General features: G+C 45.5%; 2 protein-coding genes across 2 annotated transcripts in view; both read right to left on the bottom strand.

Annotated features, from left to right (window-relative positions):
* Positions 1-13,903: 13,903 nt before the first annotated feature.
* On the bottom strand, positions 13,904-62,204 carry ADD2 (adducin 2). Its single transcript, XM_008699970.2, has 16 exons — positions 62,145-62,204; positions 57,772-57,889; positions 52,082-52,298; positions 50,185-50,323; positions 42,809-42,960; positions 42,308-42,388; positions 39,300-39,449; positions 37,761-37,904; positions 35,648-35,746; positions 30,913-31,089; positions 26,477-26,734; positions 25,227-25,346; positions 24,251-24,340; positions 22,177-22,324; positions 20,739-20,864; positions 13,904-15,513 (listed from the first exon to the last, which is right to left on the bottom strand). Exons 3-16 carry the CDS (start codon positions 52,262-52,264, stop codon positions 15,206-15,208), a joined length of 2,175 nt encoding a protein of 724 aa, XP_008698192.1. The 5' UTR covers positions 52,265-52,298; positions 57,772-57,889; positions 62,145-62,204; the 3' UTR covers positions 13,904-15,205.
* A 53,086-nt stretch (positions 62,205-115,290) lies between these two features.
* Positions 115,291-125,353, bottom strand: part of FIGLA (folliculogenesis specific bHLH transcription factor) — a 23,853-nt gene continuing 13,790 nt past the window's right edge. Inside the window, exon 4 of the mRNA XM_040623706.1 lies at positions 115,291-115,612. Within this exon, the coding sequence (XP_040479640.1) occupies positions 115,291-115,612 (322 nt within the window). The remainder of the gene's footprint in view (positions 115,613-125,353) is intronic.

Genomic DNA, 125,353 nt, shown 5'->3' with positions numbered 1-125,353 from the left:
CGGGGGCGGCGGGGGCGGCGGGGGCGAGGCGGGGAGACTGCCTCCCCAACCCCCGGGGGGACAGACCACAACCAACTCACTGGCGACAAGGGCCGTGTGTTCGTGTGTTCTTTTGAACCTTTGTCCAACTTTCTGCCCAAGAAACTGCTGCGTATTGAATCACGCGTGTAGTTAGTGAGAATTTAAGGCACGAAGCAAGATTTCCTCAAAAGCCGTTCATGACTGCTGTAAGGGTCCCGGCACAAACTTGACTAGATGAAATCAAACATTTATCAAGGCATTGTTCAATCCTTTTAAAAAAAATACCATTGCTGCAGCCGTCCTTCACTTAGGGGTTCACTTGGTGACAGTCATGACAGCAGCGAACACTCAGAGAACATGTGCTCCACGTCCTGCTGTGCTCTGGGGGCTTCCAACAGGTCAGCGTGCTCGTGTTGGTGGGGACCCAGTATCTCCAGCTCACTGGTGAGGACGCTCAGCTAGTAGGTGGCCAAGCTGGGACCTGAACCGCAGCAGCCCGGCTCTGGAGCCCTGCCTCGGCCACTGACCCGTCATCTCATCACCGACATGCCCAACCAGACCAGCGTTTAGTGGCACTGCCCACGGAGCTGCAGGGGCTCCTTCAGCTGCGAGGTACATGCAAGGTTTTGTGTTTAGGCGTATTTTTCTGGAGACAGGGTCTTTGCTTTTGGCACTTCCTTGGTCTCCATCACTGAGCAGCAGTGTGGCTTTGGGCAAGCTGCGTCACCTCTAGGCTTCCGTTCCCGCATCTGTAGAACGATGAGCCGGCAGTAAACCCCGTGACCTCCATGACTTCCTGCAGCTCGGCTATGTGCTGCTCTGAGTCAGTCTGAGAACCAGCAGAGCCCCTACCATGCACGGTCCGGCTGCTGTGCTGGGCCCTGGGCTCCAGGGAAAAATAAGACCAGCCTGGGCCTCCAAGAAGCTTGTGCTCCCCAAGTGGGCCAAGAGCCATGAGGTCCAGTCTCCCTCGCTGACAGCTGGGGGCTGGGAGAGGAAAGTCTGAGGGGATAGCACCCTGATCGAACATAAAGGCAGAGCCCAAGCTGGAGCACTGGTGGCCATGGAGCCCGAGAGTGCTGGAAACATCTGCCCCCGGCTGCTGTGAGAGCAGTCTTGCGTGTGAGGCCAGCGGGCCCCCGACGAAGCCCTCAGGACAAAGCTCCTGCGGCCCTGCATGGCTCCCAGGGGTGATCTGCCACCGAGCACTGCCTCCCTTCCTCCGGGTGGCTCCCTTCCTCCGGGCGGCTTTTCAGTCTTGGTTCTTTCTCCAACACCCAGTGTTATCATTTTAGGATCTTCTCGTCCATCGGCCTGAGCCACCCGCCCCTCAGCGTCACACCCGGGCTCGTCAGGACCCCAGGTCCAGACTCTGCCCTTTGGTGCTCAGCCGTCAGCCTCCACCCGCCCTTCCTCACAATCGCAGAGGCCATCAGCCAGAAGGCCCTCCGCGTCCCTCCCTGTCCCGTCCCTCTGCCCTTCCCCTCCCAGTGTTCTCTTGACAACAAACGAGATGCCTGTGACCCCCTGGTCGGTTTAGTTCCCTGCCGGCCGACCGCCCCAGCAGCTCCCCTGACAGTGTGGGTCCCAGCAGCTGCGAGCCAGCAGCAAGGGTCCCGCCCAGGACGGCTCTGCAGGGCGGTCACTCGATGCCCACCAGCTGCCTGCCGGGCAGGGCGAGGGGTTTGCCTAGGGAGCACGCTCCCCCACTGCCCCCTCAATGGTCTCTGCTCTCCGCACACCGCTAGCCTCGCCTCCCGCTCCCCCCTGACTCCCAGCAGATCCCCTTGCCTCCTGCTTCAGAGGGAACGGGTAACAGGTGCCACCGAAGAAACTCGCTCACCCACGCTCACCTCACCCTGTCTGTGTCCCTCCTCGGCAGGGGCTCCTGTGGTGGCTTTCCTTAACTTCATCTGTTTAGTTTACGTATCTATAACTTCATTAAAAAGATGGCATGCTGGAGGTGTACTTTTTCCGTTTAATATGCATTGCTAACACTCATCCGTGCGCTGCACGTACCTGCCCTTCGGCTGCTGTAACCACAAACGAATGACAAAACGGGATCCGGGATGGTGGTTACTTTCAGTGGGGCGAGGCCAAGGGCAGCATCGCGAAGGAATACATTGTAAATTATTGTCAATAGGCTTGTTCTTACTTTGCGTGATAGTTTCACAACTGTTTCTTATAATATTAATTTAAATAAATAAGTATCTCCCATATATATGTACCTAAGATGAGAATTGCTATGAGCTGAGACATATAATTAATAATATTACATTATTACTGTGACATAATCTTTTATAAGTATATTAACCATAATCCTTACATATACTATGATGTGTATGTACATATACACAATATGTAATATATAATACATAACATGTATTATATGCTATATACTCATAAATAAAATATGTTCTATATACCATTGTTATGTATTATACAATAAATAACATACTGTATTATTTTATATGATGTTTAATCCTTAGTAACATAAAAATTATATTATCATATATAATGAGAATAAATTAAAACACCCCCCGCCCCCGTCATGTCGCCTAGCTGTCACTGTTTTTCCTTCCCTTTTCAGAATCAAAGCGTGGCCATCCTCCCTATCTGCATTTCCCTATCTTGAATCTTCCTCCTCATTCCATCCCATTCTGCCTTCTGACCTATCATCCCTCTGAAGCCGGTCTTGCCAAGGTTACCAATGGCCTCCACGTCACTGAATTCGATGGCACTTTCAGGCCTGCCTGTCACCAGCTTCTGCCACTGCTGACGACTCCCACTTCCTCGGCACGTTCTTCCCCTGGACCCCACGGGCCGCACTCTTCTGCTTCCCTCCTACTATGTCAGCTGCTCCTTCTCAGCCTCCTTTACCAGTCACCCTTCTCCGCCGTGGCTTGGGGGGTCTCCTCAAAACCTCATCTAATGCTCTTTTCTTACTCTCTCCCTTCATCCATTTCCTTGTCCTCGTCTGTCCCACAAGCTGGGTCATTGATCATTGGCAACATCTCCAGCCAGACGCCTCCTTTGAGCTCTAGATTCAAACATCTGGCTACTCCACTTGGATATCTTGGCCCTCTGCAGCGTAGCATGCCAACACAGAGCTCATGCCCTCCTCCAGCCCAGTCCTTCTCCAGTGCTCCCTGTCTCAGCATGGGCAAATGGCCCAGCTGGGCCAGGGATGGCCACCCCTATCTCTAGAAAGTGGCCCTGGAGTGGGCAGGGGCCCTCAGCCAGGCCGATCAGAGCCCTTCCCCAGGAATTTTCTGTGCATCTCAAGGAGCATACTCCCTTGCCTCTTGCATTATGAAACTGATGGGATATGAGATGGAGGGTCCTGGAGAAAACCTGTCTGCAGCAGAGATAATTATGAGTCCAGGCAACGTTGAGTCCCAGGGCTTTAAGGGCTGGTTCCAGTCCCCAAGGCTCCTGCCCCCATTCCTGCACTACTTCTTCAGGTTGTTGGGCACTTCGATATCCACCCAGTAAACCAAACTTTTTGTTTATGTTAGTTTCTGTTAAGACCCAGGGGCACTTACAGAGTGAAGAGGCCAAGACCTTATAAATTCTCCTTGTGTCTCGATCATTGGGGTAGGCTCACCCGGGTAACCTAGGTCTGTTGGCTGGCAAGAATGAGCAGGCTTCTAAGTAGTGTGGCTGGTGCCTGAGCCAAGCAAAGTCCTAGGAGCTGGCGGGGGGGTGGGGGTGGGGTACTGAGGCCTGACGCTCCAGTGGACCCAGATCCCCCAGCCTCTGGTCCCTTTGGGGAACATGGTGGCTGCCTCAAGGCTTGATCTCTGTGGGGACTGGGCCAGTGTTGGAGAACCACTCAGCTGTAGACAAGCATCCCCCAGACCATGTGGGATCCATTTCCACAGCCGTGCAAGCCTCAGTGACAGTCACAATGGCAGAACTGGGTTCATGTTACTCTCTGGTTATCTTCCTAGTATTTGAATGCCACGCTTCAGACCCAGTCCCCCCAGCCTGGGTGTTAGAACACTTCTAGAGAAGCTGGCCTTTCTGCCAAAATGGTCCCATGTAGACTGAACAATGAATGGGAAGAAATTAGGAGGCGTGATGACATCCGTGCCCGAGGCTGAGCTGTGGGTCACGGGTGATATTTATAGACAATACAGGGCGGCTGCCGGCGCAAGCTGGCGGCCACGTCAGCAGATGCCACTGCGAGTGGTGGCACTAATGAGCGTGGAGATGTAGAGGCTGGGATTGGAAGCCTGCAGTGTTCTCCCAGAAGGAGGCTGTGTTTGGGAGATGCCTGAAGGATAAGATGAAGGTGCCTCCCTACATGTCACCAGGAAGTAATCACCTGAAAATGCGATCTGGGGAGAATAAGCTGTAATCCCCAACAGGCTCAGCCCTGGGGGATCTGATAAAGTCAGTTTTCTGGCCCTACAAAGAGGAGAGGCAGATGGGTAGTGGACTAACCAACAATCCAGCGCTGTTTGCTGTCTGTGTTCGCCACGTTTCAGCAGCCAGGAGCGGGAGGGAGAGAACGGGAATGGTTCCGTGAGAGGGTTCCTTGTCTCGCATCAAAGGAAGCAGCTCATGCAGTTTAGATCCAGTGAAGGCACAAAAGACAGCTTGGTTTCTTCCAGCCCTCATAACCTGCTAAATCAAGCGGCCATCTTAGACCGGATCTTGTCAAGTCTTTGTCTTCCCTCGTTCAAACAAAACACTTCTCACCCAAGCCCGTGGTGAGTATTCGGTTTACGGTTAATGGGAATACAGATATTGTACTGCCTTCCTGGCCCCTCCCTAGGACTTTGGGCAGCCCTACTGCCCTTAGATCTGAACAAGAGGGGCCCCTGCCCTGAGTCCTGCACTACTGAGGGTCCTGCCCTGACACTTTGTCTAGCCACACCCTCTGTGGGGGTGGAGCCAGCAGGGCCAAGGGGACGAGCCCACCGAGCGCTTCCCCATGCTCTGGCTATCCAGGACCCCAGAATGCCTGCCCTAGTGTCTGTACAGGTTTTGTACAGAGTTCATATCCCCGAGGACTCACAGTGTAGCCAGAGGGCAGCGATTTGCATGGGGGTTATGGACAGAGTCTGGACACGAGGTCCAGGTGTCCACAGGTATGCCCGCAAGGCCACTTGGGGCAAGGGATGGAGCCAGCGTTTGGAAGAGAAGGGTAACAGGCCAGAGGCTAATAGTTAGAAACTGGGGAGTAGCTCTTGCCACGCTACTGTTTTCCTCTGCAGAATTCCAACTCTGAGACTTTTAAATTTGAACCTGGCCTTCGACCTCATTATGAATGTGTATTTGTGAAGGTAGGAGGATAGAACATATTTAATTTAAAATGTTTAGCTTGATTTAAAACTTTTCGATGTTTATAGTATGAGAGCCTCCAAGTGTACTCTGGGCCTGCACTTCCCAAGGTCCAGAGTGGGTATGTTGGTCAGGGGTGACCTTTGTTACCTGCTGAGACAGTAGAGGCAAAGACCCACCTCAAGAGAGGAGGGACTCCTGCTGCTTTCTAAGTCAGGATCTTTTGAGCAGATAAAACAACGGAAGCTGAGATAATCAATTTTAAATTCATTTAGAATGAATTCAAGGGTAAATGAGAGAGAGAGGGAGGGAGAGAGTCTGTGCATGTGTTTGTGTATATGTGCATGTATTAGTTTTAAGAATAGTGGAAGCTGACCTTTAGAAGCCTGAAGGAGTGAAATTTTTATGGTGTCTTTCAGTGTACAATTGAAAATTAAAATAATCTTAAATCACCAAAAATTAGTCCCCCAAATTCTGATTTTCTGTACTGATTATTTCCTCATTTTGCAGATGAGGGAAGAGTAGCTTGGAGATGTTAAGTGACTTATCCAAGGGCACAGGATCAGGATTCAGCCCAAGCAGTGTGGCTCAGAGCTCTGGAGCCCTGTTCACTATCTTGCATGGCCTCTTAGCCAGGAGAACAGAGCTCAGTGAGCTGGGGCCAGTGGTCAGGCTCCTCAAAAGATGGGCACTCTGGGAACCAGGCAGAGGATATTAGGTCCGTGTTAAGGGCTGCTCAGAAATCAGGTTCTTAGGTCTTAGTAAGTAAGGAGGCTCACTGCTCATCCTTGATCCCTTTGCTGGTGACAAAGGGGCTGAGTTTTATGACAACTGCTAGGGTCTATCTGCCAGAAAATGGGAGTATGGCTTGGGAGGTTTCTGCAAAGTGGAAGCAGGGAAGGGAAATGTCGCCTCCTGGTGGTCATCTTTAGTAGTGGCAATAGGAGGTGTAGCAGTCTTCGCTTTGGGGTGGGTGATAAGACCTGGAGGCTTTCTTGCGTCCTCCCGAATGATCATTTTCCGGTGTCTTAAACATCATTCTTTCATGTATCTTATCCATTTGGGGGGTTATTTTAGGCAGTATGGGAAATATAGTGTCTGTTACTCCATCTTAGCTGGGTTCCTATTGATTTTTTATTGTTTTTTTTGTTAAGTGATTTGGAAGCTATAATGTCTTTTAATGAAAATTATCTTTACATTTTTATAAGTCATCTCTATGTTCACAACTTTATATGTAAGTGAACCGTTATTCCTATAGTAACAATTTACAAAATGAACTGATCTATTATATTCCTCTCTTCAGTAACGATAAATGTAGCGTCGTCTACCTTTCTGCTGACCCAAATGTGTGTGTATGCCAGTAACTACTTCTTAGACAATTGCCTTAGGTTGTTAAATTAATAATAAAAAACTAGACCCAGCTGTAAATTTATGTGCTTTAATTGCTCACTACCACTTTTTAGTTCCATGTTTTCTCCATTCTTGAACTATGTACTTATATCGATTTCCCAATCAACCCACGACATGATTGGCTATTTTTTTTTCAAGTGGTGGGCTTGGGATCCTTACATGTCTAAACGCCTCTTTATGTTCTCCCCATTCATCAACAATACGGAACCTGCCATTGACTGTCTATGCCTCATTTTAAAATATGGGATTGTTTTTCATCACTAAAAAACGTTTTCTTGATTTAAAATACTCCCTTTTCATGACTGGCTGGTGTTTTCTGATAAGTGGATATTAACAGAGATTTTCTTAACCTTCCTCCTGCTTCTCGCAGTCACTCTGCTCCACTGGGGAGCAGGTCTTCCAATCTGTCAGACTGGTCTCCTGCTTTTGAGCTGTTAAATCTTTATCACATTATTTCTCTCCATGCTTATTCTTGACAGAGTGAGATCTCTGTCAGATTGAATGTGGTTCCTGTCTGAGATGTGTGGATCCAGGTCCAAAGGCCCAAAGGAAGAGAAAAGGAAAGATTTCTATTACTGGTGGTTACGTTTTGATAGATCAGAGAATAGTTGTGTGGTAGCAGTGGCCTCCACAATAACCTGGCTGAAAGTTTGCTTTTGCATATTTATTAGGGTAGCCAGGGTTAGCTGGGGTCCCGGCACCCTTCTCTGATGCTTGTCAGGATTCTGGCGCTGAAGCATCCCCCTCCCCGCCTCCTCACTTTGACCTCGCAAGCAGGGGTCCACAGTGTGAACCCCGGCAACCTGCGGCCGCTCTCGAAGGCAGCCCTGGAGCCCACCGCATTCCTCTGGTGTCCAGGTCCCCCTCACTGCTGTCGGCCAGCTCCCGGTTGAAGCTGGCTCCCCCTGCCTGGGCCTTCCCTCTTCCTGTCCAGGCGGTGCTCCTTCCACGTGCAGGGGATGCGGGTGGCTGGGCCCTAGGCCTTCTGTCCCGCGAGGCATGCTCTGAAGAAAGCCCTCCGCGTTTCTGGAAAGTAGAGGGCGTTCTGTGGCCGTGTCTGTATTTGGGAGGTGTGGAGGAAGAGCCCCCCCCTGAGGGCTTGCAGCAGCACCTTCAACAGTAGCAAATGCTTGAAAGTGCTGTCAGCACCCTGCCTGAGCTCCTTGGGCAGAGCCGAGCTCACAGCTGTGAGATTACAGAGCTGTCGTGTTGCCGCGGGTGGGGGGGATCACCCTGCAGTGACCTCAGGAGAAGAGACACTGATGGCCTTGGGGCAGGGCTGAACTAGGTCCGCAGGAGCCCGTGGGAGCTTCCGAGGACCTGGGTGTAGAGGCAGCGCTGGGGACACAGGCCCACCAGGAAGCAGGGGCCTAGAAGTGATTATGGAGACTGTTTTGGGGGGATTTGCTCAGGCCACTTGGTTAGTGGGGAAGTCGCGAGAAGAGCTAAGGCTTGCTTCCCTAGAAGACCTTAGTTCGAATTTGGGCTTCACCACATACTTACCCGTGGCCCACGAAAACCTCATTTCAGAGCCGGTTTCCTCATCTGTAAAGTGGGTAATAATAGGACCTCCCTTTGGGTTTTATGGGGTTCAAATGAGGTGCTATGTGTGGGCTCCTTACTTGAGTGAAGAGGAGCAGGGATCCGCTGGAATGGGCTCTTTCCTTTTCCTCCTCTTCCCTACTACCTCCGTTTCCCTTTTACCTTTGGGGGGACTTCTTTTCCATTCCAGCCCGTGAAGCTGCTTCCCCATGGGGACCATCATTTGTTTTTGCAACCCCCTCCCCTACTCCAACCCATCTAAACTGATCTTCCTCCGTGAGCTGTTTGCAAATCCACATGGCTTTTCCCTTCTCAGAGGTCTACAGCATTTTGTCACCTCCCTCCCCATCAGAACTCAATTAGTCGTATGTTCAGCTTTCCATGTGTGAGGAATGGTTTCAAAGATGAGTTTCCTGTGTGGCTGGAGGTTTCCATACAAGGACCCCCCCTCTCTGGCTTCTGCTCCCCTGGGAGCAGGGAGAACTGGGTGGCCGACAGAGATGGGTCACACACCAGGAAGCCAAGCACGGTAGATTTACTAGGATAATATCCGCAGGTGAGATAACAGCACATACATACAGAAACCCATGGGCAGAGAGATACCACCCGGCACCGCAAACACCAAAGCAGCAGGGGAGTGGGGGGCCTCAGGAAGTGGCTTTGGAAAGTTCTCTTGAAAATCCAAGGGCAGCTTTGGTGCTCAGAGATTCAAACAGAAAACTATACAAAACCAACCCATAAATATATATATATATATTATATATGTGTGTATATATATATATAAAATTGCAAAATAAAAGCCCAAGAAACTAATCCTCAATCTGCACAACAGTGGCTCAAGAAGTGTTAGCATAGAGAAAGGCAAAACCGTTTGTGGGGATGATGCATGATCCAGGGGGCTGGCATTTCCGTAGCAGAAAGAGTATTTACATGGAACCCCTATTTGAGACTTCACAATACTAGGAAAAGCTATACACAGACAATGCATGTACAAGGGAAGACGATTGTCAGACACAGACATTTCACTGAAACCATCCACGGCTTTAGAGAACACGGCACTCTCTACCTAGACCCCCGCATGCCCAGCCAGGAGAGCCCAGGCCTTGGACCTCTCCCCACGAGAGTCTTCCCCGGAGAGGGGGGAACACAGCGCCGGACTCGGCGGCTGTAGCAGAGATGGCAGGAATTTAAAGGTGGACTAGACCACGGAGATCAAGCCATCACCCACAAGGCAGGCCCAGTAGGCATGGGGTGGGGTTGAAATGTGAGGGCGAGGATCCCCAAAATATAGTCCCATTTTATAAGAGCTTTGATGTATTAAAATTGGCCCCTCTGTCCTTGGTCCAACTGTCGTCCTCCTTCTGATTCATTTTTAAAAAGGGAAGATCTAAAGGTTACGAGATGATCTGCTGAAGGGGAAAAGAGTTTGGGGGTTTTCTACAGTTCTCCTCCCCCCCACCCCAAACCCTCCCATCTTCTCTAAGCTGCTTAGAGGTCGGGGACTTGCTACATCACAGACGGCCTCATCCTGCTCCTTGGGAACCAGTGGGTGAGATGAGAGCTAAGGAGCCACCACACCGGGAAGGCTACTGAGGACTGGCTTCCAACCACACCTGCGTCCCTGCGTCAGTGACTGTGACCATTTCTCCTCCATCTTCAGGTCCAATTTCTCGTAGCAGTGACCCAACTTTTGGGGACATCTTGAAGGCAAATGGCACCAAACATCGATTTGGCAAAACTCGAGTACGAACCAATACAAACCATCACTTCTGTATTTTTAAGAAAACCCTCAACTGGAGATGCTAATTGTTCCTAAAAAGAGAAGCCTATCTACATAAAATGATGAGAGAAGGTTTCTCCACTGAGGACACCCCACCTGAAGTGCCCACGCTGATTCCTGGGTGAGGGTGGCTTTTCATGGCGAGAGGCTCAAGAGGGCTGGACGTGCCCTGGTGACGGGGCTCCACGTGTGCTTTTATTTCTGGCAAAAATCACGCCACATCCCAGTGGGTAGGTTGGCTAGACAGGGCATTGGGAGGTCACCACGCTACTGTGTCTGCATTTTCATCCTGTGACAGAACTGAAACTGCAACAGATAAAGAACCAAGCACCGTATTTCTTCAGAGTCCGTTCCGGCCTGTGCTGTTCATATTCAAGTGTCCCTTTTGGAACAGATGGGGAACAACTGTGGGAACGGAGAGCATGGGTTTACTTCCTCCCTAGTTTCTTCTCAGACTCTCTCAATGTTATTGTCTTTGAGAGTTTGCTTAGACTCAAGTGGTAAGAGAAAATACAAGGCCTGTTCCCTCTATGCTCCGAGAGTCAACAGCAGCTCCACCAACCAATTTGAGGGCTTCTGCTGACCTGCGTGAGGGAAAGGAGTAAGGACTGGATGTTTTCTCAGTCAAAAACCGACTACTCTTGGCCTGGACCTGGAACATACAATAAGCACTTGTGCCGAATATGGCCTCCACAGGCCCATGTAGGCCGTCTATCTACCCCAGTGCATACCTCCATCAAAAATCCACGCTTCTTTTTGATCTTCTCGGCTTTCTGAAGCTAATCATGGGGGAGTGTTGGGGGAGTGGTTCTTTCAAACCCATCGCCACTAGAGAAGTGGCCTCTAAGGACAGCAGTAGCCCTGTTATGACGGTGCTGAATGACATCGGAATCACTGTCTTGCCACAGTCAGTGCCTTAGACACTGGGAGAGGATTCAAGGCTCAGTATACATAAAACCACAGTATGAGAGCAATGCTTTCCAGTGGGGTTCTTACTATACCAGGGTCCTCATCCAAATCCCTGCAAGTCCCTTAAAAAGAACTTCTCTGTCTGCAGAGGAAGAGCCCCATTTTCATTACAGGACTATTGAGGGAGGCTATTTTTTTTTTAAAGATTTGAGAGAGAGAGAGAGAGCATAAGTGGGAGGGGCAGACGGAGAGGGAGAGAGAATCTCAAGCAGACTCCATACTGACTGTGGAACCCAACGCAGGGCTTGATCCCAAGACCCTGAGATCATGACCTGAGCCAAAAGCAAGAGCCAGATGCTTAACCAACTGTGCCGCCCAGGCGCCCCTTGGGGAGGTTATTTTTATCTGTGTGTAACCTGGCTGAAGTTGGACAGTTACTTGGGTCACTACAGGCCAGGAAGTTCTAATGGAGCACAGATCTGTGTTAGAGGCTTGCCGCTTGGCAAAGCTTTTTGCAAAATTTGAGAAAGTTGGTGTGGATGGTTCTCCCACATCTCTTCTGGGTGCCAGCCACCAGCACACGGAGAGGCACTGGAGCCACGTTGTCTTCTCTGTAACCATCTCTCCTTCTGCCTCCCCCCGCACCCCTGCCTGACTTTCCATGGAAACAGCCTCAAAACCTCCCCACTGCTCAGCTCAGCCATCTATAATGCTGCAGACTGGCTCACATGCTCTCATCCCTTTCTGCAGCATATCCAAGCACAGTGGCTTCACTCCTGCCTACCCACTCTGAGCTCTCCATAGATAAGTTTTCTCCAGACAGACACTGGTCAAAGTTTTTGGCCAATGTTTACCCAAATCCAAAGAAAATGCCCCATCCTCTCCCTAAAGCCTGTGCTTTTCTCTGGACTTCACGTCTCCTGCAACAGCATGCAGTGCACCACCTTGGGCCTGGAGCTAAGCGTGCCACTGCTGACGCGTACAAGACAGCAAGAAATCAGCAGAGGGCCGCAGCTGCTCCCGTGGCAGTTCTGCAGTGAGACGAAACAGACCTGGAAACGGCACCAAGCATTAGCTCTTTGAATGTTTCCCTCTCCTTGTTGAAAATCTTCCCTAAGATGCCTTATCCAAAGACCTTTAGGGAAGTAAAATTCTGTGCCGGAAGCACACTGTTTGCTATAAAGGAAAACGTAGTGTAAGGCAGGCCACCTAGCATGTTTCAGTGCTGATGTTTCGGAAGGGCCTCATTAGGAGATCTCCTGGGCCTTCACTGCACTCCTCTCCAGGCCATTCTCCACCCAGCCACCAAACGGATTTTTGTACAATTCAAGCTTGATCATGACACCCTGATGCAAGCCATGAGCGGCTCCAAACCCCCTTCAGGATAAACTCTAGTTGCACACTTCTATAGGTTTCTCTCTGAGCCAGCGCTGCCCACCTCTGAAACGAAGCCCCCGCGGCCCTTACACTTCATGCTCTGGCATTACTGCATGACTCAGTTGGCCTGTTGTGGAGTTTTGTGCTTTGTGCCTTTGCACACGCCCTTCCCTCAGCACAAATATCCCACCAACCCTTTTGTCTTCTTGGAGAATTCCTCTTTGTCTGAAAACCTAACTCAATCATCACATCTTTCAGGAAAGTTTCTCTGGTCCAAAGACAATAAATCATTCCGTCCTTACGTCACCTCTGTCCCCATGCCCTTTTCGTAACTTGTCTACAAGCCTCCTCTACTTAAAAACTTCCGTGGGCAGGGACCGTGTTCTGCCTTCAGACCTGACCCATGACCCAAGCTCATGGGGTGTTCTGTTGTTGGCTGTTTTGTTCGAATGCATGAGGACGAACAAATGGGTAAGTATGAGGTGGGCGCATGGCGTAAGTTCCAAGGACGACGCTCCAGCAAGACTCTGGTGTTTTCACCTGAAAATGTCGTTGTAAAGGGAATAAAGAGAATTTGTTGAACCCGAAGAGTCAATCAACATCATCTCTGAGCTACAACCACTCAAACACAAAAAGCTCTGTCAATGGTAATCCTCTCCACTCTTCTCTTAACATTGTTTGCTGCTGCTGATTCTAGCCACAATGAGTGGTTTCTTTTAATGACGGCATAATGCCTGTGCTTCGTGGGTGCTTAACAAATACTGTGAGGGATGAAGGAATGAACGTGAAATCTATTTTTTCGAAGAAGGCATCAAAGGATTGGCTTTTAAAGGCATTTCCCACATCACGGACTTTTTCTGAGGCATTGGATGCCCCTGACCATTGGGTTGCCCATCACAAGGCCCATCAGAAAGTAGAGCAGAGTGGGGGTTGGGGTAGCAGTTAGGAACCTGCACTCGAGAGATGCAGTATTGCGTTCTCCTTAGTCATGTGTCAGCTTCCTTTCTTCTCAAGAAATAGCCCTCCTGTTCTCTGGCCCAACCAGAAGGCTCCTGCCTCTCCTTTGTCAGAGGTCCACACTGGCCTCGCCACAATCCACATTTATCAGGAGCTTAACGTGCACTGATGAGGGAGAACATAGGTAGTTTCCTGCCTTCATTTCACGTGCTGACATTACACAGTGGAGACCAGTCACAGAAACGGGTCCTGGACTAAATTAACCCCCCTTGGGGATTTCAAGTTTTCTAATCATCGTAACTGTTAAGAACAAAGGCTCTGGACTCAGACTGACCCAGGGGTCAAATCCAGGCTCTGGATCTTTCTAGCCAAGTCACCTGGAGCAAGTCGATTGTCCACTGGGGGCTCAGTTTTCTTACTGGTAATGGGAATATCTTACCCACATCACAGGATTATCGTGACAGTCAAAGGGTATAACGTATGAAAAACCTGCACAGCGTCTATATATAGAAAGTAAGTGCTCGAAAGTGAAAAACTATGATGAAGAACTTTCAAAAGTACTTTCACAATAATCAGGACAAAAAAGGAAAAATACTCTTTGAAGACACTGTGCTATAAAGAGAATGGATTGTCTATTTTTTAGGAGCCAACAATGCTCATTCATCAGTGTCCCGTGGAAGAACATGAAAAGATAGTGCTGGCATTAACAGCAACAGCCGCGGCTCTTACTAGGCCCCAGGACGGACAGGTAGTGACAGGGCAAGGACACTCAAGCTGGTTTTTCTGACAGCTGATCCAAGAGAATTAATCCTCAAGGGCTCATCTCACTCTCCTCTGCCGGACCCAGGGTGACTGAGTCGGAACCCAAAGGAGCCCAGGTCAAGGTGCCAAGGGTAAGAGGCCAGTTCCAGTCTGTGAGCCAGTGCTTCCAGGTTGGAAGGAAGGTCAGGGGACATCTGACTGCCGGACAGGAGTGAAACAGGTACAGCCACATTGCTCCATGTATCATGCAAAGCTAGAAAGGCATAGCATTTCCTGTGTTGTTTTGATCCTCCTTGTACAACCCGAAGCCAAGAGAGGATCTAAATTCCCCCCAAATTTCTGCCCTGAGCATGAGACAACTGTTCTCTAAGCTAAATTTGGTTTTAGTTTTGAAGCGCCTGAGATGCACAATTCAAATGGGCCAAGTTCCTGGCTTCTTATATTCATTCAACGGTCCCCAGTCCTGTGGCCGACTTGGCTCGCCCTTATGTCTGCCCGCTCTTACAATTCTTCATCCTTCCATCATTCAGGAGGTTCCACGAAGAAAGCTCAGGGTTAGTTAGTGGTTGGGGAAGCACAAGCTAAGCCATCAGCCCTTGGGAACAAAGATTAACTTCTGGTGGAGGGGACGGGTCAATTTGTCTGGTTACTGAGAGCAGCAGGGCAGGGACCCTATGGAAAAGAGAGATTTCTAAACTGTGACAGCTCCATTAGCAGGAGACTGGATTCGCGCAAGGAAAAGGACCTTGCTCAGGGGAAATCTCGACCTGTCTGATTTGGTCTGAGACTGTGAGGGCTTGCAGCCCACTCTGGCCTTCTGCCCTGGGCTCAGATTGGTGGACAGCATCCTCACGAAGGTGGCCCACAACTAGGCAGTGTTGTGTAGTGGAAAGAGCACTGGACTGGGGGCCAGGAGACCCCAATTCTAGTGCAGGCTCTGCCACTAACTAGCTGTGTGACCTTGGGAAAGTCACCTGATTTCTCTGGGGCAATTGTAAAATGAGGGGTTGGTTGGGTAATCTCTAAGTTCCCCTTCAGAGTGTGATCCAGGGTCCTATTCTATCCCTCCTTGGCCCTGTGCTTCCAGGGACAGAGATGGGAGAAGGGAAGGGGTGGAGGGAGAGGGTGCAGATAGGAGCCCAAGGGTGCTACCAATCAGGACTCCACTTTCTCCTTCTTTTTGCTCTTCTTCAGGAAGGATGGGGTTCGGAATTTCTTCTTCTTTTTGGAGGGAGACTTGGAAGGTGAGCCCTCTGGGGACATGGGGCCGCTGGTGACCGACTCGGTTTTGTCCTTAGTGGTATCAACATCCGTGTCGGCATTGGTGGTCATCTGGCTCAAGCCTTTGCTGAGAATTTCCTCTGCGGTCTGCTCATCCTCCCTCCCGTTGACCACCACTCCTTCTGGCTGTGTTGTTTCAGGCTCTGTGGTGGCTTTGCTTGTTTCTGTCTTCTTAGCACCTTCTAGAAAAAGATCAAAAGATACGACCCATAAGATTTTGATCAGGTGAGAGTTTCCATGTGGGGTCAACAGAACCATTTCTAGGCAATTCTATAAAATAAGTCTAGGGCAACAGGAGGGACAGGCTGACATTGTAGGGGGAAAGGGTTAGGCAGGGTTCTCACCCAAACCCTGTACCCCCTTCCATACAGTCTGCCCTGGGAACAGGCCCTTGGCAGGTCTGTTATTCTGGGCTCTTGTCTACAGATGTAAACAGGTAATGATGTCCAAAGATGGCAGGGGGCCCAGCTAGGGCCTAGTTGAGAGCTTTTTAAGGCACGAAATGAGGGGACAGATCCAGGTGAGGAGAGAGGCTGTAGGAAGGGGGAGAGCGGGAACACACACGACTCAGTGGAAGAATCTAAGAATTGTTGTAACCGGTTCAGTTTCACCAGTAAAAACATGGAAATTACATATTATAAAGCTTTTATATAAATTCCAGTTGGTTAACATGGAAATTATATGCTTTTATACCCATTTAATTTCCTATATCAGAAAGGAACTTTTGGAAAAACAGAGAGTATCTTCCCAGTAGGCACAGAGGGGAAGGCAGAGGGAGAACAGAATTCCCTGAGTGACATGGACCCCATGTTTCCAAGATAAAAGGATTAATCAAAGGAGAAGATGCCTGGTTGACCCATTCTAGTGGCCACCTGGAGGGAACCTGTTTGGATTTTGGCCACGTTCAAAGCCAGAGCTGCTCAGACCCCAGAAACTAAGCCCCCCTATTGCCCTTTCTCCCCCTTCCGACACTTCCCCTACCCTGTTTCCACTCAAGCTTTGAAATGCCTGGATGGGGAGGGAGGAGGGGAGATTAGAAAACCACAGACTCTGAAAAGTAGAAAGGTATTTGAAGATCATCTAGGTCAGCTCCTCCCCATTTTACAGAAATGAAAACTGAGTAAAGTAGTAACAGTGGCAGACCTCAATCTCCTGACACCCAGTTTTGTGTTCTTTTCACTATGTGAAACTGAAAGGAGTGTGTGAGTGTATGAGAATGTGTGTGTGCATGTGTTTGTGAGTGTGTGAGAATGTGTGTGCTTGGTGAATTTGTAAGTGTGAATTTGGGGTGAGCTGTGTGAATAAGTATGGGAGTGTGAGTGCGTGGGTGAGTGTGTGAGTTATGTTGAGTTTGTGTGTGTGCATGTGAGTTTGTGATTGAGTGTGTGGGTGTCATGTGTGAGTGTTGGTGTGTGTGAGTGAGTTGTGTGTGAAGGCACTGGGTATGCTCCACTCTATACGAATGTGAGTAATGGATGAGGTATGACTGGTATGACTTACAGAAGGCATAGGTGAGGAAAGAAGTTTTAGGAAAAACTAGGGTTCTTGACAGGGGTAAAGACTGGAGAAATGTGTGGTTACATGGAACATGGGACAGAGAGGTATAAATTTGGGGACATTGAGAATGGGCTAGTTTGACTATGGGCAAACTCTTATAATAAGTTCTTTCCTAACTTCTGAAATTCTCTGGGCAAGTCAATGTCCTCTTCCAGATGACTCTTGAGGACTGTCTGTCTCTTAGTACCCAACACCTTGGCCCCGGCTCCCATCCTTCTGTCCAGCCCATGTCCTGTCATCATCCAGCTACTAAGTTCTCTAATGCCCTTTACTCCAAAGGCTCACACTCGCCCCCCACCATGTGTCCCCATGGTCATCACCTGGCAATAATCTTGAAATCAATACACTCATCTAAACACAACTTTCTTTCTGTCCATTCTCCTCTCTTCACGTCACCAGCTAGTTGGCCTCAGCGACACTCTGGTCTGGCTCAAGCCTCCTCTGACATCTGACAATGATCTTGCCCTTCTCTAAATCTACTGCCAATATATCCATTTTACACTTCCATGTGTCATTTACCTTTTTTTTTTTTTAAGAGGACACAGTTGGGTGTGGTCCCCTCCCACAACCAATCTGGGCTGGCCCTGTGGTTCACAGTCACCAACAGAATGATGAGAAAGTGCCACTGAGCCAGTCTCAGGCTGAAGACTTAAGAAGGCCTAGAAGTTCCTGCTTTGAGAGTTTGGGGAGCGCTGAACCACTACATAATGAGGTCTGACTACCTTGATGGAAACACACATGGAGAGGCTACACCACATGGGGGGAGAGAGAGAGAGAGAGAGAGAGACAGAAGAGAAAGAAAGACCCAGCCATCCCAGTGTCCCAGCTGAGCCCAGGCTTCCAGCTCTGGCTGGAAGGCATCTGACATGAGTGCACCATCTTGGAAATTGCAGTTCAGTCAAGCTCCCAGATTACTGCAGCCGCAGCTGACATGAATGGAGCAGAACCATCCAACTGAGCCTAGTCAACCCAAGAAAAACTAATTTCTATAAAACCAGCTCTTATTATGCACCATGATTTAATAATTATCTATTGCTGCATAACAACGTCTACCCCCAAGTTTAGTGGCTTAAAACAGCAAGCCTATATTCTATCTTACAATCCCAGGAACATAGTACAGAACGGGAACTAATTGATGGAAGCACATTACAAGGCCCTTTTGTATTCATTTGCTCATTTTATCCCAATAACAATGCTATGAGTTAGGATAGGGCAAGGATTCGTGTTAGGCAGCGCCCCATTCTGCAAGGTTTTTAAGTAACTTATTTGAGATGGCGAAATCAGTAAGTGACAGAGCTGATCTTCTGATGCGGAATGCAGGGCTATTTCTTGGCAGGCACAGCCGGTGCTCCTGAGAGGTTACCTGGGGATGAAGTCAGCCGGGGCAGGGATCAGGCACCAGTCAAAGAGAAGGAGATGACAGAGATGACCAGATATGGAGGAAGAGGTTTGAAAGACTCTCCTTTAGGGAGGCTGATGGGGTAGGAGACAGATGAGGAGGGACACGGGGGTGACTCCGCACCAGAGCATTTGAGAACAGTGACTCACAGTGAAAAGCCAGCCCTGATCCAACGGGTGAGCTAAATGTGAAAGTGCACACTTTGATGGGAGTGTCAGCCCTGTCTGCCCTGAGGATCTGGGCAAGCCATTGGGCAGCATGGCCATGGCCACCCTGCCCTGCTCCACACTGGTCACCCAAGGCAGCTACAACTCTGGCCTTATCATGCGGGCTCAGCTCTGTCTGTACTTTCAGGGAAGATCTTGATTTTTCTAACAACCCAACTGCCCCTCCATGAGGGCACCGATTGGGACCAGATTGGACAAGAACTGTGCTACCAGTGGGAAGGATGTCAGAGGTGGGTAAGCAGTTATCCTACCTGTCATACGCCCCTCCATCCACTCTCTGTCCCTCTGAACAGCAGAGGTTGCTCCAAGGGGCTTCTAGGAGCTGAAATGTAATTACTACCCCCTGTCCCACTGCTGTCATAAGCCACCTCTCCAGCTTGGATTTCCCACCTGCAGTTGGTGTGCACCCCTGAGGGATGCTGATGACATGGTTAGGCCTGGTGCTCCAAGCATCTCTATATGGCAGTAGGTCCTAAGGCCATTCAGGCTCTGGGCCATAGCCCTAGAAGAGGTCATGGGCTCCTTGGAGGGGCCATTAGGAACAGGGATGCAGATGTGCTAATGAGGGCCATAAGCACTCCCCTACAGGGAGTGCCCAGGAGCTGGCCCCACCGCCCTTTCACTGTGCACGCTTGCTGCTTCTGGGTGCTATGCCCCATGTGAGGATGAGTGTGTGTGTGTGTGTGTGTGTGTGTGTGTGTGTATGAGTCCATCCTATGTGTGTATATCTTAGAGGGAAGCCTAGCCCATGCATAGCACATGTGGAGTTGGTCATGAATTTTATAGCCAGGAAACCTCCCGAAGGCAGGGTTGCCAAAGAAAAAGCTGGGGAAAAACACATTTCTTTTGAAAAAGTCCTCCCTCCCCCATTGCAAGTGTTGGAGTGAGTTAGTAAACAGCCTCTCTATACTTACTACAGAGACAAGTATTCAGAATCGGAGGAAACTCCTTTGATGAAGGCACAAATGGGAAGAGAAAGGAAGACATTGTGGAGACAGGTTGATAACACCACGATGAGACACATGAACAAAACAGTTAGGGATCATCCACTTGGAGCTCTGGCCACAAGCAGATGGGTTTCCTCTGGCAACACTGGAACTGCGCTCAAGGCGGCAATTTGCCTATGGAGGGAGCTCAGAGGTTGGGGGATTCTAGCAGCATCCACATGTGTGGTCATTCTATCCAGAACAGGAAAAATCTCAGGGGACCCAGGGAGGAATGTTCATGCCCTAGAGTGATTCCAGGAGTTCAATAAAGACACTTTTATGATCTAGGTGTTATCCACCATATGTATATTATTAATCATAATCATATTTAGATCTTACATTTAAATGTTTTTATTCTTTTATTTCTTTTATATTTTTTATTTTGCTCTTTATGTTCTCGTCTACAGCTTCCCTTATATGTATAAGAACCTTAAAAAGGGAAAATATCGGTAGTCCCATTTGACAGACAAGGAAATGAGGCACAAAGATTATCTGATTTTCTAAAATTAGCAGTTGAGTTACTATTACTTAGCAGTTGAATTGGGCCAAAACCTTAGTTCTCTAAACTAGTATCTAACAAAGTGGTTCTCAGCCTGGGCTACATACTAGATTTACCTGGAGAGATCTTAAAACTCCAGGGTACTCTTCTCTACCCCATCCCCAGACCATTTAACTGAGAACCACTGGGGGTGCTGTGGTGGGACCCAGGCCAGTGTCAGGATTTTTAAAGCTCCCCAGGTAGTTCCAATGTGTTGAGATTCCAAAGGTTGAGAATGACCTCATCAGCCTTACCTGGGAGCTTGTTGGAAATACACAGTCTCAGGTCCCACCCCAGACCTACTGCCTCAGAATCTTCATTTTCACAAGATCCTGGAAATCCCTACACACATCAAAGTCTGAGCACTAGGTTGGTGCATCTAGAAAGACCCATCAGCCAACCTAGTCTGAGTGAGAGGTGAGAAGGCTGTGTATTGATCATTAACTTACTCATTATTGCTTAGACAGGGACTTAAACGGTAAGGTGTGTTGTCACAGCTTGTGAATGAAACAAGCTTAAATTTGGAAACTCCTATTTCAGATTCCCTAGAAATGGCAGAACAGAAAGCTTTTTGGGTAGCAGGCAAGACCTGTGGAAAGGCAGGGTCCCTGGAAGGTGCCCACCTGCCCTGCCTTCCATGCAGACCCCTTTCTGAGCTGTGGAGGTGCCTCCTCCCTTCCAGCTGCTCAGCTCCACTCACCGTCTAAAGACTTGGAGGGAGAGATCACAGGGCTCTTCGTCTCCGACTTCACTGGACTCTGTGCTGGAGAAGCTGGTGCAGACTTTACAGGTGAGCCAGGCTCCTCTGCAGGGGTTTCTTTCTCTCCTGAAAATACAGAAAACCACCTCAGGATAGGGGTCAAACAGAGCAAAGGTGGGCAGAGAGAGAACATGAAAAAAAAAATGCTTTCTTCCAGCTGGTCCCCATTTCTCCTAGCTGAAGTGAGCTGCTTCCCCCAAACTTTTTAAAATTTCTGCTACATCTGGAGGGGGGGAGAGGGAAATGGGAGGAGTCAGAATCCTATTCTGTTTCCTCTACCCAAGCACATCTGCCAGTGGAACGTTAGCCCTGATGAGGACTGCAGGCTTCCCATCCATGATTTGTTTGCATGTACCTTATTTATTATTTATCTGTTTTTCATGTTCAACCCAAATAATCCCTAGGGATATAAAGCACCACATTTTCTATCTATTTTTTCAACTGTCCCATTAGAACTCCAAGCAGCTAACAAGGGTTTTTCTAGGGCCTGCTTGTGCCCAGGAACATGGCTGACTCTGGGTGGGATGGGGGGTCGTGGACGATGACGATGGGAATGAAAGCCTAGCCTGGTGGACAAAACCAGGAGCTGAATTTGTCTGTGTCTCAGACCCCAAGTGCTCTTGAAACAAAGAAGGGACAGCTCAAAGCGAGGGGTGTGTGTGTGGAGAGGGACAGAGAGGGCTTTTAGCTGGAAGAAGGGCTTGAGATGGAAGTTCTCAGGCCATGCTAGCCAACAAGGGAAACCGTGCCAGGAAGGACAAAGAAATGAATGAGAGCATACGAGGTATCATGAATATGCATATTTGGGACTCAACACGGAGAGATGGGCTTGACTGAAGATTCTGAAATAAAGAAGGAGTAAGGAAAAGAGCAGAGGTAGCTGATGGGAGTTTTCATTGCCAGGCTAAAATGTTTATACTGGACCTGACAGATTAATAATAATTATCACTATTATAATTATCTTATCATAGCTAATGTTTATCTGACTTAAGCCACCCTTACAGGCCCTGTTCTAAGCACTGTACAAGGATTAACTCCTTTCAGCCCAGGGGAGAGGCTCAGACAAGGTCATGGCAGCACGGCAGCACTGTTAGGCACCGAGCCATGAGGACCATTACGTAAGTAATAACATTACGTTGGTAAGAATATGACTTGGTTGATGGGGCAGGAAGGGCAACCTGAGAATATGATAGAGGAGAGAGAGAAGTGAAGGCTGAATGTGAAGGCCAGGCAAGGCTAGACAGAGCTCCAAGGGCCCTGCCAGGCAGGAGGTGTGGGTCCCCGGGCCACTGGTGGGAGTGAGCCTTGCTGGTTGCTCCGCTGCCCCTCTGGGTGCTCCCAGCTCTCCCTCTACCCTGGGCGACCCGGGATTATTTACCATCAAGTTCTAGTTTCTTCCTCTCCACCTCCTTCTTGTATTCCTCCAGCTCCTGGTCAGTGAGTTGGCTGAAGGGGTTGGGCATGGTCTCCTCTGAGTCGTCTTTGGTATCTGCATCGCCCTTGGACATCAGCTGGCTCTCTGTAGACTGAAAGTTAACCACAGAGTGTGTGTTGCTCTCTGAATGCCGCAGTTGGGGCCCAGGCCCGAGCTTCCTTTCAGACTCATGTGGCTGCCAGTGGTCTTGCTAGGGGCAGCGAGGCATGCAGCTCCTTGGATACAGCTCAGGGCCTCGGGGTAGGGGTTGTTCATTCCTTCCCATGGCTACCTCACCCCCAGACCTCGGTTCTTTGCAACTGCCTGGATGAATGCAGGGAGTCCACCCTCTGCCCCGGAAATAAAATCGAAGGATGCTCCCAAGCAGAAGGAAGACACACGTTTATTGCAATCCCTCCTGTGGATGCTTGCAAGCCATCACTACGCAAATACAGTCGACAGCCCAAAGTCAGTTAGTCAAAGCCAGAAAGCGAAGCGTTGGCTCAAGCCCGCTTTATGCCAGCCATTCCCCACCATGCCCTCCTCCCACCCCCCAACAGCAGCACAAGCCACAGCACACAGCAGGAAGTCAAATGCAAAACACACAATGGCTTCAGTGTTCTCTGTCCAAACTGTTAGTCCTGTTTTGCACACAGTCATAAATTTCAAGGGGCCAAGGTCCTGAATCTCGGATCTTCAACCTTCCCGTACCGCAGGTCCCTGGGGACATTGGCAAAAATCCCCGGGGGACTCCCTGGCTCCAGGGAGCTCACCAGCTGGACCTTGTGTGAGCTTCAGGAATCCTCGAACCCCCCTAGCCCATGACGAGGTCTAAAATTCAGACCCCACAGCCCTTTCTCTTAATTTGGCATCCTCATCTTGGCCTTTGAGAATGTATTGCTCCGAAGCTGAGGAGGAGTCAAAGAGCATGAAACTCAGGGGAGGTGAGCCCAGAGCAGCTGGCCCACACCACGCACTCTAGGCTGCCTTCCCTGGCCTACCAGGGTCCTCTGATGATGGGCCCATGGCCATCTTCCGAAAGAGAAGCAACATTGGTCTATCTTAAGGAATCACAGAGTTCAAAAGAGAATCCAAGACCAGGATCCCAAGAAGAGGGACTCCAAGGAGAACACTTGGTATAAATGGCAGAGTTTTAAACAGTTTTGCTCACTGTACTGAACTCTCGCCACCCCCACCCCAGTATCATGGGGTATTTCTATCTGCGGCTCCATGGCACTTTTGGCGTTCTTCATCCCGGCTAGTGGTGGTGGGTGACAGTGGTGGTTAACCTTCCCACTTCCCTGCCTGGGCACCCACCTTGAGGGCTGCAGCCTGATCTAAACCATCTCCGTTTACTCTGCGGAGAGGAACAGTTACTGTATCTCGCCCCTTCTAATGGCTAAGGAATATGCTATGCCCATTGCTATCTTGCAAAGAGTAGCAACGATTTTCCACACAAGCCAGAATTCTGATCTTCACCCCTTTTGCTAAGCACTAGACAAACACTGTCCTATCTCAGGCATGGAAACAACTTTATACTTCCTAACTCTATGTGGGTTTGTGTGGGCAACTAACTGCCCCGAATGGAGCACCAGTCCTTATATACATGCCTCCCCTCTGCAAGCCCATGAGCATCTTCCCAGAGCTATGGCCTGATGATGCCATATCCACACACACCCAGGCCAGAAACGCTCAGGGCAGGCAGGCCTGGAGCAGTTGGGAGCTGCCAGCCACACTCCTGTGACGCCCACTTTGCAGGATACCCGCAGAGGGCAGAGTGGATTTCCATGGGTGCATGGAAGTCAGTATCACTCCTGGGGCAGGCTGGGCTGCCGCTCCCCTGCCCAGTACCCACAGGGGGCAATTACACACTGTCCCTGGTCCTCACAGCATCCGTCCTGCAGCAAGAGCACCAGCGCCCAAGATCACAGGGGAGGGTGGGCACGAGGACTCAGGGGTCCTGCTGCCCAGCCCCAGGTACTGAAGACCCAGAAGGCAAACATGTTTCCCCTCCAGACAGGGGCAGCTTCTGCTGTACCGGGCTTCGACTCTTCTCAGCGATGACACTCGCCAGGAGCTGGGACTGAGGCCCCGCCGACTTCACGTCTTGTCGGTTTTGTTCTCGAATCTGTGTGGTAAGGGAAGGGGGGGAGTGAGTGAGCTGTGGAGCGTCAGGGTGTGGAGTTTGGGACGGGGCATTCGGAGGGCATCCTGGTGTCTGGTGTGCCCTGTGACTAGGGTCTACAAAGGTCCTCCAGTGGGGTGGGGGCCTGTCTCTCCTATTTCTAACACAGTGTGTCCTCTAAGAGACCGTCGCCATGTCTGTTTCAGAGTCAATGGCTGGTTTATGCAGAATACTGGCTTCTCATGAACTCTGAGGAGGTGACTGTGAGAGGTGAAGAGAGTGAAACGAGGCACAGTGGATCCTTGACGGAGGGTCTCACATTTTACTGAAGCCCCCGAGAAATTTCTTGACTATAACAGATTCCTGGGGGGCACCCCACAACTATTGAATCAGAGTCTCTCCTTGGGGAGGGACAAGGGGACTGACCTGGGCATCTGTATTTTAAACCAGCACCGCAGAGTGTCCTCGAACCATACACTAAGTCCCAGGTTTGTGAGTCTACCTGGCCTTTTGGAGGTGGTCTACCACAGCTTAAGGCTTTAACGTAACATGAGAAATGTGAGTGAATGAATTGTAAAGCAAAGGTTGAGAAAGAAATACAAAGGATTTTGAAATTTTGAAAATGAGCCGAAAGGGAAATAGCATAAAATTCATAAAAACTCAATTTGTGGGCAGGTTTCTTAGACATATCTAATGTCTCAGCAAGCACCCCTTTATGTATGAGGGTTATTTAAGACCACGTAGGTATAGAGTTAACACAGTGCTTGAGTATGGCCCATAAATGGTAGTTTCTTTCCCATAAGACAGGTACATCCTGGGACCTCAGCTCATATTTGTGGGACCTGAGACAGCTCCCCACTTGAGGGTGAAGAAACAGCTCCCACCTTACCTTGTTCCGCATGTCCATCACTTCTTGGGGGTTGGTATAGAGAGGCACAAATTGGTTTGGGTTTTCGATCCGTATTGGCATGCCACTGCTGGATTTCTCCACCTCATCAGCCTTCATCCACTGAACACACACAAGGCCAGGTGGGTAAGGCAAAGGAATAATGTCACCATGTCCTTCCCTATGGCCCACCCCTGAGATCTAGGCCAACCAGCCGACATGCAAAGTCAGCAAGCCCATACAAAGCTGTTCTCTCTTCTTGGGCCTCCTTGAGATCCGTCTCCCAGAGCAGAGATGGGGAACAAATGATCTGGATGCTAAAGAAGGCCCCCAGGTCAATAGTCAGCCATAAAGAGTGCTGGAGAGGAGGGCTCAGAACCTTGACAACCAATTTGACAAACAGGTAGCCACTTGACCTTTAGTATCAGATGACTTATTGATTTTCTATTTTATTTATTTATTTAGAGGGAGAGAGAGAGAGAGAGAGAGAGAAGGAGTGAGCATGTGAACTGGGGGAGAGAGAGAGGCAGAGAGAGAATATCTGACGGACTCCCCACTGAGCATGCAGAGCCCAATGCAGGGCTCCATCTCATGACTCTGAGATCATGACCTGAGCCGAAATCAAGAGTCCAGTGCTTCACCGACGGAGCCACCCAGGCGCCCTGACTTATTAATTTTAATTTGCAGAGCTTCATTTTTTTTTATGAAGAGCTATTCTACTTGGCTTCCAGCTACTTTAATGTTAATGAAAAATCAAATTAAGAGTTGATGTGTGTGTATGTGTACTGGGGTGTGTGTGTGAGAGAGAGAGAGAGAAGGAGAGAGAGACAGGGAAGAGTTGTAAGGAGGGAGAAGACAACTTAATAGAAATTAATATTCCACCCACCTCCTGGGTTTGCATCAGAGGTATCATCCAAATGTTGGGTGCCCATGAACTTCCCAGAAGCCCCCTGTATATGGGGGAGCAAGAAGCAAAAGCCAATTGCTCCTGGGTTTTGTGCTGTTGGGAGTGAGGTCCAGCCACCCCCTGGAGAAATCTGCTCCTTGGGTCCCAAAACTCAGTGCAGAGGTGCAAGAAACAGGTGATCAGAGGTTCTGTGGGCACGAGCAGCTGCTCCTAGATGCCCAATAGGAAGCCCTAAAGGGAAACTGTAATAACCAGCCCGAGGGATATTTGTTCTGTTCCCCTATTAAAGCTACTTAACCCACAGATGTAGCCAGGCACCCTCCCTCCACCCTGATCTCCTCCTTACTGTGGTCTTGGGCCGGGGGCTGCCCAGGCTCCTCTGGACCTCATCAGCCACATTGACCCGCAGGTAGGTGTTGGGCGTGTTGAGCCAACGGGTCTTCTCCTTCTGCTGCTTCTGGGCATGCTGCCGCAGGGCAGGCACCGGGGCGCCGTCCTCCTCAAACACGAAGGCTGTGACGGTGGCTGGGATCTCCACCTCACTTTTGTGTTTGGTTTTCTCTTGAACAATGGGGTAGCGGTACGTGTAGCCTGTTCTGTAACCCTAAAAAGGACAGAAGCAGTACCACTTAGTGTGGGGAACATGGCCTCCACACACATATCCCACACATTCTTTGCCCCCTTCTTTTTGAAGGACTCAGTTTAACCCCAAATCTCCATAACACAACGTAGGCCTTACTTCTCCTTTAATGTGTTTCATTTCATCCGCCTGGTCTCCCTACCTCTTCCTTCCTTCACCCCAACAAGCCCTCTGATCGGAGCTGAGAAATCCCTAGAACCTTGTGGACCAGACAGATAGGGCCCTTTACCCTAACAGTGTTCCAATTTTCCATCTACTCCAGGGGTTCTCAGCCCTGGCTGCACGCTGGGATCCCTCAGAGGCTTTAAAAATGCTGGTGGCTGCGCCCACCTCAGAGCTGCTGATTTCAACGGACAGTGGTGCGGTCTGGGCTGCAGGATTTTTAAAGCTTTCCAGCTGATTCTAACAGTCAACCCTTATTTTCTTGACTCCAAGGCTTCTAAACCATTTCCTTCTTGGAACACTGAAACCTGACTCAAAACATCCCTGTCTCCTAAGCAAGATCATGTCCTACAGAGGTAGAAATGATTCCCGCTTGTGAGGACATTCAGTCATCTGGACAGCTCCTCATGTGATTCTGTCTTGGCTTTGCCTATATTCTTCCTATTTTTTTAAACTAAAGAGGGATTAAAATATTTTTCCGATTATAAAGAAAATACAGACCTTTCTATAAAAATCAGGCAATATGGAAAAACATAAGAAAAAAGTGGGTTTTATACAAAAATCTCATCCCCAGAGATAACCACTAAAAATCTTTCTGGTCGTCTCTGAAATCATATATTTATATATATATATATATACACACACACACACATATATATTTGTATTTATATATATATTTATATATCTGCATGTATGTAAGTATATACATAACTATAGAACATATTAATTATATATAATAGATGTATTCTATAATTATATATATGTAACAGTATGGGACCATACTGCATGAGCAACTTTACAAGCTGCTCTTCTAGTTTATTGATGTGATTTGAAGATTTTTTTCTACATTATTGAATCTATAAACACACAGAAACCTATATTTTTTTTATGATTTAGTAAAAAGTAATTGATAGCACTTTGTCATTTTCAAAATATTATAAACAACCATGAAATAAGTATCTTTACACATTTTTCTTTAGGCAATTAAATGATTCTCTCCTTGAATTCCTAGAATAAAAATTCCGGGTCAAGGGGTATATATGAAAAGTTTTCATGTATTTACCATCTCCCCAAAATGTTGAGTCAATTTACACTTCTACGGATTGTGCTGGAGTTCCCAGTTCTCATCTCCCTCCCATCTGCTGAATATTGCTGAGGTTTAAAGAAAAAATCTTTGGCAATCAGAAGGGTTAAAAGTACAATCCTCTAATTTTTAAAATTATTTTTTTGATTACTAGTAAAACAAAATATTTTTAATGGCCACTTGAAACTCTACCTTTGTAAATTATTTGTGTTCTTCGTTCGTTTTTCTATTGAGATGTTTACTGTCTTCACATTGATTCATAATACCTTTTTCTACACTAAGAATATTAATATTTTATTGTCACACATGTTGCAATATTTTCTCCATAGTTTGTCTTTTAGCTTTGTCTATGATAGGAGGGACAGTTTATAAAAATATACATTTTCAATTTTAATATAATCATATCTGTCAATATTTGTCATCATGATTTCAGACTTTCCCCACCATACTTGACAAGTTCTTTTCCAACACAAGAGCATCAAAAATATAAATCTGTTTTTTAATATCTATATGAATTTACTTTTTATGTTCAAATTTTTGATAAATCAGAAATTCATCTTGTTGAAAGGAATGATCCGCTTTATTTATTTCCCAAAGGTCTAGCAGTCAACCTTTCTCCTGCTGCTTTAAGGGATGCCTACTTGCCCTGTGTTAGATTCTCATACATTTAGGATCTATTTCTGGATTTTCTAAGCTGTCCCACTGATTGACCTGTTCATTCTACACTGGTGCTCCTCTGCTCTTCTGTTTATTTGCTGAAGGTTTTTCATGCTTTACCATGTGATGGGACACGTACCCCTAATTACTCTTCTTTTTATAGGATTTTCCTAGCCATTCTGAATTTCACTTGGAAAAACATTTTTGCCAAGTCCTTCTGCATGCCGCTATAATTGAAGGAATTACATCGAGTTTATTAATTTGGAAAAGCAACCTCTTAACCCTGTGGAATTTTCTAACCAAGAGGAAATTGTGGTTCTTTATTAAGTTTAGGTTTTCTCTGACGTCTATTGGTAAAGAATTATGGTTTTCTTTAAATCAGTTCTGCTTAATGATTTATGTTCTTTCTGCATTTGCAAAGGGGCTATTTTCTCCCATTACTATGTTTTCAAATATATTATTATATGTTAAGATGCAAAAAAAAGCTACTAATTTTTAAATACATTTTTCATAACTGACTACTTTAAGATGGACTCATTATTTCTAATATTTTTTCTCAGTTGACTCTTTGGGACTTTATAGGCATATAACCATACTATCTACACAGAATAGCAAGGTTGTTTCCTTTTCAGTGTTTATTTTGTTTATGTGCCTCACCCTTTAGATTGAGTTCCAATATTATTCCAAAACAATATTAAAAGGGCTGACAGCAAGAATCATTGTTTTGTTTTAAAATTTAATGGAAATACTTCCAGTGTTGTACCATGATATTGGCTCTTGTTTTGAGAAAAAAAATTATTTTAATCATGTTAAATAAGGGTCCCCCATCTTAACAGCTATTATTTTTATAAATTGATACCACATTTTTATCAAATAACTTGATATTGATTAAAATGACCAAAGGATTTTTATCCTTTGACTAATATCATGAAATATATTTAAAAGATTTATAATATTAAACCATCCTTGAATACTAGGAATGAGCCTTTGCTTGGTTATTATGCAGCATTATTCTAATGTTATGCTGGATACTACCTGCTAGTTTTCATGCAGCATTTTTCTTTCTTTTTTTTTTTTTTAAAGATTTTATTTATTTATTTGACAGAGAGAGAGAGAGACGCAACGAGAGAGGGAACACAAGCAGGGGAGTGGGAGAGGGAGAAGCAGGCTCCCAGCGGAAGAGCCTGATGGGGGGCTTGATCCCAGAATGCCGGGATCATGCCCTGAGCCGAAGGCAGATGCTTAACGACTGAGCCACCCAGGCACCCCACATGCAGCATTTTTCATCAACTCGAAGCAAAATTGGTCTGAATGTGTTATAATTGTTATGAGTTCATGTCGCAGTTTCACTCTCTGAAACAGTTTAAATGGCATAAGAATTGTGTGTTTCTTAAAGATTTGAAAAATTCCTGTATGAAACTGTCTGGCTCTGGAGCTTTATTTAGGCCTGGATTACTTGGCACACGAATGTTAACGGGAACTGTATTTTCATTTTTCATCATTATAAAGTGACCCTCACAGTCAGCCTGGTAATAAGGTAGGGATGGTATGGAGGGACTGGAGGCAAGGAGAAAAAGGTTAATTATTGCAATGACCTGGGCACAATAAAGAGGGTCCGAGGTAGTAGCAGTGAGGAGGGGAACATGAATCAGATACAGAAACGGTCCAAGGACAGGTTTCATCCTTCACTTCTCCGAGCAATCGAAGAAGTTATGGTTTCTTCCTGCAACTAGCTCCACATCGTGCATGCTTCCCTCTTGTTCTCCAACTGTCTCCTGTTTATATGTCCTATCATCAGCTAGATTGTTTGACTTTTGTATCCTTTAAAGCCCACCCCCTAGACACATACCAGTTAACTCCTTACATGACTGATTCAATCATCACGACAAGTTATTGTTAGAATGCTGCTCACCAGAATAAAGAAATTAGAGTATTACGTGGTTTCTACACTGAAGTCACGAGATAACAAAGGCAGAACTAACTATAAAAGAGTGAACTGAGCCACAATATAAGACGGCATTGACAGCCTTTAGAACTGGGGTGGTAAAGGCCATCGTTTAAGAAAACTCAACTACTATTAGAATGACCACAGATTCTGAGTCAGTTGCCAATCAATGAGGCTTTAACATTTAACCCTGATGTTGCAGTTCTCACGCCCACCTACTGCGTCCCCCCTGACTGGTTACAGGGGGCTGAGTCTCAACGGACTGGCTGGGAAGGGCAATGGCAGGAGACTCACCAGGTTGTCCAGCATCCTCATGAGGGCCTCGAACTCGTGCTCCCCCAGCCGGCTCTTCTGCATGGGCCCGAAGGTGCTCCCTGCCCACTGCACGGAGCCCACTTCATGGGGTCGGTGCTTCTCCTGCTCCAGGAGGATGAGGTTCTCCACTCCCCCAGCGCCGGACAGGGCGGATACCTGCAGCAAAGAGCAGAAAGACCTCAGTGTGCACGCGCGTGTGTGTACACGTGTCTAGAAATGTGAGCTGTATTTGGCTTTTTCCCTCCCAGAGGAAAAGCCACTCCGAAGTTAATGGGCATGTACCCATTTCCAGAGAAAGAGGTATTAGCAGTTTCTTTCTTAATGTTAGTTCGTAGAGACTACAGAAGAGGAGGAAGCAGCAAGTGCTAAACCTTAAGAATAATGCAATACAGAGCGCTGAAAAGTTACCTGGATACAGACCAACCTCAATTTGTGATTATTTCTGGGGAAGGTGGGGGGATAAGATCAGAAAGGGCTCCAAAGGGGACTTCAATTCTTGTCTGTAATATTTTATTTCTTCAAGAGGAAAAGATCTGAAATAAAAAGGCTTTTACTTTTTAGAGCTGAGTGGTGGTTAGTGGGTGTATATTATCCTTCTGCATCTTTCTGTGTGTTTGAAATATCTTCCCCTGCCTTTTTTTTTTTTTAAAGAAAAAAGTCACTTGAAAGAAATAGGCTGGCTTCTCAGCCAATAAAACAGGAGAGTAGACTGATGGCCTGAATGAACAGGTGCAAAGGAAGAGCTCATCTTCCGCTGTGGGATTAGTCAGTCGAGGAAACCCAGAAAAAGGAGACACCTAAAGTGCTAGTAATACACAGCCAGGCCCCGTGGAGGGGTCAGGCAGCGTCACCAACGCACTTGGAGCGTTCGCCCCACTGTCCAGGCTCCATGGCAAGGGGAGAGAACAAGTGGCTGCAGGCAATGGACTTTGAGTATTAGGGCAAAAGGTGTGTGTATACAGCAGGCGATTTTAGAATGACCCTAGAAAACATTTATTAATCTAACTAATCTCCTTATTTTCTAATTCCATGTCCATCTAATGGCACATTCTATTTACTCCCTGAATCCAGTGCTCAGATATAATTGGTTATGATTTGGCTTCCAGGGTGAGACCAGCAACAGGGAGAGATGGTGGTTTCCGAGATTTCTCGGTAGGGAGCCAGGTGTTCTGTGCTGCAATCTGATTAATATTTGATACCTCCTGTAAGCCTACTTATTACAGGAGAATGATCTGATTATATAAACTTCCAGTGCTCCAGTTTTTGCTGAAAATGAAAGGATGCAATTTAGCTGGCCGGCCAACATAAGTCTATGAACCCGTGAGGATCTGGCACACATCCTGGAGTGTCTTAGATTCACCAATGTAACACATGGCTCCCGTGAGACTTCCTAGAGGTCGGCCAGGCCACTTTGCGAGGTGACCCCTGTCCCCTGTGAAGAGGAGGAAGCAAGAACACTCATTTTCTGTACACTCTTCATCCAAGCCCCGCATCCAGTTGAAGGCTCCATTTTTATCTGGTAAAGATGGAAACTTTAATAGTCATTTATTCCATCCTTCCACCAAAGCTAAGGGTCCTTGTCCAACATCCCTGGAAGATAGTCAGCTCCATGCTTAGTGAGGCAGCCTACTATACCGTTGTCCAAATGTTCGAAGGGCTACAGTGAGGTGATACGGATTACACAGAGTGCAAATCCACCTTTTTGTTATGTTCATTCACTAGTTCTGGTTCTGGCCTCTGTTGCCATATTTTCTTTTCTTTCTTTTAAAGATTTTATTTATTTGACAGAGAGAGAGCCAGCGAGAGAGGGAACATAAACGGGGGAGTGGAAGAGGAAGAAGCAGGCTCCCAGCAGAGCAGGGAGCCCGATGCGGGGCTCAACAGGGACCTGGGTTCACGCCCTGAGCCAAAGGCAGATGCTTAACGACTGAGCCACCCAGGCGCCCCTCTGTTGCCATATTTTCTAATGATGAAGTCCCTCACACCCACAGAGGCTGAGCATGTGGGAAAGCACTCTCAATGGCAGTGAATCCCAGCTGGTAGATAAATTACCTGGTTCATCCCAGATCCCCATTTGGCCAAGGCGGGGCTCCAGCCCTTGGGACCCTGGAACCCTGACTTGGAGTGCTGACTGTCAGCTGATCTTTCCTGCTGACCCTCATTTCCCCCGGAGGCAGTGCAATGTAGTGTTTAAGGACATGGACTTGGACACAGGCTGCCTGGGTTTGAATCCTGGCTCTGCCACTTCCTCACTGTGTGATTTGGGGCAGCTATTTGCCCTCTCTGTGCCTGTTTTTCTCATCTGTAAACTGAAAAAAAAAAGTATCTACCTCATGAGCATTATTAAAGGTAATATTTGTAAGGCACCTAGAATAGCACCTGAGCATAGAGTGCCACATCAATGTCTATGATCAATAAATTCTGAGGTTTTACTATGAAAGAAACAATGTGCCCAGGGGACTAGTCATTCATGGAGGAGGGAACTGCCCACATCCTTAAAAGAGCTATGCCTCCTCCCACCTCTCTCTTCCCCTCATCAGTTTCCATGGCGATGGGTAACAGATGGAGAAGAATTGCCTGAGCTTCTTCCCATCTGCCTATAAGCAGAGCAGGGAGCTGCCTCTCTCAGCTGGGGATGACCCAGTTTCCTAGAACCCCAGACTGATAGAGAGCAATGAGAACATTGTCCCCAGGAGAATGGACTAGGCTCTTAGCCTTGAACCACTAAAATGACCACAGCCACGTTTGCTTGTTTGCCAAGGTCACTGAGGGAGAAAAGTAAGACCATGATGGAAACAGAATCTCAGTGCTGGCTGCTCAAGCAGAAATGAGCTGGCCAGGGGCTACCATCCCAACAGCATCTGCAGACTGCTGGCCCCTGGGGGCGCCCATGCCCTAAACCACCCTCACCTCTGGTCTAATCTTGCCTGCTCTGCTTCCACACCCTCCAGCTTCCTTTTTCTCTCTAGAAGCCTCCCTGCTCCACAAGCTGAAAAAAAGCCACAGGAGCTTTTGTGGGGGTTATTTGCCTCCATCGCCTGATGCACTTTAACAAGGTCACGTGGAACCAGTCCTGACTGAAAAGAAAGTGACAGCAGGCAGGGCCAAGAGAAGCCGCTGGGCTGTGGGGGCCGGTGGCTGGCAGCACTGCGCTTTCATCCTCCCAGCTGCTAGGTGGCCATCCTGCCTTTGGTTAAACCGTACCGAGGCCATTTCTCAGTGCGGAGCCTGGGAGAGGTCTTCACCTCGTGCGGGGATACATGGGCATCTCTCTCCATTCATTTTCGGGCCATGCTGTCTTTGCAAAGCGGTAAGAATTATTTTCTCATGGAAACCGCTTCTTCAGAAGGAGGAGGGGAACTCATTAGAGTGCAGACAGGGGGGAAGGAAAGTGGGCATATTGGAGGCTCGGCCAGGTTCTAACATCAGTCAGGGGTCAGAGCTCAGGGCCAGCATCTGTTTGGGGCAGGGAGGCCGCCACATCAGAAAGGAACTGCCTTGATCCTGGTTCTACCCTCTCCACCTTCTGTTCTGACCAGTAGGGGGATGGGGCAGTCTTACACCACTTCTAACACCTCTTCATCATTGTCTTAACAACTGTCCTCTCAACATATTCTTTTGAAAACCGCTGAGAAAGGTGCCATTTGCAGAACCTCCACTAGCAATGCTTCTGGGATTATCCCATTCTTTCCCCGTCCCCCAACTCCCAAGACAAAGGCAGGCCTTCCTCCTGGGGTGCTGCTCTGCCCAGACCAGCCAGGAGAGGGCAGACAGGACACCAAAAGGACTTTGCAAAGAGCTGACTCATCCTGGAGCAGTTAGCCTTCCCTTCTGTCAACCGAGTCCTAAAAATACCATCAGCAACACCTCTCCTTATCTGAAAGGCCCCATCCTCAACAGGACCCCATAGGCCCCACATGTCCAGCTGAGGAAACACAGAAAGCAAGTCCCTGACCCAAAGACACATATCCCAGAGCTGGGAAGGATGGAGTCCATTCAGCTTGCAAGGCCCCCTTACTCACCCTGGACAGCTTGCCACACTGAAAGGAGCACGTGTTTGGCTTATGTAACACCACCTTGTTATCTGGCAAAACTATAGGATTTGTGTTTTCCTATTGCTTTTCCACCAATTCCTCTAGGCGTCCCATGATCACTGACAATCCCCACCCACTCTCGACTCCATCCCTTACTCGTTAGGAGGACCTCATGATGGGCTCCCTGGATATTACGCTGGGGGTTCCCTGGTGTTCAGGCTTACCATGTCTAACTTCGCCCTTTTCTGGGCTGGACCATGTTCATGGTCTTTGCAAACTACACCCTCCAGACAAAAAAAGAAAAGACCTACCTACGACGTGGTGTCTATTTGGCATAGCTAGATGTAACAGTTATACCCCAGGTAATAGGTGAGCATGGGAAGAACTTTTATATCCCCTATTACAGTTTCTCCCGCTGTCCGATTGATGGGCCTAGACAGCTCCCTGTCCTGGGCACTGATCCTCAAGAGGTGGGTACTGGTTGTTAGGCAACAGTGATAAATATTTTAAAGCTACAAAACTGATTCTAAGTGTGAAACTTTAGAAGGATAAGGTGGTGCCAAGGCAGAGAAATAGGGCAAGGCTTTTAGACGGCTGGCTCCCAGGACTCCTTAAATCATGGCCAGTGGGGCCTCCGTCAGAGCCAAACCAGGGCCCGCTCCCCAGAGGAACCTGATCACCTGTATCTCACACGCAGCCTGCAGGTGGAAGATCTTATAAAACGCCTCCTCCACGGTGTCACCGAGAGCGACCACTCCATGGTTCCTTAGCACCAGGATCTGCAGAGGAGCAAGTAGGCCAATTAAAACTTCAAGCCTTTTAAACTTCAGTGAAGGAGAGATTTTTCATTTACTCCAGATCGGTTTCCATATCCAATCCCAAAGCATGCCCCCAATTCCTTGTTCATTCTCCCCATACAAATACCCCAATGCTACCCCACATGTGATTTTAACCCTAAGCAACCTCCTTAAGAAATAGAAGATGCTTTTTAAGATGGAGACTACAGAGCTTGGTGGATTTCTTTGGGCAATACCTGGATTTTTAGGCTTTCAAGGGGTTCAAAGTCTGAAAAACTGTGTCTGTGTTAAAGCAAATGAAATTATTTTGTGTCCAATAGGAGGGTCTAACCTCAAAAGCAATCTCCTGCTCCTATGACTTAGTTGACTTGGAAATTAAAAGCCAAGGGGGTGGCTCTGCAGAAACAGGTGAGTCGTGTCACCTCTCTGGACCTCAAGTCTCCTCCCCATGAACTCGGTGAGGCCCTGGTAGCTCTAAGACCCTACACTTCTGTGAAAGAGGCCGTAGTGGCCTTCTACTCTAACTCTCTGGTTTTGCAGAAGAGGAAACAGAAGCCTAAAGAAATGGAAAGCCTCCCAGCTAATCAGGGACAGAATCGGAACTAGCACTCAGGTGTTCTCACTGTTGGTGCAACGCTTATGACTCAGCCAGGGGCAGGCAGACAAAAGGGGGCAGGGGAGAGAAACAGACATGAATTTATACTAAGAGCCTGACTCCCCAAATTTCAGATGCAGAACTGTTTCTTGGTTGGTTTTATCCTCAAGAACTCTCTGAAACCAGGTGATGCCCACCTAGCAGCAGGGACACAGACCCACGTGCTGGGTGTGTCCTTGCAGACCTGGGCTGAGGCCTAGTGGCATCATCATCACATCCTCTCTTGCTGAAAACAGCTGGAGGTTTTTCCTCTCAAGTGCCAGAGAAATGGAAAGAGATGATGACTCCGGCCTAAAAAGATTTTGCAGATAGCAAATGCCCCATCTCTGAAATTCTTGCGGCATTTCGTCGATGTGAACATCTCCCCCTTCTCCTGGCACTGCTAATGAGGCTTTAGGGAATGTTGGGAAAGAGTGGCAGGGATTTCTCCTGTGTGTCAGGGATGGGAAGACAGAGGCTCTCAGACTGGAAATGACTCAGGCAGTGAGTGCCTTTCGAGGACAGGAACAAACATCCATCAACCTAGGCTCAGCTCCAGAACTTCCCGTACTAAACTGGCTACCTCTAACTATGACTGCAGGGAAGCAGCACTCTCCTATATTAGACTCTAGGGGAGGAGACGACAATGTGTCTATGTGAAATGAGAGTAATAAAATGTGTATCCCTGGGAATATATCCTAAGGAAATGATTGCAAGCTTATAGAGAGATTTAGCTAAAAGGATTTTCATCCTGTGTAGTTTATAGCAAGGAAAAATTCAGGGCGGGGAAACTTCCAGTGTCCAATCACAGAGGATTGTTAAGGTAAATGGTGGCATAGCCATTTATACATGAGATATAATCTAATAATTTAAAATAGTGTTTTAGAAAATATGTAATAACATACAAAGGTGTTTACTGGATATTGCTAAGGGAAAAAAGGAGAATACATTTTCTGATCCTAGTTTTCTAAATATACGTGAATATATTTGTGGAGTGTGCACCAAAATCTCAGGATAGTGGGATAAAGAGAATTTTATCTCACTTTTTTGTTTATGTGCAACTTCTTCTTTTTTTTTTTAAGATTTTGTTTATTTACGTGACGGAGAGACAACCAGCGAGAGAGGGAACACAGCAGGGGGAGCGGGAGAGGAAGAAGCAGTCTCCCAGCGGAGGAGCCTGATGTGGGGCTCGATCCTGGAATGCCGGGATCATGCCCTGAGCCGAAGGCAGACGCTTAACGACTGCGCCACGCAGGCGCCCCTATGTGCAACTTCTAAACAATGTCCACTGAACACGTCACTCATGATGTAGGCCTTTGACAATCCCACCCCAGAGTGTCTTCCCAGAACAGCCGAGCAAACCTTGCAGGTGGGTCCAAGGCACTTCTGCAGGCTGATCCGATCTGCTTCCTGCTCCATCCCACCGTTGAAGTCATAATAGGCCATGTCCCCCACCAGCAGGGCGTTGTGGGAGACAGGCAGGAGGCCCCACTTCATGGCTGACACCTTTAGTGAGAAAGTGGAATGGTTAGCACCTGTGGCTCCCCGACTCCATCTCTGCCCTTTCCTCCGAGTGGTACTGCCAGGCTCTACTCTGGGGACTAGTAGGGTTGGGAGCAAGCCCCCAAGAAAGGCACTGCCCTTTGACTCTGCTGCACCTGGCTGGACTCCGGCTTTCTGGCTGCTTCCTCTGCCGTCTTTCCATCACCATTTTGACAGCAGCCATGTCAATATACCTCTCTCTAAAATTGCTACAAAGAATGCTTTGAGAAAGCTAGTGCTGCTGCCCACCCCCTGCTTTTCTCTTGTGCTAGGACTCTGGAAAGAGGTAGGGGTAACGGAGTTGGCACCAGGCTGGAACAAAGCAGGGTCCAGGGTCCTCTGAGGTGAGCTGGTAGACATCCTCAGCTTTGAGGTCAGTGCAGAAACAGGGAGGCCCACTGAGAGGCTCCATTTTACTAGTGACAGGGCAACAAGACTGCCAGGAAACAGGGTTAAAATTCATGCTTCATACTCTGCCTTTTATTAAAAGCAAAGAGCGTGGAGAGGTTTAGGAGAGCCTCTTGCTTTGTTCCCGCTTTCTGCCCCATGAGTGAGCCTGGGCTCTGCAGAAACGGACACTCAGCACAGATACATCATTCAGTCTTGGCCCAAATTCTGGAAAATCTGAGTGCTCATAATGGGTGTGCTTCACAGAAAAACCCCAGGCCAATGACAAGTCTGCTCTGCCCCTGCAGGTGTAAGGCCTGGAAGTCAGTAAGATGGGTTGAAGGTTGAGGGAACACCCAGACCTGCTTGGTTGTTGCCTTTCCAGGTGACATTGCGGTGACTTAGGTACACATGGAGAAACTACCAGAGCCCCTGAGGGGACAACCTGATCCTTGAGGGTATTCCTTCTACTCTCTCTGAGTTTTCCTTGCTCCTGTTCTGCCTCACAGCCTACCCAGGGCTATGAAGAGTGGACAAGTCCAGGTTCCACCATCTTATCTTTTATCAAGATCTCTCCTCACCAGAGCCTGGGCTGGGGGTGGGGGTTGGGGCAGGCGTCAGTCTGATAGGACTGACCTAGGTGCCGTCACTTGGGTAAGTGGTGCTCGTGCGTGTAGGTAGCAGGGTGGGGGACGCAGTAGAGCAAACATTGCGTATCTCTGCCTTATGTCCCCAAACCAAGACTTCTGGGCTTGGAAAAATGGAGAGGATTAGGGTCACCACACTGGGTGTTCCCTCTCCTCACCTTGACCTGAGTTGCAGGAAATCTTTCCAGAACTGTTTTAAATAACGAGATTGCCACTAGCGTGGGGGGCTTATGTCTTTCCTCAGGGAGGACCTCAGAGAAGCAGGTAGCATGGGTCTGCTGCCAGCCTCGGGGACTGAGACGCTGGCCTTCGAGCGGACACTCACGGCTGCTGTGGCCGGCGTGTGCAGGTGGATGACGCAGCGTGCGTCAGGTCTGGCTGCGTAGATGGCCGAGTGCAGGCAGAAGCCCGTGGTGTCCACTGGGAAGCAGCTGCTGCCCTTCTCCACCACCTCTCCCAGGATGTTCACCTTGATCTGGGCCAGGGAAGAGAAACTTGTGGGCAACGGCAGGCAGGGGCCCTCACGACCCTCCCCCCAGGTGGGCCACACCCGCTCACCAGGAGCCAGGGCTATGCTCGGTGTTGGGAGAAAAGGAGACCTGTTCCTGCCTTTGGTGAGTACGCAGGCTAACAGGAGATAAGGCTGATTATAATTCAGTAGGTAAAATTTTACCAGGCATAAGAATCACCTGGAGATCCTATCAAAATGCAGATTCTCTACAAACTGGTGTGGCCACTCTGGGGAACAGTAGGGAGGTTCCTCAGAAAGTTAAAACTAGAACTACCCTATGATCCAGCAATTGCACTACTAGGCATTTACCCAAAGGATATAAAAATACAGATCTGAAGGGGCACAATAGCCAAACTATGGAGAGAGCTGAAATTAGTCCATCGACTAATGAATGGATAAAGATGGGAGGGGTGTGTGTGTGTGTGTGTGTGTGTGTGTGTGTGTGTGAACGCCACAGACTAACTATGCGTGGGGCCAGCCAGAGCCACCAACAGTTGTATACACACACACACACACACACACACACACACAGGAATATTAGCCATCAAAAAGAATGAAATCTTGCCATTTGCAATGACATGGATAGAGCTAGAGTGTATTATGCTAAATGAAAGAAGTCAGAGAAAGAAAAATACTACATAATCTCACTTATATGTGGAATTTAAGAAAGAAAACAGATGAAATATGGGAAGGGGGAAAGGAGAGAGGGATTCTTAAGAATAGAGAATAAACTGCGGGTTGATGGAAGGAGGTGGGTGGGGGAGGGGTAGATGTGTGATGGGCATAAAGGAGGGCACTTGTTGTGATAAGCACTGAGCGTTGTATGTAAGTGATGAATCACTGAATTCTACTCCTAAAACCAATATTGCACTGTATGTTAACTAAAATTTAAATTAAAAAAAAAAGCAGATTCTGATTCAGTAGACTAAGAATGGGACCCAAGAGTCTGCATTTCTGACAAGTTCCCAGGTGATACCCATGCTGCTGGTGCACAGACCACACCTTGGCTGGAGGTGCTAGAAGAGAATCAGTCACAGAATTCTCTAGAAGCAGATGGGTGGAGTATTTGATACCAATGAAAGAGGGGGATCAGAGAAGCCTTCCCAGAGGAAGGAAGAAACATCTAAGCTGAGCCTTTTTCTTGTTTTTTCACTCTTTATTTTGCATTTTTAAGCGTCATACACAAAGGTAAAGATAATAGTGTAATAAACACCCATTTACCAATCACCCAAAAGCTAGATCTTAAAGGACAGGTAGAAACTAGTCACTGGACTTATAATCTGCATTTGATGCCAAGGAGCTAGTAGATATCATGGCTAACAATCACACACTTGTGTGTGAGTGTGTGAGTGTGTGAGTGTGTGAGTGTGTGTGTGTGTGTGTGTGTGTGCGTACGCACCACTGCTGATGGCTCTGGCTGGCCCCGCACACAGCAAGGCTGTGGTGTTCCCTGCTTAGCATAAACATCACCATTAGAGAAGGTCACTTTCTCTGACACAGCGGGACAAGAGACTATTCCTTACTCGTGCTTAGGCATAGACACAAATGACACTGTGCAAGTGCAAAAATGTCCACCACCCCCTCCTGGCTAACAGGAGGCACTGACGCTTCTCTATCAATGGTAGCTTCAGCCTCGCTCCCCGCCCCCGCCTGCCTCGCAGAGCTGCCCTGCGCCTGACAGTGCGCCATGCAAGGCAGCACCCCTTCCTAGGACCAACCAGCGGTGCTAATGTCAGTTCGCCAGCACGCAGCTGTCAGAGTACAGTTTCTACACGGAAACCTGACTGCATCTCTCACCTGCTTACAATGCTTCAGCGGCTCTGCTCGCCCAGAAGAGTAAAGCCAAAGCACCATCACAATGCTTTCGGTGCCATTTATCAGCTGGTCCCTATCCCCTTCCCAGCCTCGCTTCCAGACACGGAATATGTGAGCCAGACACGGCCCCTCGCTGCCCTCCCACGTGCACCAGGATGTGGCATGTGCCTGGCTTTGTGTCAACTGTCCTCCTCCTGAGGACACAGTTCTCTCTGTCCAGTCTCTCCTGCCTCCGCATCTAGGTGGCCCTGTGCAAGTCACTTACCTCCCTGGGCACCAGCGTCCTCTCCTGCCTGTGAAGTGGCCTTGGCAGTCCTCAAGGTCCTACCCTGCCCAGATATTCTGTGACTTGGTACACTGGCTCTTTAACTGCATACCTGGTCTCAACACGTGATTGTGTCTCAAGCCTGGCAGAGGCCCTGGGGTGGCACCCTCTGGCCTCAGATGTACAGCACAGCAGCTGCAGCCCATGCACCTAAGAACCGCTGGGCCTCTTCTGATTGTAAGAAAGCCCTTTCTACTGCTTTCCTCCTCCTGCCCAGGAATCTTTCCTGATCAAGACAAACTTCTGGAATTTTCTTCCTACTATACCTAAAAGGAGCAAGAGAACCAAAAGGGGTCCCAGAGCTATTTTTAATGGCATCGGCACTAGGCCAGTCTTGCACTGCTTTGAGACAAAGCACTGGCTGTTGTTCTAATATATTCCCCAATCCAGGAAGGCCTCCCCATTCCCAGACTTTGGGGTCCAATCCCAGCACAGAAGACCCCAGGCCCATCTCCTCCCCCTCCTCCCTCCTACTGCACTTGCTGCCTACACCTCATATTTGGTCTCATGGTTGGGTTGTGCTATGGGTATTCTGCTTTGGAGCCATGTGTCTTCTCTTCCCCACCAGACTGCAAGCTCCACGAGGGACAGAATGGCAGTAGCTAATCTGCAGATGACCTTTCACTGTAGGCTGCTGTCATTTCAATAAGCAATGGGCAGTGAGATGCCGGACTATACTTACCAGGCTGGATGCGGTGACTTCACTGCAAGAAACTCCCTTAGGGCTAATCAGGAAGTGATCCTGCTCCTTGCTGACTCTCAGCTAGAGGGAAGACACACGTTCTCAGTGGCAAGGAGACAGAAGGGTCATTTCCAAGGACACTCTGCTTGAATCCCCTCTTCCCCTGAATCCACTGCACCTAAAACTCACTCTCAAGAACCCTTCTCTCCGCCCAGCACACGAGAGATGAAGGGGACCTGGCCTTTATTTGGAACTGGGGCAAGGGACCTACAAGAGGAATCTCCCAGTGATCAAGGGTAGCCCTAGAAATAGGATCCAGGAGTTCCTAGCTCCTTATGCAGGGAAGTGGCCGCAGGGAAGCTTGTCTATTTCAGGTGACCACAGTAGTTAGAAATGTTAGAAGGGCTCAGCGCATGGCCATGCCAACGGGCAGGAGCTCTCCCTTGGGATTTTGTCAGGGTCACATGCAGTACCCACCCCACTCCCAGATGCTCTGCTCACCGTGACATAGGTGTCGCTCAGCTGGGCCCAGCCATAGAGGTCTAGGAGACGGTAGACGCTGCTGATCTTGCACCGCATGAGCCGCTCCCCCTTGGCCAGGTTCAAGGAGTCAGCTGTGTGGAGGTCATTGATGGGTGTCATCATGGAGAAGTCTGCAGGGAAACAGGGTGGGGACAGGGCAGCTCTCAGGGTCAGGGCTGCTGTCTGCCCCCCTTCTTTCCTTGCCCTAGTCCTCTCTAAATTCTCAGTGGCACTACAACTGTACCAGAGACTTCCACAGGCAAGGAATCAAATATTCTTTGACCCTCATCCAGGGGGAGAAAATCCATAGAATGGATAGTTGTGCCCAAGAAGGTCTTCTGCTTATTCAGATAAAAATGGCATTGCTTTTGGTCAAAAATCATGGCAAAATTCAAACCACAGAATGAAGGATTCTCGGAATGCCAAGCTCACAATAAATCCTAAAGATGGACATTGAATAAAAGCAAGAATAAGTTACTGAGTGGAAATATAGGTATATTTCATCAGCTAGTTTTGATGAAGTAGATACTAATCATTAGACCTGCTACTGTTTATTGTTTTAAACTATACCATGTAATATAACTTTTCCTCTGCTTTGGAAACAGGGCAAATCAGAAAGCCAAGTCAGCCAGGAAGTAAATTTCTCAACTTCTTCCCACAAGTCATAAACTTCCGGAAGTCAGTGTGGCTAGCTGAAGGGCTTCAGGCTTCAGGCAGGCCATGTCTGCTCCCCTCTGGATATGCAGTCTCTTGGTTACTAATGGTTCTTTCTGGGAATTTGGGGAGTTACGGAAGGGATTTGGAAATGGGCCTAGAGGGCTTGACGGTCTTATCTTCAGGGCACATAAGGGGTTAGGAGGTGATGTCCAGTCTATCCCATTAAAAATGATAACCGCTCCCTGCATGCCTCCGGAAGGCATGAGAGGGTGTCTGAGCCCCAGCACTTCCGATTAGTCAGTGTCTAGAAACCAATAAAAGAATCAGTAGGAAAGGGTTCTGGCTTAAAATGATGTCTGGCTGGGAGCCTCCTGATGCCGCCTCTCCCAGCATCCCGCTAAAAACTTTAATGGGTTAGATGCCCTTTAGCAGCTTCCACTGTCTCAATAAACTCACTACTACACTGTGCGATATCTGTCCTGCATCAGGTTCGCCATTAGTTATAATGATGAGAGGGTCTGCAAAGGTCAAAGTGGACCACGTGCTGTGGGGCCTACATACAGCAAGCAGAGGAAGCCTCGAAACACCCACGTCAGGAATATGCACCCCAAAAACCTGTGCTCACCAGAGGAGGGATACCTCTGGGGCATGTGTCCAGTAACCAGAGTTCACAGAGAAAGAAGTGGTCCAAAGGCTCAGCTGAACTGGCAAAAAGAACAACAACGAAATTCCAAAGTCAACAATTTCTCATTGGAATTGACCAGTCTGGGATCCCGTCCTCCTGTTTGTGCATTCCCCAGACAAGCCTCTTTCCTTCACTCCCCGCAGCAAGAAGGAAGGCATAGCAAAAGCATAAGCCTCCCGAGACAAAGCCAGGCAGGGGGAGCTATTGTTGGGAGAGGGTCTTCAGACCCAGATTTCTTTAATTCCTTCTCTTACAAATAAGTAGGAAATCCCCAGGGATGGCCAGGAGGACAGAATAGGTCTAAAAACATGCCATCTCCTCCTTTGTGTCCTTTATCAGTGTCTCCCCTCCCCCACTCTGTGGAGCTTTGCTGTAAGGATTACCCTACCAGCAGACCCAGGGTGGGAGAAGAGACCAGAAGGCTCCACGAGCATCCCAGAGCCTCTGCTCTCAGGATTTTAAGAGAAAGAATGCTTATTCTGACCAGCCTCACAAAAGTTAAGATGACTGAACGCCAGGTTTATGACTCAGATCTAACCAAGCCTTACTCAAGGGACCTAAGAAAACAGAAAAAAGATGAAAACTCCCTAACCACCTCCAGGAAAGCTAAGACTGAAGGACACATGATTGCAAGAAAGAAACCAAAATAAAAACACAAAACAACCACAAAATTCTAAGGCAAATGGAACTGGACAAAGAACAACTGCGCTTGAACTCATGACACTTGGAACTTCCCCTCTCCACATTCCCAGACTCAGATACCCTGAACATGCCCTAATCAGATTTTCAGGCATCCAACTGTCTTCCTGACAGATGCTGGTCGGTGAGGCAGTGGGAATGCTGGTCGGCTCTGTTTCTCTTTCAAAAGAAAAAGTATAAGGACAGAGACATGAAAATGACGAGAAAGAATAGGATAGCTATGAGAGACAAAGACCAGAGAGTCAGCGTACAAACAATCAGCACTGACATAGCAGAAAAAAATTTCTGAACTGAAAAACAGACCTGTGTAAATAAATTATAAGGATTTACTACATTCCAGAGGGGAAAGTCCATAAAGAGAAAAAGCCTACAATTATATGCTTCCTGGCACATTTCTGTAATACAAGGATAAGAGGGAAAAATGCACAAACATCTACCAAAAAAAATGTTGGTTACCTACAAAGGAACAAAAAACCCGGCTGGTTCAGATTTCTCTGCCATAGCAAGAGATGCCAGAAGACAATGCTGTAAGAGGTTTACCAACAAACCACACTAAAATAAAGTAACGTGAAGCAGGTAAAAAGAAAAGAATCGTCAAAAGTATGCCCACCAAATATAAAGAAAAAATAAATGAGGTCATAATATCATCAAAGTAGAAATCAGGGAAAGCCCTATTCCTCTGGAATATTCATCCTTGGTAACAAGAAGGGAGGCAGAGCAAAAGCATACGCCCCCCTAGACAAAGCCAGACAGGAGGGGGCATGGCTGGGAGGGCCTCTGTAGCGGTCATTTTACATGAATTAAACATATAATCCGTCATGAAGCTATAGCCATAAAGGACATTTATGCTTTGAATAGCATCTCATCAAGATACAAAGCAAGAGCTACCAGAAATATGAAGAAAAATGAACACTAATTAAATATACAGTGGAAGACAACACAACGCTCATTTTTTACAAAATAAAAAAAAATGAAGATACAGATTAAATACTATGCCCTGGAGATAGAGTCTATACCTATATATCATTCAAAAATGATATTATTAGGCCACAGAGACAATCTCAATAAATCCCCAACATAGATAAATAGGCCACGTTTTCCAAAAACAATGCAATCAAACCAGATGTTATAAACAAACCCTTAAAATAATACACATTCAACCACTTGGAAATGAGAAAACACACTCCCAGATAGCTCTTAGAATAAAAATAAAATCAAAACAGCAACCCAAAACTATCTAGAAATTAACAATAAAGGAAATATTATATCCAAATGCATGGGATAAGACGAAACTTACAGAGAAAAAAAATTCATAGCCTAAAACATCTTTGTTATTGAATTAAATATGAAAATAAAGCATCCATTTTATTCTACTCTAGAAAACATAAAAATAACAAAACAAACCAAAGAAAAGTTATGGAAAAGTATTAGTGAATAGAAAAACAAGATCTATGCATTCGGAAACTAGAAAATTAGTAGAACTATATAGAAATCCAAGAACTGGCTCTTGTGAGAAGATGTATGAATAAACCAACATCTACACTGGCCATAAAAGAAAGCGGGATTACACAACACCAGGAATGAGAATGGGATGTCAGCTCACTCACAGCAGGAAGTTCAAATGATAGAAATAATATTGCAAATCACTCTAATAATTTTAAAAACCTCCACAAAATGGATTATTTATTTAAAACATATGTTCAAAATTTACTCAAGAAGCAGCAAAATAATTTTTTTTTAAAACCCTAGATGAAACTGAGAAAAATAATGTTATAAAAAATGTTCCAGATCTGCATGGCTTTACAAGTAAGTAATAAACCTCCAAGGAAGAGAGACTTCCTATCTTATGTAAATGCCATCAGGACAAAGAAAAGGATGAGGATCACCTGATTCATCTTACGAAATTATAGCCTTAAAACCAATACTAAATGAGGACTGCTCAAAAAGTGAATTTCTGACCAATCTCATATATGAATATGCAAATTCTATATAAAAGTCTAGCAAATCAAATTTAGAAGAGTATTTTCAAAAGAACGCATCAAGAGCAGGAATGACTGATTTCAGGAATGAAAAAAGAATTCAATGTTCAGAAATCTATTAATATAATTCATCGCATCAATAGTTCAAAGAAAGAGAAATCAATAAATGCCCAAAATGCATTTTATAAAATTCAACATCCATTTCTGAAAAGAACCCATATTGAACTAGAATAAAAAGATACTTCCTCAACATGGTAACAAACTCAGACTCTTGTGGTAAAGGATTTTTATTAAAGTCAGATACAAGACAAGGATGATTACTCTCTAATCTATTATTAAACATTTTTCTGAGGGTTCTAATGGATGTGAGAAAACTGGAAAAAGAAACCAAAGGGTAAATTTTGGAATGAAGGATTAAAAATGACCATTATTTGCAGGTTATGTGATTTTTCTATATACAAAACCCAAGAGAATTAACTGAGAAGCTGTAAGAATTTAAGAGTTCAATAAGAAGCTACTTTCCCTGGATGACAGCTATAATCAGAAAGAAAATTGAATGGAGGAAAAAAATAATCTAAAATAGCAAAGTTATATAAAATTTCCAAGATAAACTTAACAAGAAATTAGTAGGGACTATAAGAAAATAACTACTAACCTTCTCTCATGGACATTAAAAAAAAAGCAAATAAATAGAAGACATACATCATTTCCGAAAAGCCTTAAAATTCATTTGTTCAGCCATCAAAAAGAACGATTTCTCAACATTTGCAGCAATATGGACGGGACTGGAGGAGATAATGTTAAGCGAAATAAGTCAAGCAGAGAAAGACAATTCTCATATGGTTTCACTCATTTATGGAACATAAGAAGTAGGAAGATCGGTAGGAGAAGAAAGGGAAGAAGAAGGGGGGGTGGTAAACAGAAGAGGGAATGAAGCATGAGAGACTATGGACTCTGGGAAACAAACTGAGGACTTCAGAGGGGTGAGGGGTGGGGGAATGGGATAGGCCGGTGATGGGTATTAAGGAGGGCACGTATTGCATGGTGCACTGGGTGTTATATGCAAGTAATGAATCATGGAACTTTACATCAAAAACTAGGGATGTACTGTATGGTGACTAACATAATATAAAAAAATTATTAAAAAAATGAAAAAAAAATTTGTGCAAATATTTTTAAAACACCTACACTGTGCCAGCTACTTTTCTAAGTCCAACACACTATTCTAGGATACATCAGTGAACAAAACATACAAATATCTTTTCCCCCATGAAACTTACATTCTAATATAAAATTACAAATTTATAAATTCTCCACCAATTAATCTATTTATTTAATATAATCCCAATCAACATCCCAAAAGGGAATTTTTGAGGTATAATGGGGGGGGGGCTTGACAAAATAATTCTTATTTTTAGAAATAATTAAGGGTATTTGTCCCATGGGATGATCAAACATGGGCAAGGTGTTTCTGAGTGTGCAATCAAAAGAGGAACACACAAAGGAAAGTAACAATGTATTCAATTGCATAGAAATTAAAGAGTTCTACAAGACAAAAACATCATTAACAAAAAAGGCAATGGAGAAACTGGAAAAAAATTGCAATATACTTGACAGATAAGAGGGAAATAGCCCCACCTTAAAAGATTTGAAAATCTGTAAGAAAAGAATATGTGAGTAGGAAAACTGGCAAGGAATGTGATAGGCAATTTACTACAAAAAGAAAATCATCCCAACATGTATATGAAAATATATCCAACGTCATTAGTGATCAAATAAATTCACATTAAAACACAAAGTACTATTTATCACCTATCAAATTAGGAGGATGAAACTAATGGTATAATACATACTACAGATCAAGGTGGAGGAAAAGAGCCCTCTCTTGCTTTTCTGGTGGGAACATAAATTGGTTCCGTCTTTGTCCAGGGTAATTTGGCATTACGCATTAATGTCTTTAAAACACACAAATACTTTAAAGCAGCAATTCTAATTCCAGTAATTTGTCTTTAGAATATAGTGATAGAATAAATGAAAGGATTTATGGCACTGTTGTTCACAAGAGCAAAAAGTTATAAACAACCTGAAAGTCCAAAAATGGGAAACAGTCTAAAAATAAGCTATGGCATATTCAATCATGCCACAGAATAGCATACTTTCACCAAACGTTATATTACAGAATCATGTTTTATTATGTGAAAAATTAGTCAAGATATGTTAAAGCTATCAAACTTGCATGTATAATGTGATTCCATTTTTGTTTTCTTTAATTTATATATGTTAAGAGAAAAAGGCTGGAAGGATACACACCAAAATATTGAAAATAGTCAATTCTTGGTTGTAAGCACACAGTACACTGATTTTAATTTCCCTTTCTTGATTATTTTCCTAATTTTTCATCATAATCCTGTATTTATGCTGTTGGAGAAAAGTATTTTTTTAAAGATTTTATTTATTTATTTGAAAGAGACAGAGATAATGACAGAGGGAGAGAGCATGAGCAGGGAGGAGAGGGAGAAGCAGGCTCCCCACTGAGCAGGGAGCCTGATGTGGGACTCGATCCCAGGACCCTGGGATCATGACCTGAGCCAAAGGCAGAAGCTCAACCGACTGAGCCACCCAGGCACCTGAGGGAAAGTATTTTTTGATGTTCATTTCTTCCAGGTTGTGGGCAGAACTTCAGAACCCAGGAAGAGGGTTTCATGCCCAGCCCTGGCTGCCTGTGGTCCTTGTCTATGGAGTCAGGTTGGTCTGTCCAGGGGGCACCAAGACACTGGCTTCAGTGGCCTCCTCCCATCCCTGCCACTCCATCTGCAAGGGAGTGGCTCCAGGGGTTTGAGAAAAGAGCAGCCTAAGTCAGGGGCTACTGCTAGCACATGAGTTTTCTTCAGTTTTGTATCGGCAGCTAGAATAACAGGGAGCAGAACCTGCACTCTCCACTCCTGGGTCCTCAGGCAGAGGCCATGAAGACACTTGGAGTTGCAAAGCTCCTCCCTTCATGCTAATCCACTTATGAAGGGATGGAGAAGTCACATAGAGGCTGCCCTGCCTCTCAGAACAATGACACCATGTCATCCTGTCCCCTCCTCCAGCAGAACCAGAAGGAGGTTTTCCCGTAAGTCACCATCCCCCTTCTATTTCTGGGCACCAGGAACAATTCTCCTGTGGGTCTTTAAATCCAGTAGCCTCAGAAGCAGAGCCAGGTACCTCTTTGGCTGTTCCCCCAGGTCGGCTAACTCAGCTGCACCACTCTCCGTAGCCTGGCAACCAACCCTCTCTTCCCCACCTCACTTCCTCCACCTCTGCTCCTGGCAGCTCCCCAGCTCCCCACGTACTCATGGAAGATGTTGGGAAGACTGCGTGGGAGGTGCTGGCCATGAAGTCCGCGATCTGCCGCAGGGCCCAGATGTTGGAGGAGTTGTTCCCCTTCTTCATCTGCTCCTGGATGAGGCCTTCCAGCTCCTCCCTGAAAGACTGAAGCAGGCCCCAAGGTGCTGGTTCCCTCCGTGGGTCTCATGTGGGAGACTGAGAACCTCTCTTCCAAGAGCCCACTCCGATCCCCTGGGTCAACTAGGCCAGGGCCACACATGGGATCCCTGGGCCTCAGAGGACATTGGGAATTCCACTGGGACCTCAGGAGCCCCCCCCCCCCCCAACTGCTGTTTGGGAAGATGTCCCCTGTTGTGTTCTCTTTGTCCTATGAGTAGTAATCCAGATTCCAGGTCCTTCCTGGGTCTAAGTGATATTCAAAATGTCCCTCCCACTTCCAACCCCCCCCCCACCTCTGGCCATCAGACATGGCAGTGTTTCACTTTAGTAATTAAGAGACATTTTAAAAAGCAGAACTGGACGAAAAAGTGTGCCACCCTCCCTGTTCATCAGCCATGCCTGTGGCTCTTCTGGACCTCAGTTTCCTCATACTGAAGGAATCAGTTACTACTCTAAGCCTGGCTTTTCAGACCATAAATAAGGCATGCCTGTCCACCAGGTGGCAGCAGGAAACACTCAGGAGGAAACAGGGCGCCCCTCATGTGTTGGTCAATCTATAAAAGGACAGAAGAAACATGAACTCCTTTTGTCCCATTTCTTGCCTGAGAATAGAGTCCTATCCATCCAGGCCCCGAAACTTGGGTTGGTACTAACTCTGCCACTTCTATCACACCTCTCATCTCTCCTAGTCCCCCACTAGAGTTTATCCATCATCCCAAAGCTTTTAGTACCTGCCATATTCCTCCGACTCCTCACACAGCGTCACCTGTCACCAAGACTTCAGGCCCATTACCTCAGTGCTCCTCTGTGAAGCCTGAGCTTTTATTGTGTGCTCTCAACCAGGGTCACACACAGCCTGCCTACATATCTTGTCTCTCCAAAGCCCAGTGGGGACTGAGGCAGAGCCTATCCTGGCAGGCACCTGGAGATGCCAGCTCCATCCTGAGCTTCCCAGCCCCTAGGATCATGTACTGTTTACTGAGGACCCCCAGCTCTACTGCCCTCACACTCCCACTGTCTCCTTCCACACTGCTCTTCCTCTCCTCATCCAGCGCCTACATCACCCTCCTACTTCAGTAGTCCATTAGGCCCATGCTTTGTTCTTCCAAATGCACCACTTGCCTCAAGGATGAGCTCTGTCTCCATGCCATGCAGGTACCAACTGACTTCAAGTCTGGGGCCATGGTAGGGTGAACATGCCCTGCCCTCCCTTCCCTGCCCCATAGCCCCTTGTATCCTTCACTCTGGCCACCTCCTGGGGCTTCCAGACCCTCTTCACCCCTGCCCCATGCATGCCAATCTTATTGCCTCAACAGTGAGTTCTTTGTGGTGTTCAAAAATGGGGGCCCCAAGCCTTCCACGTGGCGCTCCCTGCTGGCCTCCGGTTTACACGAATATCCCTGTTAGTTCATTGCTGCAACTTTTGGGGAAGCCTGGAAACTGAGGCAGGGCTCCTGTCTCTCAGACCCACCCCCTCCCAGTAACAAGCAAAACCACCTGCACATAAACCAGGTTTTTGCCCTCTACCAGTGTCCGAGGAGAGAATGAAACACCCACAGGGCCAGGCCTGTCTTGCTCAGCGGGCTTAAAATTGCTACAACACTGAGCAAGCGGAAGAGGAGTTATTTATCTTTCAGATTCAGCCAGATGAATCCGCGGCGCTGCCTGCTCCCCTCCCTCCCTGCCTCCCTCCTTGCCTCCCTCCTCCTCCTCTCCCGTGCGCCTGGGGCGGACCCCACTCACGGGGCTCTCCAGGATCATGGTGACGCGCTTCTTCTGCTCCATCAGGTTGAAGTCCTGCCGCAGGTCCGCCGCGCGGCTGCGAAGGCGCAGGTACTCGGGGTCGTCCTCAGAAAAGCGGTCCAGATACTGCTGCCCCTGCGGGGGCGGCGGGGACGCAGCCTCGGGCACAGTGTCTTCACTCATTGTCCTGGTGGGCTTCTGATTCGCTCCTGGAAGACTAGAGAGAAGGGAAGAGGGAGCTCCCAGTCCGAGTACGGTTTCCTAAAGCAGAGGAGCTGGATTCGTTAGATTCACGCCGGAGGCGGCAATTCCCTGGAGGGTGTAAGCCGAGCGGTTCAAGCGCAGGGCGGCGGCAGCTGCCCATCGATAGGGGGCGCTAACACATCATCGGACCTAGTGAAAATCTGGCACACGCCCAGGGGTCCCCCACCCTTCCCTGACTCACCGGCCACACCGGGGTGGAAGGGGACAGCTCCTCTGGCGTGAGCATACCTTTGGGAGCATTTCTGTGATCATACCTACCTAGTGTAAAGCTATGTATTGGGTATTAGTACTTGCTAAAGTAGTATATCTAGACCTGATCTCTGGAATGAGGACTAGGTCAGCCTTCGCAGAGTTGGGCTGGGACCCCTATTTTTCTATTCAAGCATGCTCCCCCCGCCCCAAGGCCTGATGGTGAACGAAGGAAGGTCTTCTCTTACTGTATTGGCGCCCTCCTCAAGAAGCAGGCTGCAGCTCCAGCCTCCACCTCCCAGCTGTGGGGCTTTGGCCACACCAGTCGGCTTTTGTGTGTCAGCACCACTGGGCCTTCAAATCTGCATTCTGCCCCTTCAGCGCCCAGGGCAGCCTTACAGAGTGCTAGCTTTCTCCCTGCTGTGTGATCCCCTTCTCAGCAAAGGAAGGCAAGTGCCTTGACTGAATAAGAATTAGCTTTTTTTTTTTTTTTTAAGATTTTTTATTTATTTATTTGACAGAGACAGCCAGCGAGAGAGGGAACACAAGCAGGGGGAGTGGGAGAGGAAGAAGCAGGCTCCTAGTGGAGGAGCCTGACGTGGGGCTCAATCCCAGAACGCTGGGATCAAGCCCTGAGCCGAAGGCAGACACTTAACGACTGCGCCACCCAGGCGCCCCAAGAATTAGCTTTTGAACACAAGTGGAGCGATGCCAGCAAAAGGGCATTACAGGGGATCGGGACACCTGGCTTTCATCTTTAACCTGCCCTCCCTCGCTTTACCTCTGTGAGCTCACATCTGCATTCCACGAGGAGGTGGAATGCTCTCTTGTTCTCTTAGAGCACTCCTGCCTCCTCCTCCTCATCTGCTCTTCCCCCTTGGCCCATTCTGTTAGCCCGAACCTTGACCTTCCTTACAGCCAGCAGTTGGTTTTGCAGGAGGCCTTGCTGGCAGCCAGTAAAGCATAGTCTTGTTGTCGGTGAGCTGTCTTTGACCTCTTCTTTCATCTTCTGTTGGGATTCTACCCTCCACCTTACAGTTCCTCTGAGTGGGGCAGGTGGGTGAAGCACTAGGTAATGGGAGAAGAGGGAATCTACCCCATTAGCCCAGAACACTCAGATGATCCTTCCTTTCCCTCTTCTTTCATTTTTCCTTCCTTCCTACCTACCTTCTTTCCTTCCTTCCCTCCCTGCTTGCCCTCTCCTTTTCTTCCTTGCCCTTCCCTTCCTCCCTTTCTTCCCCCTCCCTGCTTTCCCTCCCTCCCTTTCCTCCCTTTCTTCCCTTCCTTCCTATTTTTTCCCCTTATGGGGAAGAGCAAATAGCAAATTCAAGGGAGAGCACACATACTGAGTCCCTCAGCTGATAGCCTGAACCCTTGTTCTGGAGCAGTGGTTCTTAAACTTGGGTGGATGTTGGAATCCACTGGGGAACTGTAAAATACTGATATCAGGGATTTTAATGTTATTAGTCTGGAGTGGGACATGGACATCAGGATTTTTAAAAGCTCCCTGGGTGATTCCAATAGGTAGTCTGAGTTAAAATACCACTGGCTAGATGTTAATAGTTGTACCATGTAATGGAAGGCATCCATTCCAGATGTTGGCCATTTAGCAAGCCAGCCAAAGATGGCACAAACCTCATCATCTAACACTATTGCCATGTGCCCCTTCCCATGGCTGTCCAGGCCCCATCCTCCAACTCCAGTCACCACCAGCCACCATACACTTGACCTGGGACAGCAGAAGTGCTCCAAATGCCACCACAACCTGCTTTTGCAAGTTTGCCAAACCATGACATCTCATCTTCATTCTTTCACGAATTAATCATTTCCTTATGAATGCCCAGATCTCCCCCAACCAGCATCTGTAGGTGAAATATTTGCCTGTGAGTGACAGAGTATGGAGGAGGCATCTTCTGGAAGTGGCAGCCAAAACACCCCAAAAGCAAAAAAAAAAAATTCTCTAAAGAAAGATTTGAAATAGATTTGGCAGGTTGCCAGAATGGCTGAAGTTGTCCTTAGTAGCATTCAAACCAGATTCTTCATAAGTGGAGAAAGAGTGATTGAGTCCATCAGGGATGCTTCCAGTGGAATTAGCTCTGCTCTTGAAGTCAGAATCTACAGTGTCATCCTCACTCTGTCATTCTCTAGCTTTGTGGGCTTGGGCAAGTAGTAATTTCCCTCTTTGGGTCTTGTTTTGCCCATCTCTAAATGAGGGAATGAACGGAATAAACTCTGGGCCCCTTCTAGCTCTACACTATATGGAGAGAAACAGATTTGTGTAGAAAATGCAGAAGGATGGAGGATCTGGGTTTCCTGGAGCAAGAGACCTTCTTCCTGCATCCTTGTCTCCCCATCTCTGGGGCCTCTCCCTCAAGACAAATGCCATATGGGCAGCTGCAAAGAACACACATGACCTACTGACATTTGCCTTGTAGGTTCAAGTCAATCCCACATGTGTGGAGCAAGTTAAGAATACTTCACCTCCACCATGCTTTCAGACAGCCTCATCCCTGCAATAATAAGCAATTATAAGGGATTGCAAGGATAAAGACAATGGGAGTACATCAGAGCTGTGCAGACATGCAGTCACCACCCAGACTCTCCTGGGCAGACAGTGCTGTAGACATTTTTCCAGAGGCACTGCTCCTTCTGTTTTAATTCTCTTTAGCACTTTTGTAGCCCCGATCTTTGATGTTATTTTAAAAACAAAACAAGCAACCTCCCAATGGGTACCATGGATATGCACATGGGGATGAGCTCCCTGTGTTCCTTATGACTCCAGGTCCCGCCAGCTCCAAAGCCACCTGAACCCTCAGCTTCTCTGGGATTAGGATCTTTTGGCCAGCACAGCCTGGCACTGAACCTTCCTGGGCTAAATCCTTTCTATTTAGATGGAAAAGGCTGGCCCTCTTTCCTTCCTCTTAGAATGGCTGCATTCCCAGGAATGAGTCTGTGAAGGCTTGAAGTAGCATTTCCCTCCCTGAAGCATGAGGAACAAAAAAACTCAGGTCCTGCTGGACAGGAGCCCACGCCACCATGCCTCCCAGGTCTGCCTTCACTTCTCAGAGCCCATCCCCTGAAGGTTACTCCAGAGATGCTTCAATGGGAATGGGGTAGAAAATGGAAGCCCTGACTCCCTCACCATGACAACGGGGTCCAGAGAAAACCACCCTTTGACTTTGTGAACCAGAGGCATCCTTTTGTGCTCCTTCCTTTCCTTCCAAAATGTTGCAGAGGTGACCAAAGTGATGTGCAGTGCGGCTTAGTGGTTAAAAGCATGGACTCTGGAACAAGAAGATGATGAGTTCCAGTCTTAACTATGCCACTTACTAGCTGTGTGATCTTGTTGGGCAAGTTGCCTAACCTCTCTGTGCCTCAGTTTCCCCAGGTATAAAATGGGGATTGAACTATTTAACTACTTCTTTAGGCTGTTGGGAGGATTTAGATGAGTTAATGTATGTGAAGTATTTAAGACAGTGCCTGGTGTATATCAAGTGCTATTAAGCATTTGCTCTTATTATGTGTCATTTAGGGGCTAGAATCATCATAGCATTAGGAACTCGAGTAATGAGAGGCTCATGATTCAACAGTAAACAGGTGCATACTCAATAACTGTAATTATATGTTGTAGTCCAAAGAACTAATTCAATCTCGAACTATATTAGCAAAAAGAACATCCAGAAAAAGAATGACGAGAATGACTAGTTCTCTGACCAGATACTGGGAACATTATCAACTTGGAGATCACAACAAAGAGGATAAGCAGGGTGGTGACCATCAGAGGCCACTGCTTGATGGGCCAGGTATGACATCATAAATAATATAGCTGGCCTTTGTCCCCCATTCCCTGCACAGAACTTCAAAAAGCCTTGGGATTTCTAAAATATCCAAAAAACATTAGGAGGGTTATTCATGATGAGCTCATTTCATGGAACCTGAATTTATGCTAATGAGGTGACTTATGGTGGGCCCTTAGATGTTTCAAGAGAGGGACTGGCCACCCAGAAAAATCACGCACATGATTAGAGGGTTGGAACTTCAGCCCCACCCCAACCATGGAGGACAGGAGGGGGAAGGGCTAGAGATTGAGTTATCAAGTGGCAGATGATTTAAACAATTATGCCTAATAGTAATAAACCCCCCATTAAAAATCTTTGGACATCAAGGCTTGGAGGAGCTTCCTGATTGGTATGCTGGGATGGTGATGCACCCAGATTCTACAAGGAGGGGGCACAGAAGCTCTGCACCAATCCCCCACCCTCCCCACACCCTGCCTATGCATTGGTTCCATCTGGCTGTTCCTGAGTTGAATCCTTTATACTAAAACTGTAATCAATGACAGTGCCTTCAGTGAGTTCTATGACTTGATATAGTAACTTAGGGACTAAAAGACAGCATGGGAACCCTCAAATTTACAGCCAAGTGAGTCAGAAGTGTGGTGGCCTGCGGACCCTACTTGTGGCTTCGGAAGTGGGGGCAGTTTTATTGGTGACCTTGCCCTTTAACTTGTGGCAGTTAACCTGTGTGCCCTTTAACTTGGCATAGTGTCAGAATTGAGCTGAACTGTAGGACACCCGGTTTGCCAGTTTTCATCAGAGAGTTGGTGACGGAACAGTACCAGGCAACTTCTATTCGTGATTTATTTTCATTCCCAGGACCACTCCATAGCGCAGATATTATTGTCGCTATTTTACAGATAAACTGAATCACGGAGAGGTTACTAACTTGCCCGAGATCACACAGATAGCAGTGGAGTCAGGATCTCAACCAGGACCATCTCTGGCTCCAGATCCTGCGTTCCTTCACCTCACTTGTCCCCAAATGTCTGTTGGGCTGCTGTGTGGAAGAGGGACTAAGCTGACTGCTTAGGGCCTCCAGGGCCAGTCCGGGGGAGCATGTTTCAGCTGAAGGTGCAATGGACACCTTTGCGCCAGCAGGAGCTGCTCGGGAATGGGAAGGTGGGACAGGTGGCCTGGTCAGGTGCGGTACTCTCTCCCCAGAATAAGGTGACTGCAGGATGCTGTAGAAGGGCTTCTGCTCCTGCCAGGGGGATTGCACTAGAGCCTTCTGAAGTCCTTCAGATTCCATGGTAGCTCTACATGTCAGCAGGATTGGGGGAGCACATGTCAATGACTCCCCCAATCCTGCTCGTGACTGGAAGCTCATCCTGGTGAGATGGACCCAACCAAAAAGTGTGCCTCATCCCCCATCACCACCAAAAACTGCCAGCAAATTACCAGGAGGCTGGACCAGCCTAGTCCCAGGCTGCTGCTTCTCAGTGCTCGGCCCGCGCACCCTGCTTCGCTCTTAGGGACGCCAACCGCATCTACGGGATTTCAAACATCTGGGTGGAAGCTGAAACACAAACAACAAATATCAGGGTCTTGTCTGCACCACCAGGACTCCTCCCCCTGTTTTTGCAGCACCATTAGGTGCTGATTTATTTTAAGGACTGCTGAGAAATTCTTTAAAATGAACTAGAAATGAAATTTTAATTTAAAAGCAAATTATGTCTATGAAAAGGTAAAGAAAGCTTCATTATCTTTACAAGTGGGACCAAAATTCTTTTCAAAGAGAGGAATAGGAAAATCTCCTGAGTGCTGGCTTCGAGGACCAGAGGAGAGAAGCCACGCTACACAGTGGCAGGAGCAGGATGTGGAACTCCTGCACGAGCCAGGCTGGAAGGCATTATGACCCCTTCCTGATACCACCCCCCAACACTTCACTAATAGCTACTCGACTCACAGACACTGGTGTGAGAGAATTTCAGATGCAGCCAGAGAAGTAGAACAAGCCCAGAGAATATCACGCCCCAGGACAGTGGAAGGGTTTTGGAGGTGCACAGGCCATCAGTTGGATTCAAGACAATTTCACCAAGAGTTAGCATCTTACAAACTCTAAAAATCCTGGGGATCAAGGTCTTCAAAGGGTTAATCACCAAAATGTTTAAACAAACAAAACCCACAAATGATGGTTTTCCATTTTGGGCCCTCTGTTGCTCAGAGTAAGGACGTTCGTCTCGCCCTGCGCTGGCAGCATCCCCGACACCAACTCGGGTTCCCACATGGCTCTGGGGTCAGTCCCTGCCTGTCCTTCTTCACTGGCCAGTTGAGCTCCATTGCTGACCCAGCACTGCCCACAGCAGAGCATCTGGGAAGACTTACCATGGAAGGGCAGCGAGAATCCATCTTGGCAGGTGTGGTGTGGCTGAGGGAGGCCAGGACACTGCATGCCCACTAAGGCCCAGCTTCCCTCTCAGCCCAGCCAAGGTACCCTGGGCTCAGCATTTCCGTGCTGTGATGGCCCCTGAGCCCAGTCCTGATGCTCATGGCTCTAGTCAGGGACCTGGCAGTTGCTTCCATAACCTATTCTCTATGCTTTGCACGTCCAGCTGCCAGCTGGGGTCCTCCTCCCATTAGTCTTATTTTTAGCTAGAACAGGGTCATAGGCACCACTTTATGCTGCTTCTGTCCAATGCCCAGCAACCTGAAAGGCAGCTCTCCTTTCCAGGGCTGGCTAGCTCTAGTGCAGGGTTTGCTGACATATCTCTGGATGCTCTTTTTTCTGAGGGATGGCCACTGATATCCCCTAAGGACTAATAATCCTGTAGCCTCATAAGTTGTCTTACCTGAAGCACAAGCTTCTTCCCCTTCCCCAGCAGCCCGTGCCACAGAGGTATGAGGTTGTTTTATGGCCATAACCCACTAAGATTTGGATTTTCAGAGTCTGAGATATCTCTTATGTCCACTGAAAGAACTAATTTTTTTTTTTGCCCCCAGAAGTGACTTGTGCCATTCATGTAAGACAGGCATCTGTCCCCCAGATAAGTATACACTGAACACAATAATTCCCATCCCAATCTCTGTTGGTGTTGAAATTCCACTATTAGAGTTTCATTCCTTGGGTTACAGTATTATTCCCTGATTAAAATGAAAATACATCTGAGAGGTATCATAGGCAAACGTTGTAAAACATTCCCCTGTGGTACCAAAACTATCAGATCTCTGATTGCACAGTCACACTGAGCAGGGCCAGGACAGGTACCAGATCAGCAAGTCTTAATGAGAATGAGGCATGATGCCAGGGCCACTCAGAAGGGTCTAGCAACTGGAGTAGGGCTGCCATCCTGGGTGGACCTCAAGGGACCCTGGTGTGACAAGTCTCTGAGCCTGTGCCTGCTGCAGTATTGAGGCCAACATCACCATCCATTCGGCCTTTGGTTTCCCCAGCATGTGTTTCGAGAGCCTATCTTCCAACCACTCACACCCCTGGGGCAGAGCTGAGAAGCAAGGGTATTCCATATCATGAGAACAGCAGCACCCACCCCCAGGATGCTTGATATCTCCTGGGAGGCATGACACCTCAGGGCCACCTGTTCCTTGTCTCCATGTCCAGTCAAGCTGGGCTGCGAGGTGGGAAGAGTTAGGACACAGGATCCCAGCCCTAGATGGTCGCCCACTAGAGTGCGAACGTGGACAAGTCACAGACGCTCAAGGACCTTTGCTCACTCTGATGTCCCACAGCCACTTTAAAACCGGCTTGTCAGAACCAAGCCACCCTGACCCAACCACCAGAGCCTCCCTCCCCAGCCAGCCCTGTCTCCCGGACCCCAGCCCCGCCAGCCACCCCAGCAAGGGCTGCAGAAGGCAGCCCTGACTCCTCCCTTTCTCGCCCTGGGCACGTTTTCTGTCGCCAAGTTCTCTGCTTTTCTGTCCTAAATATCTCCCTACCCTACCCAGAGCACAAGGCCCTGAATCATGCCTCCATCTCACCATTCCTTTCAAGGTCTATGCACAGTCTTTCCTCTCTCAGACCCACCATCCAATCAGTGGCCAGAGCCATTGTTCTGAAAGTGCGAATCTGGTCCATGCCTGTCCCCACTCTGCTAAAAACCTACCTGTGGCTCCCATCACCTGGGGCAGCATTCCTTCACTTTTTAAAACTAATTCTTGTTCCTCTAGCCAAAATTCAGTCAAATTTAAATTTTGACAGGTATTCGTTTTACATTTATCAAATATGAGGTTTTAATTCTGAATTTGCTTTTTCAAACCAAGCACATGCTCCATGCTGGAAATTCAAACCCATCTATGCCCAATCGGAGAACCGGGGGGTACCTTGCTTTTCTCTTTGCCCACCTCCTTCCTCTTGAGGATTGCTATCCTGTAGAATGAGATCCAGGCTCTTCGCTGGCACACAAAGCCCCGTGAGTATCTCAGTGCCCACCCCCACCCTCCCCACCTCTCATGGGTATTCCAGGGCTATTCCCAGGACCTGGAAGGCACCAGGCTGGTTCCTACCTCTGTGCCTTTGTCCATGGTCATCTCTGCCTGGAGAACTCTTCCCCTCTTTTCCTTCTCCCTTCCGTTCAGGTTGTCCTCTCCTCCTGGAAGCCTTTGGCTCTCACACCACCTTCACTCACTCTTTTGTTCCGCTTACTATCTGACAGCAACAGACTATTACCATGAGCTCCTAGCAGGCAGGGCCTGTGTCTTTGGCACGCCTCTGTTCCCCATGCTCTGCCACAAGACCAGGTGCCAGGTAGATGCTGAATGAATGGGAGTTGAACTGAAACTCAACTAACAGTGCACTGCAAGTTTGGCCAGTTCCGCAAAGCAGCACTGTCCAGGTCCTGGGGTCCCAGAGGGGAGAGAGGCCCTAGGGGAGCTCATGGTACAGCGTGGGGAGACAGTTTCTAGTAAGGTGCCTGCCGATTGTTAATAGAGGTACGCAGGGTAGGTTCCCTAGTGCCCAAATCTCCATCTTTAAAACAAATTGTTCTTTTGTTTGACAACCCCCAAATAGCTGGGTCCCCTCTGGCAACCCTTCTTCTTGCCTATTTGGAAGCAGAATTCTGGCAATTGACTACAACACTTAAACTAACAAATCCAACTTCACCATAGAACATTGATTATGGGGACAGAGGAGAAAACAACAGATAGCACAGGCCACCAGCCGCAACCCCCATGGCCCTCCAAAACTCAGCCCTGCCCCTTATCTGTCTCTCTCACCTCTTCCCTCCAGCAGCCCCTCCCTGGCCCCTGGCCCAAGACCCTCGACTCTTTGCTCAGGGGAGTCCTGCGGCTCCCTCTCAGTATCTCCGGTTTGCATCCTCACACCCTTGACCCCTACTCAGGAAATACTCTAGCTGGGATTCTCCCTCCTAGGAGAGAAGCTGGGGATTGTAAATCACAAGTCATTTTCCTCCCTGTCCCACTGAAGACCAGGTATATGTAATCACTGGAGCATAAAATCATATTTCTATGGGTCGTTCCTAGCAGCTATTAAAGGAACAGAAGGTCTAGAAGGAGAGTAACAGATGACCATGTTGTGTGACTTTTTATTAGAAGCTGTTTAAGCTCCATGTGCACCTAAAAGAGGCAGGTGCCTATCTCCTGCCCCTTCAGTGGGAGGTGTCCAAATCGGAACAGTCAGAGCACCCTGAGCCCAAAATGGAAATATGCTGCAAGCGGTTGCTCCTGGCTACTCCCACCACTGCCATGGGCATGGCCTCCCCTGGGGGTGGTGGCAGCTTTGGAAAGCCCCGGGCCCCCAGCCCCACAGCACAGCATCTGCTCCAAGCCTTAGACTTGAAGTCAGAACCCAAGCTCACCGATCTCTGAGACTTCCAGAAGGGAGGGAGGAGGCAGTCTTGGCCTTGCTGCTGTTACTTTGCAAAGTAAATGGTGACTGCTGAACAACGGGTTGGACCACACCCTGCCTGGTGTATTCAGATAAAGAGAAAGCTCCCGCCTCTGCAGGGTGGGATTATGGGTGAAGCATATCATCAGCTTCTTCACACGTTTCTGAATTTCCCAAGTTCTACATTAGGTATCAATGGCTGTGACCATTTAGGACAAAAATAGTTGAAGAAAAGGAGAAGGAGAAAGGAGAGAAATGGTTAAGTCTCTCTCTGTCCATCTCTGGAACCCCCCAGGCAGGAAGAACCCTTTAACCCCCTGACGGCTGCAGGTCTAAAAAGTGCTCATTTCTGAGCACTTAAAATCAGTCCCATTCCCTCTCACTGGACAAGCACAATTATTTGTTGAGTATCTATTGGTGCCCAAGAGTCAGCAAGAACTGGAATTGGGCATGAGAGGAAAGATTTCCAGAAGAAATGAGATTTGGTCCCTGCCTGCTAGAGGCCCACAGTCATATTAAGGTGAAAAATATGAATACAAATAAAACTCTGTGTGTGTGTGCGCGTGTGCGTGTGTGTGTATAACAAGCATTGAACACATGCATTTCAGATCACCTCTGAAATGATGGTGTAGATCTGTATCTCTCTCTCGATTTATGTATATATCAAGATATATGTGTATATATATAGTGTGTGTGTGTGTGTGTGTGTGTGTGTGTATACAGGAAACTAAAAATGAATGTATGTATTCAATGTTTTTGGAACAGGAGACTGGAAACCCTGGGTCCACATTTATTTTTTTTTTAATTTAAATTCAATTAGCCAACATGAGAGCATTTGTTCTTCAGCAGGTAAATGAAATGTAACCCATTAGGTTAGGGTTAGGGGTTAGTTCATCATTAGTTTCAGATATAGAGTTCAGCTAATCATCAGTTGCATGTAACACATGTAACACCCAGTGCTCATCACACCACGTGCCCTCCTTCATGCCCATCACCCAGTTACCACATCCCCCTACCCAGGGTCCACATTTATGAGGACCAAAGTTCTGAATTAGATCTTGAAGGAAGACATTATTCAATCGACAAAATTCGGGCTGTTAAACCCAAATAGGTAGGGGTGTGCTGGGCCCTTCTCATCGGCGCTGCGGTGCAGGGCTCACCACCCTGGCTTATTTCAGGTGTGGAACTTGAGGCTCCAGGAAACGGAGTGACCTGGTCGGGGCTACAGAGATATTCAAGGGCAGAGCCTAGTTTGAACCCATCTGGTTCCAGAGCCTGTTCTCTCTTTTCACTTAACTGTGCATTCCTTCCCTGCATCACATGAAGGTGAGCAGATGCAAGGGGCCTGGTCAGAAGGTGGGAATGGAAATCAGCAAATAGCTAAAGCCCGAGGTCCAGACTTCATATTCTTCGAAGAGGCTGCAAGGATTAGGCCAGCCTCTTAAAGGGCTATTTCTGGCATGGGGGAAACCAAAGGATATAATTCACAATCCCTCCTCTCAAAAGGCCCATGATGGAGCTGGGGGGTGGGGGGGACTCACAGAGATATCACTACAGTACTGGGGGCACAGTGCTCTAGTAGACCCTCATGAACCATGGGGTTCCAGGGAGGCCCCAACCTTGAGTCTCCAGCATTAAGCTTTAATCCACCTGTCTGATATCTCTGCTACCAATTACAAAACCATTTCTTCAATGAAGGGGAAAGAAAGGGGGATTCGGGAAGCCCAGGTGATGCAGAGACAGTGCTGAGTTAGCAGGAAGTCTGGGTTCAGCCTTCAAATACTCAGTCCCTTCAGTGAAAAGGTCAGCCAAACTTGCACACTCTGGATAAAAGCTCATCAAAAAGACTGTCTAATTGAACTGACATGTCCTCTGATACACTGTTCCACACCTCAGGCTGTCCTAGAATCCAGTCACAGATACTTTAAAGCAGTCATCTTGTCTACCTTTTACTTCTGGCAAGACTGTACCTAAGACAAGTGGAGCTATATTTTGAGAAGCTTCACCTCGGTCATGTTCAAACATAAAACAGTTGGTTCTGCTTTTTGACCTAATCTGAGAGCATTTGTTCTTCAGTAGGTAAGTGAAACGTAACCCAGTTGAACCATGTGGCAGGACTATCCTTGCTTGCCATTCCCACTTCCAGCCAAGAAATCCAGGAAACAGCTCCTAGATGACATGCCCTTCTATGTCTAATAGAATGAAATGCATCCTAGGCTACAGAGGTGAAAACAAATGCTTTTTTATCACATTCAGGTCAGAACTGTTTTGTTGGCTTTTTTATTGGTTTTGTTGGGAGGGTTTTCCTCACTAACTGGGCAAAAGAGAAAATTATAAGAACACCTTCCATCTAGGACTAGAAGGGGATCTGATGCCATTCCTCCCGTCTCCAGACTAAGGAAGCTGTAAAAATTCACAACCCCAGTGACATTTGGGCCTTGCTGAGTTGGGGTGTGGGGGAGAAGACTTCATAGGCCTGGGAAGAAGGGTTGGTAAAGAAATGTGTTACAGAGTCTAAGGACTCACATGGGAAACTCTGCTGGCCTCTGGATATCCATGCGGAGATATCCCCAATGCCTGAGAAGTGATGTTCAGGCTGTCACAGAGTGTCAGGACAAAAATGGAAAAAATAGGAGGCATGCTGTTTGACCTTCTCCTCTCTGTGATCCTCCCTATGATTCTGTATGGCTGGGATTTTATTGTGAAGGTAGTAAGGGAGGAACTATTTCAACTTCTCTATATATCTGTGTGTGTGTTTGCATCAGGGACAATGCCATGTGCTCACCAGACCCACTGCTTTTCTTCCTGGGTACCCAATTTCCCAGCCCCCCACCCTTCCTTCTGGCAAGGGCCATGTGGAACATAAGTCAATGGGTTATAAGCAGAAGAGATGTGCATCACCTGTAGCCCAGGCAAGTAAGAGCAGAAGTGACTTCACACTCTTTCTCTTTTCTTCCCTCTCTGCTGGATATAGAGGATCCATTAGAAATTCTGGCGCCCTTGGGGATAACGCAGCCACCAAATGGAAGGAGCCATGGTGTCACTGAAGGCAGCCCACTGAGCATCTGATTGGAGAGGCTGAGGCTGCTGTTAGAGCAGACAGCCTATCCTAAACAACATAGTCACACTTTGAAAAAAACACACAAAACCTCAAGATAGTCTTCTGTTAGCTTAATCCTGATGTCTCCTTCAGATTCATCAATTATCCATATGCTGAATCTCTGTTCTCTAAATTTTTCATTTTTCATTTCTCCTCTCAGTTTTATTATTGACACTTTCTTTGCATTCTGACAGTTTGTCATTATTGCCCACTTCTCCGATGTTAATTTAGTGAACTAGTATGGTTTTCATGGTTTTCACTAGGACGGAACATATTATCTCTGCCATACTTTCCTTTACCTCCAGTTTCACCTCAGCCCCTTCCTGCTAGGCTGTTCTGACAACCTGTGGTTGTCCTCTCCTATTTCTTAGAAGCCATGTTTTTGTACTAGATAAAGGAAACCAAGTCACGTTCTGACATTTTTCTTTTGATTCCTGTAGCAGATTATTACAAGAAGCACGTGCTTCTTTGGAGTCTTCCAGATGATCTATCTTCCTCTGAAGTGTCTTTTCTCAAGACACTTCTAATTGCTTTTTCCTTCCCTTTATTCTTAAATAAGATCTAATCAAGTCCCCTAAGATACAATACACAGGGAAAATAGTTTCTAGCAAAATGTGATCAGGAAACCACATGTTTTCTGGAAATAGATGTGGTATACACACAATTAACAGTGACTTTTAATACCATGCAGCCAATTTCTGTACTAGCTGACCATAGCGATTACCTTAATAATCAGTTCACATAAGATCAAAGATACAAAAGGATGATTATCAAGGAAAACAGCTCAGTCCTGCATCCAGGTTATAAAAAATGGGTACTCCTTCAATCAAACTCATTTCTAGGTGATTGGTATATTAACATCAGACCTGAGGACATAAATACTTAGGTGAATCCACAAATCTTAAAATAGGACCTCCCACTTCATAATTTCCTGAGATCCCATAAAACTGATAAGATTTAGGAAGAAGGGAATGAAAGATAAGCATCATGGCAACAACTTGAGGGCTATCAGATTCCGGAGACTCGGTTAGCTTCACTTTCAGGACATCTCCTGCTTGAAGTAATGACATGGGAGGCTAGTCACACAGGCAAGCACAAGGAAGACTTTTGATTCAGGCCTCAGAAGTGAAAGCAGAAAGATACAAGCCCAGGTATTGGTTTGATGGTGAGGGGTAAAAGTAAACATGGGCGTCACTGTATTTCTTCAAATCTAAGACATCACTTATTGACATGCTATTATTTTCAGTGTTACTAGAAAAGGGAAACCACTGCCAGTTATAATTGTAAGTCATCATTAATTGGAAGACACATGCTGATTTCAGAGATGTTGACATGTGGGGAAAATGTGTGCCTTAGAATTGATGAAGTATGGCAACCCAACTTAGAAGTTAGGTCACCAACTTTGGGATTGCTCTTCACATGCGGGTGGCAGGAAGCCAAGCTATGAGACAGGAGAAAGAGGCCACGAGGCATTAGGAGAGGCCCATGAACCCTGACTCAGAGTTTATCGGCAGAGGAGGTATGTTGGCTGCCAGTCCTGCTTCCACCAGGCAGTGACCCAATATCGGCAACAGCAAGACAGACTGATGTGCCCAACTGCCAAACATGTTTCACTCCGCGCACATCCGTGTCCTTCTGAGGAAGCATCTTCCTCCTTGGTGAAAGAGGATCACGTATGTCCTAAGGCGAGACCAGACTAGGATGAGAAGGCCAAAGCTCAAAAGACACGATGAGACAAAAATGGAGATGGACCCAATGCCTGGATTTCTGATTCACTGAGTGAATGAAAACCACCCCAGCTGGAAGTGTTCTCCAGAGGGCCTAGCACATAGTAGGTGCTCAACAAGTGCTAGTTCCCATCTCTTACAGCTTCTCTTTCAGAACCCTCCCAGATCTGCCATTGAGATCTGCCCTGCATTTTCTCAATATTGGGGGTAGACAGATTTGAAGCAAACAGAGGGAAAATTAACAACTATTGAGGGGGTGGGGGGAGTGGTAAATAACTAAGTAGAAGCCCAAAGCTGTCTCACCCAGGGAGTTGGCTCCACCGTTCAGCCTTGTGGCTGGCTAAGAACCCAGACTCCGGACAGCATCAAGGGCCCAGGATCAAATCCCAGCTCTGCATCTGCCTAGCTGTGTGTACTTGGGCAAATGAATTAATTTCTCTAAACCTCCGTTTCTTGATCTGTACAATGGAGAGAGGAATAGAATCTCCTCAGAGGATTATATAAGATATGAAATAATAGGGCCTAGTAAATAATATGGGCTCAATAAATGCCAGGTGCTACTATTAAATCATTCTTCCTGTGGTCTATTGACATTGTAACAATCAAATTTTTAAAAATTGCAGTCTGGATTCCATCTTGCCAGCAAGCACACATCTGGGCTCACTGCCCCATCAAATGTTCTCAAGGGAATGTCAGTGCATCTGTGAAACTCAGCTTAATACAAGTAGGCAGATTATAGTTGCTACTGAATTTCTGTACTAAAGACACCGGTAGATTTTTGGCTCGTAGGCAGTTTTAAATGGTAGGTTCCACTTTTCCACCTGAGCAGGTAATCTGGAGAGTCCAGTGCTGTTACCATGCCCTTTGCATCACTGATGAGAATGCCTGGACTGGTTACAGGTTTTTCCAGCTAATTTCCTGACCCCCTTGACCCGGCTATTTATTATAGGAACAGAAAGCTGTGCCCAGCCATCTGACATGCTTGTGTCTTGGGAAGGAAGGACTTCTGGCCCTTCCTGGCAGTCAAGCTTACAATTCAAAAGAAAGGGGGCGCCTGGGTGGCACAGCGGTTAAGCATCTGCCTTCGGCTCAGGGCGTGATCCCGGCGTTCTGGGATCGAGTCCCACATCAGGCTCCTCTGCTATGAGCCTGCTTCTTCCTCTCCCACTCCTCCTGCTTGTGTTCCCTCTCTCGCTGGCTGTCTCTGTCGAATAAATAAATAAAATCTTAAAAAAAAAAAGAATTCAAAAGAAAGGAGTGAGGTCTGGGAAAAATAGAAGTGGCAAAGAACTGCAGACCAAGGCAGACAATCATGAAGGGTATAAAGACAGCAAATACAGGGGGAGATCCCACTCCTCACCACTCAAAACAAAGGCATTTAAAGCAAATTAAAGTTTCACATATGGTTAGTAAACAAATGGAATGTGTGAGCCCAAGACATGATACATACTGAAAGTGTACATAGCCATACTAAACATCCACCTAAATATCTCTTTGATAATAAATACCCATAAGCCATTTAGCCGGCACAAGCTGTCTCATGGGAAAGTGCACCTATACAGTGTTAAATGAAAAAGGCTTTGGGGTGGAATAAATAATAGCTGGGCGGGCCCCCAACCTCCATACACTATAGGGTAGGGGCAGGACAGCTGCCCACACTCCATCTTTGCCTTCTTTGTGCCCAGCCTCTCCGGGAAGTGGGACAAAGGGCCCTGATGTCATCTCTCTCCTGCACCTTTGAACCCTCTGTAATTTCAGAAACATATTACATAATTTCAGAAGCATTATTATACGGCAAACCATGCAGATTCTAACGAAGACTGCCTGCCTGATTCGTATCCTGGGTTCACTTCTACTAGCTGTGAGATTTCAGGCAAGTTACTGAACCACCCATGCCTCAGTTTCCTCATCTGTAAAGTGGGAATGGTAATTATGATAGCAATCCCAAAGGGTTGTTGCAGTCAAATGGATTCATCCATGAAAAACACATAGGACAGTATCTGTCATGGAAGACACATCCAATAATGCTGCTATTGTTTGGCGGCTGTCAGCAGTATGAGTGAATCCAAACGCCAAGCTGGACCAGCTGAGGAGGGTGAGCACCGGCACGGCATACAGCTTGGAAGCACGGGAATGTTCCAAGGGGGTCTGTAGGAGGTTGAACAGTGGCACCTCAAAAAATATGTCCACGTCCTTACTCCCAGAACCTGAGAATGTGACCTAATTTGGAAAATGGATCTTATACGATGACATTAAGAATCTCAAGATGAAATCATCCTAAATTATCCAGTGGGCCCCAAATCCCATTACTTATTCCTTAAGAGACACACAGACGAGATGGCCATGTGACAACAGGCAGATATGGGAGTGATGCAGCCACAAATCAAGGAACACCAGAAGCTACCAGCAGCTGGAGGAAGCGAGGAAGGATTCTCCCTTAGAACCTTTGGAGGGGGCACAGCCCTGCTGACATCTGGATTTTGCACTTCTGGCCTCCAGAACTATCTTAGGGCTACTCTGAACTTAATATGCATACGAATTGCTTGAGGAACTTGCTAATCTACAGGTTCTGATTCAGCAGGTGTGGGGTGAGACCTAAGATTCTGCATTTCTCAAAAGTTCCTAAGTGATGCCATTGCTAATGGTCCACAGACCACGCTTTTGAGTAGCGAGGGTTTAAGAGCATATTGTCACCAGCAGCACCATGATGACAAAGGGGATAACTGGAACAAAAGGACAGAAGTTATAGATCTAATCAGCCACCACACTTGGCCATTGTGACAGTAGAGCACCACCCGCCCCCCCCCTCAACTGGAGGATGAAGAGCAGAAGCAAGTCACTGAGCTCTGGTGGCATGACTCCCTAGGCTCGGTCGATGCTTCTGAAATGAACAGCAGCTCACTGGGGCAGTACTAATGGGTTCTGACTGCTCCTGTTCATCACTCTCTAACAGGGTCAACCAAGAAGTGGTCTCATCCTTTTGGATGGGAAAAAAAAAAAAAAAAGAAAGAAAGAAAAGAAAAGAAAAGCAAGCAAAATAAGATTTCCTTACCCCTGGCTTATGGAGGGCTAGGAATAATTCCTAGGAGAATGGAAGCTTCGGTGATAGTACTCCAGTTTCCTAATTTCAGTGAACTTGATGGAGACTTATATATCAGTACTTTTGCCCTATTGTTGTTGTTGTTTTCTTTAAGATTTTGTTTATTTATTTTACAGAGAGAGTGGGGAGAAACAGAGAGAGAGGGACAAGCAGACTCCATGCTGAGCACGGAGCCCAATACCGGGCTCGATCCATGACCTGATCCGAAATCTAGAGTCAGATGCTTAACTGACTGAGCCATCCAGCACCCCTGCCCTATTGTTTTTATGGAGTAAAAAATGCTTGGTCCGAAAAGGGAATGAGAACTTGCCTCTAATGTAGCCTGGGCTCCTGTGTGAGTAGATATTGAGCAGCTTGGGTTGGTCAACAAGAGAGGAGAGGCCACTGGTATGTCCCAGGATGAGGGTGGAAGTGGAGTAGCCTATCCACTAAAACAGCCTAGGTTTAAGGAAAAAAAAAAAAAAAAGTGGTCCGCGAAGTGCAATGTAGGAATGGGCAGCAGATGCAGATATCACTTCTTGTTACAAAGAAAAACAAGAAGCCTTGCTGAAAAGAAAAACACAAGCCCAGTGGAGTCACTTACGCTAGGCCAAGTCACCAAACCAGGGCTTACTACCTAATCTGATTGAGGTTTCAACCTCCCCCCAGAAATGTTGTCTTAACTGGCCAGTCAGGAATTTTCTGGTCTGCGCCAGTGATGTAATCTGTCACATGGACCCTCTCCTGGTCCCAAAGGAAGATGAGGTCATCCACCTAATAAGACCCCCTGCTCTGCTCCCTAAGGGAATGTGACCTTGCCTGAAACAATCCTTTCTATTCTTTTGCTAATTGTCCTGCCCCTGTTCTGCCTATAAAACCCTACCACTTTGTACAACTCCTCCAAACTCCTATTTGCTAAATGGGATGTTGCCTGATTCATGAATCACTGAATAAAGCCAATTTGATCTTTACATTTACTCAGATGAATCTTGTTTTTAACAGCCTGAATTCTCACTACTTTCATTTCCCACGGATCTCTTTCTCCAGCGCCCCTCCTGCAATCCAATCTACGTGTATGGTTTTATCTCTAAAATGCTTCACAAAACCACCCAAGATTCCCCATTGTCTATGGCCAAGATAGCCATGAGACTTCAGAACACATACCAACTCCTATGGACTGGTGGCACTGACTTAAGGGAGCTCCAGTCCTCCTCTGCATTCAGTCTGAAAGAAGGAGATTAATTTTCTGGGTCAGCCATGGGCTCAGGGCAGGGGGAGTGGCACCAAGCCATTTCTTCCCGAACAACAGGATAAAGTCATCTTGGCTCTCAAGTTCCTCAAGCTAGCTCTTCCTCCAGTCTTCCTCTGCATGAAATGCCCACCCCCAGACAGACAGGACCACCCTCTACCCCACATCAGCCCCCAGCTCTCCTCTTCCCCTGGTCAAGGTCTTTCCATTCTCCAGCACCTAGTTCTCTCCCTCTTCCTGGCTCTGGCACCTCTCCTTTGCCACCAAACTGGCATATTTTCCAATTACTCATCCCTGTATATGAGTCAGGACAAAAATGATTAATGCATGAGTGTTCCCAGCTTCTCCCTTCCCCACAGCCTCTTCTCCCTATACTCCAAGAAGAGCTCACCTTGCCTCATTGGGGTTTTTTTGGGCTTCAAGAAGTGAAATCAACAGGGAAGGGGGCTGGGAGAGAATAAGAGGAAGCACCTTCAAGGAAGCAGGTCTTGTGTTGAGAGAGGAGCAGCAATGTGTTCTGTGAGGGCAGCGGGCAGCAGAGAACAGTGGATTTATAGGAGTTGCTGTGGTCTACACACTCCCCATTTCATAGTCAAGAAATGCAAAACCATGAGTTATCACAAAGGGCTTCTGATTATTTAAATCTGTCCTTGAGGTCACAGAGGCGCACTCAGCCTGAACCTCATGGGACATGGCTGCATAAGTATCCCATTTATGCCTCCCCATGCTCTTTTCCCCTATGGCTTGAGGGGCCATTCCAGCGCCTGTCTGCTAGGGTCCAGGGCAGATTCCAGAGTGGCAGTGTCAGGCAGGCCCTGAAGGCTCACCCAACATCCTCACTTCACAGATACAGAGACTGAAGCCCAAAGAAAGGGGGCCAGAGCCCCTCAAATTCCACTGCAGCTAAAATGCCTGTAGAGCAGCATGTCCTGAGCTGACAGCACAGTGGGACTGCCAATAGCCCTTCCCTTCCTTCCTCCTTCAGGAGGAGGTAGCTTAGGTGAGGGGTATCAAACCAATCCAGTTTGACAGGTATTGATTGAAGACACGCTATGAAAAAGTGCTTTGTATAAAAATATGTTAAACATTCTAGAAAAGCCTGCTATGGGCACTGACCTGCTGTGAATTATTTTATGATGGGAAGCACCATTTTGCACAGACAGTAATCTTCCTTGATCATGGGTGAGACCCTGACCTCTTTGCCTTTGGGTCAGCTCTCCACTCACAGGTATGACCCCTCTCCTATCTCCTCTTTCTCATCCTCTCCTACACTTGTACCTTCCCCTTCTTCCCTCATCCACAAACACCATCCCTGAAGCTTGCCTCATCCCTGCATAGAGGCGAGTCCAGTGCAGAACATGCTAGGTGTACCTTGGGAAAGTTTGTTTCTGATGGTGGGAGTAGGGGAGTCTCATTAAAGACCACTCTGGCCTTATTGGCCTGATGTGCCCATTGGCAAACCCTCAAGGACACATTTAATGTCGGGCTCTCATTGAATGTCAGAATTACAGGGGACTCTGAAAGCAACCTGGCCTGGGTTGCTCTCAGTGATTAATTCGTCAGGCTTCCCTGCTGACCATGGCAGGCTCCATGTCAGCTGGCTTCCTGCTGGGTTGGGGGCAATAGGAGGCACCAATCCAAGATGGAGGGAAGATGCCAGGGCATTTCTTCTCTCCCTCTCTGCTTCACATGGCATCTCCTCCATGGCTCCAGTTCCCACCTGAGAGGCCCACCATGTTCCAGCTTCCACCGAGTGAGTGACCCTGGCCCCAGGGCTGGGATAACACCACCTCCCCACCTTTTCTCTCCAGCCTCCTTCCTGGAGGAAGTGACTTCCTGCTGGGGTTGATCTCTGGGCCACCTCCCTGTGACCTGTTTCACTTCCTCCATTACCTGTGTGAATGTCCTGCATTAAACGTCCTCTGCTGAGATACTTAGAGAAGTTTCTATTTTCCTTATTAGAGCCTGACTGATACACTGATACACAGCCCAACTTCCCACCTCCCTTCATCAAACCTGTGAGAAAACTGAGGCCAGGAAAGTGTGATTTGTCCAAAGAAAGACTCAGTGACACTTTGTGGTCAGTGCCTGGCCTGGGTTTCCTGGCTCTGCCCTCCTCCTCTCTGCAGAAAATGTTAGGGAATGCTTGATTTTCACTTAAGCCAAAAGAGATGCAAATCATTGAGATCAACAAATTTGCAATACGTGACTTCTAAGGCATAACCACAGTCCTTTCATATGTCCTCTGGACGTGAGGAGTGATTAAAACCTTTGCTCTTAGAGATGGAGGCACATCAATTAGGGTAGCCAGGCTGTAACCACAGCCAGTCACCACAGGCTTCTGTGCCTCAGTTTCTACATCTAAGGAAACAAAGGTAACACAAAATTATCCTTTCCAGAAGCATTTAAACAGTTCTCTTAGTATTTGCAGCAAAATTCAACTCCTTAGATTTTGGACCAGATGGATTTTCAACTTTGCAAAGTAGGTTTAATTTAATAGTTATTTAAATACACCACATATTTTAAACACACAGTGCTTCTGCTAATTAACACTTCATAATTTCTCAAGAGTCCCATAGGCAATTGGTACTATTTGTAACTGGTGAAAGATTGTGTCACGAAAATGAATCCTATTTCTTTCCTGAATTGCAGCCCTGGGATAGTGCATGTGAACGATCTTGTCTCTCCCACCTCATGTAAATGAAGTGTTAGGACAAGACGAGGGTGACTCCTCTGGGGTTGGATGATAGGGACATGTGAGCAGAGCACCACCTTGGGCGCTTCAAGCTCTGATGTTCTTCCAAAGGGCCAATGAGCCAAGGTTGCTTACATAGACACACATAAGCTAAACAGGGACCTAATAAGAAGTCATGGACATATGCACAAACACACAGCACTTGTAAGGAAAAGCCAGTCAGTAGAGCAAGATGACCCCAATCTATATGAATCTGACAGACAAGGCAAACGAACCCACAGGTGCAGAGTGGGGGCTGGTGGCACTCGGCCCCCAAATCTCACCAGGCTGCCTAAACATCCTCACCCACCCCTCCGTGCCTGAAGTTCAATCATTTAGAGGTTTATTAGACTAATGTCTCCTGCCTTTAAAGGCCAGCACTCCTGGAAGAGTTGACCAAATATTTGTTAATCCCTTCCTACATCAGTGTGACCTAATGAGACAGCTGTCTTCCTGGAGCTTTGTAGACGTCAGGGGCTGATGGGTCAGGGAACAGAGGGGAACATGCAGCACTTCAGGTGATGCAATGGGAAGATGTAGGCTGCCTTACTTTATTGTTACAGGGACCCTGGGCATCTGAGGAGTCAAGGAAAGGTGTTTTTAGAGGTTGATTGGGCGCCAAAGGGGGAGGGAGGAAGGAACGTCTACTTACCCAGGGTTCTGCCTAGAATGACCCTACCTGCACCTGCTCCCACTCTCCACACCCACTACAACCTCAGGATCACTTTTTCTTTGGGGGAAGGAGGAGACATGAACAAAAGGTTACAGTGAGGCAGAAGAGACTGAGTGTAACTGGGGAAAAGCTCATTATGTGGAACTTATTTTCTGGAAATTCTAAAAATAACAAAGAACTAGAATAGGCTTTCACTTATCACTAAACGGGATGTTTAAAGAGGGAAGGGCCTTGTCTGATTGTGTTCATCGCTGTATCCCCAGCATCTAGAATAGTGCCTGAAAGATAGGAGGGGCTCAATAGGAACTAGTTGAATGAATGAGGTAGCACAGACCAACATGCAATGATGACAACTCCAGGCCCTTCCGGTGGCATTTCTGATGGCCCACTGACCATTGTGGCTGCACATCTCTCGCTGGAGTTATAGATGGGCCCTGGGGGAAAGGGAAATCCCTCTGTAGTCCCCTACAGCTACGTATGCTGAGCTCTGCAGGCTTTCTGCTGCTGCCCCGGGTCACTACCTTTATTAGGCAGCATCTGCTGAATGGCCAGCCCACATGTCACAGCAAGCAAGTGGGGCATCTTCCCTGCTGATGCCCACGACAAGAGGTAGATGGTGCACCAACCAACCTTAAACTTCTCCCAATCAGACCTTTCTGCCCTTCAATAGGCAGCAGGCTCTGCACCCATAGAGACTGAAGGGAAACTCTGTGGGGTATTTTCTGCCCTTCATTTTGCAGGCACCACAGGCAAAATGAAACTGCTGATATTCTGTCAGCCCCAATGTCCCAAGGTGATGTTTATGGCCATCTTTTCAATCTTCCCTCCTCCTCCCTGCCATGAGGTTCAGAGGATTAAGTGCTACAGGTAGCAAATAAGAATCTAGCCAAGATTCTGTAGAAGATAGAACAAAGTAAGTAATTTCTAACCAAACCATGAAGTGGTACAAAAATATATAATAGGAGGCCTACAGATCTTTATAATTTCCAAAACCATTGTCAACCAATCAAAAACAGCACCAGGTTTAGCTGGTGGCTACCTGAAAAATATCTACAAAAGTCCAGCTTCACATGGAACCTCCTTGCAAAATTCTAGGTTCACAGTAAGTCTTCAAATTCTATCTGATTGAGCAACATTTGAATGCCGTGTACATCAGGACCAATGGAGGTCGTATACGAATAAAACAAAGCTTTCCTGACCCCTGGATAGACACTTGAACCATGTACCATACTGAGAAACCACAGCCCTAAGTGGGCACTCCAGGAGCTGTATCCTGGGGAAAGAGCCCTGGACAGACTCAAGAGCCAGAGGTCTGGTCCTAGATCTCCAACTTGCTCTGTGATCAAAGCAAGCCACTCAACATCTCTGGGCTTCTGGGCATCTGTAAAATAAAGTGTGGAGTAAGGCAGCCTCTGGAATTCCTTCCAGTACAGAAATGCTCTTTTACTGAGAGTCTGTGACTTGACTGGCTCCAGTCGTGTCTCTTCTTGGTCCATGTGGGGGAAGGGGTGAGGTGGGCTCTCCCTCTCCCTGGTCATGCTCAGCTGGCCCTCAGAGATGTAGGAAGTGTGGATGGAGAAGAGGATCTGGTGGCATCCACAGAGTAGCAAGGTCCTAGGGACAAGGAGGTTGCCTCTAAACAAAGAACTCAGCCTAGGAATTCTCCGGTAAGGGGAGCCTTTGCCTGGGGGAGTCAAAGTCTTTCCTTTGGAGAGATGAAAGGAACAAAGGAACTTGTAGAGGGCTTTCGAATGCCACAGCTCACGCCACAGCTCATCCCTTGGTTACTGAGATGGGGGGTTGGGGGGGGGCATGCAAGCTCCTAAGTTTGAGTAATAGTGCTTTGAACTTCACAAGAGGAAAGAGTCACCAAAACATCTCATGGAAAAGGTACAGTGTTCTGGCCCCCGCTGTCTGTTCGTACATCCGTCAGAACTGGCCTTCCTCTGCTAATTAATTCCCATCTCATCAGTCACTCTTGGCACATAAGTCCTGCTCACAATTTCCCATCTAAATTACCTAGCATTCAAGAATGCTGTGCACTGACACAGACACACAGAAAGTAAGACGGATTTGAAGAAATTAGCTGCTTTTATAAGCTCAGGGTCCAAGGGCCATCTTTATCAAATCTACCACAGGCTACAATTTTGCAGATCTTTTTCCTGTGTTTTCTGGCAGCAGATGTTGCTTCTTGCAGGAGACGTGAAATCACTGCTGGCATGTCTTCTCCCCTGTGATCGTAGGCTGCTTTTTAAGGAGGCTTTAATAATGCATACAAAGGAAGAGTAGTGCATGAATTCAACACCAAACCGCTACCAAGACATGCTGCCTTGAAATCAGGCCTGGTGGGCAAAGCAAATGGATCAGCTTTTTTTTCTTTTAATTTAAATTCAATTAGCCGACATATAGTACATCATTAATTTCAGATGTAGAGTTCAGGAATTTATCAGTTGCGTATAACACCCAATGCTCATCACATCACCTGCCTTCCTTCATGCCCATTACCCAGTTACCCCATTCCCCCACGCAACTCCCCTCCAGCAACCCTCAGTTCATGTCCCATAGTTAAGAGTTGCTTGTGGTTTGTCTCCCTCTCTGATTTCTTCCCATTCAGTTTTCCCTCCCTTCCCCTATGTGCCTCTTTACTGTTCCTTATATTCCACATATGAGTAAAACTGTATGAAAATCATCTTTCTCTGGGGCGCCTGGGTGGCACAGCGGTTAAGCGTCTGCCTTCGGCTCAGGGCGTGATCCTGGCATTATGGGATCGAGCCCCACATCAGGCTCCTCTGCTATGAGCCTGCTTCTTCCTCTCCCACTCCCCCTGCTTGTGTTCCCTCTCTCGCTGGCTGTCTCTCTCTCTGTCAAATAAATAAAATCTTAAAAAAAAAAAAAATCATCTTTCTCTAATTGACTTATTTCACTTAGCATAATACCCTCCAGTTCCATCCAGAATGATGTAAATGGTAAGATTTCATCCTTGCTGATGGCTGGGTAAATATTCAAATGGATCAGCTTTTAGCCTGAATCTTCTGGTTTTCATCAGGAAAGGGTTTGGACCCCAAAGCTTTTTCTGAGGATGCCATATGACAAGTGCAGCTTTGAGCCAACATCAGCTTGTCGAGTGCTGATTTTCATTACCTCCCAGCTGCCTGGCCACACAAATCACTTCTAGCTAAAGAAGGAAAAAATGCTTTTCATTTAGCCGTCAAGAGTGCTAGGGCTAAGTGCATATTTGACTGACATCTTAGAACATGTTATCAAAAAGGTGTTGCAGGTCTGGTAAAATATGTCAAGAATCAGAAGCAATACAGTGGGAAGGAAGGGAAGGCTCTATGTTTGGATTGTCGATGTGTAGATTGCATAACTGATGTCACTGTGCCACCTGGGAAGTTTATAATGTTTTTAAAATACAGTAAGAGTTGGCGAGGTTTCAGAAATGGGTTGCTGCACTGATAAAGAAAGGATCTCCTTTCTTGTCCCCAAGTCCCAGTGCTTTCCACAGACACACAAAGCCCACCCCCAGGAGCAGATGAGCAGACTTCATTTCTGTTGTCAAGGAAACCAGTCTGTTCTTAGCTCTAGAATTAGAAAGCCTGGGCCTGGCCTCAGCAGTGCCTTCTGCTCACTTCTTGACAGGGCCCGCCATCTCTTCCCCACTGGGGACACTGAAGACTATGACACAAAATCACTAGCCCTGGCCAGGGGAGTGGGGGCTCCTTCCACAGCCCAAATCAACCCAGCAGACGGGTACCCAGCCCACACGGACAAATCCATGGGGGGGAGAAACAAGTTCATCCACACAAAAAGGGAGAGGACAATTGACAAGGGACAAGCGATTGACCCACATTATTGGGAATAGCTTAGGGAAGTAGGATTGACCAATGCCACCCAGCACTTCTCCCTCCAAAACATCCACCCCCACATTTCTCCAAACGGGAGAGTCTGCCCACTGGCATCCACCCATGGTTCAAACCTGGTGCTCTATCTGAGGCAGGAAGTAGGGCCCAGGGAAGCCTTTTGGGGTGAAGGGTCTGGGTAAATGTTCCCCTGTTTGGGAGGGGGCACTGGAGAGTTGGGGGTGGGACAGGGATCTGGGGAGAAGGAGAGAGGAGAACCCCAACATTATTACCACCAGGGAAGTGGGAGTCTGAGATGGGACAGAAATAGAGAAAGACAGACTGAACTGCCTGCTGGCAGCAGAGGGAGTATGATGACAGGTACCTTTGGGGATATGTTCTGTGAAAACCAAGCACAGGGAATAAATTAAAGGGGAATAAATTGAAGGGGTACATGTTAAGGACAGTCTTGCCCAGGAAACAGCCCATGTGCTTGATCCTCTGAACTCCCTGAGCCAGCATTGTCAGTACCCATTTCAGAAGTGAGCACCCTTTACCTTGCATTATGCCTATTTGGATACATGCTTTATCTGTCCTTTTGAACCAAGAGTTCTACAGATCCATTTCTGACCCAACTCTCTATCCTCCATAGCCCTGGAAGAACCACTTGCATATACGAGGCCTGATGTGGGTCTGCTGAGTTTTCATGAATACATGCTTATTCTAGACACTGTGAAATCACCTACAGAAAGTGCTCACAATTTTGAAGTGATTATGAGAAAGAATTTTAAGATTTTCAACTCTCGAGTTCAGAAAGTATTAGATTTTTACTTCCTGCAGTGCTTTATCCGACTCTCCCAATGATTACGACTGCGTTATTATAATTAGTAATACCACTGATGATGATGATGATGACCCTTGTCAGCACAGGGAAGCTACAGTGAGACACCTGACAGAGAAATGGGGAATTAAGTGTACTCTCTGAATTTAAACCCTAAGAGTGCACACAGTGCTGGGGGCAGATGGACTTAATAATTAACTGAAAGAGGAACTGAGTCCTTGTCCAGTAGGACTGGACTTTAATCTGACAGTGTCATTGCACACCCATGTCAGTCCTGGGGGGATGGCACAGTCCTGGGGACATGTTTCCTGCAACACAAAGCTTAAAATACCTCGAATCCTTTGCTTGGATTTCTCAAGCACCAGGAAGAATAGAGTCTCCAGCAGTACTTTTTAAAATCTCCCTTTTCTTCTCCGATTCACTACACTCACACACACAGCTACCACAGGCCTTTCCCCCCAAGTCTCAACCTCCCCACTGCCCAAAACTCCTCTTGTGCCCCAGGCAGCTCTACTTTAGTCCTCCTCCTTTCCCCTCACTCTTTCTCTGACAGCCTTAACTTTATTATGCAAGTTAAACCTCATGCAATTTGTCTTTCCTTTCTCCTACCCTGCCCACCTCTCCTTCCAAGCCCTGTCTCTCTTCCCCCACTTTCCACCCCAGAAGCCAGGAGAACAGGCTTAATTAGGTAGTCATGCCTCTCCCCGTCAGGAGGGTCCCACAGGGCAAGGGAAGAAGCTGTGTACACAAACCAGAGTCTTCTTCAACTGTCAAGGGAACAGAAATGTTGAGAACAATCAGATAGATGGTAATGACTTCTGCCCCATCCCCTAAAGAAAGACGGTGTCCAGAGGAAGGAGACCTGGACGGGCATGAAGGCATAATCGAGGGTCACAGAGCAGCAGCTGGATGCTGGATTAAAGGGTGGGCCAGCTGGGCAGGAGCCCGGAGCACTAATTATCAAGCCGCACTAAAATATCCCAGCACAAGTTAACACTAGTTTATATAGGAATATACTGTCAGTTAACCACTTTTTCATACAAACAACACGCACCAGCTGAGGTTTCTATACCAGACTCCTCACATTATGGGGAAATTTAAACTGGTTCTGCTCCCACTGAGTAGACAGAAAACTTATGACAGCTCCTTGACTGCGCTGACCTACAATTTTCAAGTATTTTTGCAAAATGCCCCTCTAGGCTTCATGATATAAGCTTAACAGTCCCCTAAGGTCTGTCACCACATTCAGCTGAAATTTCTAAACAAATAAGACAAGATAGAGTGGATGTACTGAGATAAGTTATTTAGCTTACATAATGTCTAGAACTCTTCATATGCCTTTCAAGCTGCCTAGTTCAGAAAATCTTACCAAGACTTTCTTTACTTTAGACATGTAAAGATCTATTTCTCCCCACTCTTGCTTTTTAAAAAAAAAGTTGAATGAAATATTTAAATAATATCAGGAGCGCCTGGGTGGCTCAGTCCATTAAGTGTCTGCCTTTGGCTCAGGTCATGATCCCAGGGTCCTGGGTTTGAGCCCCATACCGGGGCTCCCTGCTCAGTGGGAGTCTCCTTCTCCCTTTGCTCCTCCCCCTGCTTGTGCTCTCTCTCTCTCAAATAAATAAATAAAACCTGTAAAAAAAATACTTAAATAATATCAGCCGGAGAAAAGCAGAATCATCTAGCCTACCTAGTATGCTCATAAAGGCACAATTCAGGAGAGAAAGATCATCCCTATTTTAAAAAGGATACTTGCGGCTTGACACTATTTTGAAACATTTAATTCATCTAAGCTGTGTTCTGATTCCATCTCCCTAAGAATTCTTCTGTGATTCAGATTCTCACATCCATGTGAGCCCCAAAGAGAGCAAGTTCTGGCAAACATACCATAGATTGCCTCCGATCTTCACTACCATTCTTTAGAGTGGAAATTATTATCCCCATTTTACAGAAAAGGAAACCAAGCCCCAGAGCATTTAAGTTTCTCAGAAACACACAGCTAATAAGTGGCTGAGCTGAACACTAGCCCTGGGTTCATCTGATTCCAAAGCCCAGTGTACCAAAAGGCATGGAATTGTTTCTATAGCTTGTTTATTTAAAAAGAAAATTAAACACTACTTGAGAGAGACTTACTTATAAATGAAAACAAAAATCTGGTCATGGATGACCAGAAATGTTTTAAATGATTACAAATATTATAAGACATTCCAATTGAGGACGGTGTCTACCTAGTGATCCATTACTCACTCTCCTCCAACTTTTCACTAAAACCCCATGTTGACTCACACACCAGATCAGATCATAACTCATAAAGACTCCAGAAGCAAAGACTGACAATTAGACTAGAGCCAGAACAACAGATGAACATTTACTCATCACAAGACCTATGAGACTGAAAGGAGAGGCACAAATAGTGACTGACAGGCGCTTGTCTTTGTCATTTGGAGGAGAGAAAGCCCATCAGATAGAAGGTGACACCTTATTCCTCCCCCACTGCCTGCCTCCTGGCTCTGTACTCTCCAGAAAATTTAGCAACCTTCCCACTGTGATGTGGAAGCTGTTCCTTGAGTGGCCAGAGCCATTTCACACATATCGTCACTGTGAACATCTCTCATGCTACATCTGTCCCAGGACTGCAGTGTTAGTCAAGCAACACGGCCAGGGACAGACATGGATTACAATACTATGTTGCAACCAGGGATTTGAAGACACAAGTAAGAAGTGACTGTAATACGATATGTGTGGGAATCAGACAAAATCTACCTCTAAGCTACTTACAAAAAGATATATGTATGTCATTCAACATGATTAATAATTATTAGCTACCCAGGAAAAAATAAATGTAAACAAACAATGGGTTATAATATTTATATCAAAGACAACAAAATTCAAGGTAAAAACCTCTAGATAAAGCAAAGATTATTTTTATATGTGAAGAGAGTAATTCCCACAATGAAAATAACATATTGAACCATTGATGTTATGCCTCAAATAACATAGTATTGGACTATATATATGCATTTTGATATATACGTATATACATATTTATTATATATACATACATATGTGTTTTATATATGTGTATACATACACGCACACACGTATCTATCAAAAAACAGTTGAGAACTGGTTAGAAAATAACAGGACCCAAATGATAATGGATGCCATTAATATACTTCTCTGTTCATAACAAATTAAAGAGGTTAAAAAAGTGAGGGGAGGGTACAAAAGCCTGAATGGGTTGATCGATTAAACTTAAATGTATCCCTTGATACTCACCTTCTCACGATACATTCTCAGGAACCAATAGGTTTGGGTGACAAGACGTATGCTGAACATTATCATTATAGAAAGCAAATCCACTGCGAGCATCAAGAGCAGGGCAAAATGCCCCTAAAACAAACAGTCCAGCAAAACGTTTCTTCATTCTAGGAGAAGCATCATTTATCTTGAGTGAGAGTGGGGGTTATATGGTTTGTTTTTTTTGTGTGTTTTGGGTCTAAGAATTTTTTTGATGGGCCTCTTAGAAAATGAAAAGTGAGGGGCACCTGGGTGGCTCAGATGGTTAAGTGTCTGTGTTCAGCTCAGGTCATGATCCCAGGGTCCCGGGATTGAGCCCTGCATCTGGTTCCCTGCTCAGCAGGGAGTCTGCTTCTCCCTTTCCCTCTGCCGCTCCCCCAGCTTGTGCTCTCCCCTCTCTCTCGAATAAATAAATAAAACCTTTTTAAAAAATGAAAAATGAATTCCTGCCTCTGTTACTGTGAAATTATAAATATATATACTAGTCTCTGCCCCCAGTTCCTGACACACAGCTCCTAAAACCCTTGGAATTTTCTGGATTATAGGAGCATCTTTTTTTTTTTTTAATTTTATTTATTTATTTATTTATTTATTTATTTATTTATTTATTTGACAGAGATAGAGACAGCCATCGAGAGAGGGAACACAAGCAGGGGGAGTGGGAGAGGAAGAAGCAGGCTCCCAGCGGAGGAGCCTGACGCAGGGCTCGATCCCACAACACCGGGATCACGCCCTGAGCCAAAGGCAGACGCTTAACCGCTGTGCCACCCAGGCACCCCTATAGGAGCATCTTTTGTTCTAATGAGGTGACTCTTGACGGGCTTTAGGATGGGGATTAGTCAGGAAGACCAAGGTATGATTAGAAGTCTAGAACTTTCAGTCCTATCTTCCATCTTCCAGCTCGGAGAGAGGAGCTGGAAATTGAGCTAATAATTGATCGTGTCTATGTGATGAAGCTGCATAAAAAACCCTAAAATACAGGATTTGGAGAGCTTCCAGGTTGGTGAATGGATCCATATGCTAGGAGAGTGGCTTACCCCAACTCCACAGGGACAGAAGTTCTGTGCTTGAAACCCGCCAGACCTCACTCTATGTACCTCTTCATCTGACTGCTCAGCCGTATCCTGTATCATATCTTCTATTAGATAATAAACCAGTCGATGTAAGTAACTCCCTAAATTCTGTGAGTTGTTCTAGCAAAATATTAAACCCAAAGAAGGGTGGGGGAACTCCTGATTTATAGCCTATCAGTCAGAAGGATGCAGAGGCCTGAGCTTGCCACTGACAACTTAAGTGCGTGTAGTCTTGTGGGACTGAGCCCTTAACCTGTTGTAGCTGATGATCACTCCAGATAGGTAGGTCAGAATTGAATTGAATTATTCTGGTATTATGGAATTGGTCAGTGTAAAAAAAAAACAAACCTACACATTTCATGTCAGAAACATTGTGGGTAAAGGAAACAAGTACCTTTTACTTATCAGCCTTGATGTGGAAGAAGATGGGGAAACAAAGGGATAAATCGCCTTGCAGAAAGAGTAACAACAAAAAAAAAATCGGAAGTGGGGGGTGCCTCATGGCTCAGTCGGTGAAACATCTGCCTTTGGCTCAGGTCATGATCCTCGGGTGCTGGGATCGAGCCCCGCATCGGGCTCCCTGCTCAGCGGGGAATCTGCTTTTCCCTCTGCCACTCCCCCCACTCACACTCTCTCTCTCCCAAATAAATAAATAAAATCTTTAAAAAAAAAATCAGAAGTGGTGCACCAATAGCAAATGGGGAAAGATGGGAGGTGCAAGAATAGGCAGGTGCACTGGGACAAGAACATGGCAAAGAACAGGAGCCTACAGACAGAAACACACAATGAAAAATTCCCTGTAATGGAGAACAGCCAATAAGTTTCAAAAATCACTGATGCTGAATTGAATTTAAAGTTGTTTCCAGCCCTATACTATAAATACCTTCTGTGTGCCTAATCCTTTGGTTAGAAGTCTGAGATGCAGAACAGCCTTGTGTTAGTGGTGCTTTGGGAGAATAAAAGAGAAAGGACCGTGTTTAGTGAGGGCAAATGTATTAACAAAGAGGGCAGCTCCTCGGGGAGGCAAGCTGTCAAGTATGACGGACACTCCTGTTCACCAGTATGTTTCCTCTCTACTTTCGGGGATAGAAGAGGATGATAATTTCCCACCCGCTTCCAGCTCGGCACTGCCTATGTCTTCCTGTGATCAATGAAATATGAACAGAAGCTCATCTGGGAAGAAGCATTTTAGAACCCATCCTCCTGCTGCAGCCACCAGCAATTTCCAGATGGTGACAACTCTATCAGCTTAAGTCTCTAAGTAAGGGAGCCATAGGACAGGTTCCCCCACCCCTCAAAAAAAACCAACTCCAAAGACATGCAGCAGGAACAAGACATTAATCTCTATTGTGTTCATCCACCGAGGTCACGGAGGGGCTTGATACTGCAGCGTACCAGGTCATAACAGACAGTCTGAACAAGGTCATGGTCAGAAGCACCAATAATATAGACTAAGAGGAGGACCAAGAAATGCAAGTTTCCCCACCCAAAATGTCTTGGGGAATCTACGAAAGGCATGGACCTTCTTACAGTTTGTGGAATAGAGGTTTGAGCCTTTTTGATTACATATTAAATGAAAGGTAAATTGCATATAAAAAATGGGCTGGAGGTCTTAGAGACCTTTGGATTACACATTGATGGGACATTTATAAAAATTTATTACAAATCAGGACACAAAGCAATCTCCAATAAATCCTAAAAATTGAGAAAGACATATTCTCTGACCACAAAACATTAAAACTAGGTAATGCATTCTTAAGGACAAAAAACCACCACCTAGAAATCTTAAAACTCTCCCCTAAATAACATCTGTTTACAAAGGAAAACTAAACTGCAATTGCACATCATTTAGAAAACGACAAAAAGAACACTATATATCAACAATTAGTGGCTACAGCCAGAGCCACATTTAGAAACAAACTTATAGCCTTTAATGTTTTTATTAACAAGAATGAAAATAAAATAAGCATTCAACTTTAAAAGTTAGAGAGACAGGAGTGCCTGGGTAGCTCAGGTGGTTAAGCATCTGTCTTTGGCTCAGGTCATGATCCCAGGGTCCTGGGATAGAGCCAGGCTCCCTGATAATGGGGGAGTCTGTTTCTCCCTCTGCCCCTCTCCCGCACGTCAGCTCGTGTGCTCACGCGCTCTCTTTCTTTCTCAAATAAATAAAATCTTTTTTTAAAAAATTAGAAAGAATAAGTTTAAGGAAAGAAGAGAATTAAGATAATAAAAATTAATGAAACAATTAAATAATCAAAGAGCTGGTTATAAATAAATAGACATATTTTTAGCAACTCCATAAAGACGACACATGAAATTGGGAATGGGACCCTATCAGTTTACAGAGGAAACAAAAATCTATGAGGACAGGAGCCAAGCCAGCCCAACCAATGGGGCTACAGGAGGTACTGAGGGGAGGGAGGAATATGTGATGTTACTCAGCGATGACCTCGTTTTGGAAAATGGCTGTTTGTGTTCAGTGTTAGCATTTAATCTGGCAACTTCCAGGGACAGTCATATCTTCAACAAGCTTCGTGCATAATGAGCCTATAAGAAGCACAATTCTCAACATAGAGAACAATCCAATTCTGCTTTGCAGTTGTTGGGAGGGAAGGGACAGATCATGGTCATGACTACTTCACGGTGCATCAGCACATATCACACGGCCCCGGATCTGGACGGTTGCCTCGCCCTAGTACCGGCTCACAAAGTACTACTAGTTATTGGAGAGGTGGAAGGGAGCCACAGTCACCAGGGGAGCAAGCTGACCCCAAGATGCAATACACGAGGACATGTTAAACTTCTGTAGGTGGTGATGATCAAGGCCTTCCCTCTCCCTTCAGGGCCGGGTCAAGACCCTCCTCCAGTTGAGTCCTTTCTTAAAATCTAACTGGGAAGTGTGGGCCCTAATGTAAACTATGGACTTTGGGTGATAATGTGTCAGTGTCGGTTCATCAATTATAACACATGCACCATTCTTATAGGGGATGTTGAGCAGGTGTGGGGACAGGGGGCATATGGAAAACTTCTGTACCTTCAGCTCAGTTTTGCTGTGAACCTAAAAATGCTCTAAAAAAATTCTATTACAAAAATCTAACTATCATTTGCAGGTCTGACTAGGCAACCATCCCTTATTGCCCTCCTTTGGCATTTACTGGCTTTCTCTCTCTCTTTTCTTTTTCTCTTCCCCTTCTTCTCCCACTTCAGACCAGTCTGACCACCCTGGAGTTAGGAGGCCAGGATCATAATCCCAGCTCCTCTACCACACGCAAACACAGCTGTCGACTTGCAGGCAAATCAATTAACCAATTTTGACATCTCTCTAATCAATGATAAAATGAGGAAGCCGGTCTGTATTATAAGTTTTCGAACTATCCTAAGAATGCTAAGGTTCTACAGAAACGCATCAGGCATTCTATAAGCATTTGATCCCATCTGTTCTATTTGAAAGACTATAATAAGCCATGCCTTTAATATCCCTAATATAAGTATGTCTGGGACTACCAATACCTAGTGCTAATTCTTCTTCTCGATGACTTCTTTTCCTTCTGCAGATTGGAGAACTGCCTAAAATTTTTTTTTGGTGTAAAGCCTTTTCATGTCTGCTCACATGAAAATGTACCATCAAGTACATCACCAAAGAATATGCACGGGGCCCAACAAGACACCATGAACAGCTCAGCTCCACCCATGCTTGGAGCCAACTCCCTATGTGGCAAAACTAAGTTCTGGGTGTTCCTATCTAACTTCATTTTTTAAAAAAGATTTTTTATTTATTTCAGAAAGAGAGAGCATGAGCAGGGGGGAGGAACAGAGGGAGAGGGAGCCCGATGTGGGGCTCGATCCCAGGACCCTGAGATCATGACCTGAGCCGAAGGCAGACACTTAACCCACTGAGCCACCCAGACACCCCCTTATCTAACTTTACTTATATACACTGCTTCATTTAGGGAAAGTGAAATAGTTAAACTGTTAAAAAGAGAAACGGATTGCTGGTTGAAGAGAGAGATTTTTATTTTATTTTATTTAAAGATGTTATTTATTTGGCAGAGAAAAAGAGAGAAAGCACGAGCAGGGAGGAGAGGGAGAAGCAGGCTCCCCACTGAGCAGGGAGCCTGATGTGGGGCTCAATCCCAAGACCCTGGGATCATGACCTGAGCCAAAGGCAGATAGTTAACTGACTGAGCCACCCAGGTGTCCTGAAGAGAGAGAATTTTAAAAGAAAATATGATGATGCCTGTGACCAAAGTGATCAAATTCAAGGTGAAACATCAAGCCAGACTCAACTAGTACCTAATGATCCTTCAACTCTTTTTGGTTACAGAACAACAGTGAATGAAATAGGAGGAAGACCACAAAAACTCAAAGACAAGAAAATGCAGTAGCTATTATCTGTCTTTGGAGCTCACCTTTCAGGACAAGATCCATTCAAGTGCTTGATGTGCTTTGTAGCAAACTCTGACAAAATAGCTTCAGGGTCTCTGCCATAGACCATGCACGTAGTGAGCCTAAAAATGAGGTCCTTGGCTACACTCAGTATAAAACAAACATCTTAATGTGTTTTTCATTAAGTTATGTAATATTTAAGTTTGACAGTACACGTTTATCATTGCCCATGAGGGAAAAATACATGCTCTCTTGTAAAAGTTTATTAAATCTTATGCTATGGACCCTGTTACATATGTGCTAAGTAAAAAGCCTACTTCAAAAATATAGTACTGCAGTCAGCACAGTCCCCCCAAGAATCCAAGACTGTGCATTTCATGGCTTCACTAAGTGGGTCAAAATTATCACCACAAAGTCACATCTTATGATGAAGTAGGTTCCAAAGTCCATTAAAAAGGCCAAAATTGGTTAAAGTCAAAATACTCCTTGAACATCTCAATAGCCAGGAAGAACAGAGCAGTAGAGCATGGTTTTCTATGTACCAACCCACACAGTAAATGTGCATGTAATATGTACACTGTAAAGTCTGACCCACAAAAGAACACATGCAAAATCAAATCTGGTCATATTTTTTACTGTTTCTCTGGGAGTTGGATTCCTATGTGATACGTGCGAGCATAAGAACTTCTGCTCTACAGGAAATGATCAGAGTTTCACTGATAGAAAGGCGGGAACTTGTGGTTCTCTTTATGCTGCTTCTTGGACGTTACAATCACTCAGGTAATTTATAGTGGAGAATACATGCTTTGACACACTTAACATTAATAACCAGAAGAGAAGAAAATGTTTTGTAAAATCTCAGATACATTTGCAAAATTTGGAAAGGCTTGTCAGGTTTAAGTAAACCTGGTTTCTGAAATCTTGCCATTTGCAACGACGTGGTTGGAACTAGAGGGTATTATGCTAAGCGAAATAAGTCAATCAGAGAAAGACAATCATCATATGATCTCACTCACATGTGGAATTTAAGAAACAAGACAGAGGAGCATTGAGGAAGGGAGGGAAAAATAAAACAAGACGTAATCAGAGAGGGAAAAAACCATGAGAGACTCTTAACTAAAGGAAACAAACTGAGGGCTGCTGGAGGGGACGGGAGTGAGGGAACGGGGTAACTAGGTGATAGGCTTTAAGGAAGACCTGATATAATGAGCACTGGGTGTTACATACGACTGATGAATCACTGAACTCTACCTCTGAAACTAATAATACACTATATGTTAATTGAATTTAAATTGTAAAAAAGAAGATAAAAACAAAACCTGGTTTTATTTTAAGATTTATTTATTTATTTGAGAGAGAGCGAGCAAGAGAGAGAATGAGTGGGAAGGGCGGAGGGAGAGGAAGAGAGAACCTCAAGCAGACTTTGCACTCAGCACAGAGCCTCACATGGGGTTTGATCTCTCGACCCCAAGATCACGACCTGAGCCAAAACCAAGAGTCTGACACATAACCGACTGCACTACCCAGGCACCCCTTAAATAAACCTGGTTTTTAAAACCCAGGGGTAGAGACCTCCCAAAAGCGTGGTTGTAGCTTATTTAAGCCATCCTTGTGCACAGCGAAGATAGCACCAGCTATTAAGAAGGAGGCAGTACCTTTCAAATCAAGGTTTTAATGTGCCAAGCAAATTAAGACATTGTCTTTAAACGCTCCCTTCTCAGAGTTCCTTGTAAATTTTGGAGAGTGAATTCCAGAATATTAGTTTTTCATTACAAAGTTTATTGCCTGTTAAAAGGTAATGTGCTGGTATAAATATTTTAAATGAAGCAAGAAATTATTTTGAGTTTATTTTTCTGACAAGAAATTTACTAGATACCTCTGAAACATAACAAGAACACCCTAGCTTGCATATCTTATTGATATTTTTAATAAATCAAATGAACTTAATTTGGCAATTTAGGGTCACAATATTATCTGCTTACACATCATTCAGCATTGAAAAATGAAAGCATTTGGACTTAACGTTCCAAACAACTTGCATTTGACTATTTTAAAACTCAGAGTAAATATCTGATGGAATAGCTAAAGAAAAATGTAATAGCTTTGTTGGATGTTTTGTAGTATTAAAAGCACACTGAGAAGAATTTTCTACCAAACACTAAAGATTTAAATTGGCTAAGTGGCTTGTTCAATCTACTCCATCCAAACTGAACACTTGGAGAAAAGAAATGAACGCTGCTGTTAGATGTTGTCAGTGATTCAATTAAGGAAAAAAGCGTTCAGCATATGCTGTGCAGAAGGTAGGCTGGTGAGCAAAACCAGGCAACATCCTAGCAAATGTGGAAATTACAGTTTGATGCAAGAAAGAGGCATTGAACAGTAACACAGCAACAACTGTATGTATACCTGTGATTACTTCTTATTAGGAGAGACACAACCACAACAGGAATATCTATAGTTGGAGATTCAGCCACCTGGTAAAGCAGGTTTGAGACAGCTTGCCAGGGGGAGCAACATTTGAGCGGACACTATAAGGAAGAGTAAGAGTAAACAATGAAGCAAGAAGAACAGCGTGAACAACAGAGCCCAGGGGTGGGGCACAAGTGGGAATGGGGAGACTAGTTAGAGGTCACTGCAGATGTCCAGATCGGGTGATGGGGATGATGAGGCTTGGACTCAGGGCAAGGAGAGATGGCAAAAAGTGCATGGATTTGGGAATGTTTAGGAAAAAAAAAAAAAAAAAAAAAAAAAAATCAAACAGGACTTGATGGTGACCTGGATGTGCCCTCTGGTTCTCTTCCTTTAGATTTTGGATCAGTTCATGGAACTGAACTTAAGATTTCAAGGGGAACTACTAAAGTGCCCCTACCCTACTCTTGCTATAGATTTGGGTTTTGTTTTACTTTGTTTTGCTTCTTATTCCCACACCCCTTTTCCAGACAGTGCCACAAAGTACAGAACTAGAGACTGAACAAATATATGCTTTGGGGAGAAGGTCTTCAGAGTATGGAAGAGGTGCTTAGATGTAATGGGGGCTGGTCTCCTCCTGAGGCACAGGCCACACCCTGAGGGTAGCACGGCATTTCTAACATCCCAGCACAAAGCAGGGAAATGCCATATGCTGAGGGCCAGGTCCCCATCCACTGCCAGACTATGGCCTCAGAACACATCCCCCCAGGAAGATCAGCTGTCTCTGCTGACTGGGAGATTGCCTGCCCCTCCCTCTTGAGAAAGCACAGCAGATGCTTTTTATATAATGTCCAATTACTCCAAGGAATGTCATCATTTTTATGATTAATCAGTGGCACACACTCAGGGACATATGTGAGATGGATATTCAAGGACAACAAAAGACCCTGCAGAGAGGAGATAAATTGAGTCCAGCATCTGTAGCCAATAGTTAGAGAAACAAATTAACTGTAGATGTATTGCATAAATATCTCTCCATGTAGATTATTGCCAAAACAAGGATTAATTTAATCTAAATTCATTGTGAAGCAAGTCTGTTTTTTAAATCTACAGGTTACGCAAATGGTGGGGAAAAGTTGTAAGTAATAAATATCCCCTTGACAGAACTCAAATAATAATGAGCTAGGGAGCCTGCAACTGCAATGACCACTTATAAAATAGCACCCAATACCAGAGTTTTGTGCTTAAAAGGATTCTCTCAAGAAGGAATCAATCAACCGGGAGTATTCCAACTTGCTTTGTAACTCAAATGTCAGTTCTTTTGTGAAGTTTTCTCTGATCTCTTGAGCAGAATTAACAGGCCTCTCCTCCGAGCCCTTATGACACTTGTCAGCGGGTAGTGGAATTATTTATCATGGTGACTCTCCGGTGGTTCTCTTCAATTTCAGTACCTAGCATACAACTCAGCTTTCTTCTTATTCTGGGCCTTAAAGAAGATGCAAATATGAAAAGCACTGGTAATAGCAGAGCTGGCAGATGCTAAAACTAGGGAACAGTTCATGGGGCCAGGCACTAACCCCATGCAATCATTCCTCTCACCCTCACAATGACCCTCATGAAGTAGGTCCCACCAAGATGAGTAAACGGAGCAAGAGGTGAAAAGATGTGTCCTCTAGTAAGGTAGTGAGTGAGGACAATCAGGTTTCTAATTCAAGCAACCCCACTCTTTCCTTCTGCAGACTGGGGTGAGATGGGAAAGCACTGGCCTGGGAGTCCAAGTACTTGGGGTCAAGGTCTTTATTTGGTAGTTTACTAGCTGTGTCATCCTAGGATACTCACTGAGCTCCCTGACCTTGGGATTTCCCTGCAAGCCCAGAGCTCCAGGTCTCATCCACACTCATCTCTAAGACAGCCACTGTCCCCTTAGTGGCTCGGCTTGGCTTCCCACCACTAGGTACAGCCTGTAGCTACCAGATTAGCATCTGAATCAAAAGTTTTTGCTGAGACAAGTGTTTTTGGATGGATTTCCTGGGCGTCCTTTTTTTCCCGTGTCCTTACTCATCTAAGGTTTTGGGCTAAGTACTGGAAGACAGCAAAGGTGTAGCAACTAGGCTCTGCATGCAGAGGTGGCAGCCATCTCCTATGCAGCATCACGGTCACCCTCAGACCTCCGCTGAAGCCCGAGATTGTTAAAAAGAGGACCAAGAAGTTCATCTGGCACTAGTCAGACCAATATGTCAAAATTAAGCTCAACTGACAGAAGCCCAGAGGTATTGACAATAGGGTGCACAGAACGTTCAAGAGCCAGATCTTGATACTAACATCAGGCTGGCAACAAGAAACCAAAGCACAGGCTGCCCAGTGGCTTCTGGAGGTTCCTAGCCCACAATGTCAAGGAGCTTGAAGTGCTGCTAATGTGCAACAAATCTCACTGTGCAGAGATCGCTGACAATGTCTCCTCCAAGAACACAAAGCTACTGTGGGAAGAGCAGCCCCGCTGGCCACCAGAGTCGCCAATCCCAACGCCAGGCTGCACAGTGAAGGAAATGAATAGACAGCTTATGTGCACATCGTATTTGTGTTGATAAAACCAGAAACCCCCCTCCCCAAAGGAAGGGTTTAGCAAATGGTTCCTGCACTCCAGAACTAAGAGTCCAACAATAGATTCAAACAAGGAAGCCAAGTCTAGAGATATAATCCAGGGAGGGCCTCAGGGCACGTGCTCACCCACCATGCCCCAACACAGTCACTCAGGCAAGAGAAACTCATCCTGGCTTCTGCGACGTTACTTTTCGCCTCATACCTTCTATACACATTTTGTATTCCGGGGACAGTATCTATGGGTCAGTGGCTTGGGAACCAGTTACAATTTTCAGACTGACCTTTCTGAGACATTATTCTGTGATAAACAAATCATTTCCTTTGCACTTAGGGGGATTACAAATCGAATTTTTTCTTCTGAATAGTGTGTCAACTACCAAAATAGTACAAGGGCATTTGTCCCTTTCAGCTGCTGCCTTTGGTATGAGACCAGTATAACCTGTGTTCTTTTAGAAATGTATAATGGCATAAAGCTTTAATGGTTTTTAAGAAATCTTGACATGTTTTTGCTGAAAGGAAAAACAGATGTTTTGACATCCCAGTTTGGTTACCTGCACCCAGAATGAAGGGAAGAGCTTATATACTTAGCACGGAATGGAGAATGGCCCAATCTCCATGATTGTTTCCCGCAGGCCACTAGGCCCTTATTTGCAAAGAATATTCCTGTTCTCGGTTTGATGACCTAATTGCCTTACCCTGTGGGTCCTTTCCTCCTCCTCACTATCTCCAGAGGTAAGATGAGAAACACCACATATTCAAACAGAGATCAAAAGGAAATCTTTTTTTAGAATCTATTGTATGTCTTTTTGTATCTTATTGTATCTTTCTCTTTGACATTAAGGTATGCCGTATTCTTCAGGCTAAGCTATGTTATGCTGCACTAACCAGCCTTCTTTCTCCTAGCCCGTGTGCTCTCCCTGACCACACAAAGTAAAAGAGGGAGAACCAAAAAGAGAAGGACACCCATTTGGCTCTCCTGCAATAGGGCTTCACATTGCAGGTCCTACCTGGGAATGGGGGCATGTACTTTGGAGCCCTTGGCGATTAGAATAAGTGACTGCAACAGTGATCATTGAGAACCCTGGCACTGACAAAGTTTCCTAAGTCACAAGGCAGCATCCATTATCTCTGAGAAGGTGGAAATTTGTCTTCTCACTGCTTTAAATGTTGGGCAGAAGAAATGATGATGCTTCTACAATGCATTCCAAGTGTGTTACTTTAAACATGGCAGCTATATATTTAAGGGATTTGGGGTCACAGAGCGGGAAGCTCAAATTCCATTAGAGCACATTAAAGAAAATGAAATTAGCTTAGGAGTGCAAGCACACATCAAGCCATTAAATAATTTAAAAGGTACTTAGGGTAGCATGGAGCCATACAAGTACAGGCACTTCAAACTTCTTGAGTTGAACTGAGCTAAAATGTTTGGTAGGATTAAACTTGGAGGCTGGTGCAAAACACCTAGCACTCTACAGGAAACACTCTCTCGTGAAGGACAATGTGGACACATCCTTAATAAGGGTGATCTCTTGGTCACTAATGTCATGGGAAATTATGTGTGTGGCCGTCACAGCCAGCTGCCTAGGCAATATCACCTCCCTTTCTTCCTTAACAGAACCTCAATGTCCAATTTGTCCAAAGTACAATGTACCCAACAAAAACCCGTGCACTTCTCAGCCTTCCCTGAAGCTGGAGGCAACTATGTACTACAGTCCTAGTCAATAATGTGCAAGCAGAAATCTGCTGGGAATTTCTGGGAAAGTTGGACTTCCTAATAGAATGCTACCCCTCCTCCCTCACCACCTCCTCCTCCTCTCTGACTAGAAGGTAGCTGGGAGATTAGAAATGGAGTACCAGGTCTGCAAACTTTCAAGAGAAAGAATACCACTTGCTGAGCATGGCACAGCAGAGAGCTAGGAGTCTGATATACTGGTACCATAATGAGCCACTGTGTCAATCCCAGACTCTGACCTCTGAACTTTCTAGATGAGGGAAATAAATCCCTATTGGACTAAGCTACTGTGGTTGGGTTCCTTTTTCATGAGGGGAGGCAACCCTTAATCAATATAGAGACACAGACAAAAGTGTTCCCTGTCCAATAAACTTTGGAATTGGTAGGGTAAACACAGGTCCTTGTTACAGGACCTTTCTCAACCTTTTATTTTTTTATTTTTTAAAGATTTTATTTATTTATTTGACAGAGAGAGAGAGACAGCCAGCAAGAGAGGGAACACAGGCAGGGGGAGTGTGAGAGGAAGAAGCAGGCTCCCAGCAGAGGAGCCTGATGTGGGGCTTGATCCCAGGACCCTGGGATCAGGCCCCGAGCCGAAGGCAGATGCTTAATGACTGAGCCACCCAGGCGCCCCAAGAGCGTCTTGCCTCCCCATTGGGGAATCGAACCCCGGTCTCCCGCGTGACAGGCGGGGATACTCACCACTATACTAACAAAGACGGCTCAACCTTTTATATCCTAGATACCTCATGATGCTTCAAGAGAAGGGCAGAATATAGTGTCTCCCAAAGTTTCTTGACCACTGAAACTTTTATTTCATGTTATATTTCTTGAGAACAGTGTTCTACCAGATACACTTTGGAAAGCAATGCTTCAAGTGCATTTCTCTCTCTGGACTAAGAAAAAAAACATGCCTTTCTAAAGCATACAAATATAAATTCTTAGCAAAAGTTAAAACATAAAATCATTGTAATTTTGCATATTGGATTGAATGGTATCTCCCTAAAATTCATGTCTAACTGGAACCTGTGAATACAACCTTATTTAGAAATAGAGTGTTTGTAGAAAATTAAGAAGTCATAGTGGATTAGGATGGGCCCTAAATCCACTGATGGGGGTCCTTATACGGAGAGGGTGATTTGGATATAAAGAGACACAGAGGACACTCAAGCACGAGGAGAAGCCTCTGTGATGGTGGATGCAGAGATTGAAGTGACGTGGCTGCAAGCCAAGGATACCAAGGATTGCTGGTAACCACCAGAAGGCAGGAACAGGCAAGGAAGTTTCTTCCCTTAGAGCTTCCAGAGGGAGCATGACCCTGTCAACACCTTGATTCCAGAACTATGAACAAACAAATTGGCTGTGTGAGCTATCCAGTTTATAGTATTTGTTAAGCCAGCCCTAGGAAACTAATATCCTTTGTGTCATTGTAATAAAGTTTAAATCACTGTAAATTTTCCCTCATGTCCAGGATGAGGATTAAGGATCATCATGGGTGGAAGCCTGGCTCAGCCCCATCCGTCTTCTCTACCATATTTAAGATTCTTGCAAGGAACTTATATTCTCCTTGTCTCTTTTCCTTGAAACAAATAGCATCTTGAAAACTCTGACATTAAAAAAGGGAGCAAATGACATTTAGAAAGAAATGTCCTGAAGAACAGCTTTTCAGGAGCCCTGGATTTGCCAGTAATTATGGCCTCGCCTTGGGTCAGTGTCTTGTCTTCTCTTGGCTTTGTCTGTCTGCTCTCTATACCTCCAGGGGTGGACTGGAAGGTCTGCATGGCCCCTTCTGCTTTGACATGCTAGAATTCCATGAGCGTTTCACATATAGGACATCTGACACACGTTCCCCAGAAACATAAAGAATGGCAGGCCCTTGCTAATGGTGGGGGCTCCTCTTGAGCTTTCCTGAGTTCATTTATATGTAAGAATCTTACTTCCAAGGATATGTGAATTGAACTAGAGAAAGGACTGCAGTGTTATGTTTGGTGTAATGTCTGCCTTGGCATATTGGAAGTTCTAAAAGAGAAGAATGGTTCTTTAGAGAAAGGTGTGATAGAAATCACTAGGGTGATGATGAATGTGTGCCTACCTTTCCCACACTTAAGAGAAACTCACACTTATAAAGCCAGGTAAATTACTCACATTATAAAAGATGTCTTTATGGGGGCCTTGGTGGCTCAGTTGGTTAAGTAACGACTCTTGGTTTTGACTCAGGTCATGATCTCAGGGTGGTGGGATAGAGCCCCTGTCGGGCTCCATACCCAGCAGGGAATCTGCTTGAAGATTCGCTCCCTCTGCCCCATCTCCCCACTCCCTCTCCCCCTATAAAATAAATAAATCTTTAAAAAAGAGATATATTTATGTCTTTATTTTACCAACAAGTTTAAAGATTTCCTTTTAAAATGAGCGGTATAACAAAGCAGTGGCTCAATCTGTTCTCCAACCTAAACGACCCCAAATCCTTGAGATTTTTCTTCATATGAACTACTTTTCCTCTACTAGATCATATAGGTTGCTTTTTCCTAACCCCTGCTACTTCCCATTATAGATTGTAAGTGCGATAACCAACACAGAGCACCATACTCTTGAAACTGATCAATGCAAATGAAGCGTAGCAAAGGAATCCATCTTGGAGCTTAAAGGTTATGTTCTCAATGTATCCTATAGGTTACAGGAAATGCAGGAGTGAAAATAAAAGAATCCCTGCTTTGCACGAGCACACTACAAGACAATGTCTTTGTAAGGTGCATCACAATATTATAATTATCAGACATAAATATTTTTAATGTTTTAAGTGCATATAGCCCTTGCCAAAAATGGTTTGAGAAAGCTAAAGAGACTATAAATTCTGTAACACGCACACCCTTTGGACATTTGCCTATGGTTATTTGCAATGTAATTTGTACTTAGCAAGGACACAGAAACTTAAGATAGTGCCTCCCTAATTCTCTAAGTATATCAATAGCCCTGTTGACTACCATATGTACAACAAAGGAGACAAATAAAGCAAAAGAATGAATTGGGTTTTTAAAGTCATGAACTGTTCATTTATATAGCATTACCTAGAAATAAGTTTTCCTCATCTAAATAATGAGATTAATAAGACCATCCTCCTTATAGGGTTGATGTGATCATTAGATTTTTAATATATATATAAATATAATTGTACAGTATTATCTTAGCTCAAACTGCCATAAGAAAATATTATAGACTAGGTAGCTTATAAACAACAGAAATTTATTTCTCACAGTTCTGGAGGCTGAAAAGTCCAAGATCAAGGCAACAGATTTGGTGTCTGGTGAGGGCCTGCTTTCTAGTTCACAGTTAGCTGTTTCCTCATTGTCCTCACATAGCAGAAGAGACAAGGGAGCTCTCTGAGGTCTCTTTTATAAAGTCATTAATCTCATTAATTGCAGAGCCTTCATGACCTAATCATCTCCAAAGTCCCCCACCTCCAAATACCATCGAATTAGTGATTAGGTTTCAATATATGAATTCTGGGAAGAAATAAACATTTGGTCTAAAGCAAATCATTAACACAGCCTGATATGTAGGAAATTCTCAATAAAAGGCAGCTACTACTATTATGATGGAGTCAAGTGAAATATTTGGGATATGTTTTAAAGGACTAAGCCAATAGAATTTGCTGATAGATTGGATGGGAAAGTGAAGAAAAGAGAGAAACCAAGGACAATTCCAAGATTTTTTGGTATGAGCGACTGGGAGGATGATACAACACAGAGAAAAGTGGGTTTGAGGAAAGAAATCAAGACTCTACTAGGATCATGTTAGGCTTGAACTGAGTTATCTGTAAGACATCCACGTAGAAACGTCAAGGAGGCAGTTGGGAATACAATCTGCAGCCTCACTGCTCAACACTGCTCAAAATAAGATCCCAAGACCAGTAGCTTCAGCATCACCTAGGAGATTGTTGGAAATGCAGAATCTTAGGCCCCACCTCTGATCAATGGAATCAGAATGTGCATTTTAATAAGATCCCCAGGTGATCCATATGCACAGTGAAGTTTGAGTAGCACTAAGCTAGAATTCTGGGAGAAAAAGAGACTAGACATATCAGCATATAAACAGAGTCTAAAGCTAAGGCCTGGATGAGCTACCCTGGGGCAGCATGTGGCCCAGGCTAGAGCCATGGGACTCTCCCACATTCAGAGGTCTGGTAGAGGTGGACAGAACCTCACAGAGAAAGAAGAGGAACAGCCAGTGAGGCAAAGGAAAACCAGGAGAGTGAAGGGTCTCAGAAGGCCAGACAATAGAATGTTTCAAGAAGAGGTCCACTGTGTTGAAAGTTGCTGATGGGTCAGTAAGATAAGAAAAGAGAAGAGGCCATTAGATTTAGCAACAAGAAGGTCATTAATGACCTTGATAAGAACAATCTCAGTAGCATAGAGAAGACAGAAGCCCACGTATAGACAATGGGGAAGAGAAAGGGAGACAGTGAGCAAGGCAATTCTTGCAAGGAGTTTTGCTGAGAACATAAAGAGAGAAATGGGGTAGTAGCTGAGATGCTTAGGTAGGAGATACTAGAGAATGCCTGAATGCCAATGGAAATGCTGCAGTAGAGAGACAGAGAGAGAGGGAGAGAGAAACAGAAGCAGACAATGCAGAGAAGAGAATGGCCAATTGCTGGAGTGGTGGTTTTGAGAAGGTGAGAGGGACTGCGGCCCAGATCCCAGACAAAGAATGGCTCCTGATTAAAGCTGGGCCACTCTGCTCATTGCTTCCGTCTCTCAATGAAATTGGAGGCACATAGCAAGATGGGGGGAGTGGAAGGAAAGGAGATTTAAAAAAAAAAAAAAAGAGGAATGAAATACTCACTTTGGAGACTGGGAAAGTAAATGCCTCAGGATTGCCACGAGTGCAGGGTGCTTTTCTGAGATTTTTAGCCAGGCATTTAAGAAACCTCACACTTCCCTGTAACATGCTTCATTCCTCCAAAAATGTCCTGTTCTAATGTATGAGCATGAATTTTGAGAAAGTGCATCTTCTCCATCAATCGTTATTTTTCCTGTCACAGTTTATGTTGTTAAAGGTCACCATCAGCAGAGCAAGGCTAGACAAAGGGAGTCGTCTCAGAGCCACAGTAAGATGGTGATATGAAAGGACAGAAGCCTTCTGTCTCCTCCATGAGATTTATGGTTGGGGGTAATGCATGAATTAATGACATGAAGACACAAAATGCCTCAAGAGAGGAAATTTTCCTTCTCTTCTCACAAGGCACAAGAACGGCTAGGAGATCTCTCATGAGACTAGTACTTTTGTAAACAACACCAGATACTGTTAATTGCCTTTAATTGAGTTTTGAACAAGCCCAAAGGCAATAACGCCTCCTTGGTTACCCTCCTTCCTGCTTGGAAGCCAATCTCATGAACAATCCTATAACTCTTTGCAGGATTCCCTAAATCTGCTACATAAAGCCCATTTCTGTGACCCAAAAATAAAAAATCTAAAGCCTCGCCCTCCCCTGAGCTCACTGTTCTCTCATAGCACACATCCCATATACTCGGGGCCTTGGCACCATGTGGATAGCCTCTGTGTGCCCTACGGCCATTTACATGTACTTCCACTGCTTCAAAAACCCCATTGCCTTGGGAACCCACAGCTCCCAACTAGACAGACTTCCCATCACCCCCCTTGTGGCTATCCTCCACCACTCTCCTAGTCATTTCCCTCACTCACTGATGACTTTACCATCTTCCCCTCCTTTCTCATTCTTGATGACTTCGATATTCACACCCATGTGGTGATCCACCCAACACCCAGCCTCACATTTTCTTGGCCTCTCATGCCAATCATCTCTCTTTCCACCCCAGCCTCAGCCACCCACTCCCATAGTCATATACCCTAGAGCTTGCCATCACCAATTGGATTACCACCTCCAACATCTGGATTTCACATCCTCCTCCTTGACCATCCCCCTCCAGTCTACCTACTCTGATTCTCCAGTGTCTCCGAGACCTTCTACTCATTTTTTCACTATCTACCCCCAAAGTCCACTGTCTACCCCCAAAGTCCACTCTTCACATCCTTTCTTATCTAGCTTACATTAACTAGTCCAGCTGGGGAATAACCCCCTGCAAAGTACCTCTAACTCCTCTGTTCCTCTCTCCTCCACTGTTCTCACCTCAAAGAGCCCCACCTTTGGTCAAACACTACAAGACCTTGCTTGCAGTGTACATCTGAGTTGTTGACCCTTGCACACAGCTGTGCAAACTGGACTTATTTCAAAATTCTCTCCACACCTTTCAAATGATTTCTAAACATTACCAAACAACCTTCCCTGGTGTAGACTCTTCAAGAGGATCATTTCCCACCCTCTCATCTCTCCTCAAATCCCCACATTCTCCTCTTCTCCTCACTAGAGTGTGATCTCCTGGTTCACCAAGTCATGCCCAGCACCTGGAACAGTAGCTGCACATAGAAGGTGTGCAGTAAACACTTACTGACCAACTAACTGATATTCATAGTCAAACCATAACAAACTTACCTACCACTGTGATAAATTATTCAGTGTTTCTAGCATACCTCAATCACATTAAACTTTTATTGCTGTAAAATGCATATAGCATAAAATGTATCATCTTAGCCATTTTTAAGTGTACCATTCACAATGTTGTGCAACCATCACCAGCATCCATCTCCAGAACTCTTTCCATCTTGTGAAACTGGAACACTATACCCCTTAAACATTAAACCATTGAACACTTTTCCCTACCCCAAACCCTGGCCACCACCATGCTACTTTCTGTCACTATGATTTTAATGATTCTAAGCACCTCATATAAGTAAAATCATACAGTATTTGTCTTTCTGTGACTGGCTTATTTCACTTAGTGTATGTCTTCGAGGTTCATCCATGTTGTAGTATATGTCAGAATTTTCTTCCCTTTTTTTTTTTTTTTTGAGATTTTATTCATTTGTTTGAGAGCCAGAGAACACAAGGGGCAGAGAGGCCAGAGGGAGAGGAAAAAGCAGGCTCCCCATGGAGCAAGGAAGGTGGGATCCTAGGATCCTGAGATCATGACCAGAGCGGAAGGCAGACAATTAACTGACTGGACCGCCCAAGCACCCTGGAATTTTCTTCTTTTAAGCCTGAATATTATTCCATTGTATGTATATACCACATTTTCCTTACCCATTCACCCATCAATGGACACCGGAGTTGCTTCTATGTTTTAGCTATTGTGAATAATGCTGGTATGAACATGAGTATTCAAATATCTGTTTGAGTCCCTACAGCAATCAAATTTAAATACACGTTTTCTTGAATATTTTTTATGTAACTCTCCTTTCCCTTCTGCCCAAAAATTAACAAAAGGGGTTATCTGGGCCAAACATCTATTTTAAAGAGATATTTATTGACCTAAGCATATAAAGACCAGAACTTGGAGTAAGCACATTAAAAAAAAAAAAAATGGAATCGATATTATAGCTGTCTTCTTCCATCCCTCCTTGGCTTCCTAAGCGAGTAGCTCCTCATAATACAAACCACGAAACCCTCCAGAGAAGAACTCCAGAAGCAGCCTGGGCAAGAGGGAAAGATGAGATATCCCAGCCCTGACTTCACCCCCTCCACTCCTCTGATATTACCTTCCTCTTAGGCAACTCTCCCTATACCCCCCTTAAGTGCTCCCCACACCCCCGTTATGCTTCAGCTCCCCCTTTGAGACTAAGGAAATATCCCTTCCCCTGTGTGCCTCAGAATGGCAGAAACTTGCAGACATTTAAAAGAGACAACCAAAAAAGAGATGCTGTGGCATTCAAGCTCATGAAAAGATGCTCAGAGTCATTGACATTAAGGAAATGCAAATTAAGACCACAATGAGATACTACCCCACGTCTATCATAATGGCTAGAATTAAAAACAACAACAACAAACAACTAGCGATACCAAATTTAGAGCAACTGGAACTCTAATCCGTTGCTGGTGGGGATGCAAAATGGGGTATAGTCATTTTTGGAAACGGTTTGGCAGTTTCTTATAAAGTTAAGAATACGTTTACAATACTGCAACGCAACCCCACTCCTAGGTATTTATTTACCCAAGAGAACGAAAATATACAAAAATGTATATGTCAATATGTACAGTGGCTTTATTCATGATCATCAAAAACTGGAAACAACCCAAATGTCCTTTAATGGATGGATAGCTAAACAAACTGGTACAGCTATCCAAATAAATATTACTCAGCAATCAAAAGAAATGAACTATTAATATTTGCAGCAACAAGGATTCATCTCAAAAACATTATACAAAGTGAAAGAAGTTGGACACAAAAGACTACACTGTATGATCCCATTTATAGGACATTCCAGAAAAGGTGAATCCAGATGGGTGGTTGTCAGGGGCTGTGGGTAGATGGGGAAGATTCACTACAAAGGGCACAAGGAAATCTTGTTCTATCTTGATTGTGGTAGTGGTTACATGAATGTACATATTTGCCAAAATTCACAGAACAAGGTGAATTGTAAGAAAGGTGAATTGTACTCTATGTATATTAGATCTCAGTAAGCTTAACTTTAAAAAGCACAAGCAACTAATGAATCATCGAACTTTACATCAAAAACCAGGGATGTACTGTATGGTGACTAACATAATGTGATAAAAAAATTTAAAAAAAAAAGCACAAGCAGATAAATTAAAAGGTGACCTTCTTTTGCATAATACAAGGTGTACAATACTAAATTTACCAGTAACACATATAGCATCAGAACAAATCGTTTTTAAAGAACTGGTTTCAGATCCTATAGAAGCAGCACTCTAGCCTTGAAAGAGCCCACATAGGATACAGTACCTTGCCTAGTACTCTCAGGCTCCTCTCAAGGTGCCATCTGGCAGCTGGGCATTCATTTCATCCCGTCTCTGAATAGGGCACTAAGAACCTCACTCCAAATCTACAACCACTTGGGCCCTCTGATTGGCAGAAACAAAATGACTGACATCCTGAAAGACAGAGGCCACCCTTGCTGCCTCATCCACGTAGGTCAGCCATACCACCTTACCTGAGCAGAAGCAAAAACGTAACTAACCCGTAGAACGACATACCATAGTAATTATGCAGCATGAATGGAGACCTTCTTTCTCAAATTCTGACTAACTTTAAAAGACTATTTTAGCAGGTAAAAGGTAATGGAGAACCTCAAATAGGAGAGACACTAAGATAATTCCAGATCAGCATGGAGACCTGCTCTGCAAATAGAAGCCCCACTTTCTTGGCTCTGGTCCTCATTTCCCAGAAGACTTGACCTTTCTGGGGATGTACCCACCCATCCATAAAATCCTGATGAACCCAATTCACAGCAATAAAAACAAGGCCCTTTTGCATAACTAAAGCTAGAGATCTGCTTTAAAATATTGTCGATCTAATTAAGTATTGCTTCCTGGGTGTCGATCTAATTAAGTATTGCTTCCAGTTGCAGAATCTATGGATTTTTGTCCCACTATTGTAAATTAACTTAATAGATTTGTCCTTTAATGATATCTCTAGCTATTTTCATTTTGTGTTTGAAGTTGACTAATGTTTAACATCATGGTTAAGATGAAAGTCTCCGAGTTAACAAAGCAGCAAATGGTATAAAACAGTAGATATATTTAATTGTGGAAAAATTCGGAAATATGCAAAATTAGAGAGCATACTATATAATGAACCCCAAGTATCCATCATCTAGCTTCAGAGTAGACTGCAATTTTCCAGAGAGGGTCTGGGTCATGTCTCTTGTTCCAATGTAATTATTAATAGCACCTCCTTTCACTCTAAAAAGTGCCAGTTTAGATATTATACCCAATCTCAACAATTATAAACTTGTAGTCCATCTCAATTCACCTCAACTCCACTCATCCCCCCAAAAAAATTTGAGACAAATCATAGCCATTGATCATTTCATCCATAAATACAATAGATTTTGAAAAGCAGATTTTAATTCTTTGACATCCTTATACCTGATACATCTTCAGTTCTTTTTTTTTTTTTTAAGATTTTATTTATTTATTTGACAGAGGGAGACAGCCATCGAGAGGGGGAATACAAGCAGGAGGGAGTGGGAGAGGAAGAAGCAGGCTCCCAGCAGAGGAGCCTGATGTGGGGCTCGATCCCGGACCGCCGGGATCACGCCCAGAGCCGAAGGCAGACTCTTAATGACTGCGCCACCCAGGCGCCCCACATCTTCAGTTCTGAACCAAGTATAACAAGTACAGGCTTTAGAGCTGGCAACAGTTTTCACAGCTTGTAACTTCAACAGTTAAGATCTATAAAGCAGGATCCCCAAAACTGTCTTTTGTCTCAGTGATCATTGCTAAGGCTAAAAAATGAAGCAATTATCTCCAAATTAGATGGAAACGTAGAGGCAACTGAAATTTCTTATGTGCTGTAACTCCAGATTTACTCTCTGAACAAAGCACCTTTGGCACCCACAAATCCCTCCTTTTTATCCAGGTTAAAAAAAAAAAAACAAAACAAACCAGCAGCCCGTCTCCCTGTGAGGACACACGGTGTTAGTTCACTAACTTTCTGTTAGTTCCTTACTTTCCGCATCTAAATCAAGTACTGGCAACTCTGACAGATGACCTCTGTAGCAACTGGCCAATAACTGCAGCCCAGGTTCCCCAGAGAAGTTTCTGTCTTCTCTTAACCCTCATCTTATCCTGGGCTCTTTCAAACTATTAGCCTAACTCTTCTAATTTGCCACTTGTACCTTTCTGAAGAGAAACAACTGAGCCTGTTTCAATTGTATGTAAGCTAAAAGTCATTCATCTCAGAGTGGGATACAAGAATGATTCAGTGTTTCTGCACTATCCTAGATGGGAGAAGATGTTGGAACTGAGTTGAGAGGTACCATACATATTTGAAGGCATTTTCATAATAAAGAATAACAAACTTCACAAGTGTTTAAATTTAAATCATGGGCATGCCAATAGCTTATTTTATCGCTACTATGCATGGCTTGATTGAAAACTACTGTCCTTGGCTTCTAAGTCAAGATGGCAGGCCGAATCCCACCTTTCCCTATGTTCCTCTCTCTTTCCTTGAACTCTATTACATTGACCATAAGGGAATAAAAATGCATAATCCCATAATAACAAAGTAAAAGCAGGCTGTTATCAGAGGAGAGATTTCAGCAAGTTTCTGTAGGACAAAAAGCAGATGGGGAACTGGTGAGTAATGTTTGAAGCAAAAGAAGCCTCAGCCCAAATCTTAGGCAGAGGATGCTGGAGCCAAGGAGGCAGATGATCTGTGGCAGAGCCCTGAAGACGTCCCAGACTCTGACATGGCAGACAAAATAAAGGGACAGGAAGAAAAAAGAGACTGGACACAGGAGCACAAATTGCAGGTCTCTGTGGAGCAACAGACCCCACTCACCTCTTCTGTGCCTATTCAGAGGGACCCCCAGCCAGGCACTCAGCTGTAATTACCTCCATATCTCAAAACAGTATGCAGACACTGCTGTTTCTCAGTTCATCAACTGGATCACTGGAGGGGTCTTCTTAGAGAAACTGCACACCCTTCAGGGGGTGAACTAGGGCAGCTGTGGTGGTGCTGGTGTCTCCAGGGTCATCCTGTGAGCATTTGCTATCTAGGGGCCCACGGGTTGAGATAGGTGAGCCCCTGAGAAAGATATGAAATCCTAGATTATTACTTGTGAACAATATCAACCCAGATAATGAACAGTTGAAAAATGTTCAGCTTTTAGAATTACCATAATTATACGCAAATCATAGAAACCAACTATGGCCATGGAACAGAATGAATATTTTATTAACTTTGATAATGCAAAAATAAAGGGAAGCTGGAGGGAGGGTGGAAGCAGGGCAAGGAGAAGTGGTGGTAATAGGCTTACATTACACAGGGCAGAGTCAAGTGACCCAATTAACAGTCCATGGAATGAGAAATCTGGTTTTAATAAACGCATTGTCTGGAGCCGCAGAGAGGACCAGAGAAAAAGAGTGAGGAGATGTAGCAGGCATGATGTAAATAAACTACATCCTTGACTGTCATAGCAGAAGGTCACTAGATGATGAACCAAGCTGATAAATTCAGAAGCAGCAATGTATGCATATTATTTTGAGATACAGAGGTAACTACAGCAGAATGGGAAACAGCTAAAAGCAGTTGGCCTGTCTGTGGATGAGGATTTGGGCTGGGGCAGGGATTTTTGCTTTCTGTTAGAAGCTCTTCAGTCCTATTTGATTTATTAACTATGCACATGCATTTCCTTAAAAACAGTAAAAACCTGCGGGGGGGGGGGGGGGTGCGCAGCAGGAGAAAAAGAAAGAAAAATAATGATAGGTCTTCTGGAAATGCAAGAAAGGAAGTCTCATGCTCAGTGCAGCAGGAACAAGCATGGAATGGGTTAAGCTGGATACTGCATAACTATGGTAACAGATGTAGCTAATTTGGGACACAAATGAGGGTGTTGGAAGGATCTAAGAGAAATGTGGTGCTAAGAGGGAAGAAGAATCAATTCTAAATAAAGGAATGTTGAGATAATCAGTATGGATGCTCTGCCATCTGACATGGTAAAGGAAGAAAGAACTGAATGCACCCTCACTTTTTGACTATCTTTTCACCATCAATTCTTTTAAAGATTTTATTTATTTTAGAGAGAGAGTGTGAGCATGAGTGGGGGAGGGGCAGATGGAGGGGGAGAGAATCTCAAGCAGACTCCACACTGAGCACGGAGCCCTGATGGGGGGCTCGATCTCACGACCCTGAGATGATGACCTGAGCTGAAATCAAGAGTTGGATGCTCAACCGACTGAGCCACCGAGGTATCCCTTTGCCATCAATTTTTTAAAAGCAAAAGTCAAGAGACTCTTATATGGGCTCCTTGCTGAGTAAAGAAAGTAAATATAATAAAATTCATACTCAATAAAATAATATGGGCTGAAAATCATTCCATTGTTAAAAGAAATTATCTTCATAAAGTCCCCCTGCATTTCAAAGTTTAATAACTTCATTTGCTCTTCAAGAAAAACAATTTATGACATTTAAATGCACATTTATTGGCTTTCCCTTCAATACACTGATTTGCAATGGAGCATATGCAGTTAAGTACTCCCTTCAAAATCCCACAGAAAATGACCAAAAGAAGAGAAAAATAGGAACAAATCTGCATCACTTCTGGTTACCAGGAAGGCTGCCATCCACTTGGCAGAACCTGTGAGGAATCGACATCTTTGCAACATCAACTCTTCCCATCCAGAAAGAGGCCATTCCATTTCTGAAGTAAATATTCATAGTTCATATGTTCTGTGAAAATGTCCACTTCATCAAGATTTTCACATGTTAGCATACAATAATGCACGGTGTTATGATTTCAAATCTCTGTTCTGCTTTTTTCCACATTTTGTTTCTAATATTGTTTTTATCTTAATCAGACTTGCTAGAAGTTTGTCTATTCTATTGGTTTTCTAAAAGAAGCAACTTGCCAGACAGAAGTGGGGGGAGGGCACATAAGGTGGAGGAAAGAGCCTGAGAAAGGGGTGGAAACTGTGGGGGAGGTGGGTAGAGGGGGCATGTCCAGGAAGATGGTGGGTGAGCCTACCTAGGGGGTGGAGTGTGAAGGAAGATGTAAAGGTAATGGCAAAGACTTTGGGTTTTATCCTGAGAGTAATGTCAAGATTCAATTTGTTTCAGAAAGATCACTGTGGATTGATGGAAGGAGTTTGAGTTCAATGTAGGCAAGAGAAGTGGGAGGCTCTGGAGGAACCTAAGGTTCTAGCTAGGAGCAGAGTGACTGATTAAACACAAGCCCAAGCAACCGAGCCCAGGCAGGATGGAAGGTAACCTCATCAACATAGGGACCAAGTTCTAGCTGGGCCTCATGGAAGCTGCCAGAACTAGAATCATTTGGCCACCTCAGGAAAACCAAGTGACTTCTTCTTTAAATTGGCTAGGGGAGTAGGGGGATGACCTATCATTGCCCTCACATCTGTTTGGGTTTTTTTTGTTTTGGGTGGTGTTTTTTTTTTTTTTTTTGGAGGGGGCGTCTTTTGTTTTTTTGTTTTGTCTCCTCACCCTGACTCCATTCCCTGTTTGGCCTAATACGGCCACTGGCCCTGAGATCGTAAGTCCTCATAGCTCCATGCCTTGTCCAATCAGCTGTCTGTGTAGGGGGAGGGCATGGGGTAGAGGGTGTCAATGGTCCTTAAAGCAGCCACTCACAGAAGTCAAAGGCGTTTGCCACTTGGCTTGGTATGTTTTTTCAAGGCTGGACCCAGGGAAGACCATTCCAGATATCATATGGAACACTGATACTTGCTTTCTGGCAACCACATTCTAAATTCCCTAGCCTCCAAGATAATGCTTAGTGTAATAAGTCAAGCAGAGAAAGACAACTATCATATGATTTCTCTCATCTATGGAACATAAGAACTAGAATGATCAGTAGGGGAAGAAAGGGATAAAGAAAGGGGGGGTAATCAGAAGGGGGAATGAAACATGAGAGACTATGGACTATGAGAAACAAACTGAGGGCTACAGAGGGGAGGGGGGTGGGGGAATGGGATAGACCGGTGATGGGTAGTAAGGAGGGCACGTATTGCATGGTGCACTGGGTGTTATACACAACTAATGAATCATCGAGCCTTACATCGAAAACCGGGGATGTACTGTATGGTGACTAACATAATATAATAAAAAATCATTATTAATAAAAAAATAAATAAATAAATAAATAAATTCCCTAGCCTCCAGGTCCTGCCCAGGTTGCTTGTGGGGTGAGTTCCTGTGTCAGACCCAGTACACTAGAGATATTTACAGTTAGGCCAAGTGACATTTATTTACTTATATTTATTTTCAGCTGCAACTGCTGGGGGTGATCAGAACTGCCCTGGTTTGAAGCTGGCTATGTTAAAACCCCATGTTATTGGGGGCTCCCTCAGCACACATCAGGATTGGGGGTCCAGTTACTCAAGGTGGAAGGTGCTGATAAATTTCCTAGAGTCCTTTGATTAATACCCCACCTTCCCCCTGACCACACCATAACCCACCCAGGCCTGGTGCATTGAGCCTGAGTATCATTCTAGGACTCAACTGGAAGAACATCCCTACTTCTTCTGGGGAGGCCCTTGTTGAATCATGGGCTCATTGATGTTGGTTGGCACCATCTCTAAGATATCTTCTAGAGAGTCTTGAAGAACCTGGGCCCATTGTCTGTTAACCCTCTCTTCTCTGCAACTAAAATAGATCTGTCTTCCTTTGCCGGGCATATACTGGTTTTAGCACGAAATGTCCCCCATCCCAAAAAAGCCATCAGTCCTTGGCAACCAGAGCCCTAAGTAACACTGCATCAAATAAAACCGGTGTGTAATACAATACAATATAAATGCATAGGTCTATGATATGTATCTATCAAAAGGAAAGCTATCAAAAATACAATTACAGGGGCACCTGGGTGGCTCAGTCGTTAAGCGTCTGCCTTTGGCTCAGGGCGTGATCCCAGGGTCCTGGGATCGAGTCCCACATCAGGCTCCCCCACTGGGAGCCTGCTTCTTCCTCTCCCACTCCCCCTGCCTGTGTTCCCTCTCTCGCTGGCTGTCAAAAAAAAAAAAAAAAAAAAAAAACAATTACAGTGGGAGCCTGGCATATTTCTTGAAATCTTTGACAGATCACTTAAGTACAAAGGAAACCTAAAAATAGATTTGAACAATATAATCAATAAACTTGTTTTAATCTATACAATTGAACATTGCAGTCCACAGAGAAAAGAGTTTCTTTTCACCTTATTCAATAATATCGGCAAACCTCTCATAGGTAGTTTATCATGGAAGTTAGGCCAGGACGAATCTTTGCTGGAAGCTTGCCATTCCATAGGTGCTCTTTGAGTCTGGGGGACTTTGTTGTTGTTGTTAACAGAGGCAGTTTTGGCATTACTGTCTTAAAATTCTCTCAAGCTAAAACTACGGTAATCGAGGTATATAGAGTAAAATATTAGGGCTGCAATCTCTCTTCTAGAGATTCAAAATTCTACTCCTAGCATCTTGGGTGTGTCCTTCTACACAGTTTGAAATGCTTGAACTATACAGAAATCTCTTCTGAAGAAAAAAATGTCTCATGGACCCGAGGTTGACCTACGTCACTTTTATTAAAATGTAACTTAAATAGGTACACTTATAAAGACCAGTTATAAACATCCAGGCATTGTAGCTTTTATATAACTAAAATGCCAAAATCAATTACAAATAAATGTAACTATAACACTTTAAAATGTCAAACTAATAAAATTAACTTCCTGCAACAGGTAATATTGTTTTGCTGGAATTAAAATGCCATTTTAGGTTTAACAACAGAAAGATATAGTCTCAGGTCTAGTTACTACATGTTATCACTATCTGAATTTTGGCTTCAATGATACTAATACAGACAACTTATAAAGCATGTGTGCAAAACAATATCAATAACCTCAAAAATGTGTTTGCTACCTTGAAGATTATCGGGTATCATAATTTAAAATTCTACTAAAAACCATCCTGAGGTGCCTACATAAATGGGTGCTATTTCATGCTAATAAAGATAGTAGTAATCACTAACATCATTGAACTTTACTGTATGCTCCAAGTCTTTCACGTGTAGTAACTCTAATCCTTGCAATATCACTATGGAATCAATACCACATATTTATCTCCATGTTATCAAAACAAGAAACTGAGGATCAGAGAGGGTGCATAACTTGCCCAAGTTTCACAGCTAGTAAGTAGAAATATGAATTTGAAGTCAGATTGGCTCCACTCAATCTTTACACCAAATTACTGGTCTCATTGCTTTGGACACAAGGTAGTTATCGGGGTTACTAAATCTGCATTAAATGTAGATCTAATGCAATTTTTGCTGAAACCAGCAACAGCAGCTCTGTCATTGTGTTTCACTACCACACCTGCTGCTAATAGATTGCCGCAGCTCGGGGCATACGGAGGTGCAACTAGCACGAGAGCATCATTCCGTGCCAGCATGGTGCTGACCCCAGGAACGGTTCTTGAGTCTGACGAGCCTGGGCCCTGTGTGGACTCACCGTCCTCTCCATGTACCTCCAGTTAAACTCCTCTCTGCCTCATGACCTGATCTACCAGGCCTGCCCCTGGCTCACATGGGAAGATACAGAGGCAACTACAGGCCCCACCACTGGCTTTGGAGTTGCCATCAAGATAACCCAGAACACATTTTTATTATTATTTAAGACTATCACTGAAGTAAAACTGCTAATTTTAGAGAAGACACAGATCCCTCGAAATGTATATATCTCAGAACCCCAGTGGTCTGAGAGACCCACGAGTGATATAAGCTCACACTGAGGAAAACTTTAAAAACAGCAGTATGAAACCTTCATTGTGTCCGACAAGAACATGACTGAAGACATCATTCCAAACACTGTCATATTTGCGAAGAGTTCCTTTCTACTCAGAATCAAGAGTTGTTGTGCTTCACTTAAGTTTTTACTTTGTGTTTTATGTTCTGGACATGTGACATTTTGTGTTTCATACTTTTCTTTTTTTTTTTTTTTTTTTTAAGATTTTATTTATTTATGTGACAGAGAGACAGCCAGCGAGAGAGGGAACACAGCAGGGGGAGTGGGAGAGGAAGAAGCAGGCTCATAGCAGAGGAGCCCGATGTGGGACTCGATCCCGGTACGCCGGGATCACGCCCTGAGCCGAAGGCAGACGCTTTAACGACTGCGCTACCCAGGCGCCCCTGTGTTTCATACTTTTCTACACAGCTCTCAGCACGATCTGTAATTATACATTCATTTACAGGATTTCCTGATGAATGTCGGCTCCTCGCATTCATCTGTAAGTGCTGTCAGGACAGAGACCATGTCAGTCCCTGCACCTTTCACAGAACCCAGCTCACAGTAGGTCCTCACTGAATGTTTGTTAAGTGAACAAATGGGTGAACGAGTCAGTGAATAAATAAAACATAGTCATGGGTTGGTCAGTTCTCCTTTTTCCATGAGATGCTGGCAAGTTTAGAGCTGGATTTGTTTACCCTTATACCAAGTATAGAGGGCCTTCCACTTATATTTTTGTATTAGCTTCATTCTTAATACCATTTTATATTTCTACCCTTAGTCTTCTTTTTTCTTTCTCATTTACTTCTAAGTTGGTCTCCCTTAAATTCCTTGGTCTTAAATTCCTTGTAGAACAAGGTAGGTGATAAATACATTTATCAGTCCTTTAAACATACATTTAAAACCTTAGCACTAAACTCTCTCCCAACAAACATATGTGATCACCTGTAAACTCTTAAAGAATAGCTGTGATCTGCTAATTCTAGCACCATCCTAACATTTAAAGCCAATTCAACCCAAGCCCAGAAACCCCATGTGGTGCATCATTTCAGGCAGTGTTATACATTTTGTATGTAACAAGCAGATTTCTAATAAGGATAGGCAATTGGACAAGAAAGAATGTATGGCTTCCCACAAAAATGTATGGATTTGGGATCAAAGAACAATTTATCTTTAGTGGTTCTCCAAGATATATTGAAATTACAGTAATAATAAAAGGTTTGCTATTGGGGGTGGGGAGATGAAAAGTGGACAGGGATTGGGGAAGAGGCAAGGCTGGGCAAGATCCTGGTTTATACGCATTGACAAAAGTATGATCACTTTACAGAATGAAGGTAGAACACTATAAAGCAAAAATAATAAGTGGTCTAAATCCCTCTGTAAAATCTCTAACATATACTATTCATACGCTAGTGGCCAGAGTGACTTGCAAGTCTGAAACTTCAGTTATCTGCTCTTATTCATTTAAAGCACTTTCAAATATTGACTAATTCTCTTTTAAAATGAAACCCAATGTTTAAATCCCTTTAATGAGGCCACCCCTATTGTACAAGTTAAACATGCATCTCATGTACCTTAACTAGACCCACACACTAGATGTGAAAGGAGGTGGGTCTACCCTCTCCAATCACTTGCTCCCGCCAGGATGTCAGATCAACCCCTCCTTTGGGCTTAGTCAGAAAGCACAAAATGTCCATTTAACAAACTGAGATTTGATTTCTATTATTAATAAGGCTCATTTGAGTCAGTTGAACCTTAGACAACAAACTGCAAGAGAGAAGAGTGGGTGTAAAGAAACAGATGGGTAATAATCATGTGTCACAGATAAATGACAATTTTTAAAAGAATTTGATAGGGTGTGGGCCGGGGCTTTTCCCCTCTTCTGGTGTCTCTGTCTCTGTCTCTCTCTCTCCCTCCTGAGGCTTTCTCTCGGTCTTTCTTTCTCCCTCTCTTTGGCAAGGGGTGGAGATTACAGAAGAAAAGGAAGGGGGAGAAAAAGCAAGACAATAGGCTAGACAGAGCGCCTGATCGGCATCCTAAAGCAGTCTGCCCCGCCCCCACTCCCCCCAATCTAACACCTGGCAGCTCAGTAGTCATGATTTCAAAACTGGCAGACGCTGTCCGCCCCCCCACCCCACCCGGCCTCTTGGACCAAGGGTGGCCTCCAACTCGGGGGGCAGGAGGGGAGAGGAGGCAGAAAAAGGAGAGGGAAGATGAAAGCTAAGAGAGGAACAGGCTGGCAAGACCTCTTGGGGACAGTGGCCTTTTTTCCCCTCCAAAGTGGTGGTGGCACAAAAATCCAAATCCACTGGGGCCCGCTCACGTGCCAGCTCCCCTGCTCCAAATGCAGGCGGCTGCCGATGCCGCACCTGCTGCCCCGCAGCTGCGGCAGAGCGCCCCGCCTTGAGCCTTGACGATGCCCGGGGGACGCGCCCAGCCCGCCAAGCACCCCGCACCGCTCCCCCGGAGGGCGGTGGCCGAGCAGGAAGGGAAGGGAGGGGCGGCCCCGGTGAGGCAACGGTTGCCACCCGCCAGCCCTGACCGAGAAGAAAGCCCCACCTGTCAGGCGTGGCGCTCGGAGCGAGTGCGTCCGACCATCCCCACGCAGAGGCCAGCGCTACTCAGCCCCGCTTTCCGAAGAACCTCCAATGTTACATCATCAACAGAAACCCTTAAGCACAAAACACACAGCCGTGGGGAAGGGCTGCATCACAGACACACACACTAGCAGACGCTCGCCAATCCGGACCAACCAGCTTGCTCACAGTGGAGGGATGCTGTACGGGTCTCAAATTCCATTAAAAGAAACAAAACCAAGGCAAGCCACGGCGCCCATTCCCAAGACGGGCTTACCTCCTGCACAGCACCTTATCCATCCCTGGTCTTCCACTGTGGGTTGTTGTTTTGCTTTGTTGTCTTTTCTTTTGGGTGTCTGCTTAATAAATGCACCCAGCTAATCTGCAGAGCAATGTTTTCTTCCCATCCTGCAGCCCCACACTTGTCAGAGCTGCCTGGAATTCCACCAGCAACGCAGCTTCTCCGCGTCAGTGGTAATTACAGACAACAGAGGCTGCTACTCCTTGACAAAAGGCTTTCGTTCCCGCTCGTCCCTTACAGCCCTGCCGTCAGAATTAAATCCATTTCCCGCACGAGGCTGGGAGGAAATGAGAGCTCTCTTGGCCGTGCGCGCTGACAAAAGGACGCTTGGCGGCGCCCACAGCGCCCCCTCTAGCGGGCCGCTGCCCGGCTGCCCCAGGGCCGCGGTGCTGCAGTGCCCCCGCCCGCAGTGCCCGCCGCCCGCGCTGCCGCAGTCCCGCTGCTGGGCCTCGGCCCACGTCCACTCCGCCACTACCAACTGCCCGTAAGAGCCAAGAGCTAACATGAGGATTTTGTTACTAGGAAGAAAATCTGAAACGTGAGCTTCCTTAAATGATATATCCTCCCTGGGATTAAAAAAAGAAAAAAAGTCCTACAGCTGGAATATTTATTGTCTGGGAAGAACATCTGCCTTTAGAAAATTAACTATTAGGGATTTTAATAGCAATTGTTGACCATTTGAATTCTGAGCCAAAATTACCCCTATCCTAATTCTGACTCCATCTTCGACTACAACAAAATTTTTGTTGTTGTGCTGCGGTCTGGGACTGTGAGCCCAGCTCCCTCCAGTTCTCATTACTTCCTCCTCTCACCCCTCTCCTCATCCCAGAGGGAACAAGTTTAGTGAATAGGGAACTGGGTAGAGAACCAGAATACTTGATGACAGTTTCAGACCTGCCATTAAATAGCTGTGTGACTTTGATGAAGTCACTTAACCTTTCTGGGCATTACTGTCTTAGTCTGTAAAATGACAGTGTACTTAAGGCATCTTCCACTTCTACTTTCTGGCAGTGTTTCTCAATATGCCCTCAGAGTAGGAATGTCAAGTGGTAGCTTGGGAGTTTAGAACCCCATAAGCTTCACCAGCTTCCCCAAATCCGTATCCACTCCAAGTGTTTTTTTTTTTAAATGTTGATTGCAGGGCAAGTATGGCTTCCAGAAAAGCCCCTGGTCACTTCCCCCAACCAGATCATGGCCCATCTGCTCCTTTTAGGTTCTGGGCCACCACCGCATTTAGACACTCCCGTAAAAATCTCCTAACTCCACCACAGTGCTCCTGCAGGATCAGAATCTCCGCAGGTGAGCCTAGGAATTTTTTTTTATTTTTTAACAAGTATCCCTAGTAATTCGGTTGCACACTGACATTTAAGAAATGCCACTCTATGTGAGCTACAACGGATGTGGAAAAAGAGAAAATGCCCACCACAACCACCCTAGAACGGACAAATATTCCATCTCAGACACCAGAGTAAGTGGTGTCTTTCTGCTCTAGCTCTTCCAACCCTTCTATCCCCCTGTCTCGACCCCCTCCTTTCCTACCCAGAGCTTCTCATTCACTCCCATTTCCCTTCCAGAATGGCTGATTCCATAAGCCCTTTCCCCACTCTCCTGTCAAAACCTGCTAGAATTATAAGCAGCTGAGCCACTGGGACCCAAGGTCTGACTGGCCAGAACCAGGAAGTCATGTGTTTACTGAGACACTTCAGGCGGCTCTGCATTATTGGTGCTAAGTGATGACATCTAGGGAGTCAGGTACATCTTCTCCAAAGCCCTGAGATCATAGTTATGGTGGGCCCTTTTCTGAAATAGAACCCAAAAAGGGAATAGAGAATTTTTGTTTAGTCCAGAAATAGCAGGCTTCATAAATCCCCTTAGTCATCTCCATCACTCAAAAATTTCTCTTCCTGATGTATTATTAGCTTTCTCAAACTAGTAATTGCAAACTCTTGTTGGCTCCTGCCACTGCTCTGAGGGCTTTACATGCATTTTTATTCATTTAATCCTCACAAGAACTCCATAGGACAGTACTATTATTACCCCATTTTACAGTTGAAGAGATTGACACACAGAGAGGTTAGGTAACTTGCTCAAGGTCATACAGCTAGTGGGTGGCTGCGATGGTATTCAAACTCACACAATATGGCTCCAGAGCTTATAAGCCCTACCACTACCCTGCACATGGCTTCTGGGAGGAGACAAAAAAAATTAACTTGGAAATGAAGAACTAGTACAAGACAGTGATAAAGTTGATTAGGCTGATAGCTGATACATTCTTTTCCCAAAAAAGTGATTCTGTTCTTCTGGTCGTCAAAGTCCTAAAAAAAATTGCATGGTGCACTGGGTGTTATACGCAAGTAATGAATCATGGAACTTTACATCAGAAACTAGGGATGTACTGTATGGTGACTAACATAAAAAAAAAAAAAACTCCTAAAAAAAAATATCCTCCAGCTTCTCTTATGTGCCATCTGAATGTGTCAAGTGCTGGAAAGATTACCGTCATCCTGTGGCTTTAGCAATTGTTCAAATATCAGATAGGAAGCAAGATTTCAATATATAAATTTCCATATTAATAGCCTATGTGGAATTTTAGTTGAAGTTCCTGAAGTTCTCACTCAATTCCAAATTCACTTTGAAATCCTACAAAAGCAACAAGAACTGCAGTTGGTTCCACAGGCTATCCTGGGAAGATCACAAGAATTCAGAGTCCCCACCACAGAAAACCCAAGATGCCTAGCCCTTAACTAGGTATAGGAAAGCATAGAAGACTCCACATCAGGCCCAGAAAATCACATTTAACTAGCCCCCAATGACCAGGTAATCTAAAATTAGATTTCCTAACTGATTTGCAATAAAGGTATTTCTAATCCCGTGGTCTCTTGACAGAAAAGGGTTTCTGGTCAGCAATAACTTATAAAGTAAGAAGATGGCAGTGTAAGAGACACCTGTGGTGCCTCCACCTCCTGGTATTCATGTCCTTGTGTAATCCCCTCCCCTTAGGTGCTGGCAGGACCTGTGACTTGCTCCTCACTGACAGAATACAGCAAAGGGGATGGGATGTCAGTTCTGTGATTGCCTTGCATAAGGTTCTTCATCTTGCTGACTTTCTTGATTACCTTCTTAGTTTGTATGCTTTGATTAATTAAATAGCAATGCTAGGAAGACCTACATAGCAAGGAACTGAAGGTGACACCTGGCCAACATCCAGCTAGAAACTGAGGTCATCAGTTCAAAAGTCCTAGAGGAGATGAACTTGGAAACAGATCCTTCACCAGTCAAGCCTTCAGCTGAGACCCTAACCCAGACCAACACCTTGATTTCTGCCTTGAAAGTGAGCTTAAAGCAGAGGACCCAGCTAAGCCATGCCCAGGTGTGACTCCTGATCCACTGAAATGGTGAAGTAATGAATGTGTTAAGTTGCTATGGTTGTGGTAATTTGTTACACAGCAATAGATAACTAATGCAGTGCCTTAGCACCCTCCAGGCACAGGCATACTTATCAATGGCCTTCCCCAGGGCATGTCAGAGGTGCTGGAGGGACTGACACCCCAGAGGACCTGCTCTCAAACAATGACCATCGGGAGTTGATGAATAGCCTGGTCCCTCATTCCTAAGTATTGGAAGGACACCTCTGAAGCATGTTGTACATAGTCTCCCAGAGTGCCTCAGCAGGACTGAGCCCCAGTGGCCCACAGCAGTAACCTGCTCAGTCATGCATCTTTCATAGTCCTCCTTTTCTTCCCTATATTACTTCCCCACTCCCCTACTGGTGGTTCCTGGGCTTGTCTCCCAAATAAACTACAAATCATGGCCTACTTTTAGGGAAAGCTTTCAAATCAAGACCAATGATAAATTCTAAGTCTAGGTTTCCTGAATATGCCCCTCTCTGACAAGCAAAAGTATAGCCAACCCTGTGGCTGAGGACTGCTGTGGAAAGAAAAATGAACTGGGAGTCCAGGGTCTGGGGCTCCAGTCTCAGTCCTAGTGACTGTGTGGACCAAGGAAGACCTGACCCTGGGTCTCACTTCCTAGCTGTAAAGTAAGGGTAACAGCCCTTGCCCTCTGCTATGGGCTGAATTGTGCTCCCCCTACCGGCCCCCTGTCGCCAATTGCTATATCAAAGTCCTAACCTCCAGAATCTCAGAATGTGACTGTATTTGGAGATGGGGTCTTCAAATAGATAATTGAGATAAAGTAATGAGATAATTAGAAGATTAAAAAATTTGGTGATATGGATAGATCCTAATCCAATAAGACAGGTATCTTTATAAGAGGAAATACGGATACAGAGATTGCAGAGGGAAGACCATGTGAAGACATGGGGAGAAGCCAACCACCAATAACCTAGGAAAGGAAAACCAACTCTACTGACACCCTGATTTCTTGATCTCATGTAAACTTCTGTTGTTCAAGCCACTTTGTTATGGCAACCCTAGAAAACTAAGTCTCCTACCACTCAGGGTTGCTGCGCAGACAAAATAGGATACTAAGTGTAAGTACTTACAGTCTTATTACTGATCAGAATGAGACAACCAGCAGCCATAACCCTGGCCACAGAGGGAAGAGCCACACAGGGTGGGTGGTAAAGCAGCACCCACAGCTGGTGGAGAGGCCCCAGACTCCAGAAGAAAGGCAATCCTTATTATAAAGTGGCACAGAAGTTGGCTAAATTGTGTCCTGGTGTTTTGTAGAAGGTAGAACGTACAAATGATAAAATTAGATATTTAACAGAGGAGATTTCTAAGCAAAATAGTGAAAGTGCAAATAGGGTCCTTCTTACTGCTTATAGTAAAATACAAGAGGAGAGATGAATTAAAGGAAGAAACATTAAACACAAAGGAACCAGAGCTTGAAGACTGGGAAAATTCTCATCTATATTGTAAAAAGTGAAAACGCTTGTTCTGAAGAGAGCACTAAGGGTGTGGCTGAATAACCATTTGATAAAGAGGTCATGGAATGTAACTCATGGACCTAACCAGCCATCTTAGCAGAGGCTAGGAATAGTGTTGGGTTTTTCCAGCAAAGACTGTGCTGGTTTGAATTAAAGGGGACAAAAAAAGCAGGACAGAATGAAGGAAGGATGAGACCACAAAGCTACTCAGTTGCAAACGTGTACTGCTCTTCCAGGAAAGGGAAGAATGACCCCAAAGACACTGCCATTCCAACCACAGGCCCAGGGGTCAAGTTGGTTTCCTCCTGGCTTCAGAGGGCAGGGCCACTGCGGAACTCTATGGGGTGATGCTTCCACCACAGTGGGCCTGGAAGGTAGGACACTGAGCCAAAGAGGATTTTTATAGGCTTAAGATATAATGGAATTTGCTTTGCTAGGTTTGGGAATTGCCTGGAACCCATCACTCCTTTCTTCTTTCTGATTTCTTCCCTTTGGAATGGGAATGTCTGTCTTATGCCTCCTCACCATTGTAGTTTGGAAGCACATAACTTGTCTGGTTTCACAGGCTGATGGCTGGAAGAGAATTTCACCTCAGGATGAATCATACCTCAGCTCTCACACATACATGATTTAGAGGATATTTAGATGACACTTTGAACTTCAGACTTTAGAACACATGCTGGAACAAGTTAAGACTTTTGGGGCTATTGAGATGAAATGAATGTATTTTGCATGTGTTAAGGGCATGAACTTTTGGAGTCAGGGGCCAAAAGCCATGGACTGAATTGTGTTCCCCTCCCGCCTTACGAGAGTTGTATGTTGAAGCCTAACCCCCCAGTATGACTATACTTGGAGATAGGGCTTTTGGGTGTTTGTTAGGGTTAAATGAGGTCAAAAGGTTGGGGCCCTTAATCCAATAGTATTGGTGTCCTTCTAAGAGGAAGGGAGACAAGAGTTTGCTCACTCGCGCACACACTGCTAATTCTCTCCACCCATCCCCACCCTACCATGTGAGGCCACAGAGAGAAGTCTGAAAACCAGGAAGAGCAGCCTCACCAGAAACCAAAACTCTTCTGACCTTGATCTTGGACTTCTCTGCCTCCTGAACTGTTAAACTGTTGTTTAAGCCACCCAATACAGGATTTATATTATGCCAGCCCAAGAAGACATACACATTCTGTGCCTTGGTTTCTCCACCTGTACAAAAAGGATCATCAGGTCTATCTCATAGGACTGTTACAAGAACAAGGTAACATATGGAAAGCATGGGAACAGATACAGCATATATTAAGTGCTATGTCTTTGTGAGCAATTGTTATAAAGATGAAGATTGTCTCCATGCTCAAGGTGCCTTATGGCCTTAGCTGGGTATTTAGACAGCCTTGAAAATAGTCACTGCCAGTGGCTAATGCCTACCACTCCATACTCTTCTAGCTTAAGTTTACATTCCTATTAAAGGTTAATTGCCCCAGGAAGGGTAATAGGCACTTATTCCTCAAGTGATGAAAACAGACAGAATGAAAAATATTCGATTTATGTCCTTGAAAGGATGGAATGGAAGCTGCATAGGGGTTGAGGGATAAGTGTGAAGCCTGAAGACCCTGAAATCTACTTCAAAGCATGAGATTAAGGAAAAAGAGTTGAGTAAGGCCATTTAAAGGGTAACTGGTAAACTTTGAATTATCACGATTTTTAAAGAGACTTCAGAACTTTCAAGACTGTATTTATTTGTCTCTAGAAGGTAGCCCTGGGCTGGCCTTTTCACTTTTCATATTTGGGGGAGCCTGTAACAGAGAAGAAAGTCCCTTATAAATGGCTAAACGATAAAAACAGACAGTTCCCAAAAGAACTATGTAAAAAATGTTTCATTAGTAACCAAAGCTGATTTAAACCATTTTTTACCTATTAAAATCCTATCATTTTAATAGATCCCACTCTTAGCAAGGATATAGTGAAATCAGCACTCAGAGTTGGCGGTATTATAAAGTGGCCCCATGCATCAAGTCATAGATTGTACCGACCTGTGAATCAGAACTTCCACTTCTAGGAATCTATCCTAAAAAAAGAAAGAAGGAAGAGGTAAACACATCATGCTACTTGCCATGTTTATGAGAGCAAAAAACTGAACACAACTTAAATGTCCAAAAATTAGAAAACCATTCCATTTAATGGACCATTAAAACTTGTAGAATAAGAAGAAACAGAACACACAGTGGTATATACCTGTGATAATTTCTTAATTTAGTTGTATAAGAAAAAAATTTTGGAAGCATTTTAGTATATTTCCATCAGTGGTTTTACTAAGATGGTAAGATTATTTTGGGTTTAATATTCTGAAATCTCAACTTGAAGAAAAAAACACTCATTATGAAAAACGAAGTCACTCCAATCGATCACTGTGGATAATAAAGTACTATAGTCACATGCTTTAATTCAGCTTATAAAAACACATTTACCTCTTTCCTAGTCCATTCTCATTTATATTTCAAGGGTGAGTTTTGTTAGAATGAAAGGCAGTAAAGAGTTTAACACTATTACCCATATGCCCTGATTCCATCATTCACTGACCCAGTGGATATTGGGCAAGTTCCTTAACTTCTGTTTTGTTTCCTGATGTGTAAAATGGATATAATTATACAGCACACAGTGGTCATGAAAATTAAATAAGTTAATATATATACACCACCAGGAATAGTGCCCAGCACAAAATAAGTATCAATAACTTTTCTGATCTTGATCTAGTCTTTCCACTATGTATGTGATTAAGCTAACATTTTGAGTTCCAGTTTAGCTTTAAAAGTTTCATTTAAATTTAAATTTTTTTTTCACATATCCAGAGTGTGTTAAACCTAAGAGACAAATTCAGGTATTGCTGGGTTTACCCAAAGAGTTAAAGGATAATTTGATCCTATAGCCTAGAGTCTAGTGTATTATAGATCATTGTCTTAGTTTGGTTTTCAGTATTAGCCAGAAAATTCCAGGAATGTAATATTTAAGTATCAGATATGAAAACTTGAAGATTATCAATGTTGCTTTATTCTCATAGTTCATTAAAAAAAAAAAAACAACCTACTGGCCTCATCTGAATAGTTGAAGGTCCAGGAAGAAGGTGGTCTGAGAAACGAGACTCAGCTTGCTACTCAGCCCCTCTGATAGGGTGGGCATACTACTGTTGTTGGTTGTATAGCTGCATGGTTTCACATATTATCCAATGTACCTTTCCCTCCCCCCACTGAGCCAATGCTTGGGGGTGGGAGGCAGGGAAAGAGGTAGATAGATACCAACCAGAAGCCCTCACTTACTTAGCTTCAGATTTCAGTTCCCAGCACACTAGTCTGAAAAGCAAGGCTCTCATTTGAAAGAAGCTGACTTCGTTGAAAGAGAGAATAAACATGAGGGTTCTGGTGGGCCAGAACTCAGATGGCAGCTCAGGTGAGCACAAAGCAGAGAGAAGGCAAGATATGATGTGGGAAAGATTTCCTACAACCAAAAATGGAGATGAAAGTTGAAACAGCAGGAAGTAGTTATTCAGAAGGGATAGAACTAGTTTGTAGAAGCTGGTTGATCCCTGGCGAAGAGTCTTACACCACGCCATCCTGGGCCTTGACCCAGGGATGGGGAAGAGTTACATAAGGGAACAGAACCCAATAAAGATAAAGAAGAATCTGAGGAAAGCAAGGATTTATACCCACTTCATGGGATGTAGCCTCTCACAGGAGTTTAGTGACCACATGGCTGAGGGACATCATCAAGTATGTGCCTGAGGGCAGCTGCATAGCCCATCTGGCAGTGGGAAAGTCAGGGAGACCAGAAGATGCCTGGGTTCTAAAAGGAGAAGGCCCAGTAAGCCTGGCCTAGTGAAGAGAAGCCACAGTGGGGCCATGGACATCCACAACAGATGTCAGCTCAACAAGCCTGGGGGCCCAAGAACAAGCTGGGGAAATACACATGAGCATTTCCATTGTAGCCTCCATAGTCCATACGCTTTTTACTGTACCTAAACGAGGACAAGAGGATCTTCTACGGGAGCTGGCATAAGAAGCAAAAAGACCTATAGGGATTCTGAACATTAAACAGATACGGTATTTACTCAAAGAAGTATTTACCCTTAATGGGGTAAGCCAGTCTTCCCACCATCTGAGTCATAGGGTCTTACTGGGTTCTCAAAAGTAGAATTCAACATAGGAAGTTACATTTCTTCCCATCTAAATTGTGCTCATAATTGTCAGTCCTGCTTTGGCGTGTGAAAGTCCAGTCAGGACCCAGAGATCAGAACCAGTATTGTGACTATAGCCTTACCATCTCACATCTACAGGGAGAGCTGCACAGATCATATTCCAGCAAATGAGCTCCTTTATTATGAGCAGGGCTTTGGCCACCAAGGCCCATATGGTCTGTCTCTTCCCTTGGGTGCCTGATCCAACTTGTATGATGCAGGAAAACTCTACTCCTAGGTTCTTCTCACCTCAGAGCACCCCAATGAGGCAGGTGCCCCAGGCCCATCTTCCACACTAGAAGGACACATTCTTGGGGACAAAAGTCTTCCAAAAAGGAAAGGAGTGATCCAAAGAGGACCAGAAGAATTCTCCAAAATAATCAAGTTGTATTTATAGCCCCTACCCTCCCACTGGAAGTTCTACCTTTAATACTCTGTCTTTGGAATCCATTTTATTGCTAATCCATTCTGTATAATACAGAGATTAGAACAAGCGGAGAAGGTGGAGGGTGGGAGGGCACACTGACTTCCCTCAGGGGCTAGCTACTGCGGTCCTAGTACTTGATGGCTTTCTGCTAACCCAAAGAGCAGTCTGTCTCAAGGGAGGTCAGTAGTACATCAGAGAAGTCCTGAATCTACCTTTGAGAGACCTTCTACTCAATTCTTGTAATTTTCCTCTGTATCTTTGTGGAACCAACGAGATAGGCCTTTTATAAAACTCATATAAATATTCCCTCCAGAAGTCCACTAGAATAGATGAAGACTTACTTCAATTAATTTAACCACCAGGCCCATCATAGGTCAGAGAAATATAACTTATTAGCTTTCTTGAATTATGTTCAGCTCACTGGCAGAGTTAGGAGCACATACCAGGTAGAGATCTCGTCAAATACACCAAACTTCACACACATACACTAAACCCACTTTTGTGACTGATTTAATTTTTCTGTGGGGACAGAAGATTGAGAGTTACAACAAAGGAAATCCCCCTCTCTTATTTTCATGAAGAAATTCATCTTCCCTCTAACATTCTCTTCTCATCCTGATCACAACAGGGCCTCAAGAGTCTTCCTTGGGTGCTGCTTGGATCTCTTCCTGAGTGGCTGCACCCTGGGGCACCCTCCATTGGATGTGGGCATCACCCCAAGGTTA

This window comes from Ursus maritimus, unplaced genomic scaffold, assembly GCF_017311325.1.
Source record: "Ursus maritimus isolate PB19 unplaced genomic scaffold, ASM1731132v1 scaffold_6, whole genome shotgun sequence".
Lineage (NCBI taxonomy): Eukaryota > Metazoa > Chordata > Mammalia > Carnivora > Ursidae > Ursus > Ursus maritimus.
This window is presented reverse-complemented; position numbering and strand designations above follow the sequence as displayed.

Bases quoted from the DNA above. Each gene is read 5' to 3' on its own strand.
- ADD2 (XM_008699970.2), bottom strand. From the start codon at position 52,264: ATGAGTGAAGACACTGTGCCCGAGGCTGCGTCCCCGCCGCCCCCGCAG. The intron at 39,450-42,307 runs GTAAGTATAGTC...TCCCTGGCCCAG, and splicing joins AAGTCACCGCATCCAGCCTG to ATCAAGGTGAACATCCTGGG. The intron at 37,905-39,299 runs GTGAGTGTCCGC...TTCTCACTAAAG, and splicing joins ACACGCCGGCCACAGCAGCC to GTGTCAGCCATGAAGTGGGG.